Raw genomic sequence first — 144,179 nt, 5'->3', positions numbered from 1 at the left:
AGGACGAGCCGGCCGGTTTTCCAGATGGTCGGAAATCGGCCGGACTGCAGACAGGCGTCCAGTAGCCCGCGGAATCTCTCCCCCAGGGCCCGCAGCGCCAGAGCCAGGACGCGTCCTGGGATCCCATCTGGACCAGGTGCCGTGTTTTTAGCTTTAAGCCTCAGCACGGCTGCATCTAGCTCTGCCTCCGTTACCGGAGGCACCCCGACTTCCGCAACCTCATACCCTACGAGCTGATGAGGAGGTGCCATTGCTGGGGGCTGGTGTTCCGGTCTGTTCGGGAACAAGTTGGAAACAACCACCTCCAGCAGTCGAGGCTCGAGACTCTCCGTCAAGGGGGGGGCCCAGGGGCGCAGTTTGCCCCTGACCGCCTTGTACGGCCTCCCCCATGGATCTCGGTTTAGCGTCTCGAGAAGCTCCGCTCTGGCGCTCGCTTTCGCCTCGCAGATGGAGAGCTGCAACGCCTTGACTGCCTCTCTGTAGGCGTTGTACAGCCGCGTCTCTTCTTCAACGTCTCGGGTCTGCCTTCGTCGGCGGGACCGTGTGTACTGGCGTCTCGCCCTGTTGGAGCGGGATCGAAGTTCTTCGATTTCTCGAGACCACCAGTACACTTGACGCTTCGGAGGCCGTGGCTTGGCTCGTGACATGCCTGCGTCACAAATTTGTGACATAGCTTCACGAAACCAGGCTGCCTCTTCCTCGACCTCCACAGGCCCAGGAGATGTTGACCAGGCCTGTACGAGGGACGCTATTTCTACCGCTTCGCGATCTAGGCTGGTCAGTGCCCAGCGAGGGGAAGGAGTCGCAGCACGGCCATTCGGACGACGATCTGGGTCTGTAGTGTCTCCGGAGGACGTGGAGACATCAAACCGGATGTACAAATGGTCTGATAGTGTCTCCACCGTCTCTAGCACTCTCCAGTCACGGACACGGGTCGCAAGTGCCGGGGTCGTGAACGTAACGTCCACTATGGACTCCCCCTGCCAGCGCACGCAGGTACTGGCCGACCCTCGATTCAGAACCGACATGCCGGTCATCGTCGCCCACTCCTCTAACAGATCTCCACGAATATCTGTTGCGGGACAGCCCCAAGACCTGGATTTGGCATTTAAATCACCCGCGACAACTACCTGGCGCGGTTGGGTCTGGCCGACGAGAGCCGCTAGCTGGCCGAGGAAGGCTTCAAACTCGGAGACTCTTCGGTTGGGGGAGAAATATACCCCAATCAGGGTGATTTCGCCCCAGAGGACAGCCACATAGCCTTGACCTCTCGACAAGGTGGAAGGGGGCGGTATGCCCGCTGCCCCTGCCTTTGTTATGATGGCCACTAAGCCGTTCAGGTCCGCAGCCCAGTTGTGGCTGGGAGGGACATAGTACGGCTCGGCGACCACGGCGACATCTATCGACCATTGCGCCATGGACTGCAGGAGGAGATCTTGAGCCCCGGCGCAGTGGTTTATGTTCGCCTGGAGGACCCGATTAACTGACGTCGTCATTTTGACGCATTGTTAATCGGGCCCTCTTGTGCAGCCGGAGGCGTTGATGCTCCAGGGGTGCCTGGTTGGCCGGCCACCTTCCGGGACGCGCGTTTCGGGGCTTTAGCCCCCGTTGTGCAGGTACTGCTGCCGGCACTGTGGTCGGCAGGTTTGTCCGCTGCAGCGCACAGAGTGCAGTGGGGCGCGGCGGTGCAGTCCCTGGCCCGGTGACCGGATTGACCGCAGCGGTAACATTGGTCGCTGCGGTCGATTTCTGAGGTGCACCCCTTCCTAACATGGCCAGGCACCAGGCAGCGGTAGCACCTCAGGGGTCGGGACTCCAGCAGCTGCACGTTTGCCGAAGCCCAGCCGACGAGGAGTCGCCCCTCAGCCACTTTCTTGGCGGCTGCTACGGGGCAGCGAACCCACGCTGTACCCAGGCCTGTTGGTGTTCGGGAGATCCGGCCAACATTCACTGCCTCTAGGGCACACCCTCCAGCTTTCGCCACGGCAGCGGCGAGCTCTTCTTCTGCGACCGAGTCATCCAGGCCGGAAATGCGCATCTCCGCGCATTTGACCGGCCTAGCGATACGGACGTCGGCCTCATTAAGCGTCTCCCTCAGCTTGGCAGCAAGGGAGTCTGCTTTGTCGCCACTGGTGGTGACTGGGCCCGGGATCTCCAAGATTGCCGCCCCTGTCACTGCCCTACGGAACCTCAGACCGGTGATACCGAGCCCGTCTAGGGAGATTTTGGACTTGGCCTCCGTAATCACCGTTCCGTAGGTGACGCCTCTCTCTTCTGCTCCCATCTGCAGGGTGAGGACTACGGCCGCAGAACGCGGGGCGCGCAGTGTCACCTTGGCCTTCTTGCGACCCTTCCCTTCTTGCGCTTTCCGCTGTGCCGCCGGCTGTTGTGGCTTCGCAGTCGTCGCCGCTCCAGCGGAAGTCTTCTTTTTGTTTTTACCCCGCTTGACCACAGTCGTCCAACCCTCTTCAGAGGCTGGCACTGGTGTCTGCAGCCGAGGCTGCTGGACTTGGGAAGCGGGACCAGGAACACTCGTAGGAGGCTTTTTGGGCCCCTCCTTCTTTTTCTTCTTCTTCGCGGCCCGCTTCGCACCCGATGGGTTGGTAGGAGCTGGGGTGCGACCGGGGGGAGAGCTTCCTGCTTTGGAAGGTGTGGGAGCAGTCGACGCCTGGGTAGGTTCCTGTGGGAGCAGTCTCTCCTCCAAGGCGCTTAACCTTGCACCCATCATGGCACTCACCTTGGCAACGATGTTGCGCTCCAAGTCGCCTTGCTCCCGAGCAGGTGGTGTCGCCGTCTCTTGGCGCGTCCCTTCGAGGCGCTGCCCAAGGCCAGCACGCAGGTCGCCCATCTCCTTACGGAGCTCGGCCATTTCCGCCTTTAGGCGAGCGTTTTCGGCGGCGAGCCTCCTCGTCTCATCGGAGACAGTCCGGCCCCTCAACTCGCCGACTGCTTCCCGGATCGCAGCCATAGCCTCCTTCAGGATACGCTGGTACGTGCCCTTTAGGTTTTTGGACTTGGTGGCCACGTCCTTAATAAGCCCCAGACTATCACGTACCTGCTGGTTCAGGGCCAGGGCTGTGCGGTCTTCATCGTCTGACCCACTTGTCGTCCCGAATGATTCCGGATGGCGGGCAAGCCGTCTTAATGTCAATTTTTTGGACGCGGCCCTCAGGTCCTCTTCGGCCTGCCGCTCGAGCTCCTGTTGCTTCAGCTCCAGGAGCTCAGCCTTCTCCTTGGTCAGCCCTGCATAGCGTGCCGTGGTTGGTCGGCGGCCTCTTCCTCGCTTGGAAGGTCCCGAGGCGGACTTTCCTCGCTCCGCGAGATCGGAAGCCTCGCCGCTCGGCGATGCTCCTGTGTCACTACCGCTGCTTCGCTGCCTCTTCCGTCCCTCGGACAATTGGGCAGTTATCGAAGCGTCGGATTCGGCGTTTTCCCCATCGGTTGGCATCGGAGAGAAAAATGCTCCGTGCCCAGGGAGGTCATCCGCATCTATTGTCCTGGGGGAGAAGAACTCCTCCCTGCCAAGACAGGGGACCCTTTCTGTAATGCGTTCCAGTCGCACTACGGCTTTACGTCTCTCACTAAGCACTCTAGCTGGTTCGGGTGGAGAGCGTGCAGAGTCCACCGCCGTCCCCGGAGGCACGTCTTCAACATGGCGCACAAGGCGCCCCTGGGCATCCCGAAGTGACCGGAACCCATCTTTGGGGGGCCTGGTGGAAGCTTCCGCCTCTGCCGGACCACCATCCTCCCCATCACCCCCTCCTTGCAGCCTCAAAACCAAATTACTCTGCAAATCGGTGTCCATGAAGTATTTGCCAGTGTCGTCGTTTTGGAATCTAGAGTGGTTTGCCCCCCCAGAATACGGAAGGCGGCATGGCGCCACAGCACGGGCGCTTGCCCGTCCTGTGGCGACATGGAGGATTGGAACCTCCTGGGGTAGTTCTCCATTTTCGTTTCCACTCATTTTTGGTTTGCTATTTTTAAGGAGGTATGCCCCTCCCTGACGCTTGTGACTGGACTCCCTCCAGCCACGCATCCCGTCGGCACGTCAGACACACCTTGGGATTGGGGTGATTTTTATAGTGGTTTTCTTCCACGTGATTTCCCTCTCAGTGAGCGGAATCCCCGGCCCACTCAGTGTGGGTTACGGGTTGCCCGACGATGGCCAAGGCCAACGTCCGTCTGCAGACTGCGAGACGGATCCGCCACGCTTAGTAGCCGAAGCCACTCCCACTCCTCCCCCGGCCAGAGGGAATTCCTAATGGGTCCCATCAGCGTCCCAACAGGGACCTTGCGGCTCACACTGTGCCCTCTGCTACTCAGAGGGACACGTGGAGCCACCCGCCATTTATCTCGGTAGTCTGGCCCTTCATCCCCGGCCTGTCCGATATGGGAAGCCCTATTCGGCATAGCCCTGGGGAACACTGGCATAGCTACGCAGCCACTCCTCAGGGTATCAACCAAGGAACTGCTCCGCGGGCGAAGATCCGGAATATGTCCCCCGCAGCCGCCATTGGAGGCCAACAGCCCCCCCAGACGCGCAACAGATACGCGCGGCATCCGACGCGTGAGCCTCCCGATCCGCTAACACCGCCGACCCGCCCGGAGAGATGGATCTGCAATTGGGTTTCACAGAAGCCCAATGCACAATCCTTCCAGACAGCTAGGCAATGTCAGAAGAGCAGAAGGCTCCCCAAACTGGCTACCACACACATCCATGACGCGTCAGGGGCCCATCCAGTCCCCTCCAGCGCCTACGGGGGGAGAGCCCCCGGACTCTCGCGCGCAAAACAGAGACCCGATTGACACCACATAACATTCCCATCTGCTCATCCACTGCGCCGTCTGCTTATTCAGAGGGACGCGTGGAGAGCCATTCTCGGGCAGAAAGCCCCCCCAATTCCCCCCCGGTGTTTGGTTCGCGGGACTACGTCCTACCCCGGCTCGATGACGAGACGGGGCTTACCCCTATCCACCACCTGGGGACGCGCCGCGTCGGGGTTCACCTCCCCGCCCACTCGGACACCCGAGCAGGTCCGTGGAACTTTTTTTTTTTTTTTTTTTTTTTAGGGGGGAAAATGCATTCCGCATACCACCCGGGTGCGGGGGGTGACCCGAGTGGTTATGTGGGACTCCCGTCTAGGCTAATGAGGCCCACGGTATACCCACTAAAAACCCCCCATATACCGCCTCGCCGCCCTATTGGTGGGGTTACAGGAACGCTTGCGTACTCATCCGCGACCCCACCGGCGGCAGCCGCCCACGAGCGGCTCCTTCGCAAATGCCCGAAGGCCCTTCACGCTAGGCGCGCCAGATGGTTCGACGCGCCTTCCTCCTCCGCCTCCGTTCTGCACTGTAGCGGACCCCCCCGAGCCCGCCACAAGGAAGCCACGGGCGCCAGAAAGTTCTCCGGCGCCCGGCGACAGATCAGGTCTATGGTTCTGTCGCAAAACCACAATTCGGCTGCAGAGGACAGGGAGAACGGCACATCGTAACACCGACACTCCTCTTCCTCTGCAGCCCCACCAACGCCGCTACAGCGGAACGGCACCGCCAAGTTCGCAGGGGATAGGGCGAGTGGCGATCGTAATACCATCACGCGTCTTCCCCTGCGATCCCACCTCGGCCGCCGAGGATAGGAAGAACGGCTCACCGCAATACCGACACTCCTCTTCCTCGACGGTCCACCTCCAACGCGTCACAAGCGGGCTTAACAAGCCCACTTGGAGCGTCCTCCTCGGGCCAGCCCGACCCTCAAACAGGCCGGCCCTGGTTGCCTCTTCGCTTCACCGTGGGTGACCAAGCCACGGTTACTAAGCCCCTCCACCACGACAAGGTGAGCAACCCGCGGGGGGAGGTCCGTGGAACCTAACCTTTTTTTTTTTTTTTTTTTTTAAGAGGGGAAAATGCGTTACGCATACCACCGAAGCGTGGGAACGAGCCCCGGTGGTTATGTGGGACTCCCTATCCATGGTGTACCCACTAAAAACCCCTCTGTTTGCCGCCTCCACGCTATAGGGCGAGGCCCCAGGGACGCCAAAGCAAGCTTCCGCGACCTCGCCAGCGGCCGTCCGGACTCCGGACCCGGCTCAAGAGAGTTGTGTAGTCCTCTCTGTCCTCATCAGTGGATGCGTCCTATGATGCACCCATCCACGCAGGGACCATTGTGTAGGCGACAGGCGTCCCCGAGCCTGCCGCCCACTGGCACCCCTATGGGGGCAGTCGGCGGTCGTAAGCCAACCGCCGCCGCCCCACGCGCTTGCGGCGCATTGGCTGGGAGGCCGGATCTTCCTCCCTACCGCGCTCGGCTGCCTCCTTCTGCGTCATCACAACCTCGCAGAAGGAGGCTACCGCCTTCCACGATCTCCCGCCGCCCACCATGGCTTCCACTACGGCTGGCAGGGAGAGGTCATTTCCGACTACGGCCACGAGTGCGGCCCGCTGCTCAGTCCACGCGGGACACACCGCCAGCGTGTGTAGCGCCGTATCTTCGGCGTCGCCACACTCGTGGCATTCTGCCGTCGGTTCCCGTCCTGCCCTCCTAGACAGGTACCTCCCGAAGCAGCCATGCCCCGAGAGGATCTGTGTGAGGTGGAAGGAGAGGAACCCCTCCTTTCGTCCGACCCACCTCTCCAAAACGGGCCGGATGGCTCCGATGGTCCAGTGGCCCGCGCTCGGCGCCTCCAAGCTCTCCTTCCACTTCTGAAGGAGCAGTAGGCAGGAGTCAAGCCTCCACTGCCTTACCTCCTCCAGAAGTGGTTGGATTCCCCTGGCCCGCGCCTCGGCGACACGCCAATAAACATCGGCCAGAACCTCAGCGTCTAGGTGCCAGGGTGGAGTCCCCGCCAGCACGCAGGCTGCACCGTGGGAGACAGTGCGGTATGCCCTCGCCATCCTGACTGCCATGACCCGCTGCGGCCTCCGCAATTGGGCTTGGTTTTCGGCATTCAGGCAGTCGGCCCAGATAGGCGCCCCATATAAAGCCATCGACCGCACCACTCCCGCGTACAGCCTCCGACAGCCCATGTTTGGCCCACCAACGTTGGGCAAGAGCCGACCGAGCGCCGACGCTGCCCCAATTAGTTTGGGAGCAAGGGCTTTGAAATGCTCCCGGAACGTCCATCGGCTGTCGAGGACTACGCCTAGGTACCGCATTTTCGGTTTGACAGCGATGGCCGCTCCCCCCACAGCTAGGCTGGAACCCACCGGAGGGCCCTTCCGGGGCCCGTGGAAGCACACGGCCTCGGACTTGTTCAGGGCCACCTCTAGCCCCAACCTCCTGATTCGAGCGACGACTGACGCCACTCCAGCCGAGGCCCGGATCGACGCCTCCTTGAAGGTGCTGCCACGGGTCATCACTAGGGTGTCGTCAGCGTAGCATACCACGCTGACCCCCGGCAGGTTGCCCCCCCGTAGCACCCAGTCATATCCGATGTTCCACAGGAGGGGTCCCAAGACCGACCCCTGTGGAACACCGCACGACAGCTCCTTCTCCTTCCACTCGCCGAGTGCTGGGTACCTGACGGCTCTATCGGAGAAGTAATCCTCTACCGTCTTCCGCAGGTACTCAGGCACAGCATGAGTCATCCAGTCCCGAGATTCGCACTTCAGCGCATTTTGTCGGCCTGGACACTTGGACAATGTCATTATTTAGCTTCTCCCTCAATTTGTTGGCAAGAGCATCTGCTTTCTCGCCGCTGGTTGCTCCGGGTACCTCTAAAATGATGGCTCCCGTGACCGCCCTCTTAAACCGCACTCCCTGGATTTCCAGCTCTCCTAGATCAATTTTTGACCTGGCCTCTTTGATAATATCCGCGTAAGTGGTTTTTCCGTCTCCGGTTTCTGGATTTAGCCTAAGGACAACTGCCGCAGAACTTGGAGGTCGCAGTTTGCGGACCCTCTTGCGAGCTGCCTGCTGCGGCTGTGTGGGAAGATTCGTTGCAGTCTTCTTTTTGCCCTTTTTATTGGTGACCGTTTCCCAGCCTTTCTTTGTTTTTGTTGGGGCCGGCTGCAATGCGCGGGACTCCAGTGGGGCTTCCACGGATTGCGCCGTCCTCTCTTCTTTCTTGCCCTTCTTCTTCGCCGGCTTCTTGTTATTAGGATTTGCTTGCCTTCTATCCGCGGTGCTGGTGGCCTGTGGTGCAACCTGCTTTGCCTTGTCTGAGACCAGTGTTGGCCTTACCGTCTTAGTTGGGAGGAGCCTATCCTCCAATGCTTCTAGCCTGGCGTCTATCATTTTCCCCACGCTAACCATCACTTCGCGCTCAGCTTCCTCCTGGGAGATATTTCCCTTCATCACAAGTGGTGCTTGTGATGCCGGGATCTGAGAGGGAGGAGCTGTTTTTGCGAGGCGCAGCTCGTTTCTTAACTCCGTCTGATCCTTCAGGAGATCCGTCATTTGCGATTCCAGCCGAGCGATGACCCGCTGCAGTTTCTTCGTCTCCTCCGTGGTGGTGCGGGCCAGCATCACCTGGGCAAAATCCGTGATGGCAGCGGCAGCGTCTTTCAGCTTCCTCTGGTGGGTACCTTTCAGGTTCTTTGACGTGGCAATGACTTTTTTTACAACTGCCACGCTGTCGAGCACTTGTTTGTTTAGTGCTGACATAAGCTGGTCTTCTATGTCAGAACCATGTGCGTCTCCATACTCTTCCATTGGCCGCATGCGGATGGTCATGTCTTCTAATTCCGCGTCAGCTTTAGCTTTGTCTACCTCTTTGCGGCGGAAATCCTCCAACGTTTGCGAGGCACTGCGTCCTTGCTTAAACTTGGACTGGACTTTCTTCCTGGGGTCCCCCTCGGAGTCCGACCCCTGTGACCCCTGTGACAGATTGTGACCTTGCCGGAGTCGTCCGTGGTCACTGTCACTCAATGAGCTGCAGTCCACCTCAGCCCGTCTATCACAATGTTCGTTGCCGTGAGCTGGCTCAGAGCTCAACAATGCCACGCTCTCCGCATCGGATATGCAATCCACCTCTCTTTCGCCCACGCGGGCTTCCCACTCTTTTGTATTAGGGGTCGCCGTCTCTGACCCCATTCTGCCGCTCTTGTGAGAGAGTGCCTGGGCCACAGACTCGAGATCGCAGCGGGACAGAACCACCCGTAAGTCCGGGAGAGATCTTCTCCACGAGGGGGTCGCTGTCATCGGGGGCCCCGCAGTGACCTCCGTGGGTTGTGGGGTGGTCTCGAGTGGTTGCTCCGGCTTCGGGTGTTTAGCTTTGGCCCGGGCCGCACCCACGCAGATTCCTCGTCCTCTCTTATTTGGCCCGAAGCCGGGCCTTGCTCCGGAAACGGGGGCATCACCATCAGATGCCCCCGACCCGTCCTCCTCGCTCAGCAGCCGCTTCCGCACTTCCCCGGATCGGCCGGAGAAGGGAACATGCAGCGAGCCGTCGGAGTCAGCCGTCTCGCTTTCGGCGTCTGTTTGCAGCGGCGACCAGTAAACTTCCCCACCAGGCAGGTCGCGCATGTCTACTTTTCCGGGGGAAAAGAATTCCTCGTTACCTGACGGGAGCATTTCCAGCCCGCCGCGAGCCCTTCTCTTACAGAACACCCTCGTGGGGATTGGCGTGGGTGACCGCACGTATTCGTTCGGTACCACGGGCGCCTCCTCCTCTCCGTCTTCACCATCGGGGACAGCGTGACGTGTAAAACGCCCGTCTTTGTACCGAATTGGGCGGAACTCCACCATCGGGGGTTTTGGAGTGGGTGACGTATCGGACGCCTCTGCACCATCCTTGTCCCCTCCTCCTCGCAACCTTAAAATTGTGTCACCTGCATCATTGTCCATTAAACGTTTGCCTTGGTCATCGGTTTTCGTCCTTGAGCGGTGTGCCCCCCCAGAATACGGTGGGCAGCATGTCACCACAGCGCGGGCACTTGCCCGTTCTGTGGTGACACGGAGGATTGGTACCTCCTGGGGTAGTTTTTCCCATTTCTGGCCACTCATTTTTTTGTTTGCTATTTTTTTAAAGAGGTATGCCCCCCTCCTGACGTTCGAGACTGGGCTCCCCCCAGCCATGCATCCCATCGGCACGCCAGTCACACCTTAAGATTGGGGATTTTTTATAGTGGTTAACTCCACGTGACCTTCCTCTCAGTGAGGGAGGTCCTCGGTCCGCTCAATGCGGGTTACGAGTTGCCCGACGGTGGCCGTAGCCACAACATCGCGCCAGGTGGACCAAGCCACCTGTCGCAGCTCTTGCATGGAGCTCCAACTCCACCCAACCTGGCGTCTCGCACTGTGCCCTCTGCTGGTTTCAGAGGGACACGCGGAGCCGCCCCCCGTGTGCTGTTCTTAGTCTAGCCCCTCTCCTCAGGCCTGTCCGGCTTGGGAGGCCCTATCCGGCATAGCCCTGAGGGTCACTGGAGCACGCAAGCCCCTTCACCACGGCAAGGTGACAGCAATTCGAAGGGGCCGTGGAACCTAACCTTTTTTTTTTTTTTTTTTTTTTTAAGAGGGGAAATGCGTTACGCATACCACCCGGCGCGGGGACGGGCCGGGATGGTTATGTGGGACTCCCTGTTGTGGGCTAATGAGACCCCAGGTTTACCCACTAAAACCCCTCTGTTGGCCGCCTCAAGGCTATAAGGCGGGGCACGGGAAACGACCGAGAGCATGCTTCCGAAACCCCGCCAGCGGCTGTCCGATCTTTGGACTCGACTTCGGAGGGAGTATTCCTCTGTCACTTTAAAAAGGTGCGCCGTTAAGTCGGCGTACTGGCCATCCCAGGGACCCTCGTGTAGGCGACAGGCGTCCCCGAGCCTGCCGCCCACGGGTACCCTTAAGGAGGAAGTCGGCGGTCGTACGCCAAACGCCTCCGTCCTACGCGTTTGCGGCGCATCGGTTGGGAGGCGGGATCTTCTTCCCTTTCTCTTTCCGCGGTCTCTTTCCTTGCTATTACGCCTTCGCAGAAAGAGACCACCGCTTTCCATGATCCCTCGCTGTCTGCCATAGTTTTCACTACGGCAGGCAGGGAGAGGTCGCGCCCCACTACAGCCACGAGTGTGGCCCGCTGTTCTGTCCAAGCTGGGCATACAGCCAGCGTATGTTGTGCCGTGTCTTCAGCAGCACCGCACCCGTGGCATATCGGCGTCGGTTCTCGGCCCAATCTGTTGCACAGATATCGTCCAAAACACCCGTGTCCTGTAAGGACCTGCGTCACTCGGAATGTTATAGGGCCATGGTCCCGGTCAAGCCATTGTTTTAGGACCGGACGTATTGCCTCTATAGTTAGGTGACCAGCAATCGGATGCGCCAGTCTCTCCTCCCAAATGTCCACCATTTCCAGCCGAATTGCTTCGCGCCGTCCATCTATTTCTCTTGGTGCTGGTGCCTCATCCCTCTCATGCATCTCCTCGCGCCAGTGGTAAACAGCTGCGAGGGCTCTTGCATCGAGGTCCCAGGGCAAGGATCCCGCTAGAGCACACGCAGCATCCGTAGATATGGTACGGTATCCCCGGATTACCCGTAGCGCCATTGCTCTTTGGGCTTTTCTCAGCTGAGTAGCGTTTTGCCTTCCAATGGCGTCAGCCCAGACGGGTGCGCCATATAACGCCATGGAGCGCACGACTCCCGTGTACAAACGGCGGCATGAAGCCTTGGGCCCTCCCAAGTTCGGGAGTATACGCCCCAGGGCCGCGGCTGTGCTGAGCAGTTTTGAAGCCAAGTGTTCGAAATGGGCCCGAAAGTTCCATTTGCTGTCAAGCATAACGCCCAGGTAGCGCAGGGTCGACCTGACAGCAATCGGGACCCCGCCCACTATGATTTGGGCTCCTACCGGAGGACCTCTACGGTGGCCATAAAAACAAATGGCCTCGGATTTCTGTAGGCCGACTTCCAGGCCCAACCGCCTTATACGGTTTACAACGTGGGCTACACCCGCAGTTGCCAAAATGGCCGCATCGCGGAAACTGGGTCCGCGGGCCGTAACCAACGTATCATCGGCATAACAAAACACGTCAACTCCAGGAAGGTTTGCCCCCCGCAAGACCCAGTCGTAGCCGACATTCCAAAGTAGCGGGCCCAAAACCGATCCTTGAGGGACACCGCACTCCATCCTTTTCTGTCCCCAATTTCGCTGCCCAGGCCAGGTCACAAATCGCTCACTTAAATAGGCCCTGATAATATGGGCCAGGTGAGGAGGAACCCTGTGGTAGCGCAAAGCCTCATTTACAGTTTCCCAGGGCATGGTGTTGAAGGCGTTGGCTATGTCTAGCGACACAGCCAAGACGACCTCGCCCCGAGAAACAGACTCCTGTGCCAGTCTTTTCACTTGCAGGATCGCGTCCACTGTAGAACGGCCGCTCCTGAAGCCGTATTGATTTCCGGCCAGGTCTGGACCAACCCCTCTTAAATGCTTGTTGAGGCGGGACGCTATGATGCGCTCGAATAGCTTCCCCACCTCATCAAGCAAAACAATCGGCCGGTACGCTGAAGGCGAATCAGACGGACGACCCTCTTTCTTTAGCAGTACCAGTTTTCCCGATTTCCATGCTACTGGGAAGCGGCCCTGCTCCAGGCATGCCGTGAAGAGACGGATAAGTCGCGGCTCCAGCTCTTTCAGCGCGAGGGCCCAAGCGCGGCCGGGGACTCCATCTGGACCTGGGGCAGTGTTCTTGGCTCGCATCTTAATGACTGCTACGCCAAACTCAACCGTTGTTACAGGTGGCACTTCAGCTTCCTCCACTTCGTCTGCTCGTGGTGGTGCCATTGCTGGCGGCCTGTTGTTTCTTCCTCTAGGGAACAATGCCGAAACCACGTCGCTGACAAACTCGGGTTCCAACGTTTGGGTGAGCGGGGGGCCCCAGGAGCGCAATTTGTTTCTTACGAGCTTGTAGGGCCGGCCCCAGGGGTCCGCATTCAAGGTGTCGAGGAATGCTTCTCTGGCAGCGTCCATGGCATTTCCAATGGCGGCTTTTAGGGACTTCTTTGCCTCCTTATACAAGGCGTAAAGGTTCCTTTCTGCGTCTTCGTCTGTTCGTCGGCGCCTCTGCCTTGTGTACCGACGCCGCGCGGCTGTACACTCCTTGCGTATTAGTGCAAGCTCAGCAGTCCACCAGTACACCTTTCGTTTTTGTGGTGGAGGCTTGGCTCGGGGCATCGCCGTATCGCATATTAGTGTCATGGCATCCCGGAACCAGGATGCTTCCGTCTCCACCACTACTTCACCTTCCGGCGAAGGAAGCCACGCCTGTACAATAGCCGCCTCTAAAAGAAGGTCTCGATCCATTTTACCGAGAGCCCATCTTGGACCTCCGCCGCCAATCGGTAGCGTGCAATTTTGGCCAGTTTGAGCTGATGGCGATGTGGAGACGTCGTAACGAATGTACAGGTGATCGGACAACGTCTCCACATCTTCCAGTACCCTCCAATCATGGACACAGCGTGCCAGGGCGGCATTTGTGAAAGACAGATCCACTATTGATCCGCCCTGTTGCCGCACGCACGTGTTAGCAACTCCCTGGTTGGCTAGAGTCAGCCCTGATGCAAGTGCCCACTCTTCAACGACCTCACCGCGCACGTCCGTCGCCGGCGAACCCCACGCAGTGGACTTCGCGTTAAAATCTCCAGCGACGACCACTGATCCCCGGCCATAAAGCTGGCTAACTCGGGTGCCTACCTCCGCCAGGAACCGTTCGAATTCAGCCAAACAGCGATTTGGAGAAAAGTAGATGCCGACAAAAGTGACACGTTCATAATTTGCCGACACATAACCTTTCCCCCGGACAACGCTTTCGAATGTGCCTCCTCTTGCCACCAATGCGACAACTCCGTCTATGTCAGCTACCCAATCGCTTCGCGGTGGGACTGAGTACGGCTCAGCCACAACTGCCACGTTAATACTCCACTGAGCCAGGGATTGCAAAAGCAGATCTTGAGCCCTGGCGCAGTGATTGAGGTTAGTTTGCAACACCTTTATTGTCATTAATGGTCGGTCGTTACAATGTCCATCTCAGCTTCTTCCACCGCACCGGTGGAGGGGATAACAGCCTGGGAGGGGGCCTGGGGGCCATCGCCAGCGCGTTTTGTATTCTTTGGGCTAGGGTTGGTGCACGCTTTGGACCCGATTTTATGGTCCGCAGGTTTTCCCGCAGCATGACACAGGATACATTGAGTTGATCCAGAGCAAGCTGACCTCTTATGTCCTGGTTGACCGCAGTTATAGCAGCGGTTACTGTAGTCTTCAGTCGCTGTGCATTGAACCCCAGCATGCCCCATCTGCAGGCAGCGGAAGCACCTCATGGGTCTTTCTTCAAGAAGGCTAACTTTAGCCGAGAGGCCCCAACCGAGTTCAAGGCGACCAGCCTGAGTGACTTTCTTGGCTGCCGTAACAGGGCAGCGCACCCACAGAGTGCCGAGTCTTCTAATACCTCGACGAACCTCACCGGTCTTTACCAGGTCTGTTGAGCACTCGCCGACGCTGGCGATCGCAGCTACTACCACCTCGGGCGATATTGAGTCGTCCAACTCTGTCAAACGGAGCTCTGCGCATTTGACAGGTCTTGATACACGAACAGCTTCTGGACCCAGCTTTTCCGCAAGCGCTCTGGCCAGTTGGTCGGCCTTATCACCACTGGTGGTTCCTGGGACCTCTAGGACGGTGCCCCCAGTGATTGCGCGCTTGATTCGCAATGCAGAAATGCCGAGTCCAGCCAAGTCGACCCTACTCTTGGCCTCCGTAAGTACATTCGCATACGTCACCCCCCTTTCAACTGCCTCTGGGAGCAGTGTCAGAACCACCGCTGATGAACGCGGGGGCACTAGTTTGCGTACCTTCTTTGGTTGCTGTTTCTGTTTCGGTTGTGTTTTGGAAACAGCATTGGCCGCCTTCTTTTTCTTTTTGCCCTTGGGACCCACCTTTTGCCATCCTTCCTCTGTTGAGGGACCTGGAGACGCTGGATGGGACCGAAGGGTTGCCGTACTCTGGCTGACAATGGGCTGTGGGGCAATGCTTTTCTTGCCTTTGCCCTTGCCCTTGCCCTTGCCGCTGATCTTTTGCGGCTCTTCAGTATAGTTTGGTGGACCCTTCTTGCCAGGGACAGAGGCCACTGGCATCGCGGGCTTTTGGACGACGCTCACGTTTGAAGCCGACTCTTTCCTCTTGTCGCTTGCCAGAGGTGGACGGAGACTTTGGGCTGGCAATAGTCTGCCTTCTTTCTCCAAACCATCAAATCTAGCATTAATCATGCTACCTACTTGAGTTGTAACAGCCCGGACAATGCTCTCTATGTCTAGGGCCGCAGGTTCGTTAGACTTAGCCTTCTTTTTGGATGGCGCCGGTGGATGAGGTCCCAACGACGCAGATTGAACCACGTTCATCTCCTCTATGGGAAGCGAACTCCGATGTGAAATTTCAAAGCGTTGCATTTCCTCGCGAATTTTTCGGAGCTCAGAGCGGACATCTGCCAGTTCCGCTTTAAGGCGCTTGTTCTGTGCTACTAGTTGCCGGGTTTCGTCGGATACCGTGTGTGTCCTAAGCTCCTCAAAGACCTTCTTCATTTCCTTGGCTGAGTCCTTTAGGGCCTTTTGAAAGGTACCCTTAAGATGACTGGACTTTTGGGCCACCATGTCAATGGTTTCTAGGCTGACAAGGACGCGATCATCGAGGTTCACATCCTCGTCGGTGGACATTTCCGATAGTCTTACTTGGCGGGTTTTATAAGACAGACATAAGTCCTCCGCCTCTTCTTCGTCGCGAAGCCGAAGTTGTTCACGTTTCGCCTTATTGGCCCCTTCAACAGCCTTTGCATAGCCGACGTTTTCCTCCGTGTTGGGGGAACGGCCTTTTCCTCTGCGTGCAGGCGCCACAATTGCCGATGTACTAGGACCATCGTCAACATTCGGCGACCTAGATCGTGACCTTTCATTCGAAAGGCGCCGTCTCTTGCTAAAGAAGCGACTCTCATTCGCTGGGGAGCGTGAGCGTGATCGAGACCGGTTTGAGCGCATTGACCGGGCTGAGCGCATGGACCGGACAGAGGTAACACTCCCGTCCGAGTCTGTTGCGGAGACCTTTTCCGCGTCTAGACGCTCAAGCGTCACTTTTGCGACTTTCGTCGCCACCTTCGTCGTCAATTCCGAATCAGAAGCAACATTCTTTGTCCGATCTTCGTTTGCAGGGGTCAGGTTGGATTTGGGTTTTTGTTGGGTTTGTTTTTTAAGATTATTCAATTGCATAATAAGTCCCACGAGTAGAGGAGAAATAAATTTCCACGGAAGGCAGAGATCCTCGATGCCTAGGTGGCCCTATTAACACTGTGAGGTCGGGCGGTATCACAGGTTTGGATTCTCATGACTGGTACTCACTCCAGCCGCTCCGAAGAGCATCTTGACGCGGAAAGCCGACACGCCAAGCCTAACCTAACCTAACCTAACCAGGTAGCAGAAAGCAAGGAAGGGGAAACACAAATGGAAAATAAAGGGGCCTCGAATCTGGCCATAGAGAAAACTACCCTCAACACAACGTTGGAGGTAAGCAAGGACACAAAACCGCCCAGAGCAGACACTGAGAACATCCTGTCCAAATTGGAAGAACAAACCAGGCTCATTGAAATAAACAATAAAAAGATGGACGAATTGAAGGCCTCAATAGAGACCCAGCGTGAGACCCTAGAGAGGATGGCGACGACCGCGACGTACGCTAGTATAACAGCAGGAACTCAGGGCGCGCTATCAACTGCGAGACCAGCCCTACAAAGAAATACACTACACTCGGTTGTCGTCACCTCAATGGATGAGACTGAAAGCGGAGAAGAGGTACTAGACAGGATAAGAAAGGCAGTAGATGCAAAAGACGGATGGGTCCAGGTCGAAAAGGTAAGGAAGGCAAAGGATAGGAAGATTATAATGGGATTACAAACTCAACAGGAAAGAGAAAAGGTAAAGGAAAGATTGAAGAAAGAGGGAGTCAACCTTGTAGTCGAGGACGTGAAAAATAAAGACCCGCTACTGCTTTTGAGGGGAGTCCTCTCAGTAAACACTGATGAGGACATCATTAAAGCAATGAAAAACCAAAACCGGGGCATTTTTCGCGACCTCGATGAAAAGGACAATAGGCTCGAAGTGAAGTTTAGAAGGAGGACGAGGAACCCCCACACCTGCAATGTGGTAATATGCGCCTCCCCCACAATATGGCAAAGAGCTACAGAGGCCGGGACCGTCCACGTGGACCTCCAACGTATCAGAGTCGAGGACCAGTCGCCGTTAATCCAGTGCACCCGTTGCCTGGGATACGGCCACGGGAGACGATACTGCACGGAGTCTGCTGACTTATGCAGCCACTGTGGCGGCCCTCATCTAAGAGCGGAATGCTCCGACTGGCTCACCAAACAAACACCAAAGTGCCGAAACTGCGTGAAAATCGGAGTAGAAGATACAGAACATAACGCCTTTAGCCATACCTGCCCTACAAGGAAAAAATGGGACGACTTAGCAAGGTCAAGCGTGGCGTATTGCTAAGGGCACCCAAGACAAACAAAACTTTCACCAGATCGCTCAAGCAAATCTCCAAAGGAAAAAGTTAGCAACGGAAGAACTCTACACAGAGGCGGAAAAACGGGGTATAACTGCGGCACTCCTACAGGAACCATATGTGGGCGGAGTAAAAAAGGTGAGAAGCTGCAGGGGCGTCCGGATCTTCCAGGCCGCAGACCCAGGTGAAGGGACTGTGAAGGCTGCTATAGCAGTCTTTAGCGAAGGCATTAAAGTTACCCAGTACCCAAAACTCACCACTAACAACATCGCAGTAGTGGGGATAGAGACCCAGGCCTGGAAGGTTGCACTCGTTTCACTGTACTTCGAACCAGATCAACCGCTAGAACCTTACCTGGAACACCTAGAAACCATACTGAAGGAATTGGGCTCCATAAAGTGGATAATAGGAGGAGATGCCAACGCAAAGAGCACCTGGTGGGGGAGTCCTACAATAGACAGCAGAGGAGAACTCCTAGCAGCGACACTAGACGAACTCGATTTTCATATTTTGAACAAAGGAGATATCCCGACCTTCGACACCTGCAGGGGGAATCGGCATTATACTAGTTATGTCGACATAACAGAGTGCTCAACAAATATCCTCGACCTGGTGGATGATTGGAGAGTGGACCAAGGACTGACAAGCTCTGATCATAATGGAATACTATTCAAAATTAAACTCTCAAAGCTTATTGGCATACAGGTACAAAGGACTACTAGAATGTATAATACAAAAAAAGCAGATTGGACACAGTTTAATGATAAACTGAACCAATTGTTAAAAGATAATAACATCCAAGTCCAAGAAATAGCAAAAGCAGTTAACGCGGCACAAATTGAACTGATTGTTAATAATTTCAACAAGGCTGTTCAAACAACGTGCAACCTAGTACTACCAAAAAAGAAAGCAAAAGAACAGTTCACCCTTCCATGGTGGTCAGAGAAACTTGCTAGCATGAAGAAGGAGGTCGCCACCAGGAAGAGAAGAATAAGGTGTGCAGCCCCCGTGCGGAGATCGAGGGTCATGGAGGAATACCTGAAAGTCAAGGCAGAATATGAGGAAGAGGCAGTCAGAGCCCAAGTTGACTCTTGGAAAGAATTTTGTAGGAAACAGGACAAGGAGGGTCTATGGGAGGGTATTTACAGGGTGATAGGCAGAACAACACAAAGAGAAGAAGATTTGCCGCTCGCTAAAGAAGGAGACATATTGGACGCGAAGGGCTCAGTTCGACTGTTGGCAGACACTTTTTATCCAAGTGATTCGGCCACAGACGACAGTGAACATCATAGACTCATCAGAGAAAGAGCCGACCAAGTGAATGAAGAAGAGCAAAGTGACTTTTGTGAACCTCCATTCACAGCAATGGAACTTGAATGGGCCTATGAGTCCTTTAATCCAAAGAAAGCCCCAGGAGAGGACGGCTTTACAGCGGACATATGTACCCAAGCAATAAAATGCAACCCTGAGGTATTCCTATCCATACTCAACAAGTGTCTCGCCTGCGGCTACTTTCCGGGAGCTTGGAAAACGGCAACGGTGGTGATTCTAAGGAAACCAGGAAAGACTGATTATACAACACCCAAATCGTACAGACCGATAGGACTGCTCCCGATACTTGGCAAAGTTTATGAAAAAATGCTGGTAGCCCGCTTAAAACATCACCTAGTCCCAAGAACCAGCCCTCGGCAATATGGATTCATGCCGCAGAGGAGTACCGAGGACTCCCTCTATTCCATGTTACAACATATTAAAAATAAACTAGATGAGAAGAAAATAGTAACCATAGTATCGCTGGACATAGAGGGAGCCTTCGACTCAGCATGGTGGCCTGCCATAAGAGTCCGCCTGGCAGAAGAGGACTGCCCACCAGCTTTGAGGAAGGTGGTGGACAGTTACCTCCAGAACAGAAAAGTAAAAGTGAGATACGCTGGTGAAGAGTATGGTGTGAGCACGACCAAGGGATGTGTACAGGGCTCAATCGGTGGACCGATCCTGTGGAACCTCCTCTTGGATCCACTTCTCAAGACCTTGGAAACTAAAAAAGTCCACTGCCAGGCATTCGCGGATGACGTGGTTTTGCTGTTTGATGGAAAAACTGCCATGGACATTGAAAGAAGTGCCAATCCTGCTCTTGACTATGTTCAGAAATGGGGTATAGATAACAAATTGAAATTTGCCCCACATAAAACCAGTGCGATGGTTATAACGAGAAAATTAAAATACGATACCCCACGGCTGAATATGGGCGGGACCAGCATTGAAATGGCTAAAGAAATAAAAATGTTGGGAGTAACAATCGATGAAAAACTCACGTTTAACGCGCATGTTGCAAATGTCTGCAGAAAGGCGATCGGCATCCACAAACAGCTAGCACGAGCCGCCAAGACCAACTGGGGACTGCATCCTGAAGTCGTGCGCACAATATATGTAGCAACCGTGGAACCTATCATTCTGTACGCCGCCAGTGTGTGGGCACCAGCGGCCGCGAAACTCGGGGTAATTAAACAATTAGCTGCTGTACAAAGAGGAATTGCACAAAAAATGTGCAAGGCGTATCGTACCGTGTCACTCAATGGCCTTGGAACTAGGGGTTGGTTCCTCTCGATCTAAGAGTTAGGGAAGCTGCCTCATTATACGAAGCAAAGAAAGGAGTTCCCTTGCCGTTGCTGTGTGACCGTGATGTCGAAAAAATGACCCCAGCTGCTGAAACTCCCCACCCTGCTGAGCAGAGCAAACTTGAAATAGTAAGCCTGGCAAACCAGGAACAATACGATGCAAATAACAACTACGAAGTTCGTATATTCACTGACGGCAGCAAGCTCGGCGGAAAAGTAGGAGCAGCATTGTCCATCTGGAACAGTACGTCAGAAACCAAGACCCAAAAGCTTGCTCTACCAAGCTATAGCACGGTTTACCAGGCAGAGCTGCTAGCACTGTGTAAAGCAACTGGAGAAATAATAAGACACAAAGCAAAGTCGTTTGGAGTTTACAGCGACTCTATGGCGGCCCTCCAAACCGTTAAAAACAGCCAATGCCTACATCCACTGGCCGTGGAAGCGAGAGAGAACCTTAGGACTTCATACCTTCAAGGTAAAGCCGTCCACTTACACTGGATAAAGGCTCACGCAGGTCTGGAAGGGAACGAGAGAGCAGACCAATTAGCAAAAGAGGCCGCTGAAAACTCCAAACGAAAACCGGATTACGAACTATGCCCGGTGTCCTTCGTCAAGCGAAGTATTCGTCGGGATACGCTTGACGAATGGAATAAAAGATATGCGACTGGAGACACAGCGTCGGGCACCAAACTCTTCTTCCCGAATGCTATTACGGCGTACAGGACGGTCAGAAAGATGGAAGCAACTAATATAAAGACGCAACTAATGACAGGGCACGGTGGATTCGCAGAATACTTGAATCGCTTCAAGTGTAAGGAGAGTCCATAATGCGTCTGTGATCCTGCAATGCAAGAGACGGTCTTACACATTCTATTAGAATGCCCTGTTCACGCCAAGGAAAGACTCGACCTGGAACAAAGTCTAAATATAAATTTGACAGCACAAAATATTAGTGACATAATGGAGAGTAGAAACAGAGACAGGTTTCTAGTATACTGTACCAAAATTGTAAGAGCTGTAATAAATAGAAATAAAACGAAATAAGTAAATTATGTTTAAACAATATAATGACTTATAATGTAATAAACATAAACAAAACAGATGTACAAATAAATATCAAAGATTTATACATGAATATGTCACAAAATTTAAACAATAGATAAATAAATAAAAATATGTAAATAGAAAACCATAGAAAATAAGAAAGAAAACTGTGTAACATATAAATCCACTGAACCTTTGTATTATTGAAACGAATAAAAACCTCGCCGTAAACCCAATAGAAATAAGAGTAGATAGAATAGCGTAGCTGGGAGCCCCACCCAGGAAAAGTCACGAAAGATGAAGGATGAATGAAAGATAGTATGCAGCATGAAAGTGCGAGAGGAATAATTGCGAGAACTGGAACGAACGAGACAGCTTAACATAGACTCCGATCATGTTGGAGGTAGAACAAGAAAAAAAAAAAAAAAAAAAAAACCTAACCTAACCTAACCTAACCTAACCTAACCTAACCTAAACGAAATCGATATGCAGATATTAAACACCGGAGACGTCCCAACCTTCGACACTGTAAGAGGTGTTCAGAGATTCAGCAGCCACATAGATGTGACAGCATGTACAGCTGATATGCTTGAACTAGTCGAGAATTGGCAAGTGGAAGAAGGAATGACGAGCTCGGATCACAACGGCATAACGTTTGGTATACGCTTGCAAAAATCGAAAGGTACACACATACAACGAACGACACGGATCTACAACACCAAGAAAGCAAACTGGACCCTTTTTAATGAAAAAATGGTTCAGTTTATGCAAAGTAACACAAACACAATACAAGACATAGAACACATACGCGATACACAACAATTAGAATACACAATAAACACATACTCGGACGCAATAACAGATGCATGTAAACAAGCTATACCAAAAAAGAAACAAACTCAGATACTCACATTGCCGTGGTGGACAGAGGACCTCGCCGAAAAGAAGAAAAAGGTGGCCACGTTAAAACGAAGAATTCGAAACGCAACTCCAATACGAAGGGAAGCAGTGGTCACAGAATACCTTGAACAGAAAGAAGAGTACATAGTAGCAGTGCAAAATGCCCAAACGAGTAGCTGGAAGGAGTTCTGTACTAAACAAGATAAGGAGGGAGTATGGGAGGGGATTTACAGAGTGATTGGTAGGGCCACAAAGCGGGAGGAGGACCAGCTACTGACGGCTGATGGTAGAACATTGGACGCCGGGGAGTCGGTGAAGCTGCTAGCAGAAACCTTTTATCCGCGAGACAAAGAGGATGAAGATACAATAGAACACCGCCACATTAGAATTCTAGCTGAAACAGTAAATGAACGGAAGCATGATGAGCAACATGATCCGCCATTTACCCAGCATGAGCTGGAGGTGGCGGTAAAGTCCTTCAACCCCAAAAAGGCTCCGGGTGCCGATGGCTTCACCGCAGATATATGTGAGAAGGCTGTTGCCGTCGACCCGAGGTACCTCCTTGCACTGGTAAACAAGTGTCTGGAGCTTGGCTGGTTCCCTAGTGCATGGAAGGAGGCCACCGTGATTGTATTGCGAAAGCCTGGTAAAGACTCGTATGTCGTGCCCAAATCATATAGGCCGATTGGGCTACTGCCTGTTTTGGGCAAGATATACGAGAAAATGCTGGTTGCCCGCATCAAGTTTTACATATTGCCAAGTATGAGCCCACACCAGTACGGATTTATGCCCCAAAAGAGCACTGAGGACTCCCTCTATACCATCATGCAGCACATCCGCAGCAAACTAAATGAAAAGAAAATGGTAACACTAATATCCTTGGACATAGAGGGAGCCTTTGACAGTGCATGGTGGCCCGCAATCAGAGTCCGACTGGCGGAGGAAAATTGTCCGGTAAACTTGAGGCGGGTAATCGATAGCTACCTCAGCAACCGTGTAGTCAGAGTCAGATACGCTGGAGAAGAAATAAAACGGGAAACAAACAAAGGATGCGTACAGGGCTCCATAGGGGGACCCATCCTGTGGAACCTGCTTCTAAATCCACTTCTCCAAGAACTGACACAACAGGGAATTGAAACGAACCCCTTAACCTATGCTTATCTAGACAATCACGGCCCAAAAATATAAAGAATATCCCTCAAAATTACATGACCCTTTTAGTTAAAACAATTGAAAGTTAACCTAGATTTCCCCTAAACTGAATACTTACCATAATTGAAGATCCTAAATCTAACCTTATCAAATCCAGGGCTTCATGCATGTGTGGCTTATCTTACAAACTAAATTGGCCAGGCTTGTGATCAAGTGGTAGGACTCTACACTGCGAAGAGTAGCAACTCAGGTTCTTTAGAGAGAGAGAGGCATATTATTAAAGCAAACAACAGTATAAGTTTAAAGACATTTATTAACGGAAAAATTGATTTTATACTATTTTGGCTGACGAGTTTTGATTTTGGTTTATTTATTTTTAGCCCTATGATGTTACCTGCCTAACAACTAGCCCTAATAGTCTCTACTATGGTTTTGTAACCTACTGGACTGGCAGAAAAATCCCACGAAAAAAACTGACCAGTATGCCTAACAACGCGATTTGTTATGTAACGGAACGTAAATCTAAAGCTCAATCTAAAATATTTTAAAACCTTGATTAAAACAAAGCTAATGTACATAAAATTGCAAAGCTATGAGTCTATACTTAAGTTGAATATAAAAAGAATCATTTAAATTGTATTTCTTTCACGTGAGGTCTTGTAGGAGCGAAGGTTCCATGACGTCACAGACCCTGTAAATTATTTAAGCAGTAGTATTCTGATAGACAATATCTAAGCCCTAATTCTTACATGCTTCCAAAACATCTACCCGACAAACAAAACCAGATTAAAGCCCATATATAAATTCATACAAATAAATTTTAAACTGTTCAAGTTTCAATCATTATTTATAAATGGTTATGAACACAGAATGCAGGAGAGGTTCTCTTACTCCCACAGACTTACGGCTTCGCTCAGCTATCCGTTGTTCACCATATCATGAAATCTGAACAAGTTTTGGCATACTTTTTTACGCCAGGCCTTATTCTTCTTACAAGGCTTCATTCTAATTTTATTCACATTTTATAAATCACTCAACTTCTCCAGAGCAAAAAACATTTTATTTTCAATAATTCAGTATCAAATCTCCTTGGAATCAAAGTTTCCTTGTTTAATTTCAATAGCACATAATTTCATATTGTCATAGTTGAAGTTTTAGCAGATCATAGAAAATAATGAAGAATTCGCATTGTCAACAGTAATATAAAGAAAAAATCAGTATAATCACTAAAATTCTATCTGTAAAACCAGATTAAAGCCCATATATAAATTCATACAAATAAACTATATACTATTCAAGTTTCAATTCATTCTATATGGTATAGAACACAGAAAGCAGTTGAGGTTTCTTTACAACCGCTAACTTACGGAATCGCTCAGCTATCCGTTGTTCACCACATCATGAAATCTGAACAGGATTTTGGCATACTTTTCTATACCAGACTCTTTCTCATTGATCGAGGCTTCATTCTAATTTTACTCATACTTTATAAGTCTCTCTATTTATAGCAAATCATAGAAAACAATAAAGAATTCGCACTGCCATCAGTAATCTAAAATAAAATCAGTATTAAGTTTTTCAAATCAATAAAAATCACTACTTTATGAATATATAAACACTCACCCGGAGACTTGAAGGCTTCTTTGAAGTGGGTAGCTCAGGATTCCCTGGAACCTGCTCTGATGCTCAGCTACTTGTTCAGCTGAAGTCGCTCGAAGATGTTCGGAGAATGCCTGCTAGGGCTCCGCTGAAGTCGCTCGATGATGTTCGGAGAATGCCTGCTAGGGCTCCGCTGGAGTCGCTCGATGATGTTCGGAGAATGCCTGCTAGGGCTCCGCTGAAGTCGCTCGAAGATGTTCGGAGAAAGCCTGCCAGGGCTCCGCTGAAGTCGCTCGAAGATGTTCGGAGAAAGCCTGCCAGGGCTCCGCTGAAGTCGCTCGAAGATGTTCGGAGAAAGCCTGCCAGGGCTCCGCTGGAGTCGCTCGATGATGTTCGGAGAATGCCTGCTAGGGCTCCGCTGAAGTCGCTCGAAGATGTTCGGAGAAAGCCTGCCAGGGCTCTGCTGAAGTCGCTCGAAGATGTTCGGAGAATGCCCGCTAGGGCTCCGCTGATGTCCCAGGCTGCGCAGGCTGCTCCTTTGGGGCTCCTCTTCGGTCCTTGGGGCTTCTCTGGATCCTCTTCTTAGTTCTTCTTCTGGAGCTCTTCTTGGTTTGGCTGCTGTAGACTGAATGAATCTCCTAGCTTTTGGCTCTTCTATTTATACCCCTATATATTTGGTATTATTTTGTTTTGTTTGTTTCCTTGGTTACGAACGTCGCCTTCGTCACCATCGTCACCATCGTCGCCTAAAATATCTTTGTACTCTTCTAACAACCACATCATGCATTTTTTTTAGCTAGGGAGTGCAAGCAAATTTGAACTTTATATATATGAAATTAAGGTCCATTTTTCAATGACCCCGTATACTGCAAATTTTCCTATGAGAATTGTTTTTCTTACTTTTTACAATAATTGCTAGTTTTCAAGTGATTTTTTAAGCTAAATTGGATGTATTTATTTTTTATCTACGATTTTCAATAAATTTCTTTCATCAAAACTCTATACTTTTGAAGTAATGGACAAAAACAATCTAACATTTTATTTGCATGTTTATGAGGAATTTTGGAGTATTCCCACTCTTATTTATGGCTAAAACTAATTCTTAAGCTTATAATCTAATTTTCTATTGCATCATTTAACAATACAAACACTATTTTCATGTTTTTTTTTACAACTGAACTTTCCTTATAAAAATTCCATTAGTACTAGTAAAGACATGATCTTTTATTAATTAAATGACCCACCTTATATACAATATACTATATAAATTGACTAAAATACACTTCCCTTAATCCTCCAAATCCTTCTGATCTCACAATGGCATACAAAATTAGATTTTTCTTGGTCTACATCCATACATAAATACACTCAAGAATTGTATGCAAATTTTAGCTTATAAGATATTATAAAATTTCAATGCCTTATTTAATTACATTCTACATAAATGAATCATGATATGCTTCTATAATTTTAACGATTATTAGCTAGAACAGGTTCTCATTTTTTATTTTATTTGCTTATCCCATATATGTATAATGAAAATATTTATTTTAATGAATTGACTAATTATTAAATTCCTATGTACCATACACATATAATGACTCATTTGACAATGAAATTATGTATATCAGTTCTCTAGTTTTTTAGAAATTAACAAAATTAAGTTTTTTATTTCATTAAGCGAACACTAATATTGTCATACTTAGACATAAGTAATGTCTGCAATGCTTTATGTAAACCATATATCTTTCTATCTATTTATTTATGTTTACAGTTTATATAAAACATCTTTACATATAATCAAACTTATAATTAATTAGTTTAATGATGACAGAGAACATTTTTATGAATAAATTTATTTTTCCCAATAATTCTTTTCTATGTAAAAACATCTTTATATGTAACTAAATGCCCATAACTTTGATGAACGTGCACAGAGGTCATCTGTCTCGTTACAGAATATACTGTCAGGCTTTCGCGGATGATATCGTGTTGGTTTTTGACGGAAAGACCGCCCTGGACATAGAAAGACCGGCAAATGCTGCCTTGGAGCATGTGTTCGCGTGGGGGGTTAAAAACAGACTCCGATTTGCACCACATAAAACTTGTGCGATGCTGCTGACACGCAAGTTAAAGTTTGACGTCCCGCGCCTAGCCATGGGAGGAATACAAATAAAAATGGCTGAAGAAATAAAGCTGCTAGGACTTACTATTGATTCGAGTCTTACTTTTAACACGCATATAGCCAGTGTTTGTAAGAAAGCACTGGGTATATATAAACTATTAGCGCGAACGGCTCGAGTCAGCTGGGGTTTAAACCCAGACATAGTAAGGCTAATCTACACAGCAGCCGTTGAGCCAGTAATCCTGTATGCAGCGAGTGCGTGGGCGCCAGCAGCAAACAAACTCGGTGTCAGGAAACAGTTAAATGTGGTGCAGAGAGGTTTTGCGCAAAAAATGTGTGGGGCCTACAGAACGGTCTCCCTGCATTCGGCGCTGATACTTGCTGGGCTGCTCCCTCTCGACCTCCGGATCCGAGAGGCAGCCTCACTATACGAAGCCAAAAAGGGGCTACCACACCCGGTGCTCGGTGACAGGGAGATCGAACAGATGACCCCAGCCATCAAAGCGCCACACCCAGCGGAGAGAGCAAGCCTCGAGTTCGGACGCCTAATGGACGAGGAACAATATCAAAGAAACACAAACTTTGATCTAAGGATCTTTACGGACGGCAGCAAAATTGAGGGCAAAGTCGGAGCGGCTTTATCCCTATGGAATAGTACCGAAGAGATCATACTGGCAATTTACAACCAGTGCCTAAGATTGGCATACTTCCCAATAATATGCTGGAAGGTGGCCCACATCAGGATTATTCCCAAACCCCATAAAGATGACTATGCGGTTCCCAAATCATACCGCCCAATAGGACTCCTACCGGTTATGGGCAAAGTCTTGGAGAAAATGATTTTCAACAGACTCACATGGGAGATATCCCAGCATGAGGGACTAAACCGTAGACAATATGGATTCACAGCCCAAAAAAGCACTGAGGATGCACTCTATGACGTCATCACCTTTGCCAAGGAGGGCCTGAAGAATAAGGAAATCGTGGCACTGGTCTCCCTAGACATCGAGGGAGCTTTCGACGGGGCATGGTGGCCAATCATGATAACACAAATAAAGAAACACTGCGAAGACGACTGGATTGTGGGTGTCTTGTGAAGCTACCTCGAAAATAGGCGCATCGTCTTAAACTACCTGGGCGAGAGAGTAGAGGTGAACACCACCAGGGGATGCATACAAGGTTCGATTGGGGGCCCGCTTCTATGGAATCTTCAGCTGGACCCACTGCTAGTAGAGGCCGAGGGCAGAGCTGCCCAATTACAAGCGTTTGCGGACGACATACTGGTTATGGCTAAAGCGAAGACGACAACAGAGCTAAACACGAAAATTAATGGAGCGCTTGAAATGGTAAAAAAGTGGGGAAATAAACACAAACTAAAGTTCGCGCCGCATAAAACTCAAGCGGTGATCATCACCCGCAAACTTAAATATGACACCCCTTACTTCCATATTGGGGCAGTACCCATAACAATAACAAACAAAGTAAAACTCCTCGGGATTACCATAGACAATAACCTGGGTTTCGGGCAACACTTGGACGAAGTCACAATAAAGGCACTTAACTTATATAAGGTAGTCGCCAGAATGGCCAAAGCACAATGGGGTCTAAACCCTGATATACTCAGAACCATCTTCTACACGGTGGTCGAACCCACAATACTCTATGCGGCAGGAGCCTGGGGAAGCATCGCAGCTAGAGTATACGCTAAGAAGAGGCTGGACAGCGTGACCAGAGCCTTCGCAATAAAAATATCAAAGGCACACCGAACGGTTTCATTAATATCTTCCGCGACAATGGCGCGGATACTCCCTCTGGACCTGCGATTAAGCGAGCAACTCGAACTCTACGAGATAAAAAGAGGCAAGCCGATGTCCCAGCTTCCGGGAAGGGAGCTCCAGATTAGGGTACACCCGTCAACCTTACCCCACCCGGCTAGGAGGAGAAGATGGGAATTCAGCTGGGTGACTGAAGCTGAACAGATCGAGACTTCAGAGGCTTGGAACTACTACACAGACGGAAGTAAAATTGAGGGAAAGGTGGGGGCAGCTGTCTCAGTGTGGGAGGGCGATGAGGAGATACAACACGCTAGTTTTCGCCTGGAGAATTATTGTACGGTCTTCCAGGCGGAGATGATGGCGCTCCACAAGGCAACTGACATGGTGCTAAAGAGTAACAGGACTGCGACGATACACAGTGATTCTAGAGCGGCATTGCAAGCAGTAAGCAACCCTAACACGTTAAACCCGATCGCAGTGGAGATCAGAGGAAAAATAGAAGCCGCTAAAGAAAAAGGAAGGCCGGTCCAGCTAAAATGGATAAAGGCACACGTAGGGTTGGCGGGAAATGAAAGGGCGGATGAGCTGGCGAAACAGGCGGCCCTCCACAACAAGAGAGCCCCGGCATACGACAAGTTTCCCATCTCTTATGCCAAGAAAACTATTAGAGCCCTCACCATAGAAAAATGGCAAAACAGATATGAGACGGCAGAGCAAGGGGCGGGGACACGACTATTCTTTGACAGTGTGAGGACGTCAAACAAGGTAATGGGCAAAATAGTAAGCAGCAACATTATAGCACAGATGCTTACTGGGCACGGCGGTTTCAAGCAGTACCTCCACAGGTTCAAATTGGCCAACGATCCCTTTTGTCCTTGCGACGGGTCATCAGAGGAGACCGTAACCCACATCCTAATAGAATGCACAAGGTTCGAAAACGAAAGATGGCAGTGTGAGATGAACACGGACACCAGACTGACTCAACGCAGTCTCAAGCAGTTAATGGCAGATGACAAAACCCGAGGGCATCTCTTGAAGTTTTCGCTGAAGGTGCTAAAGGCGGCGGCGAGGGCAAATGGTTCTACGGCTCTCTAGTCCTCCGCCAACAAACAGAGAACCCGGTGAACAAATCCAGGTGAGCCAAATTCCTCGCGCTTACCCCCGTGCGCCAAAATCTCGTGCCTAACTCTGGGCGCAGAGGAAACTAAACAGTAGTCAATAAAAACAAAAGTGCTAGTGAATCTGACATGAGTATGCTAAACACTGCACAGTGCTTTCCGTTTAACTCGCGCGCGAACCTACGTGCGCAGAACCTAGTACGAAAGGTAAACGGTTTACAAACAAAAAGTGATACGCAACAAACCGGACTGTAATAAAGATGGACAGGCTACCCTGCGCGTTGAAATGGACAGCGTGAACTATACAAAGTTGTGCAAAAATTTGAACTTCTGCGCCAATTAAGTGCGCCCAAATTAAGTTGCGCCAAATTAAGTGCGCCAAATTAAGTACGGTGAACTGTGAGAATGTGAACACTTATAAACAATCTGTTTAGATGTTAATCAATTAGTTAGTAAGATTATTTGTACTATATTGAAGTCAATGATTTGCGCCAAATCGTGACCAACCAGAGGGAGCAGGTCCTGCGCCAAATTGGTTGGGCACTATTTGGCGAAATTAAATAAACTAAAGCTGATCCTTAAGATATCCTTAAAACTTCCACGAGGGAATAGTGCACAAATGTTAACTAGTAAGAAAGATTATCTGTTTAGATGTTAAGTTAATGATCCGCGCCGAATCGCGACCAACTAAGGGGGGGGCAAGTCTTGCGCCAAATTGGTTGGACGTGATTTGGCGCATTAAAAATAAACTAGAGTTGACTTTAACTAAGTTCCAAGAGGGAATATTGTTCGAATGTCAAGTAGTTGCTCAAATGTTAACTAGTTAGAAAGACTATCTGATTAGATGTTAAGTTAATGATCCGCGCCAAATCGCGACCAACTAAGGGGGGGCAAGTCTTGCGCCAAATTGGTTGGACGCGATTTGGCGCATTAAACATAAACTAGAGTTGACTTTAACTAAGTTCCAAGAGGGAATATTGTTCGAATGTCAAGTAGTTGCTCAAATGTTAACTAGTTAGAAAGACTATCTGATTAGATGTTAAGTTAATGATCCGCGCCAAATCGCGACCAACTAAGGGGGGGCAAGTCTTGCGCCAAATTGGTTGGACGCGAATTGGCGCATTAAAAATGTCAAGTAGTTATTAAGACTATATGTCTAAATGTTAAGTATAATTACTATGTAAGTAGGAATACAGATGAAATAGAATGAAGAAAGATATAAATATTGAATCAAAAATCAATAATATAAGAGGAACAAAAAAAAAAAAAAAAAAAACCTAACCTAACCTAACCTAAACCACTTTTCTGGCAGCAGTTTGTTTTCTGTAGGGGTCGCAGTTCTAACCTAACCTAACCCACTTTTCAGGCAACTTTTTGTTTTCTGTAGGGGTCGCAGTTCTAACCGGAGGCCTGTTTCAGTTTACCCGGCACCCTGGGCAAAGCGAATAAAATATTATTTTTACCTTTTGTTCTAAATTGCAGCAATTGTTAAACAGTTGTTTTAAATTAAAAGTTTATTAAATAAAGACTTATTATTGACACTTTTTTCATTTATTCCTTATTAAATTTTTCTGTTATGTCGAGTCAAAGCTTAAGGTGTTCACTATGCCCGCTAACTACTTTTCTGGCAGCAGTTTGTTTTCTGTAGGGGTCGCAGTTCTAACCTAACCTAACCTACTTTTCTGGCAGCAGTTTGTTTTCTGTAGGGGTCGCAGTTCTAACCTAACCTACTTTTCTAGCAGCAGTTTGTATTCTGTAGAGGTCGCAGTTCTAACCTAACCTAACCTACTTTTCTGGCAACAGCTTGTTTTGTATAGGGGTGGCAGTTATAACCTATTTAGTATATCATACGCTATTATATTTTATAATCATTATACTAAAAGATAGTATATACTATGATCGATATACGTTATGTATGTTATATAAACTGAATTTATAGTATTTGAGTGTTATATAAAAAATCATTATACAAAATGAGTATTATGTTAAATGACCGTTATTCCTAATAAAAATATTGATTTTGATGTTATAGCAAACGTTCATTATATCTTGTGAACGTTATTAATATGAAATTATATATTATGTAGTTATATCTCATGGGACGCACCCTTATTATACTATGTTATACTTATTATGGAACTTAGGAACGTAAACTATGAATAGAAAGAGCACGAAATAGTCAATATAATACGTTTGTTGAAAAAAAAAGTCTACAGACGCTTAAATAGGCGCGAAGGGTTATTGTCTCATAGAAAATTTGAATTTCGCGCCTTTTTCTACTGACAAAGTTGTTGGATAGACTTCAATATCAAATTAAAGAGTGGGCCTACACACTTCGCTGTGACAGAATGTGAAAGTGTCACCAAAACTGTCAAATGACTACGATAATAAGTATTCCTTTTATAATGCCACTCCCCACTATGCCATTCTGAAATTAAATAAGAACGATAGATAGACTTGCGCAATTTTTAATTTTGTAGTGGGTCATAATTGACGTATATAATTACGAATATAATTTGAACATGAACCAATATAAAAATAATATTGGAAATGATATCAGTTATTTTTAATCAACTATCATTCACGCGCGCGTTCATTTTGCTCAGACTTGGCCGCACAAATATTTGGTGCGGGCGAGACGCCCGCGCACGTTCGAATTGGCCTGTCACTTGTAGCAACTTGTAGGTAAGTACATACTTACCTACATACTATCCACGCGTCCTTGGCACGAACTCCCGCCACCGCCCGCATTGAAACTGTCCCGCGCGCCGCAAGGAAATGTAATCCTTAGCATTAGCGCAAAGAGTTCAAATTTGGTAGTTTCATTTAGCGAATTTGTTAAAATGCACATATTTATTACATTGACCATATTTTTGTGTGATTATGTATTGAATATCACTTTGAACGTTATCAGAACAAAGTCTGCAAGAAATTATATCTATAACCATTTTTTCTAGCATGTTTAAGGCGTAAATATATATACAAGTGATACAAATAATATTGATGTGGGATTCTCGAATAAATAGCTTAATGAGGTAGTTTTATGGTAATTCAATCAAAGACCTAATTATTACTTTTTTTTATATCAAGTTACGACGTATATCCGTGAGGCCCCGCCATTTATTGAATTAGTTATTTTCCGTGTAAATATTTTGACTGATTCCATTGTCGACTCATTATAAATATTATTTTCGTCACGTTTACGAACTAAAAATACTATTACTATTTTTAACAAACAAGAACGGACAATTTTTAAACTATTTTTTTTTACCTACTTCCGGAGAGAAAGTTGGTTGGATTCGAAAATAAAGTATCTTAAAATTATCTAAAGAACAGGAATAAAAAAATAATTGCCTATTACTAATTAATGTTTAACGTAACCGTATCTTTACTATACTGGAGTACAAGTCGGACAAGCTCATTCACATATTAGGCCCAAAAGTATACAATCGAGTCCCGGATTCAATAGTAGTTGCCAAAAGCGTAGCAGTATTTAAAAACAAATTAAAAAATTGGTTAGTCGAGCAAGCATTCTACGACCATAAGGAGTTCTTTAAAATTTAGGAACTACGGTAGATGTAATATATTAAGTACAACCTACATTATGTAGTGAAAATTCATACTTAAATATAATCTTTATACACTGTATAAAATGTGACATGTAATTTATTTTGTACATATTATCAATAAATATTATGATTATGATTATTGATTAACATTCTCGTTAATCAGTGAAACGAACAAACCATGACGCGAAAATCAATTTCCAAATGTAAATTGAAATATAAATGCAATTAACTATGAAGTCGAAGTGGCTTGAAATAATATTATTTCATCCACTGGCGATAACCAGCTAGGTGCCAGGTACCAACCGAAACTCGACTTGAGCCGTCTCCGACTCGACTGCTTTATTAAAGATTTAGGCCTAAATATTTAATAAAGTATTATTCTAATGCCTATTTAAGTAGATTTAGGCCTTTGTCCTTAATATTGTGATGTCCCCTGTGCCTGTATCGCAGACGGACGGGAGATGGTTCAAGTCGAGTCTGTTCTGAGGACATAACTATCGGAAGATCGCTTTTTAGTTTACTATATTTCTTCTTCTTAGTCGTTATACTCTTTGCAGACTTGCTTGCCGTACGATTTCTCGCCATTTTCTGCGGCAATTTTTATTTTTTTGTTTGGCATTTTTATTTAGCATAATATAGCAGAAAGTACCTACGTTTCCTTTCAAAACGTGTTATTTGTTGGCGGACCAGGAAATTCTTTAGGTTTGAGAAAAAGGAAAAAAAATAGTTTATGCTATATGTTTTAATTTCATTACGTTTTCCGAGTGTTATCGTTTCACAATTTCGTACTCATTCCTACTCACAAAGTCGTAAGGTAGGTACTTATTTTGTGTGTTTTGTTTTTTTGCAGAAATGAATCCTTCGTGCTTTTTATTACTTGCGCTGGGTAAGAGGATTCCCTTTACGGGCGGGAAAAATATTTTGCAAAAACTCATGAAAAATGCATGTGAACCGTTTTCATTTGTTATAAAATACACGTATAAAATGATAAAAACAATTCAACGACCCTTCATCATAAAAAAAATCGCATGCACGAAAGTGACGTTCAGGAATTATCTGTATCTAACGAACGTGCAAATTCATTTGGATTTGTAAAATAATATGAAAAAAATCCAACATTTTACACAACAATACACTAGTATAATTCATAAGTCTTTAATTTTACATAATCATCACAGTTCTCTTTAAGAATCAACACCGAAACGATTATAGAATAATTGAAAACAATAATCAACAATTATAAAGTAATCTCAATTCAACTACCTACATCATATGGAAATCCTTGAAAAAGTTCTCATAAAATGAATATTGATTCATTCACAAGGAAAAAGAAAGTATTGACATGTGTTTAATATAGTTTATAACTAATTATGGAGCTGTAACATCAACGTTTTGATCGAATCTTTTTCTCTCATCTCTTCACAACCCTAATATTGATTGTGCCTGAACACTTGAACAGTTAGAAGTCGGGGAACATAATACAGTGGAACCTGGATAATTGCAATTTCAAGGGACCGGCCATTTTTTGTCAATTAAACAGGTTTTTCATTTAAGCAGGTCGTGTCAATTAACGAGGTTCACAAAATCGTTGTGTCAATTATAGAGGTTTTCATTAATAGAGGTTGCGTTCTGACAAATTTATTTTATGGAGGTGCAAATAACCATTGAAAGTAGATTTACACGCTTACGTTCTGGGTTTCTGGTCTATATATAGCTTCTGTCTATACTTGCACTTTTACACTACATTAATTACTACTTTATTTTCTTATTAATCATTTGGGTTTAAAAAATTCCCTTGAATTGTAGAAGAAAGTTTTATTGGAATGTAAAAAGCATACTTTGTTTTTGATTTAATTAAAACTATTTCACCTACTACAGGCTGTGATAGATACCCAATAAATAAATTGAATTCTGGATGAAGATATAAATAAAATGATCATTGCTATTAAAATATTGTTTCTGCTGTCTACAACTACATTATTTCAATTACAGAGGTAATAAGTAAGACTCGTTTCAATAATAGAGGTAAAAAGAAGAGCAAAAATAACGGATTTTTTTAGCACAGTGTCAATTATAGAGGTCTTAGTTGCGACGTGGTCAATTACAGAGGCAAAATTACGAAAAGCCCTAAAATCTAAATTGCAATTATAGAGGTTCCAAAATTTCAATTATAGAGGCCTTTTGGTCTCAAGGGACCGGGACCGGACTTTTGGTTGCAATTATTGAGGTTTTCCATTTATCCAGGTGCCAATTAACCAGGTTTCACTGTATACTGTTTTAATTTTTAACAAGCAGAAACGTCTGCGAACGATGCTATTAAGCTTAGAATAAATTTAAAAGTGGAAAAATTACTGTCTTGGGTGAGACTTGAACTCACGACCCCTGGATGGAAATTTATTCTAAGCATAATATACTTACTGTCTTTCCACTTAACTAGAATGTTACTGAATCTGTCATCATCAGCCGACTCTCTCCACGTCACATATCAGTGTCGTCTTTGAATGTCAAACTCGGTCTGTCAGGAATTCGATTCACCATTACTTTACCCGTGCTGTGTCATCTGCTATTGTTGAGTTTTACAGCAAGTAATATAGTTGTAAAGAATCTATGGCGATATAAACTAACTACCTTGGCATATACTTCGAGAAAAGATCGAGTATAGACCAACAGCTGCACCTAACCCCAGTGACATAATATCACAGCCAAACTTGGTTTTAGCTTCTTTATATGGATGCACCGAAATCTAGCATTAATCCGGCAGAATTATAATCACAATGTTTTTAACCCTACTGGACGGGTTTTATACACCACGACCTGACGCAGCGAAGCTATAACATCGTCTGATTCTTGGCTTTCATTGTGAATCCATTCCAAAAGCGAATAAGGGGAATAAGGTCGTCGTGAAATTCTTCAATATTTGATACGGGTACCCATGATTCTCCGAGAAACTTTTAGCAGATTACCGATTCGCCGACAACGATTCGCCGAACATCGTTTCGCAGAGTCATTTATTTGTAAATGTAACTTTGGGTCGACTAACGTTACGTAGACTCTTGGTCCACATACCGTTAAGTTCGTTTCTGTGTAAATTAGCAGAACTATTATTGAACGATTTCCATTTGGCACAGTAATCGTTTCGTTTAAGGCGACGGTAGCGGTGGGTAAAATTTCAGATTCTGTCAATTTACCCCATTTCACACACAAGCGCACTTCACGCACACTTCCTCACTTTACTGGGACAGGTCAGTGACCCATCATGTTTTTTTAAGATTGGACTTTTAGTTTAGTATTGACCACTAGCCTCCTTTGAGGGTAAAAGCGTTCCATTGAAAGATGAAAGAGAAACAATGCATTTAATGTTGCTTTCCTTGTTTGTTCATGTCACACGTGACGTACCTATTTAATTCATTTGATTGTTGATTGTTTTACTACCTAATATTGCTTTGTCGAGATACGCGTTTTTTACAATTAAAGCGAATAAAACAAGATGTCATTAAGTCAGATGTAAAATGTTATTTACTACTCTATACGGTTTTTCATAAGGTGCAAAATCCATTAAATAGGAATATAAATAAATAAAGTTTCAGCAGGGTGGCAATTCCATTTTGGCGGATAAAGCGAAACTGAATAGTTCTATCGAACCTGCTTACAAATTTTCACGAGAATCAGTTGAGAAATGTGATCTGCAAAGGAGAACATACAAAAGCATTTTTGCCCAAGCTGAAACGGAGATCTTTGCTAACGCTCGGCCAATGATGGTTTAGGTACACCTATAAAAAATGGTTGTCCCTGCTGTTATTTTAATATCTTTATATTTCAACCGGTATAGTTTTACCTTCAAAAATAATCAGTATCGCTAAACAATAGCGGTACCTTACTACTTATACGTTCACGAAATCGGTATCTGCATAACTTGATTGTTAGTAAACTAACCTGAAAAATAATCTCAAAATCACCGAAACATTTATGTACAGTCACCTGCAATAATATGTTACGTCATTAGCGCCAACTTTGCCTCCAGGGAAACTTTGCCCAAAACGACAATTTTAAACAAATTCGTTAATGTAGAAAAAATTATAATAGTTATGGCCACCCTGCTATTTTTAGTAGAAAATAGGTTATATTTCTGACAAAACTATATACCAAACTTGTGCATAACTTGACTTGGGAATTTTGAGTTTGAGCGAGTTGTCTAATATAGGGTATATTTCGGCGGGCAAAAAATTGATAAATAATGAATGCAAGTAGAAAAAATTGAGATCCCTTTGACAAATATTTCCGGGTTTGAGTTATAACACATGAAGCATAGATTATGTCTATTGAGATTTAAACTAAAAAGGCCTAAATACACAAAAGTTTTAGCGGTGGGCAAAGTAATCCGGTAATGTGGCATCCATACCAACATTGCCCACCACCAAAAACGGATTAGGGTTGTCACTTTCATCTAATTTACCCAACTTCGCAAGTAAAAGAAGGTTATGTTTGTACACTAAAATAAGTTTATAAATATATACTGTATTTAATTTGTCTTATTATCCTTTATTTAGATGTTTTATCCCGTTAACGAATGAAAAACACAACAAAAATCATATTTTTGGCCATTAAACTATTGTAACAGATTTTCTCAAAAGTGACAACCCTAGCCTTTGTAAAATGCTTAGGCGAGCCTTATTTGGAAATGGGCAAAAACGGGTAGGCAACATTACCCAGCAAATTTATTTTAAAGTTTTTACACTTATCGCTAAGTTATTAACAGGGAATGGTAGGATTGCCCAAAACCTTTAAGTGATCCTTAGACATCATCATCATACGAGCTGTATTTGAATACCAAATTGACGTGGGCAATGTTGGCGAAAACCCCGGATATCTTTGCTCGCCCTCTAAAACGCAAAAAAATGGGTAAACACACGATAAAAAATATTTTTTTTTCAAATAAACTGATGCGTTTGATCACAATGGACGTGCTGAGCAAAAACAGTCATACGATGTGATGTCTTTAGAGAAATTCGTATTAAAAAAAAAAGCGGGCAAAGTTGGTGATAATGACGGTACCTACTCTTCGAAGGCCGCAAAAATATGTGACATGCTCTTATGGTTCTACAAATAAGATCGTGTCAGATATTTTTGCGGCCTTCGTTGTGTAACATAAATTGCAGGCGACTGTACATTTGGAATAATTGTTTTATTTAGTTTCAACGAAAGTTTCAAGTTTAGTACGAAAATACTTCAGATATGCAATATGCACAAAATGTAGACCTAATCGAAATAAAACATTGCTTTTTATAGGTAATTTATAAAACATTCGATACATAGAGGTATACATAACAATAACTAGAGCGCTATTGGCCTGTAAGCTTCATCTCGGTCTCCAAAGCCGCAAAAACTCGCTAGTACTTAGTGCTGGTCTAGCCGTTATTTTTTCTTGAAGATTTTCAGAAAACAGCACGTACACGCATTATACATATAGACGGAAAGAACGGCATAATCATTATCATTTATTCGTCGCAATCCATGGTATTACAGATCTAGGTACAAGACTTTCTGGCCCCAATTTCACCACGGTGACAGTCACCGTGGTGAAATTGGAGCCAGGTATTACTTATACGAATTACATAACTCTTCCTGTTTGAAAGCCCACCCTGTGAGCCTTGTTCTGGGGATTATTATGCTGCTTTCAAATATAAAGACGATGTTCTTCTTGACAGGTTTATAATTAATATTCGTTTTACAAAGCAAGTTTCTCATTTAGTCCCCATACTTCACAAGTTTACAGGCCAAAGCTAAGAGTCACAGATAACATATATCAGCCCTACGCACTGTCATTAGAACTAATATTACAATCATCGTACGTTGGTACACTGTATTAGCCATATTGTTTTATTAAGCCGTTACGTTGTTAAGCTTGGAATAATACTATATAATATAAACTAGTACAGAATATAAAATGCTAATATTCGGCCAATCCTGAAGTACAACGCGTCTCTGCGTTTTAAAGAGTTAAACATAAGTAATCCACATTATACATACTTAATGCACACCAGAACAATAGAATCAATATTACTCAACTTATGAACTATATCACTACAGGCATTCCTCAAATGCCTGCAACGACTCACTCTTATAAACTACATCAATACATGCCTTCACATGTTATTGACTCACTGTTTCTTACAAACTACATCAATGCATGCTTTTACATGTCATTGACTCACTGTTACATCAATACATACATTCACATGTTATTGACTCACTGTTACTTATAAACGACATCAATACATGGATTCAAATGCACATGCCATTGACTCACTGTTACTCATTTAATACATCGATACATGGGTTCACATGTTAATGACTCACTGATACTTAATACATGGATTCACATGTCATTGACTCACTTTAAATCACTTAATGCATCATTACATGGACTCACTGTTACTCACTGAATACATCAATACATGGGTTCACTTGTCATTGACTCACTGATACTTAATAAATGGACTCACATGTCATTGACTCACTTTAAATCAATACATCATTACAAGGACTCACTGTTACTCATATAATACATCATTACATGGGTTCACTAGTCATTGACTTACTGATACTTAATACATCATTATATGGATTCACATGTCATTCACTGTTAATCACTTAATGCATCATTACATAGACTCACTGTTACTCATTTAATACAAAATACATGGATTCACATTTATCATTGACTCACTGTTATTTGTTACATCAATACATGGACTAACATGTCATTGTCTCACTGATACTCACTTAATAGATCAATACATGGACTTACATGTCATTGACTCAGTTACTCATTTACTATATCAATACATGGACTCATGTCAGTTACTCACTGTTACTCATTTTATACAAAAATACATGGATTCACATATATCATTAACTCACTGTCACTCGTTACATCAATACATGGACTAATATGTTATTGCTTTCACTGTTACTCATTTACTATATCAATAGGTACATAATACATACCATTGCCTCACTGTTACTCATTGAATACAAAAATAAATGGATTTACATATCATTGATTCACTATTATTCATTTACTACATCATTGCAGCTCTCCACCTGCAATGCCTCACTGTTAATGTATGTACCATATATATAGCTCACTCAAATTTAATAATTGCATGTCTTTTATACTGAATCACTCTTTATTGTTTGACATATTACCAAATTGCTATATTATTCTTTATAAATTCGCTCTTATAACTCCTGTGTTACAAATTATTATACAATACCCTTTTTTTTTTTAACGTCACAAAATGTATTATTCTTTATAAATTCGCTCTTATAATTACTCTTGTGTTACAAATTATTATACAATACGTTTTCTCATTAAGGTCACAAAATGTATTATTCTTTAAAAATTCGCTCTTATAATAATTACTCTTGTGTTACAAATTATTATACAATACGTTTTCTCTTTAAGGTCACAAAATGTATTATTCTTTAAAAATTCGCTCTTATAATAATTACTCTTGTGTTACAAATTATTATACAATACGTTTTCTCATTAAGGTCACAAAATGTATTATTCTTTAAAAATTCGCTCTTATAATAATTACTCTTGTGTTACAAATTATTATACAATACGTTTTCTCTTTAAGGTCACAAAATGTATTATTCTTTAAAAATTCGCTCTTATAATTACTCCTGTTGTTACAAATTATTATACAATAAGTACTTCTCTTTAAGGTCACAAAATTCTCTAACTCACTTTTTTTTTAAATGATCATGGATAAGTACCTATATATAAAATAAATAAATATTAGGGAACATCTTCACTGGTCAGGTACTTAACTATCTCTTAATAATATAAGTTTCTCTGTTTCACTTCATAACCAGTTGTATTGAATTGAATATATCTTTCACAATTTCATTATATTCATATTACTGTTACTCTTGTAGTGATCTCATCACAATTTCAACACAAAGATAAATAGGTAATATTTTAAACAGTCACATGCATAATTTAAGTTTTTAAGTCTCTTGACTCTCTTGTATTCCAAATTCCAAGTTATTATCACAAATATTAGTTTGCTAAGCATTTCAATTTTGCAACAGCTATGAATACTACTTTATTTTAAATTATGATTAATAAACCTCAAATTGATCATGATCACACCTTTTCACTAGGCTTGTGCCTGCTCATTCACTACAGAGAGTGCTCTGCTCTCGGTCAAAAGAACTATTTCGGTCTTTTAGTTCCTATAGTTAATGACTGACTCAAGCTTACTTTTCACATATATCATCATTATCTTTTATTTAATAACATCTTTAACATTATTAACATATATCAATTGTTGTGATAGTAAACATATTTACCCTCTGCTTTCACTCTGAATCACTATGTATGTATACTAGTATACTTATCTCCCACAAAAAAAATATTTTAAGCCTTAACACCTTGTTTATTAGTTTAGTACCCTCTCTATTAAGTTCTACATCAACTTGTACCGGACATAAAATTATATCATTGCGCAACTCTAGGTATGAAATCATATTTACTAACTGTGCTGCAAATGGCAATTCAACCATTTATTACTTTAAGGGTCTAGCAAAGTTTATATATTCCTAAATCATCCTAAAGGACACATACACATAGAGTACACAACAGTCAGTGTTTTAATAATTTGTAGAGTATAATTTACTTTCATAAGGCGCTAACTGACTGCCACTAAAGTGCCTGCAATAGCTTGTGAGCCCAATGAATAGGCTACATTCCTACTAGTCAAATCAGCTTCTTTTTTTAGAACTGTCAAAACGATTTTTTTAATATGGAATTTATATGAAAACAAATATAATGACGTCACGGTAAACTCACCTACTTTTTATATTTCAATCCGATTTATGAAATACAAATTGTGTTTAAAAATAGCTGTTATCTATGTTTTTCTAATAATTATCTGGTGCTTTATTTCATGCACGGTTTGAAATAATTTATTTTAAGTACAGGAAACATCCCTGTTGTACATAATCCATCAGGGGTAACCGTGTACAACACTGCAGTCTATACATAAACATTACAGGACTTGAACAGGAAAACATTTTTACTAATTTCATACAAACATAAGTCATCAATAATTTTAACGACATTCTATAACATACTACAGTAATAAATAAAACTTAAATTATCATTCTGACATTGTCTACTTCTATGGTCACTACTTTCCTACCTACATGATTAACTAACAAATTGCATAAACCCCACAATAAAGTTATTAAGGTGACATGGACTGACCGGGTCCATGAGTAAATTTCAAACATCAGTTCTCTCTCTCTTTCTCTCAGGATGCTTGGTAGCTCAGGCTTTCAAAATCAACTTATGCCTGGTATTGTACCCTGCTAATATAAATTTACTTGAAATTATTACCTATTTTTTTTTTATATATGTTACCTGAACCAGCCTTTTTACTGAATATCTTTTTTTCGCTAGGTGGCTCTGCTACCGCCATCATCCAAAATTACGTCTCGCATTTTTACTTTGATATAAAAAAAACTACAATGTTTCGATCAAGAAATATCAACGTCAGTGAATTATTATCAAACAAACTTTATGCACAAGTGTTATTATAGTGAATCCCGTGATATTTGTGGTATAAACTTGCCGAAACTTGTGATTTCTGAACCAAAGCAGGGGTGCGAAACTCCTGACTTCGGTCAAACTCGGCTCCGCTCGGCTCAGCATTGCTCCGAGCAATTATTAGGGTTGGCACCACTTGACTTCCTTTTGCGTGCACGACCACAGATAAGATAATCACTTGATTTTTGACAACCCTAAATAGCCGAAAGGGATAGTGCCATATATTAGAAAGGGACGGCATGATTCGACCCTGAAACGCTGTCAAACTTCGGTTTTGTAGGAAGTTTCCTTTCTGTTTTGACATTTAAGTGCTTACTTTTTACCCCATTATAAAATTCCATTCATGCACAGACTACCCTATTTCCAACTCCTGTAACTGTGATTCAATACAGAATACTGATGTAATAAAATATCTTGGTCTATTAGTAGATGAAAAACTGAATTTCAAAAACCACATTCACAAACTCTCTGCTAGAATAAGAAAATCCATATTTATTTTTAAAAAGCTTCGTAACACTGCCGATGATTCTGTGCTTAAATTAGTTTACACCGCGCTCTGTCGGTCTGTGATTAGCTACTGCATCACAGTTCACAGTTTGGGGAAGTGCGGCAAAAGACCTCTATGCTGGAAATTGAAAGGGCTCAACACTCTGTTTTAAAATTGATGCTTAAAAAAACCCTTTTGATTTCCAACCATAGATCTCTACGCCGAAGCCAAGGTCTTAACTGTATGTCAGCTATTTTTAATGAAAATCTCTTTACACACACACAAATTCTCAAAATTGTTGCCTTGCTATAGTTCTTTAATTAATAAACGCATCTTTAACTTACCAATTCCAGAAGTCCGTTCCGCCTTTGGGAAACTTTTTGGGGAAAGAGTCAGAGTGACTACTTACAACGCTTTGCTTAAACACTGCAACCTTAAATATTTACCATTATAGAAGCTAAAATACTCTTATTTAAATTTTTACATTCACTTACTTATGCCGAGACAGAAGATATTGTAGTTAAAATACTTTAAGTTTAGTTTCCATACCTTGCAATAAGATTGTATATTTTCTCTTACTTGTATTTAAGTGAAATTGAAATCGTTTATTGCATATCACATAGCAGCTTCGTGCTTCTCTTTAAGTTTGTTATTTGTAATTGTAACTTTATTGTGTAACTAGTTCAATAATTTTAACTGTAACTGGTTCCCCTCGATACAGGCGTAGCCTTGTGTGGAGACCTGGAGTCCCCTGACATATTCTGTTGTGTGTTTTTATTGATAATAAAATTTATACTTATTCTTATTTTTATATCACTTATTACCTAATGCCATTTTATCATGATAATAATTTTCTATGCCGTGTGAAAATATCTGATGGCAGGCCTCGCTACCATCTATGTGAATGAGATGAATGACTATTACAACAATCCATATCCAGAGACCTACTACTCACTTGTCTATATTATGGTGCATACTGATATTTGATATAGTACTGCCTTGCCTTGCACTTGACTTTTCCTTACTTTTTCTGTCACACTTTCTACTACAACCATGGAATCTTCCCATTTTTCACTTTTACTGTTTAAACTGACAATATGAAAACAAATCCACATACACATAACATGATAGTTACAACCAGTAATTCAGAGTGAAATTCAAAAGTAACAATTATGTACCAGAATTTCCTTAAAACTGATTTCCATTCACAATCAATATGCTCACGAGAAGCCAAACACATACTATTAATCGCTTGGTACTATTACAGCTATTGGAGTTACTGTAAGCATTTCAATAACAAAAAAAAAGAAATTACGCACACGAACAAAAGATAAACACATGAAACATGCTCTTGTTAGTACATTCACGACACAAAACACGCTATGTTATCTTATTCTTTTATTATGTGGACGTCAGTAAGTAGTGTAAAGTTTGTTCAAATAGGTTAGTTTTCCTTAAACGGATATCACTTTCTCCAACTCCCAGATTTGTTAGTGAATAATCACTTCTCTGACTGCCAAAACACGGTGAAAACAGATGAAAATAATTGGAATTATCAGACCTCTGGCTCCCAATTTATAGAAATAGCGTCTTTTCCAACTAGCGGGCGTCGGTTTCAAAGCAAGCTGCTCCAACATATCCCGGCTTCTGAATTGAAAGCCCACCCTGTGAGCCTTGTTCTGGGGATTATTATGCTGCTTTCAAATATAAAGACGATGTTCTTCTTGACAGGTTTATAATTAATATTCGTTTTACAAAGCAAGTTTCTCATTTAGTCCCCATACTTCACAAGTTTACAGGCCAAAGCTAAGAGTCACAGATAACATATATCAGCCCTACGCACTGTCATTAGAACTAATATTACAATCATCGTACGTTGGTACACTGTATTAGCCATATTGTTTTATTAAGCCGTTACGTTGTTAAGCTTGGAATAATACTATATAATATAAACTAGTACAGAATATAAAATGCTAATATGTTAATAGGCAATATTTTAAGATAAAAGTTCTATAATATAATACAAGATTACAATTGTCATCAAAATTCATTGACGTACAGAAGTCAAATACGTTTTTAAACTGACGCAAAATGATACCAGCATAATAAAAATTGATCCCAATCAGTAAAGATGAGTCTTTAAACTTTTTTCATTTTAAGCGAGTTTTGAAGGAACATAATACTTAAATTCGACTGTAATCGTATTGTTTTAAGATAGTTTACTGCGGTTTTCAACCATTATAACAGCAAATCAAATTTAAATGAGACGCGAGCTGATATTTATGTACTTACCCTATTTTTTGAAATACAATTTATCTACTGGTATACTTTCTCGTGTGCGTATATGATTTAATGTCAATATAATTGTCAAAAGCAAGAAAATCAAGCTGTCATTTTCATTTGAAGAAGTACACGTGTGCTCCGGTGTAGCCTCAACGGGCATCTGACTTGAAGAAGAATTTTGAGTGATGTCGTCAATGTATGGAAATTGTTCGAAAGTTTACATTTGAGATTGAATTTCTGTGTTGTCTTTGTGAGTAAAAATATAAATCGATAATAAATTGGTAGCTGAATTATCTAGCTTTCAGAATCATACAATAATTCTATTACTGTCAAAGACAAAATTGTTTTGCTTCTGTCTCAAACGGAACTCCATATTTAGATTTTTTTATACTTTTAGTGTCGATTTGTAGAGAATAACAGCAAATTAAAAATATAATGGCATGAAGAGTCTGTACACAGTTTCTTCGTGAACAAATTTACGTGTAATTTAATGCAATTATTAAACATTTATTGAACAAATTATGGTTACAAAGTGAGGTCTAAATCGAAAACGTCATATACCGGCCCCTTAAGCAATGTATAGTCAAATAACGTTTCACATTTTACATAGAAGTCGTTATTTTCGAAAATAAAACTTTTTGCAAAAATAAAGAAAACCCACGTATCCAAAAGGATGTAATAAAATATTATCCTTTTTTAAGTAAATGATGATTATAAAAAATATTAAAATTATTATATTTACATGTTTTTTAATGTATCTTCTTCCTCTTGTTAGTTGACTACCTAAGAATAACATACTAGTTTACATTCTGCTGCCGTTGTTACTTTGTGTCACAAAAAAACTAGTACCGGTATAAAATACCGTGATTGGATTTTAACCTAAATATGAATAAAAGCATAGGTAAATTGTATCTATGCAACATATATTTTAATCTTATGGTCATTTGTGTACCTACCTAAGTGTAAGCAAAGACATATGTAACTTCGTATAAGACGAATAAAGTCTAAGGAAAAAACGTGCCTCGGAATTCAAGTAAAAGTCATTCTCGAATAGATGCCGCCCACACCTTTAGCCTATCCTCGGCTAGATGGCGTGACGACACCGTTTCATATTTAACAATTTTAACACATAGATATCAGTGAATGAACATGGATCAAATTGATATAAAAATAATAAAATCATTTATCCATATATATACATTTTTTGATAACTTTATACGTTTTCATTTTGAGTTTTAGTCGTGTGTCGATAGATGGCAGTAAATTTACAGTGACTACAAAATTTACAATGACAGGACCCCTCTATACTATCTATTCTTTTTGGTGTAAGTAAGTAGATGATTAAATGTATCTAAAACCATGTTTATGAGACTCAAACTATAAGTTGATGTGTAGGTTAGTCATGTCCTAGTCTAGTCATGAATAAGAGAGAAGTTCTGTTAGTCAATATTAATGCCAAATGAACATTCGACCTATTGTGTTTCGACCAATGGTTTCTCTGGTAATAATGACAGTTACTAAATGATTATTCTACGAATAGTAAATATGCGTATCAATGTTCTGCTTATTGACTACTCTCGCAAACGACTATTATGCGTAATGAGATTCGACCAATCGTTACTCTGCCAAACAACCCGTCTGCGAATCGTTGTCGGCGAAACAAAGATCGGCGTAATTATTCTCGGAATATCAATAGGGCAACATTTGATACCTATATCACCATAACACAAAATTAAAAGGATTTGTCTGGCTCCTAATGGACGTCTTAAATAATACAAACCTAAGAAACGGAATATATTATAAAATGATCAAACATATGCTATCTATTGTGATTTTATTTTTTGCGCAAAAGCCGGATACGCACAAACTATTAATAGTTATGACAATAGATTCACGGGCTGCGGCCGAACCCACAAATTCGTGCACTTATTACGAGCGTGTAGTTTTCCCTAAATAACATATTTTTACCCTAATTTGTGCTAAATAAACTCATTTAACTCTTTTACTGTAATAAATAAGTATTAAATAGCAACTTTGATACCAAAATTATACGAAATTATGAACTTACGTGTGTGAGTCACCACTCACACCAAAATACGCCACCATCTTCAACACTGTCTTGCGACCGACTGATGCCATTGACCTACGGTATTTAGCACTCAAACGTGTCGCTACGCTAATATCTGCAGTTTAGGAGTAATTCTCAAAAAAGTGGCATCTTAAGCTGTCATCGAGTTTTTGAATTGAATGTATGTTTATTTGCTCTTTTTCATATGAAACAAAAATGTATCTAGACAAACTAAAACAATGTTTATCGAGGTCAAGTCATTATTTATATTTAAATTTAATACTTATATTTATAAAAAATAAAGAGTAGCACTTTTCACTGTAACCTGTCTTGTCCAAAAGCATCGCTCTTCCAGTTTTAGTTCTGTAGATTTTATAAGCACCAATTTATGTAAATAAAATATCATGCTATAGGTATAATAACATAAACAATAAGTACCTTTTAAAATGTACATTGCATGGGCCTTATCTATATTTTTTTTACAACTATATTCACGCACGAAGTTTGTCCAATGATATTTTCACTGTAACCTGTACATCCGCGGTATTGCATCTGACTCACACACAGAAAATTTTATTTAGATTATAACTATGGCAAAATATTAGGTAAGTATCAAGCTATCCACCGTAGGGTACCATCATGACCCAAGTGTCGTAGTTTCGTAGAGATATGTAGTTAAAGGCAGGAATCTGGGGTTTGTAACGGAATGTTGTAACGAAAGGTGGACGGCAGACGGCCTAGAGGACCAAGTCCAACGAGATGGTGTGACCAAATATCCGCCCAGACGGACATCACACTAAGCAACGCTTTCCACAAAGCAACCGACAGGGAGAAGTGGAGAGCTGCCATAGGAAAAATTAGTAAGCGGAGTCACGATCCTCAGCAGTGAGGGACCGACTTAGAAGAAGAAGAACGGAATGTTAACTTTAACTTGTCTCAATTATTTTACGAATTAGGTATGGGACCTAATGTAATAATATCATTTTAATATTGTATAAAGGCTTATTCATCTATGCTAAAAGTGAGACATTCGTATTATTATCCGTTCAAGAGAAAAAATAATAAAGAATGTATTTTTTACTGTAAACTGCTTAACCTGTGTTCAATGTATAGGTTATTGTAAGTCTTGAAAATAACTTCTTCATTTTCCGTTCCCTTTTGAAAATTTGGGGTACTTGAAGTAGTAAAACATATTATTCGTTCTTAAAAGTGAAAAAAATACAAAAAAAAAATTTTTCATTAACTTTAACCTGTCGATGCCACTTTCTTGAGAATCACTCACAAAGTATTATGATGCTTGGAGGTAACGGGTTATTCCCACTAGTTACCACCAAGTTGTTACCAGTGGTAATTACTGGGAATTTTTTTCCCACCTTTTACCACTGGTAACTACTGGGAATAAAAATTCCCAGTAGTTACCACCAACTCGGTTTAGTGGTAACTACTGGGAATTTTTATTCCCAGTAGTTACCACCAAAATTTTGTTAGAGTTAAATACTAATAAAAACACTATAAATAGTGTAGTATAAATATATAGAGTAATTTAATAAATAATTATAAGTCGATTAGTGTTTTAGTAAACTCCCTTAAAAGTGACCAAAAATATTGAAACAGTTTAACCGGTACTAGTACAAAAACTATGATATATGTACTTAAGGATAAATTTAATAATCCATTTAGATGATTTTTCAGGTGATTTTATTAGGTAATTCAAAATAACTCTATTTATACTATTCATACCTACTGTTTTTATTAGTATTTAACTCTAACAAAGTTTTGGTGGTAGTAGTAGTTACCAGTGGTAAAAGGTGGGAAAAAAATTCCCAGTAGTTACCACTGGTAAAAACTTGGTGGTAACTACTGGGAATAGCCTGAGGTAACCTTGGTAACTTCATTATATTTTTTCAATGAATGCCCTAAGTGACCCTTATCTTATATTTAAAAAAATAAGCACCCAAATATCATTTGTTTTATTTTCTATTTTTATTATGTATATTGTACAATATATTATATAGGTACCAATCAACATATTACACAGGTAGGTATGTGATATTGATCCGGAAAAGTACACTAATTTACATTAACAAGTGGCATATTATATTGTAAATATCAAATATTGCACAATTTCCATTTTGCTATGGTTAAAATTCAATTCCAACTGAGAAATCTAATAAAATATTAAAATCCAGTAGGACACCTATACTACTATTTACTGGAAGCAATTATTTTATTCATACATTCTAGTTTATTGGCATAGTCCGCTTCTAATTGTAATCTCTTCTTCTTCAAATTTGTTCATCATTTTGAGTAACATGGCTTTTACTACGCTTTTAAAATGTCCGTCCATATTAAATAACAATTTCTAAAATGTTCAATAAACCGCAAGTGACAATTTAAATTGACGTACGTAGGGAGAAATTATATTCGTTTTGGTTCGACGTACATTGCTGCTTTTCTTAGCGCAATACTGCTCATTGAGTGTTGCCCTACTTTAGTTTGCTTTACATTGCTACTGACAACATTTGCTTGACCCACTATATCTGTCTGTGCGTGCGTAATAAGTTTATGGTTTTCACATTGACATCTCATAAGCTGACATCTCTGACGCCACGTCACCGAAGTGTTAAAACTGAAATTGATCTTTATGCATATTATGGACGTAGGTCTATGTTGCTCTGTGGTCTGTGACCGATTAATCGGTCCTTGGCGTTGAACCTGCGGTGCGGATATATCGGTCATTGGCGTCCAAAAGGTTCATGATGTCACACGCTTTACACGTACGTTTCATTTCTATTATATACTTCTTTGTTTTGTGATCACTAGGTACTTATTACTTATTTGGCAGGCACGTAGTAGGTACCTACGTACAGCTAACACTATATCTACACAAATCAAATCTTCACAACCCGCTTTTAAAAGTTCACATGTTCATGGTATACCTACTTCATTTGCAACTATGATGAGTATGATGATTAATGAGTGATCTGTGTCTCTATTAAAATCGTCGGTCATCAACGAATGGAAATAATTATAACACTAAATATAATCGTATTCCTTTCAGTGTCAGCCTATGAATGGGCCGAGAATTTTGACAAATATTTTACAACAACATCTACCACGTGAGTTATGTTCATGTCTACATATGATAGGGAATATGCATTCAGCCAACTAAACAAATAGGTATCGAGGGCTGCGGGCTGCGGGGTGTGTAATGATCGATATAAAAATATATATTATTTACTTTCGTCCCATTCGTTTTTCATCAAGTTCTTAAATTAGTCCTATTCTGCTTTTATCACCCATTCTACATTCGTAACAATCGTCAGTGGCTTTCAATGTAGAATGCGTGACAAAAGCAGAATAGGCCTATTTTTTTAATTTTAATTATTTAGAAAACCAAACAGTCATATAAACATATCAAAAATACAATACAAAAGATGTACTGCAACAAAAGATACTCAAAGGATCGCCGTGGACGTATGCCACGATTATAAACTTTAAGGTGAAGTGGCATACGACCACGGCTATCCTCTGAATCTCTGTAAATATATAAAAAAAATGATAACTCTTATAATTTTCCTATATGATAATTTCAGATAAGAATTCTTTCTTGTTTCATACTTTTTAGAGCGCGATTTGCAGTAGTCGGGTTTTAGTTTTTGAACTTATTTTTTATTTAATTAATTTTGGGGTCAGGATTTCGTTACTTACAATAATATTTGAAGTCAATTTATATTACTTTTGCGAGGTCGTCCTCAGTACAGAAATGCACGTAGAGCGCCGCATACATCGGGCTACGCCCGACAATCTTTGGCATGAAGGCGCTTTCGGCGCCTGGCTTTGGAACGCGTACAGCGAGCCTCGTACGTCGGGCTACGCCCGACTCTTTTAGTATGAGGGCGCCTTCGGCGTCCGGCTTTGGAAGGCGTACATCGTGCCTCGTACGTCGGGCTACGCCCGACTCCTTTAGTATGAGGGCGCCGAAGGCGCCCGGCTTTGGAACGCGTACAGCGAGCCTAGTACGTCGGGCTACGCCCGACTCTTTTAGTATGAGGGCGCCGAAGGCGCCCGGCTTTGGAACGCGTACATCGTGCTTCGTACGTCGGGCTACGCCCGACTCTTTTAGTATGAGGGCGCCAAAGGCGCCCGGCTTTGGAACGCGTACATCAGGCCTCGTACGTTGGGCTACGCCCGACTCTTTTAGTATGAGGGCGCCGAAGGCGCCCGGCTTTGGAACGAGTACATCGTGCATCGTACGTCGGGCTACGCCCGACTCATTTAGTATGAGGGCGCCGGGCTTTGGAACGCGTACATCGTGCTTCGTACGTCGGGCTACGCCCGACTCATTTAGTATGAGGGCGCCGGGCTTTGGAACGCGTACATCGTGCTTCGTACGTCGGGCTACGCCCGACTCATTTAGTATGAGGGCGCCGGGCTTTGGAACGCGTACATCGTGCTTCGTACGTCGGGCTACGCCCGACTCATTTAGTATGAGGGCGCCGGGCTTTGGAACGCGTACATCGTGCTTCGTACGTCGGGCTACGCCCGACTCTTTTAGTATGAGGGCGCCGGAGGCGCCCGGCTTTGGAACGCGTACATCGTGCTTCGTACGTCGGGCTACGCCCGACTCATTTAGTATGAGGGCGCCGGGCTTTGGAACGCGTACATCGTGCTTCGTACGTCGGGCTACGCCCGACTCTTTAGTATGAGGGCGCCGAAGGCGCCCGGCTTTGGAACACGTACATCGTGCCTCGTACGTCGGGCTACGCCCGACACTTTTAGTATGAGGGCGCCAAAGGCGCCCGGCTTTGGAACGCGTACATCGTGCTTCGTACGTCGGGCTACGCCCGACTCTTTTAGTATGAGGGCGCCGAAGGCGGTTTACGCATGGGTTTACGATCCTCGACGCTATTGTACTAGCGGAGTATTATTATTGGACGTAGTCCATAATATTACATAAATCAAGTACCTATACTTTGTCCATGATTTATTTCATTCTAAAATTACATTGAGTTGATAATGTGCGAGTGTATTAAAAGAAAAATTATGTAAGCACATTCATGAGGTTTACACGTACAAAGATAAGCTTTTTCACACTTGGTACGCCGCCGTTATAGAGTACCTACTATTGTAGAAAGTAACTAATTTTATTTTTATTTTATTTTATTTTCTCCTTATTTATTTCTCCTCTTAAGTTAGGTAATTTATAATATGAATATAAAAGTAAAATATAAAAACATTTACAAAACAATATAAAATACATATAAACACATTATAAAAAACCTAACCTAGATTGCCGCCGGCAGCGGGGCTTGGCCCAAGCTGCCGGTGGTCAGGGCCGCAGAGTGAGGAACCGACGTACTATACGCGCCGTGTCCAAAATTACCGCCTTCTGCATCTGACCCTTGATCCAACCACCCAGCGAGAGTCTCTCTAGGTGTTGGTCGAGACTCTTCGCTATTAGACCGTTCACTGAAACGACTATCGGGACAATGATCGTCGAATCAACATCCCACATGGCGGTTATCTCGTGAGCCAAGTCTAGGTACTTACTGGACTTGTCCTTCTCGGCCTTCACGAGATTCTCATCATGAGGGATGGTGACGTCGGCGAGCACGGCCCGGCGCTGCAATCGGTCTATCAGCACGATGTCAGGCTTATTGGCGACAATAGTCCTGTCAGTGATGATAGATCGATCCCAATAGAGCGTGGCACGACCATTCTCGAGAACAGGCGCAGGTAAGTACTTGTAGTATGGTACTTCGCGGTCCACAAGGCCATACAGAAGACTTGCTCTTCTGCGTGCTGGTGAATAATCCTGGCTACGAGATTATGTCTGTGCAAGTACTCGCCGTTAGCAAGATGAGAACAACCGGAAATGATATGCCTGAGTGACTCTCCGGGACGGCGGCATGCCCGACAAATGTCGACCGTACCGTCCTTCAGGATATATTTCCGATAGTTGTTCGTCATCATCACTTCGTCCGCAATTGCACAGGCAAAACCCTCGGTTTCTCCGAAGAGGTCCCCGAATCGTAACCAGTTCACCGACGCGAGCAGGTCCACATCGGGTCCCGTGAGGGCCTTGTAGAACCGCCCGTGTAGCACCTTACTCTCCCATGCCGCCTTGCGATCCGCAGTACTTAGTACCACAGGTTTGCGCCAGTTCTCATTTGCCAAGGAGAGCGGCGTGAGGTTCCTGTCTACTGCCACCACATCACGATGCATCCCACACTCGTTGTTAAGGAAATAATTCCTGAGATTGTACACCTCGCGGTTGTGGAGATCCTTGGCGTTTAGGAAGCCTCGGCGTCCACACTTCCGTGGGATGTACAATCTCATAACTGACGAGCGTGGGTGTAGCATGCGATGTGTGGTGAGCAGTGACCGGACCCTCTGATCCAGGGCGTCCAGCTCGGTCTGAGTCCACCTTAGTATGCCAAAGGAGTAAGTGAGTAGGGGCATTACCCAGGCGTTGAAGGCGCGCACTTTGTTGCCTCCTGACAAAAGACTGTCTAATACCCTCGTCCTCAATACCCAACGACTGTGACATACCAAGGTATTTATAGGTTTCTGATTCAGAGATAGATCTGAAAGACATTGTTTCAGAAAGTTGTAAATTTGTTGAATTTACAACCCTCCCCCGCTGTACATGCATAACCGCACATGTATCGACACCAAACTCCATGTGGATGGCACTACTGAAGACTTCGGTGGTTTTCAGTAGCTCCAACAAGTCTTGGCTATTTGGTGCAAATAATTTGAGGTCATCCATGTACAGAAGGTGAGAAATGACTTCCACCCTCTCTCCGAAGCCGGCAACCTAGTCCCAAATCCTTCAGCAGGGTGCTGAGGGGATTCAGAGCTAGGCAGAACCATAGGGGACTCAGACTGTCGCCCTGAAAGATTCCTCGTTCAATCCTTATAAAATCCTGCGGGCCAGGTCGGTCATCTCCGCCTCCTGGTTGACGAAGGACTGTGGTCCACTGCCCCATACACGCGCTTAGGAAGGCTCTCAAAGCTGCATCAAGTTTATACAGCTCTAAGACCCTCCCCAGCCATGAATGAGGCACCGAATCATAGGCCTTCTTGTAGTCAATCCAAGCCAGAGGCGTATTTAGAAATTTGGCGCCCCGGGCCAATAAGTTTTTGCCGCCCCAGAAATCAAGGAAAAAAGCGATTTAAATAATAAAAAAATTAATTATTAATTATTTTTACAAATTTTTAGTTATTTTTTGATGTCTACAGTTTTTTTCGGTGTGCATAATTATTCACAAATTCATCAATAATAATATCGTTACTTAATTTTTGTGTAACATCCGCTTCAATGTTCAAAATGGCTAAACTGTTTAACCGTTCTTCGCTAATCTTTGAGCGAAGGTAATTTTTTATCCTTTTTAGCGCCGAAAATGATCTTTCAGTACTGCAGTTTGTCACTGCAGTGCATAAAAAGATGCGTAGCGCAATTTCTGTATACGGAAAAGCTTCTTTCAAGTCTTTGTTTTTTATATGCGCTTCAGACAACGTATTCGTTTTAGCCAAAAATGCGAAATGTTCGGTTACTGCGTCATATGCGGTCTTGCGCCGCTTTAGCTCGCCCAACAATTGGTCGCATACAGGAACAAAGGCATTAATTCTGAAATGGTCACGAGCTTGTAACAACACTTCTCCCTCGCTCGACTCGTCGTCTCTTTTCTTCCTCTTAATAATTCTTTTTTGAGTGCTTCTATAATCTTCTGAGGATTTTTTTTCCTGCCTCTTCAAAAGCATCAAAACATTCTCTTTTATCTGCTACAAACGAGATCAATGAGTCGTAGAGCTTGGAAACGACTTCGACGTCTGTATCGACTCCTTGTAGAGTTTTAGAAACAATATTAAACTGTTTTAATATAGCTCCCCAAAATTCTGATAGTATAGCCGTTTCCAGGGACCTAAGCTGACTTAATTAACCTTTGGCTTCATTCCTAGCTAAAACTTTTTGAGTAGGGTCATTTGTTATGGTTTCAAGGGCCGCTATAACTTGGTTCCAATCTCTGTTTAGACTGACACAAGCATCGTCCCTAGCCGACGCGTCTGTGACAAACTTTTTAAAGTAACATTTTCGGGCATAGTCAAAAATGATTGTAGTAATTTTGCATGTAAAAAATACATACAGACTTTGCAACAGCCCGAAATATTTTGTTGCTTCTGAACAACATTCAGCTGCCGATGTACCAATCAAGTTCAACGAATGAGCGGCGCACGGTACGTATGTCGCATACTGACATTTTTCTTTGATCTTAGCTTGTAGACCGCCATACTGTCCAGACATATTGCTCGCATTGTCATAAGACTGTCCTCTGCAATTTTCAATATCAATATTGAGTGTTTCGAAGGTGTCCATGACGGCTTCTAACATGTCATCTGCTTTGTGGCCGGTGTTTGGTAGAAAGCAAAGAAATCGTTCTATTGGTTCTGCATTATCTTGAACAAATCTGACAATCAAAGAAAGCTGATCAACATCTGTATTATCAGGGGTTGAATCCACGCTAAATGAAAAGTATTTAGCTTTGTGAAGTTGTTCAACTATATTTTCTGTCACTTTATCTGCCATAATTTTTATAATTTTTTCGTAAGTTGCGAATGATAAATAGGACGTATTGCCTTTTCCGGGATTTCCTAAAGTTTCTACATGCTTCGCCAAAAATGGGTCAAATTCGGAAATAGCTTCTATAATCATCAGAAAATTGCCATTATTAGTTGCTCCGAATTTATCTGTCTTGCCACGAAAAGAAAGACCTCGCGTAGCTAGTGACTTGACCGCCACAACCACTCTATGCAACACATTTCGCCAATATATTTTCTCATCTTCTAATTGCTCAAATAATTTATAGTCGATTCTGGCTTCAGTTTGGCCGCGCGTTTTCATTTTTAAAATACAATTTTTGTGCCCCAAACTAACTTCATGACCTTGAACTCTTTCATACGCATGTTTCCAGTCACTGAAACCTTGTTCACTGGCGAGGGGACTTATTCCACAGTCAAAAAGTCTACATGGCCCGCAAAACACAGACCCTAACGATTTTGAATAAATTAAGTAACTTCGAGTTACCTTTTCGCCATTTATCAAATTTGTTTTGAATAAATCTTTTTTTAGATAGCGGTGTCGGTCATCTGCTTTTCGTTTCGATTTTGTAAAGTCTTCACCTTCGATATTTTGATTAAAGCCATTTTTTGCGAAATAGTCTATCAAATCTTCACTAACCCGCCACTTAGCGGGATCATTTTCGACACACAATTGTGTTTCTATAGGTTTGCTAGTGGAAGCACAAGCAGGGTCATAATCATGACCATCATGAGAGTCAACATGCAAAGGTGCAGACAGTAAACCACTTAAATCACCCGATAAAGCATTTGGAGAAGATGTTGTCACAGAACCAGTAGCAGTGTTAGTAATGTTAGTTTCGGTTAGGGTTTGATCATGCAATTCTTGCGAAATTAATTTATCTTCAGCCATAGTCTGCAAAAGTAAAAAAAATAAAGCAACCAACGCCATAAAGTTTATTAAATACTTCAATAGATAAAAAAAAGGATTTAGTTTCATCACACTTGAAAACTCTCGAAAAAGATCTTAATTTCACACATCATGTAAAAATAAAACCATCCCAAACAAACACAAAACAAAAACTTTCAATTTCATGCCTATTAAATTAGGTAGTTAGGTAAGTCAGCAAATTCAAAATTGCCGGCGTTGCCACGCGCGATTCCATTTGCCAAACTTCAAGAAAATGTATCGCATAGTTATACCAAGGACCCCTATTCGACAAGTGACGATTGACGTATCGTGTTGATCTCCCGTTGATGTGGGAAAAATCATAAGTTCTCGAAGGCTGCTATTTAACTGATCACCAGATTTAGTAAAATTTAATACCAAAAAAATCTATTTTACCACCCTAAAATCATGAATGATCACCAAAATTATAACACCATTTTAATGTGAAATGATTACCAATTTTATTACATTTTACTATCCTTTTAAAGGAAATGACACCAAACTAATCATTATTAACCCAAAAATAGTTCATGATTACCAAATTTCAAACCCCATTTTAATGTGAAATGATAACCAAATTTTTACATCTTGCTATCCTATTAAAGAAAATGACATCAAAATAATCATTGTAAACCCAAAAATAGTAAATGACCACCAAAATTAGAACTCCATTTTAATGTAAAATGATAACCAAATTTTTAAATCTTGCTATCCTACTAAAGCAAATGACTCCAAAATAATCATTGTAAACGCAAAAATAGTAAATGATCACAACAATTCTAACCACATTTTAATTAAAAATGTGCAAATATTTAATATATCGTTATCCTATTAAATTAATTAATGCACTTCGTCACCTTTTTCTAGTAGCATTTTATTTCTGTAACAGTCGCAGTTCTAACCTAACCTAACCCACTTTTCTAGTAGCATTTTGTTTCTGTAAGGGTCGCAGTTCAAACCTAACCTAACCCACTTTTCTAGTAGCATTTCTTTTCTGCAAGGGTCGCAGTTCAAACCTAACCTAACCCACTTTTCTAGTAGCATTTCGTTTCTGTATGGGTCGCAGTTCAAACCTAACCTAACCCACTTTTCTAGTAGCATTTCTTTTCTGTAAGGGTCGCAGTTCAAACCTAACCCACTTTTCTAGTAGCGTTTCGTATCTGTATGGGTAGCAGTTGAAACTAAACCTAACCTACTTTTCTAGTACCATTTCGTTTCTGTAAGGGTCGCAGTGCTAACCTAACCTAACCCACTTAACTGATAGCAGTGTAACTTACTTTTCTAGTAGCATAACGAAATGCTACTAGAAAAGTAGATTAGGTTAGGTAGGTATACTAGGTATGCGGTGCGGGCTACGGGGGATTGAGCGGGAGGGGCTAGTAATTTTGGCATCAGTTTACTTTATTTGGTAATATGTATACATTTTTTGGTAATCATAGTGGTTTATTTAGGTGAAAATATCGCATTAATTTGGTCTTCAAGATTTGGTGATCATTAATGATTTTTGGTGATCATTCAATATATTTGGTATTTGAATACAATTTGAAGTGCAGTCGTAATTAAAATGGTGGTACTTTTGTATTTTTAGGCCTTATTTTTTTGGTGTTCAGTAATTTTTTTTGGTAAGCATGATTTTTTTATTTAGGGTACCAAAGTATTTTTTGGTGGTCATTATATTTGTAGCCGTTCTCGAATACGTACAATGTCAAAATTTGACATTAACAATCCACAGTTAGGGTGACAAGCAAACCAAACCGAACCACCCTTAGTTTAGAGTTGAGTTTTGGTTGTACCAAATGATATTATCCACCGTTGATGGAATCAACACTCAGTATGCAATAAAATCAACTGTTGATTTGATGTGGATGCGAAATCTGACAGTTGTACATGTCGAATTTGGCCCCTGAAGTTGATAAGTGCTGTACTGTAGTAATCTTGAATAAGTAATACCTACATTACCTACTTAAAAGAAACTAAATAATTTAAGTACGAACCTCCTTCACCACTTTTGTAGTAACGTCACTTGTAGATCCACTCGAACTGGACGCTTCGTCATCGTTTTTAATATTAGTATTTTTGTTGAAAAAAATATCAATTTTTTGCGTTTGTTCGGCGGCTTGTTTCCTTTCTATTGCTTTTTTCCTGTAAGCGTAACCGCTTGGTTTTTTTCTAGTTGAATCCATTTGATGAACTATAGGGAAGCGTGAACTGCGTAGATACCTAGCGTACTGAATGAGAATTACGTTCAATTTACGCTGCCGTGGCCGCTGGTCGCCGAAGCAATGCAATGTATCGCCCATATCGCCGCGCCGCCCCCACCTCGCTCGCCGCGCCGCCCCTCACCTTGATCGGCGCCCGCGCCGCGCGCGTGAACATGTACCTACTTAACCAAACGCGCTCCGTAGGTATTGACGAAACTTAACTTATAAGCGTGTTTTCGACCAAATGACTTACCTACTAGTTCTTGTTTTTTTATGTTAATTTTAAATTGAGATTAACAAAAAATAAATAAAAAAGGTGAGAAGTAAAAGTTGTATGAAGGACGCCAAAACAAAAAAAAATGCGATCCGCCAGGGGCGGCTATGCCGCCCCTGGCGGCTCGGCGCCCCGGGCCATGGCCCGGGTGGCCCTAGGGTAAATACGCCCCTGATCCAAGCGGCTGAGAGGGCCCCCTTGTTCCGCCGGATTTGTTGGCAGATGGTCATGTCAATGAGGAGGAGCTCTTTAGTACCACGGGACCCAACCCTACATCCATTTTGAGCAGAGGCCAAAATATTGTTTGCGACAATGTGCGCGTTGATTTTTGCTCTCAAAATGGATGTAAGGAGCTTGTAGAGTGTAGGCAAGCATGTGATGGGTCTGTAGTTCTTTGCTTCCGTGGTACTACCGGACTTATAGAGCAGGAAGGTGACACCAGTTGTTAAGGAAGGTGGGAGAGAACCAAGCTCGAGAGCTTGTTGAAATTGTGCTGCCAAGCAGGAGTGCGAGCATCGGAACCATTTTAGCCAGAAGTTGTGCAATCCATCCGGCCCATTTCCAGTTCTGGGCCGTTCGGATGGCACAACTTACGTCATCGGGGCTGATGGTGACTGCCCCCATAGGTTCGATGGACTCGCACTCACGCTCGACAACACTCATCCAACTCCTCCAGTGTGTCCGACAGGCACCGACCAGATGCTACGCCAGAAGTCATTCATGACAGTAGCATCCGGTGGCCGTGAGTCGGACGCACGAAGGTTGGTTTCCTCCCACCTTCGGTACATCTTCCTTTGGTCACTCTGGAAAAGACGATTCTGCTGGAATCGGTCCACACGCTCTCTGTAGCGGCGAATACGGTTTGCCCATGCATAGACTTTCTGCTTCAGAAAATCGATGCGCTCCGTAACGTTGGCCATGTAGTCGCGGGGCCTGATATCCGTCCCCGCGAATGCCTGGTTTACAAAGCGCATTACTCGGGGGCGATTGTTGCCCCCCCTGAAGCAGATTAGCTTTGCGATAAGAGTCCTAAAAGAGCTGATACGTCGCTTGATCCGTATTTGCCATGCGGGGGCACCTCCGGCGGTCCTAGGTGCATGTTCAGCGTCCGGAAACTTGACTCGTGCAACACGGCACGCCGCGATGGCTCCGCAATACATGATCGCGTGCGTATCATCTAAATCTTTACTAGTCCGCAAGTATGGCTCTAGTAAAGCGTTTAGGGCTCCCATTAGCGCTAGATTGCGTCTATTCATAGGCAGACGTGGTAATCGTGGCCTAGTATTGGGTGTGGAGCGATACTGCGTAATCGCCTCATCCAGAGTCCTCCTCAGTTGCTCATTGGCTGTACTACTCACACTCTGCGCGAACTCCTCCCAGTCGGCACAGAGATCTACCCGCGGCGCCCCCGGTGCCTGGTCGGGTGCCGGCACCGGATCCGGCGATGTGGCGGGCGGGTCCCTGACCGAGGTGGAGGCTGCGCGAGCAGAGAGAGCCTCCAGGCGAAGCCGATCAAGTGTCGAGTCATCCAACCGCTTTAGCCGCTGGATGACTCGCACCTGATCCGATAGCCGTTGCGCAGTCACGTCGATGGTTGGTTCGAGGGCCTGAAACAGTGGAAGCATTCGGACACGGTACGCGCATAAGTCGGTTCCCCCCTCTGTAGCCCCATAGTAGGCGCGCATGACGTTCTCATTCATGGTTTGAGACCATCGCATGCGACGCACTACACCACCGGTAGCGGGAGCCGTGGGCGGAGCAAGATGTCCCGCAGGCCCCAAGCGTGCCGACAGCGGTGGCCGCCCGCGTCGCGCTGGTGGTCGTGGCGGCGGCGGCGGCGGCCCGCACTCGTCGCACGACTCGCCGGTATCGGGCGCAGTGGCGAATTCATCGCCCGGTGACGGTTGTGAGGAGACGGACGAGACGGGCGAGGGTGGTGGGCGTGCGTTGGTTGTGGTAGACGCTTGTGAACGCGCTTTACTCCGTGTAATCATTTTCCTTTCTGTCATTCGACCATTGTTTGTCGGCTAGTTTCGTACATATTTACAATTTTTGCGGTCACGTATCCTTTGCGAAGTGTCGCATTAATGTGAAGGTAACTTTTCCACAAAAAAAAAATCTACGAAAATGTAATAAAAGCCAGTAAAAACATGTTTGATCACATATATATATATATATATTTTTTTTTTAAAGTTCACCAACAGTGGCAACAACAACCTATGCACTAACACACTTGCGTACTATTCAATTGTGATTGCGCCACCAATTACAGGCGAACACAGCATGCATATTACTCTAAACATTTTAATAAGGTAAGAAGAATTACAATGATGCCTAATAAGTCTAATAACTAGATAAAAACTAAACAATAAATAAATCTAAAATCTACAAAGTGGAATGTCAAGAGGCACTTCAATCGGGAATCGAAGTAAGCTTCTTTTTAAAACTATTTAAGCTGTCATAGTATATATCCAACTGGGCATTGTGCTTGCTAATTGTATTATACAAGCGCGACATGCGGACTAATAACTGATGTTTAGCATAAATAGCATTGGTACTTAATAGTGTCAATCAAGAATGTCTAGTTATCACAAATCAGGAGATTAACTGATGAGCAAAAGTAGGCGACCACACCGACTGGACCCCAGACTCGACGATACCGCGATGTGCGAATAAAGCCAGTACTACATTCACTATGTCGGTATCGGAGCACGCATAGCGCGTGCTGGTTGTATACATCGGTTACTGGCATTAAACACTTTAAACAGTCGGTCAAACTATTCTTCAAGTATCTTGTATTTAATGAAATTTTTCATGTATCCTACATATAAATGTAGGTACCTGTAGGTAAGACATAAGATGCTAATTAAACTTGTTGGTTACAGAATATGTCTATTTGCACAAAGACACATTTGCTGCCGTTCATAGGCACTTATTACCAATCGGCAAGGATTAATATTGTTACCTATTTTTTTTATTACACGGTAGGGTAGATCGGACATGGTAAGAGCCGTTTTCGTGAAACGATTACGTAGTACATATAAATACCTATATAAAGTTTATTCAATTCAGATATGGTTTGTATACTAGTATAGATACAGTATATAAAATCTGTAGGCGAAAGCATGTCAATATAATATAATAATATAGCGTTCGCATTCGTAAACAATTTACTGAGCGAACATTGCTTATTATGAATGTAACATATTTTATTCAAAACATGAAATGTAAGTAATATCTACATATTACTATAACCTTTGGATTTTGGATTAGTCATATAACTGGGTTAAAGGTCATTCTGTGATTTATTTATAGCTCTGTACTTATTTTATCCGTAATTATTTTATTCTAAAAAGAAGGTAGTTGTAACAAGTGAGTTCGTACGAACGCAACGATTAATTACTTAGTTGATTTCTTAGGTAATGAGTTTATTACATTAAATGAAAATACGATTTCAAATTAAAGTTTACCAGCCATGTAAAGTATTGTAGTAGTAGTAAACAGTGTAAACACTTTATTGCACAAAACAATTAAGTACATAACACAGAGAGAAAACAGGAAATGTGTCCAAAGGCGAACTTATTTTTGATAACTTATTTATGAAAAAAACATATTATGACCACTAAATATATGACTTAATTTTTTATGTCTATATTAATGCTATGCACTGCAATACTTCGACCGAAAAACGATAATGGATTTCAAGCAGATGACTTAAAATTTTATGCGAATTATATTAATGACTATAAAAATTATGACATAACTGATTTATGACAAAACCCCAGTTATGCTGAGGAATAATTCTGACTAAAGATTTTTATGACTTACAATTTTATGCATAAAGTGTTATGACAATTAAAAATATGACAAAAGTTGTTATGCGACCAGAGGGAGTCCCATAAAATATATGTTAAGACCTACGAGTAAACTCAGAAAATTCGCCGCTATAAATCAGTGCGTTTTATAAGATTGGAATTTATTGAGTTGGAAAAAATAAGATTTCAGAAATAGGAGAATAGAACACGTAAAATTTTTTTCCATGTCAAACAAAACAATCATAATTTCGGTGTGAATTTTCATAGTTTTAAAGAATAGTTATCTCAAAATGTCTCAAGAATTACGTGGTTTATTAGTCGAGCAAGAAAATATTTGCGGACTCTCAAAGCGCAAGCTAACTTCAAGAAAACACCAAAAGCGAGATTAACAAGAGGGTACATCAAGACACGAAAAGAATCCATAGAACAATATTTTAGTCAGTTCGTAGAAAACAATAGAGCCTTGATGAAAATATCAACACCGTCAGACAAAGTGTAGTACGAATATTTCAAAGATGATGTATATTCAGCGTGAGAAGAAATGTTCATAGATTTGAAAGCAGAGATGACAGATATGTTTGAAGGTTCGACGACGGGTTGCACGAGCAGCACTAATCCAACACCAAGCACAAGCAGGGATGACGTGAAGTTACCGAAAATAGATATAGCGAAGTTTACCGGTAACTACCAAGATTGGACTTCGTTTTACGACATGTTTACGTCACTCATCTACAACAAACAGAACTTGAGCAGCGTCCAAAAGATGCATTATTTAAAAAGCTGCTTGTCTGGAGAACCTGCTCAAATGTTGGATCATCTAGCTGTCACTGAAACAAACTACGAATTGGCATGGCTCACGCTGCAGAACAGGTACAACAACAAGAGAGTTATTGTTAATTCCATCTTAAGCAAGTTGATGAATCAAAAGAAAATTCACACGGGCACTGATAAAGCGATTCGAGAGATATTAGATACAACTATGGAGTGCCTTAACAAGCTGAAAGTACAAAACATTAATACAAGTTTATGGGATACACTTATTATAGTTAAGAGTTAGACGTTGCGGGACCAATAAATGTCAGAATGAGCAAGGGTAGAGGTGTGAAATCCTACAACGCCTACATATGTTTGTTCGTTTGTATGTTCACGAAGGCACTACATATAGAGGTTGTAAGTGACATGACAACACAAGCCTTTCTGGCAGCATTTAAAAGATTCGTTTCAAGACGAGGTCATGTGGCAGAAATGTGGAGTGATCACGGAACTTCATTCATTGGAGCTGAGAAAGAGTTATAAGAGATGTGGAGTCAAGGAAAATCCAGCGTACCAGATGAATTTATCTCAATGCTAGATAGAGAAAGGACGAAATGGAAATGGATTATGGGAGGCAGGTGTCAAGTCGACCAAATACCACCTGAAACGTATAGTTGGAGATACTACACTTACATTTGAGCATTTAAGCACGGTCCTGGCAGAAATTGAAACCTGTCTAAATTCTAGAGCTATTTCACCCATCAGCGATCATCCGGACGATTTGAACCCCTTAACACCTGGCCATTTTCTCATCGGAGAACCCACTAATGTTATAGCATATGAAGACCTCGGAGATGTAAAGATGAATAGACTCGATCAATGGCAATTGACAACCAGAATGGTACAAGATTTTTGGCGGAGATGGCAATCCTAATATTTAAGTAGAATGCAACAGAGACCTAAATGGAGACAGCCTCCTCGAGAATTCCAAGAAGGAGATTTAGTTCTAATAAAGGACCAGAGCCTACCTCCTGGTCGTTGGCCTATGGGACGAATTATAAAGAAGTACCCGGGAAAAGACCAACTTACCAGAATGTATGACCTGCGAACCTCGTCAGGAGTGTTACAACTACAACGTTCAATTTCAAAATTATGTCCTTTATTATGTGATGTAGAAAAATAGTTTGCGTCCGTAACAAGCTATTATTTTATGTTTATTTATGTGCATTATTGAACTTTAATTTATTTTTTTATTTTCTAATGACGTCACGTCACTTAAGGCGGGAGTATGTTAAAGATGACGCTGTTACAAACGCAAACTAGGTAGGTAACGGTAGTTCATCGTAGAATATACATATCGACGCCCGAAAGCAAACACGTAGTAGCCCACACAAGATCAAAAACATTTTTATTGCATTTTTGGAATCTCCAAATTTTTCTGCGTCGATAGGTCTAATTCACGTGCCAATACGATGAAAAATGGGGAAAATAGGAACACAAATTTTCTCGTTTTTCTTGAAATTTACTCAGCAAACACGCAGTAAATAGCAAATAAAACTCAATAATTTAAATCGTTGTATTTACAGCCCTTTGAATTCCATATGTTTCCTAGTTTTGTCATTTACAACCTCCGTTGTTCTGACGCAAATGTAGGTTACTACGTGTTTGCCGCTCATGAATGTGAATGTCTTGCATTTACGCTATTTGGCGGGAAATAATGTTTAGTAGAGTAGTGGTTTAACACAAATTCACATAGTATTAAAATTTGAGAGACATGTCTTTAACTACGTTTACAAGGATCAAATAAAATTACCACTTAATAATTACTTCACTGTTGTAGGGCGTAAGGTTTAAACTCCTGTGCCTTATTTCGTTTTAACGCGGCTATCGCGGCCATTACTTGAACGTTTGCGCCGTCGCTCAGTGCGCTTCGGGGGGTGAAAGTGAGTCGACGTGTTTGTAATTAAGTAAAATATTAGGGGGATTTTTTTTCAATTGTAAGCATGGGATCATCCATTAATTACGTCACACGAATTTCTAGGTTTTTTTACCCCTCCCCCCTCCTTGTCACATTTGGTCACATTTTGCAAACCCCTCCCCCCCTGGTGTGACGTCACATTTTAGGCAATTTTATTTTCAACGAAATCGACAATATTAAGTCGGCATTATTTTTTTAATAAAAAAATATTTTTGATATATAAATATTAGTAATTTTATAACACTACGAAAGTTACATCCAAAATCTCATTATTTAACTGTACAGCGAATAAAAAAATATAAATTAATTTTCGGTTACTGATGAAGTTAAAGTGACATCACAATGTTTGTGACTCCCCCCTCCCCCATGTCACAACATGTCACATTTTCTTGACCCCCTCCCTCCCCCTAAACGTGTGACGTAATTAATGGATGACCCCCATGTAAAATTGCTATATTTACGGTGTGTGTATCGATTTTATGGTTTTATGGTACTTAAACAAAATTTGGTCTTATGGTATCTGGTGAAAGTTTGTTTTGTCTAAAGTCGACTTTTATTTTATAAGAGAATGTAGAAATCACTTTTTTTAATCAAACGACGTTGTTATACTTCGGTTAGATTTTGATCTTCCATTACGTTATGTCTTTTCCAAAGTGGACTTCTTATTTTTTAGTTGATTTTATAATAACATTATAATATTTAATTATGTTATTGCATATAAAACAAAGGTTATGTGTTTTGTTTGGGCTTAAGAATGCTCATATTGATTTTAATAGTTCAAATCATCATAACAAATGTTTTATTTTCAATACTATGAAGTATTTGAACAAATTAAATTATTTTTCAGAAAATATTTTAATTTGTTTTTTATCAAGTAGAAACACTACTATATAAATTATAAACTGAAATAAATGTCATATACTAAGAAAAAGTGACCAAGGCCTCCAGTGCCCCAGGCTGGAATCGAACCAGCGTCCTCTGCTATCGCGGCAGGTGCCTGAACCACTCGGCCACCGGGCCACAGCGACATTAGTCAAATTTTCCAAGTATATGCACTTCCTACTGAAGGCTTGTGGCGCCCCCTGGCCATCTCTAAGGTAGAACAGTATGGTTCGAACCTTCTATCTGGATCATTCTCATGATGATACCGAGCTAGCGAGAGAGATGGCGCTGCCAATCAATACTATGAAGTATTTGAACAAATTAAATTATTTTTCAGAAAATAATATAGGGGGCGCCACAAGCCTTCAGTAGGAAGTGCATATACTTGGAAAATTTGACTAATGTCGCTGTGGCCCGGTGGCCGAGTGGTTCAGGCACCTGCCGCGATAGCAGAGGACGCTGGTTCGATTCCAGCCTGGGGCACTGGAGGCCTTGGTCACTTTTTCTTAGTATATGACATTTATTTCAGTTTATAATTTATATAGTAGTGTTTCTACTTGATAAAAAACAAATTAAAATATTTTCTGAAAAATAATTTAATTTGTTCAAATACTTCATAGTATTGATTGGCAGCGCCATCTCTCTCGCTAGCTCGGTATCATCATGAGAATGATCCAGATAGAAGGTTCGAACCATACTGTTCTACCTTAGAGATGGCCAGGGGGCGCCACAAGCCTTCAGTAGGAAGTGCATATACTTGGAAAATTTGACTAATGTCGCTGTGGCCCGGTGGCCGAGTGGTTCAGGCACCTGCCGCGATAGCAGAGGACGCTGGTTCGATTCCAGCCTGGGGCACTGGAGGCCTTGGTCACTTTTTCTTAGTATATGACATTTATTTCAGTTTATGTTTTATTTTCGTTTATGAATCCCGGAAACATCTTCACATTTTATAAGTATACATTTGAAATGTCGTGCAATTTACTTTAATATGCCATTAAAGTCATTTTTAAGGGTGTGGTAAAATTTTTGGCAATACATTTAATGTATTATAAATTGCTTACAAAAAGAAAACAATGTTACAACATTTTGTTCACCCAAAATTTCTAAACCACAACGTTTAAGACTTTATTACGGATATCTTTTGTCACATTCAGGTGGGTTACTGCGTGATTGCTGTTCATACAAAAATTAAGGATATGCTATCCCATACATTTTGTACTGGCGTTTACTACGAGTTTGCGCACTGTGTAAAAAATATCAAAACGTAGTAACCCACAAAATCTGGACTTGTAACAACTTGCGGTTAAATTTATTTAAATGAAATTGTAGTCCAATAAATTTTGAATATTGCATCCAATTTTGAGTAAGTTATGTTCATAAACAAGATAGTTATGATTTTTTTTTTCAAAACTCGAAATGTTTTTCGTCTCTGGTGAACAATTTGGTTTTTGTGGGTTACTACGTGTTTGCTTTCAGGCGTCGATATATAACTGTCAAATATGAGAATAAACGATTGGTATTGGTAACTTAGCAACTTATTTAAACAAATATTTTTCCTGACACTCATATCGGCGAGGGGCGGGGGAGGGGGCTATGTATGCTTGATACATTGTTTAAATTTGATTTGCTTTGGATTTATGTAAGTAAATTTTAATAATGTACCTTTATAGGTTCATAATAGAAAAGTCTGTTAATTCACTAAAATTCCTGACATTTTCGTATTCCGGCCGCATTCCTGACAAATGGCCAACATTCCTGACATGTCAGGAAAATTCCTGTCATCTGGTAACCCTATGTCCGGTCAGCTTTAGCAATATTGCACTTATATTACCTCATTGAACATTAAAAATTCATTCAATGCAAGTGATTGCTTGTCTTCGTCATAATTAATATTGAATTCAGCATTTCTTTTAGATACCAAGTACATTGATTGTACTCTACAATTAAGAATTTCAAGTTTCAAGCCACCAAGACTGGTTTCATGACTTGAAATAAATGTCATGTAATATAATTTTGATCACTTAGACTTTCTCAACTCTTGAAAATCAGTAGTCGAGAGAAATATGTCAAAATTCCGTAGCACCAAGAGAGCATATCAAGACCTCTCAACTCTCAACTCATAAAAATTGGATACAGGGATTAAATGTTAATGAGGAATCAATTAAGTGACAGTAATTGCATAATAAAACATGCAACAGCTTTCTACTCCCAACTATATTAAACAGCCTATAGTTACAATACAGTATGAACAAAATAACCCTGCCCTACAAGTAATGGCACGAACATCAACAGTAAACCCAATAGACGCCAAGGAAGTAATGCAACATATCAAAAAACTAAAACCTGACAAGAGCCCAGGCCCGGACCAACTTACAAATGATGCCTTAAAATTAACTGAAAACCTTGTCAACATTTTCAACAGAGTATTGGAAAAGGAAAAAGTCCCTACACAATGGTGCCAATCCAACATATATGATGTTGGATTGGCTTTACAAGAAAGTAGACCCACTTGACATCAGCAATTACAGGCCAATCAGCCTACTTTCCTCAGTCTACAAGCTCTTCTCATCAATATTACTAAGCAGAATAGCACCAGATATAGTCAAAAACCAGCCGATCGAACAAGCCGGCTTCCGGCCACAATTCTCAACAATCGACCACATACATGCCATCGAACAAGTTGTAGAAAAATTCAAAGAATTCCGAAAACCACTTTACGTGGCGTTTGTGGACTACTCAAAAGCATTTGACAGCTTAATACACATATCTATATGGAACACGTTAAATAGCAACAAAATTAATGAAAAATACATCAACATCATAAAGAACATCTACGAGTACTCCAACAGTATCAGCACGGTAAGACTAGAAAGGCTAGGAGAAGAATTCAAAATCGAAAAAGGTGTTAGGCAAGGAGACCCCCTCTCTCCAAAACTTTTAATAGTGGTGATGGAAGAAATATTTCAAAAACTTCAATGGTAAAAGGAAGGCATATGGATATCAAACAAAAAACTAACACATTTGAGTTTTGCGGACGATATAGTTCTAATCTGTGATACTGCTAAAGGTCTAAAAACAATGTTAAACAGTCTAAATTCAGAGAATCAAAAAGTGGGCCTCCATATGAACGCGTCTAAAACCAAAGTTATGATGAACAGTCACAAAAAAAGTATAACTGTAGAAGGAAAGCCAATAGAATATGTGGACAACTACAACTGTATGTATACTTAGGAAAAATGATTTCGTTTGACCCCAATAGTAACGTAAACGAGGTGGACAGGGGAATAAACATAGCCTGGAGAAAATACTGGTCACATAAAGAAATCCTAAAAGGAAATTATAGTCTAAAAATAAAGAAAATAGTTATGGATTCCTGCATCCTCCCCAGTTTAACCTACGGATGCCAGATGGGTCTTCACCGAGAAAGTTAAAGAACATTTTTTAGCTTCCCAACATGCAATGGAAAGAAGCCTATTGAAACTAAGAAGAATAGACAAAGTAAAAAACACAGATATCCGGATGAAAACAAAACTCACAGACGCACTACAGTTTAGTTTAAGACAAAAATGGAGGTGGGCTGGACATTTCGCTAGATACAAAGACAAAAGGTGGACTATTCAAACAACCAAATGGAAAGGCCCACTGGGCAAACGAAACTCAGGAAAACAAAGAAAACGATGGGCTGATGACATCATATCAATTGCAGGAAAGAATTGGGAGAAAGAATAATGCTACAGACAAAGAGAAATGGAAAAAGATGCAGGAGGCTTTTACCCTTAAGGGATCACACATCGTGAAAACATAACAAAAGAACAGTACATTTTTAGAACGGATGTGCGAGAAATAAAGCTATATAATAATAATAATAAATAATTTCTCAACGGCACAAACTAGACTATGTGCATAATCTCAAAGAATACAATAGCACACTTCACAGGTTTTAGGTAAACATTCACTACAACATATTCAAATGTACTTACACCTTTCAATTTAAATATGTCACAGTATTTTATTACCTACTAGCTGTGCCCGCGGCTCCGCCCGCGTGGAATTCGGTCTGTGTCAGTAAGCAGCTAATTTCTAATCCTAATTTCTCTCCCTCTCCCCTGGAGGCGGAACTTGAAGTAAAGTTGACAGATGGATATGCTAGAGGACTGCAGTACAGATAAAATATTTTACAATTAGGTACCACTAAATAAAACTACACTCCAAAATCAATAGGTTTTTTTCGGCCTTATTCAAATTTTACACGTGATTTAAACGATAGAGTAGTAGATGTATATCGGACGATACAGTAAGGTATACGCGCGCGAGCGAAAGCGAAGCCAGGCAGGCGCCTGGCTAGAGCGCCACTCACCGTGGTCTTCTTCAGACTCCTGAGGAAGACCACGTGCCCCTTGTAACTTCAATGCGTTGCGAGACTTTCGCGAATGATTGGATTTTCTGGAAGGCATGGTAATGAGTATTAAATGCGACTTTCAAATCGTTTGACTCCGCAAACGACCAGTGCCGGATGAAGATATTTTGATGCCCTAAGCATTTCTAGACCATGGTGCCCCCTCTCCCTAGGGTCATCGAGATTACACTGAATTTTTTTGGTAAGTTGAGTGACGTTCATTGCCGCACTACAGCTGAGAATGGAAATTAGTCACATCATTTTATCACGAAAATTGACAGTGCTGCAGCAGTAACGTTGCAACAGAGTAATGCTGCTGCAGTCGCCACCCGAATGTCACCTTTATCATATCTTAGAATGTTATTGTAAACGCGAGCGAAGCGAGCGCGAAATTTGTTCGATATAAAAACGCAATTTTATAGACAGTTGTACATATTTACTTTTAGTGTGGAAATCAGTCACATCATTTTATCACGAAAATTGACAGTACTGCAGCAGTAACGTTGCAACAGAGTAATGCTGCTGCAGTGGCCATATCCCAGAAAGTTATTGACGACGCAAGCGAAGCGAGCGCGAAAATTTTTTGATATAAAAACGCAATTTGATAGACAGTTGTACATTTTTACTTTTAGTATGGAAATTAGTCACATCATTTTATCACTAAAGTTGACAGTGCTACAGCAGTAACGTTGCAACAGAGTAATGCTGCTGCAGTCGCCATTTCTTAAAAAGTTATAAAAACGCGAGCGAAACGAGCGCGAAAATTTTTTGATATAAAAACGCAATTTGATAGACAGTTGTAAATTTTTACTTTTAGTATGGAAATGAGTCACATTATTTTATCACGAAAATTGACAGTGCTGCAGCAGTAACGTTGCAACAGAGTAATATTATAGGACAGGACATTTTTACACAAATTGACTATCTAAGCCCCACGGTAAGCTCAAGAAGGCTTGTGTTGTGGGTACTCAGAGAACGATATATATTATCCTGTCTTCGTCCTTCGAGATTTAATCATTTACTATGTAGTAGTAGCCTATGCTACGCGCAAACCCAATCGCACAAGTTTTAGCGTAGAGAGAGAGAAAAAACACGTTCCTTTCTCCCTCTACTATTCCACCCGGCGAATCCAACTGTCAACGTCATTCTTGTCCGTGCGCGCGCGGCTTTCGCACAAGTGCAAAAAAATCATAGAATAAAATCTAGGAAATCATGTCGAAGCGACCTCATGGTGAGTCTCAAGAAGAAAGATGGATGAGAAAACTAAAAATGTATGAACAAAAACTTGAAGCAAAGCGTAAGCGACGCGTTGAAGAATCAGAAAATGTACCTCCAAATCAACAAGATGTACAAAACGAAGGTGATTTGAATTTTCCATAGTAAAGTATTTTCGTTGCATTCATCGGAAATACGCAATTTATAGCTGATATCTTTTGTTTCTTTAAAACCCGTTGCATTCATCGGGCGAGTATTTCATAAAAACCAAGTATTTCCGTTGTATTCATCGGAAATACGCTATTGACGTCCGTTGTATTCTTCGGATGACATTTCCCATTTTTTTCCAAAAAACCGTTACATGTCGCTACATGTTTTATAAAATTTCAGTATTTTCATTGCATTCATTGGAAATACGCTATATATTTGTGATATTCTTCGAATAAAGGCCAATGTATTCATTCGGCCTACGAGTATTTATTTATTTACTTTTTTCGCCCGGATTTCAGAACATACCGAGCAGAATGAGGCTATATTATATGATGGACAACAGACAACAAATGAAACTGAGGATATAATAGATGTCGCCAACACAGAAGAACATCAAGCGCGCGATGTTGAATACGACGATTATTCGTACGAGCATGTCGTATTTGATGATGCTAGTGAGATTACTGATACCACAGCATTCAACAGCCCGTGTTACACAAGTGGCGATGGCAAGGAGATGAAGGACAATGTTGCAGAAGGTGACTTTGACCCTAGTCTATTACAAGAACTGGGAATTGTAGAAGTGGATCCCGTTGAATTTGGTGATGACTTGCAGACCGATGTAGCAGCAAGATTTCAAAAAATTTTGTTGGAAGGGCTTAAAAAAGAAAAGAAAGAAGAACTTTTGAAAAAGTACCCGTTTCCTAAAAACGTTCCCCTAGCAAAAAGCCCATCTCTAAACCCGGAAATTGGAGCCATGTTGGCTGAGGCATGCAAGCTGAGAGATAAAAGACTGCTCGCAAAGCAGGACCAGCTTGGCAAAGCGCTTTCAGCGCTAGGCAAGGCACTAACTGGCCTATTGAAACGAACTCCAGATATCCCAAATATTATTCGCACACTCAATGATGCGGGCATTATGTTAGCTGATTCTCATTATGCTGAAACTGATACCCGCCGCTCAGTTATTATGCCGCTAATAGATAAATCCTTTGCGGAGCCTTTCAAAGACAGAAAAAGAGACACCTTTCTTTTTGGAGAAAAATTGGGTGAGTTGGTGAAGGACTCTCGTGGCATAAAAAAGACAGGACAGTTAATTCAACCACCGTCTACAGCTTCAAATTTAAATGGAAGAGGTCCATCGATGTCCCGAGGAACGCGATATCAGCGGGGAGGCCACACGTATCAACACCGATCCGGTGGACCGAGAACAGCAATGTCGGCCCCAGCATACCAGTACCAATACCAAGGTCGCAGACGAGCAGCTCCGCCGCCGCTGCCACCTCCAAGTCGCCGTCAGCCTCCACCTCCACCTTCAACACGCCGACCACCTCCTCCTGCGCAGCGCTCCTCAACCAGTCGACGGACCTAACTACGCAATGTCAGGTACATGGCGGGCGCATAAAATATTTTCTTAATGAATGGAAGTTAATTACGGATGATGATTTTATACTATCTGCTGTATCAGGCTATAAGATCCCTTTCATTGTGAAACCTGTTCAAAACATTTATGATTATCCACGACGTTCATTTACGTCGAACGAATTAACTGACATGAATAAGGAAATACAACACTTATTGCAAATAAATGCTATAAGGCGTTGTAATCCTGTAGCAGGTCAATTTATATCTGATATTTTTCTAATCCCTAAGAGTGACGGTAGCAAAAGATTTATTTTGAACTTAAAGAAATTAAATAAGTATATATGTACAGAACACTTCAAAATGGAAGATGTGAGAACAGCTACTAAGCTAATGTCTCCGAGTTGTCACATGATTAATATAGATCTTAAGGAAGCATATTTTTTAGTGCCTATACATGAAAGTCACACAAAGTTTTTACGGTTCTATTTAGAAGACAAGTTATTTGAATTTGTTTCTCTTCCTTTTGGAATCTGTTCTGCACCGTACATATTTACAAAGATTTTACAACCTGTTGCTACATATTTAAGATCTCAAGGTCTACTCTCAGTTAGATATCTGGATGATATACTGTGTTTAGGAAACTCTGCAATAGATTGCCTAGAAAATGCAAAAATTACTATTAATTGCTTGACTAGGTTAGGTTTCGTTATCAACTACGAAAAGTCTAATCTGGTACCCCAAACCACTTGCAAATTCTTGGGCTTCTTGTTAGATTCTAAGACCATGTCTATACAATTGCCAGACACAAAGAGACAAACAATTTTGCAACAAATAATTTCTTTAATTAAATCAAGTAGAATGCGTATTCGTGATTTTGCTCGTATCTTGGGTTCCATTACCGCGGCGTGCCCAGCAATTGTATATGGATGGCTCCATACAAAGTCTCTGGAAAGAGCTAAGTATTTAGCTTTACTCAATAATAATGAAAATTATGATTCATTCATGGAAGTTGCAGACAATTTACATGATGATCTTCTGTGGTGGAAGAATAATATTTTAGTTGCCAGTAATCCAATAAGAGATCAAAACTATGAGCTTGAAATTTACACTGACGCCTCCACAACAGGCTGGGGTGCAGCATGTGGTACTAACAAAACTGGCGGTCATTGGTCTGCCACAGAATGTATCAATCATATAAATTATCTGGAATTGTTGGCAGCCTATTTCGGACTTATGACCTTCGCTAATAATAAAAAAGAATGTGATATCCTTTTGCGTGTGGATAACACAACAGCAATTTCTTACATAAATAGAATGGGTGGCGTCCAGTATCCACATTTAAACAAAATTACTAGGGAAATTTGGAATTGGTGTGAGGAAAGACACATTTTTATTTTTGCTTCCTATATTCAGTCATCGCTTAATGTCGAGGCCGACAGCGAATCTAGAAAGATAAATATTGACACGGAATGGGAGTTAGGTTCGCAAGAATTCGATAGAATCGTGTTTTTTTTTGGGGAACCGGGCATAGATTTATTCGCCTCTCGCATAAATGCAAAGTGTGCCCTATATATATCCTGGAAAAAAGATCCTTTTGCATATAACATGATGCTTTTACAATTGATTGGTCCCAATTTTATTTTTACGCATTCCCTCCATTTGCCTTGATTTTAAAAACCTTGAAAAAGCTCGTTTCAGACAAGGCAACAGGTATTGTGGTTGTCCCACAATGGCCATCTCAGCCGTGGTACCCATTCTACATGTCTCTATGTATCAAAGAAACTATAATATTTCCACCTAGTAAATATCTCCTTTCTTCTCCTTTCAGATCAACACACCCGCTACACCGTCATCTTTCCCTGGTAGCGTGTGTGTTATCCGGGAAGGGTTCCGTAGACAATGTGTACCTGAAACGGCATTAGAGGTCATGCTTAATTCAATTTCAGAGAAGACTAGAATTCAGTATACGACGAGCCTTAAGTTGTGGTGGGAATTCTGTTCTCAGAGTAATGTAGATTTTTATGATTTCAAAATATCATCTCTATTAGAATTTCTTACGAATTGTTTTCAAAGGGGGTCGTCGTATGGCACGCTAAACAATCATCGGTCGGCTATTTCTTTAATATCTTCAAATAAGATAAGTGATGATTTAAGTTTAAAACGTTTTTTCAAAGGGATCTTTCGGTTAAAACCATCATTTCCACGGTATGCTTGTACATGGGATGTTAACGTGGTTCTGAATTACTTAGAAAACATGGATAACGATGCAATTAATTTAGAGCAATTGTCTAAAAAGTTAGTCATGTTGCTAGCTCTCGCAACGGGGCAGAGAATGCAAACGTTATCCTTTATAAAAATGTCAAATATAAAAGTCTTTGAAGATCGAATCGTTATTACTATTACTAACTTAATTAAAACCTCATCAATTGGCAGAGCTCAGCCAATTTTAAATTTACCTTTTTTCCACTCTCGACCTGGTATTTGCCCAGCTTCGACTTTACAAAAGTACGCCTTAGTAACATCATCTTTACGATCAAATACCGAGGAGCACCTTATTCTAACCTATAAGAAACCACACAGGTCAGCTTCATCGCAAAGTCTAGGGCGTTGGATAAAGCAGACCCTCACAGAGAGTGGTATCGACACTTCCATTTTTACCGCTCACAGCACGAGGCACGCATCAACCTCGGCTGCCTCGCGCGCTGGTCTAAGTGTCGATGTCATTCGAAAGTCAGCTGGTTGGACTGAGCGATCATCTGTCTTTGCGAATTTTTATAATAGGCCTATAATTAATTCAGAAACAAGCCTACTTGATCCTTCATTATTACAGTAGAGCCATAATTACTGTAGTAGAAGTTTATTTGTCAGAATATCATAAGTTGATAATTATTATTGTGGAATAATATAATATGTTGATTTGTTATAAGTTGGTCTTTATGAACAAATAAATAAATGATAATTGTTAATTTTTTATTTATTTATTTAATTTAACAACATTGTTTTTTCTCTAAACATCTACATAGTAAATGATTAAATCTCGAAGGACGAAGACAGGATAATTACATGATCAAACGAACTTACCTGAAGTGAAGTTCGATCATAATTATCCTGTCTTCGCCGAAGAGATTTAACTACCCACCCTACCCAGGACGGTCGCAATCCGTACATTTTTTCCCTGATTATCAATGTTGTTATATCTTGTTACTTCTTCCTGCTCTAAAAAGAATGACGTTGACAGTTGGATTCGCCGGGTGGAATAGTAGAGGGAGAAAGGAACGTGTTTTTTCTCTCTCTCTACGCTAAAACTTGTGCGATTGGGTTTGCGCGTAGCATAGGCTACTACTACATAGTAAATGATTAAATCTCTTCGGCGAAGACAGGATAATTATGATCGAACTTCACTTCAGGTAAGTTCGTTTGATCATGTAATAATATGCAATAAATACTTAAATACATAGAAAACAACCATGACTCAGGAACAAATATCTGTATCATCATACAAATAAATGCCCTTACCAGGATTCGAACCCGGGACAATTGACTACCTATATCTTGTTCCACGTTAACCACCGATTTGTTGCATCATAAAATACCTACATTCCTTGGAGTTGGAGTGATAATTTCTGCTCTGCAAATTAAACACAAGCACCCCACAGCCACACTAAGCCTAGTGTGGTATCATAACACAATAACAATAATAATAGGCACAGTGGCTGTTAACAGCCACTGGGTAGAAAGCGGCGCACACCTCTCGACACCCCTGAGCCGCTCACACCGGTGTTGCCCTTGAGCCATCCTAGATTTCGCTTTTTGTGGGGGCCCATCTTGTGAGGGCGAGTCACCGTCTGCCGGAAATAAAATTGCATACCGTTTTATTAGGCAGGCGTCCGGTTTTTTACCCCATAGCTCAGTTCTTAGTCCATCGCTGTCACCCAATAACCTAGTTCATTTTAGATTCCATCAACTCTCAATAGTCCTTACACCCTGGCGGGTGCTGCCTCTGCGTGCGTCCCATGACACTGGCAAGGGCAGCCTCCGCTCGGTGTACCCCTTACATTTCATTAAAGTGTCAAAAGGGCCTCTACGTGTTGGCTTCGGCTCCGCGCACGCCTCCCAAAGGTCCGGAACACCATTGTTCCGTGATGGGAAAGACATAATAAAAAAAGAAAAAAAAAAACTTGACGCCGTCAACGTCAGACGCGTTTTTTACTAAATTTTTCTTTTATATGCGATCAAATATGTTTTTACTGGCTTTTATTACATTTTAGTTGATTTTTTTTGTGGAAAAGTTACCTTCACAATAATGCGACACTTCGCAAAAGGATACGTGACCGCAAAAAATGTAACTGTACGAAACTAGCCGACAAACAATGGTTGAATGACAAAGAGAGGAAAATGATTACACGAAGTAAAGCGCGTTCACAAGCGTCTACCACAGCCAACGCACGCCCACCACCCTCGCCCGTCTCGTCCGTCTCCTCACAATCATCGGGCGATGAATTCGCCACTGCGCCCGATACCAGCGAGTCGAGCGACGAGTGCGGGCCGCCGCCGCCGCCGCCACGACCACCAGCGCGACGCGGGCGGCCACCGCTGCCGGCACGCTTGGGGCCTGCGGGACATCTTGCTCCGCCCACGGCTCCCGCTGCCGGTGGTGTAGTGCGTCGCATGCGATGGTCTCAAACCATGAATGAGAACGTCATGCGCGCCTACTATGGGGCTACAGAGGGGGGAACCGACTTATGCGCGTACCGAGTCCGAATGCTTCCACTGTTTCAGGCCCTCGAACCAACCATCGACGTGACTGCGCAACGGCTATGGGATCAGGTGCGAGTCATCCAGCGGCTAAAGCGGTTGGATGACTCGACACTTGATCGGCTTCGCCTGGAGGCTCTCTCTGCTCGCGCAGCCTCCACCTCGGTGCGAGACCCGCCCGCCACATCGCCGGATCCGGTGCCGGCACCCGACCAGGCACCGGAGGCGCCGCGGGTAGATCTCTGTGCCGACGAGGAGGAGTTCGCGCAGAGTGTGAGTAGTACAGCCAATGAGCAACTGAGGAGGACTTTGGATGAGGCGATTACGCAGTATCGCTCCACACCCAATACTAGGCCACGATTACCACGTTTGCCTATGAATAGACACAATCTAGCGCTAATGGGAGCCCTAAACGCTTTACTAGAGCCATATTTGCGGACTAGTAAAGATTTAGATGATACGCACGCGATCATGTATTGCGGAGCCATCGCGGCGTGCCGTGTTGCACGAGTCAAGTTTCCGGACTCTGAACGTGCACCTAGGACCGCCGGGGGTGCCCCCGCATGGCAAATACGGATCAAGCGACGTATCAGCTCTTTTAGGACTCTTATCGCAAAGCTGATCTGCTTCAGGGGGGGCAACAATCGCCCCCGAGTAATGCGCTTTGTAAACCAGGCATTCGCGGGGACGGATATTAGGCCCCGCGACTACATGGCCAACATTACGGAGCGCATCGACTTTCTAAAGCAGAAAGTCTATGCATGGGCAAACCGTATTCGCCGCTACAGAGAGCGTGTGGACCGATTCCAGCAGAACCGTCTTTTCCAGAGTGACCAAAGGAAGATGTACCGAAAGTGGGAGGAAACCAACCCTCGTGCGTCCGACTCGCAGCCACCGGATGCTACTGTCATGAATGACTTCTGGCGTAGCATCTGGTCAGCGCCTGTCGGACACACCGAGGGGAGTTGGATGAGTGTTGTCGAGCGTGAGTGCGAGTCCATCGAGTGCGAGTCACCATCAGCCCCGATGACGTAAGTTGTGCCATTCGCACGGCCCAGAACTGGAAAAGTCCTGGGCCGGATGGATTGCACAACTTCTGGCTAAAATGGTTCCGATGCTCACACTCCTGCTTGGCAGCACAATTTCAACAAGCCCTCGAGCTTGGTTCTCCCCCACCTTCCTTAACAACTGGTGTCACCTTCCTGCTCTATAAGTCCGGTATTACCACGGAAGCGAAGAACTACAGACCCATCACATGCTTGCCTACACTCTACAAGCTCCTTACATCCATTTTGAGAGCAAAAATCAACGCGCACATTGTCGCAAACAATATTTTGGCCTCTGCTCAAAATGGATGTAGGGTTGGGTCCCGTGGTACTAAAGAGCTCCTCCTCATAGACATGACCATCTGCCAACAAATCCGGCGGAACAGGGGGGCCCTCTCAGCAGCCTGGATTGACTACAAGAAGGCCTATGATTCGGTGCCTCACTCATGGCTGGAGAGGGTCTTAGAGCTGTATAAAGTTGATACAGCTTTAAGAGCCTTTCTAAGCGCGTGTATGAGGCAATGGACCACAGTCCTTCGTCAACCAGGAGGCGGGGATGAGAGCCCTGGCCCGCAGGATTTTATAAGGATTGAGCGAGGAATATTTCAGGGTGATAGTCTGAGTCCTCTGTGGTTCTGCCTAGCTCTGAATCCTCTCAGTACCTTGCTGAAGGATTTAGAACTAGGTTGCCGGCTTCGGAGAGGGGGTGAAGTCATTTCTCACCTTCTGTACATGGATGATCTCAAATTATTTGCACCAAATAGCCAAGACTTGGTAGAGCTACTGAAAACTACCGAAGTCTTCAGTAATGCCATCAACATGGAGTTTGGTGTCGATAAATGTGCGGTTATGCATGTACAGCGGGGGAAAGTTGTAAATTCAACAAATTTACAACTTTCTGAGACAATGTCTTTCAGATCCATCTCTGAATCAGAAACCTATAAATACCTTGGCATGTCACAGTCGTTGGGTATTGAGGAAGAAGGTATTAGACGGTCGGTGAAGGAGCGCTTTTTCAGTCGGCTCACAAAAGTACTCAACAGTCTTTTGTCAGGAGGCAACAAAGTGCGCGCCTTCAACGCCTGGGTAATGCCTCTACTCACATACTCCTTTGGCATACTAAGGTGGACTCAGACCGAGCTGGATGCCCTGGATCGGAGGGTCCGACAGCTGCTCACCACACACCGTATGTTGCACCCACGCTCGTCTGTTATGAGATTGTACATCCCACGGAAATGTGGAGGTCGCGGGTTTCTAAACGCCAAAAATCTCCACAACCGTGAGGTGTACAATCTCAGGAATTATTTCCTCGACAACGAGTGTGGGATGCATCGTGATGTGGTGGCAGCTGACAAGGGCTTCACGCCGCTCTCCTTGGCGAACGAGAACTGGCGCAAACCTGTAGTACTAAGCACCGAGGACCGCAAGGCGATATGGAAGGATAAGCAGCTACACTGGCGGTTCTACAAGGCCCTCATGGGACCCGATGTAGACCTACCCGCGTCGGTGAACTGGCTACGATTCGGGGACCTCTTCGGAGAAACCGAGGGTTTTGCCTGTGCAATTGCGGACGAAGTTATCATGACGAATAACTACCGGAGATATATCCTGAAGGACGGTACGGTTGACATTTGTCGGGCATGCCGCCGTCCCGGAGAGTCACTCAGGCATATTATCTCCGGTTGTTCTCATCTTGCTAAAGGCGAGTACTTGCACAAACATAACCTCGTAGCCAGAATTATTCACCAGCAGCTTGCCCTCCTATAGGGCCTTGTGGACCGCGAAGTGCCGTACTACAAGTACTCACCTGCGCCAGTTCTCGAAAATGGTCGTGCCACGCTCTATTGGGATCGATCTATCATCACTGACAGGACTATTGTAGCCAATAAGCCTGACATCGTGCTGATAGATCGATCGCAGCGCCGGACCGTGCTCGTCGACGTCACCATCCCCCATGATGAGAATCTCGTGAAGGCCGAGAAGGACAAGTCCAGCAAGTACCTAGACTTAGCCCACGAGATAACCGCTATGTGGGATGTTGACTCGACAATCATTGTTCCTATAGTCGTGTCAGCGAACGGTCTCATAGCGAAGAGTCTCGACCAACACCTAGAGAGACTCTCGCTGGGTGGTTGGATCAAGGGTCAGATGCAGAAGGCGGTAATTTTGGACACGGCGCGTGTAAAATGTATGTCAATATCGAATGCCAATGAATTGTCAAGGAATGTCAAATTATGTCAAATGTAAGGAGAGGTGCCGAAACACCAACGAAAAGATGTCAAATATAAGAAGCGAGTTTTTACTGCAAGGTTAGAAATTACAATGAATACAAAATGTTGATCTTATTAATAATTACAGCTAGGTTGAGTGGGAAATTGCGATGCGTGTGCAAGATGACGCTCTACTTTTTGGGCAAAGTACAGATGCATCGTTTGCACGGAGATGTTGTTTTGGGTCAGATCAAAGTGCACATGCATAGCTGCAGAAAATGTACATCTTTGTACATAGTGGCGACTCAGAAAAGGGGCGCTAAGTTAATAACAAACAGAAGTCAGGTCGAACTATATAAGTTAAAATACATGCATGTAAAATCTAGGTAATATGTAAATCTAGAGTCAAATATAAAACAAATAAGGTTTGAGTACATTTAAACACAAATTGAATGATTTAATTATTAACTATAGTTAGGCACTTAAAGGTTCGTACTTGAGTCAAAAACCACCTCAGTCGGGGCGGTTGTATGTTTTCGCGCACTTGGTACTGGTTCACTATACACACATTCACTTTTTTCACTATCACTTGTTTCTTTTTTGTCAAGCGGTTGCTGCCGTTCCAATCTCCAGGTTCCCGTTCGGTATTTGTAGTATACGTACAAAATAATGACGAGTATGGGTATGCTGATGATTAATGATATTCCGATGGTAATGTATTGGTATCGGTAATGAGAGGACATCTCTTCAAATCTGGATTGGGACTTAAGCAGTTGTATGTCACGATGAAGGTGTTGGAATTCTTGTTCATGCGTTTCATTATTGAATGTCATGTGAATGATTGATGTATTCAGTACATTATTTAGGGGGGATAATTCTAATAAGATATTATGAGGTTCTAAGTCAATAAGTGTTTTCACGATATAATCTTTGTTGGCATATAGCATAAAAGTGTCACCTTTCAATACACAACCTTGACCGAGCTGAATCAGTCCGTTGTTATGAAGTGCTTTCGTCGCCAGGCTGTCTGGGCATAAAATGCGAACTAAGCATTCTTCGCAGCAGGCGAATAGCCATGTGTTTTGTTTATGCAATTTGTACCATCTGTCGGCGCAGGGTTTTGTTTCCGTGTGGCAATAGGAGTCATATTTCTTGTGATGATTTAGGATTTCTGTGTTACAAATAGATTTGCCTTGTTGTACGTCATAGATGGGATTGTTCAAGTGACATAATAACTTTTGTTCGTTCATTTGGAGGCATGTGTTGATGTCAGTGAGTTCCATTGGGATGAACGTGTCTTGATTAATGTTAAATGCAATTAGTTCGGTTCCGGGAATGACCTGTATGATGTTGTCACGTGATGCGTGTTGCGGGACACTTATTAATCGGTCAATTTCATATACTTCGTCGCTTAGTAAGGGGATTTTGACTTCCATTATAAGATATTGGTCGGTTATGCGAGCTTGAATTTTAAGTAACTTGTATAAGTTGCGTATATTGTCATGAATCTCAGGAAGGGCTAATTTGCTGGCTAGGTGGCGAGCTATTTTATTTAATTCAGTTTGCAATTGGTTTGGAGATAGAAGATGGACGTCGACTTGTCCGTGATACATATTAGTTAAGGTATTTATAACGGTTTGCTGTATGTTTTTCAGATGTTGAAGGATTCCGTTCGCTGCCATAGAAGATGTCATAATGTACAATGCATTTTCGTGTTGAGTATAAACATGTGTTGTTTCCGTTGATAATCTGTTTAGGTGCTCAGTAAGAATTTGAAATTGCTTGCTCATAGTATGTTCGTTGCGCTTTAATATATTGCCTTCAGCTTCGATTATGCTAGTCTGATTTTTTATTAGTTGTAGTAAATGTTGTTCGTTGTTTCGTGTCATTTGGATGTCATTTTCATATTTTTCGGCGAAACGTTGATCCAATACCCGCGATCAGCTAGCCCTCGCCTGTACCGAGGATTTTCCATAGGTTGATTTTTGAGTAACGTGTTGTAGTAGCGTAGTTCTCGCATGTCTTGGTCTAGCTGATTAACAATAATATGAAATTGTTCTAACATCTCGGGCCGTATCGAACGTTTAATCTGTGTCACATATCTATTCAACGCGTCTATATTTTGCCAGTAATTTGTCATGTTATAATATAGAACGATTTTCCAATCATCTTTGATTTCTTGCATGTCAGATATCCTGTCGAAATATAATGTTCGATCAGAGTCCAATGAAGTTATTTTGAAGGTTCTTGCATCGGCTTGAGTAACAGGAGTGAATAGTGTCATCATTAGCAATAGAGAGTAACATAAAAGTGACATCCAGGACGTCTTGCGGGATCTCGAGGAGGGGTTTGCATTGATAGAGGGGGGCGATGAGTGGTTATCGTTGTCATTTCTTGTATTGTCATTTGAATTAGTGATAAGTGGTACGAGTTGCACAATGGGTTAGGAAATTTTAGCAGTTGCCGATTAGCGGCTACAAAATTGGTCCCATTGTCGCTGTACATGTCTTTTGGTGCTCCACGTCTCGCACAGAACCGGCGGAATGCTGCCAAGAATGCACTGCTGCTGAGTTCTGATACCAATTCTAGGTGTACTGCTTTTGTTGCAAGACAGACAAATACGGCTATGTAGGCCTTCAGTGTCTTTATCCCTCTGCCCTTGTTTGCTTTAATGTCAACAAATCCTGTAAAATCTATTCCCGTGTGTAAGAAGGGGCGGGATGGTGTCACTCTCGGTCGAGGTAGGTCTGCCATAATTTGTTGTTGTTGTGCGGCGTTGAATCTCCGACACGTAACGCACTGGTGGAGATATTTTTTGACTGCTTGGTATCCCCCTACAATCCAGTATTTGTCGCGTAGGTGCACTAGGGTTAATTTAGGACCACCATGAAGGTTTTCTAAGTGTGCTCGTTTTACTAATAATTCTGTCAATCTGCTATTTTTTGCAATAATCATTGGATGTTTCGTGTAGTCATGGAGAGAGGAGTTGTTCAGCCTGCCTCCTACTCTCAGGACATCATTGTCATCTAAGAACGGATTGAGTTTTAAAATGTTACTTTTCGTACTGACAGTTTTGGTTGCACGTAACTTCCTTATTTCGTCGGGGAAGTCGTAGTGCTGAATGTGCTTGACAATGACCTTTTCTGCAGTTAGTAACTCGGCCACTGTTAAGTAGAATAGCTTAGCTTTCATAGTCCGCATTCGTGTTATTGCAATAAAGCGCAAAATCCATGCTAAGACTCGAGTGATATGAGTCATGTTGCTATGTCGGCTTAGTAATTCCATTATTAGCGACGGTGGCTCGGATTGCACAACATTCGCTTGTTTTGGTTTGACTTCACAATCTGTCGAGGGTATCTTGTTGTCAAGCGATGTTTTGTCAAAATTTTGTAACCATTCTGGACCTTGCCACCAAAGCGAGTGGGCTTTCAAGTTAGATACGCTAAGACCTCTTGTGGCGCAATCTGCGGCGTTATCTTCTGATTTGACGTGATTCCAATGCGCGCTAGGAATAACGTCGAGCACTTGTTTGACTCTGTTGCTGACGAACGTTTTCCATTTCGTAGGGTCGCCCTTGAGCCAGCTTAGCGTAATCATAGAGTCTGACCATGCAAATGTGTTGTCAGGTAAGCACTCCCACTTAAGAGCTTGAATCACCTTTTTCATGAGTTGTGATAAAAGTACCGTGGCACAAAGTTCTAGTCGGGGCAAAGTCTGTTTTTGACTTTGGCTTATGGGGGCTAATCGGGATTTAGCGGCGATAAGAGTTACGACGGGTTTGTTCTGCACGTCTGCCGTACGGACGTAGATGCAGCATGCATAAGCCTTTTCTGACGAATCGCAAAATCCGTGTATCTCGAAATCGTGTGTCATGTCACCCAACCATCGTGGTATTTCTATGGTTTCTATGTCACGTATGTCAGTGGTAAATTTGTACCAATCATTTTGTACTTGTTCGGATACTGTATCATCCCAGTTGCAGTTAGATTGCCATATAGATTGAAACAGTATTTTAGCCTTTATTGTCAAGGGGGTCAGGAATCCTAAGGGGTCGTATATTTTTGAAATTTCCGATAGTATAATGCGTTTTGTAAGTTTCCCCTTGGGTTTGTCATTGAACGTGTTTTTAAACGAGAAAGTGTCACGTGCGGGATGCCATTGTAATCCGAGCGTTTTAGTCGCATGGGCATTGTTGAAATCGATGACGGTGGGACTAATGCTGTCGTCCGGGATATTTTCTAGCAATGCTTGCGTATTGCTCATCCACTTCCTTAAGTTAAATCCGGCTCCTTTAAGTATGCATATCAATTGATTTTGGATTTCTAGAGCCTGATCTAAATTGTCACTTCCTGTCAAAACGTCATCGACATAAATTTCGTTATTTATGACGTTTGCCGCTAAGGGGTATTTTTCTGCATCGTCGATGGCCAGTTGTTTTAGAGTCCTTAGGGCTAGAAATGGGGCAGCCTTTTGGCCGTATGTCACAGTTGTAAGTTGGTATTCTTTTAATGGCTGGTTCGGGTTATCTCGCCATATGATTTTCTGGAGATGCTGATCTTTTTCGTGAACCAGGATCATTCTATACATTTTTTCACAGTCGGTAGTCATAACAAATTTGTATCGTCTCCATTGGAGAAGGAGTGTTTGCAAATCTTGGTGTAATTTGGGTCCACATTCCATTAGATCATTCAGGCTCTGTCCCGAGGAGGTCCTTTGGGATCCATTGAACACGACGCGAAGCTTTGTGGTTAGTGAATCGCTCTTGTGCACAGCATGATGACTCAGATGACATTGAGGGTTGACCCCTGCGGAACATTCTTTCATGTGTCCCATTTCCAGGTATTCATCTATGAATTTTTTGTAACCTGCCGACAAGTTCTCATCCTTCATTAATTTCCTTTCAAGCTGTCGAAATTGTGCTATTGCTTGTGGTTTCGATTCTCCCAAATGTTGTGCAAAATTTTCTTTCATCGGTAGTCGGACCTCATACTTCCCGTTTTCCAATCGGCGAGTGGTGGTTGCATAAAAGTTTTCGCAGTACTCTTCCTGTGATGTCAATTGATTTTTATTGTCAGTGATGTCCTCTACCTCCCAATATTTTGCTAAATCCTCTGTGTCATTGATAACCACGTGACAGTTGTATGATTTGACGACGCCTGAAAGTATCCATCCTAGTTGCGTCTGCTGTGCTATGGGGCCTGTTTCGCCTTTCAAGAGGCCGTTCATTACTACTTTGGAGTACACTTGCACATTTAGTAAAAGGTCGATTTGATGAGAAATGTTGTATTGCGGGTCTGCTAACGTAATGTTGTCAATGTGTCCCCAGTTCTTTTTTGCAAATGTTGTACTGGGTAGATCGCGGACCACGCGTGTCAGTATTAGTGCATCCGTAAAGAATTCGAAATCGTTATGTAACGACTTACATTTCAAGTGTACTTTACCCCTGCTTTTGTTGGATAAGGTTCCAACGCCCGTTATGTTCCCTGCTAGTGCTTGTCTTTGCAGACCCAGCGTTTGTACTGCGTTTTCGGTAATTAATGTGATTTCACTCCCCTGGTCTATCAGTGCCCGAAGCGTGTGGTAATTCCCATTTTCGTCGGCCACCTGTATTAGCGCTGTAGGTAATAAAGAATCTTCATCACTGCCAACGACGAAGCTGTTTTGCGCCTGTCTCTGTGATGGTACGGCAGGAGATGACGACGATGACGGCTGGTTCGCAAAGGCCTTATGTATCATCGTATTGTGCGGTTCATTGCACTCCTTACAACGTTTCTCAGATTTGCAATAATTCTTTGTATGGACATATACGCAATTTTTGCATATGTTGGACTTAGTAACATGCTTTAATTGCTCATTTGGTGTCATGCTGAGAAAGCGTTTGCATTGAAATAGCGCGTGATCATCATTGCATAATGAGCATTTAATTTTATTGGTAGATACGTGATAGTTGGAATGATAATTTGAGTTCATCGGGCCCTTTGACGATTGGTTTGTGGATTTTGTGTATTTATTAAAAGTATGCGATTGTCGGTAAGCCGGTTGCGCTGGTTTGGCCGGACTGGTGTCAGATTTGCGCTTTGTCAAAGGTTCGAGGGCCGTGAATTTCGCTTCTATGAAACCCATGAATTCGTCAAGGGAGGGCAATTCGCGGGGATGTGCTCTCATTTCCATGTAATCGGAGTATGTGTCAGTATCCAATTTTTCGCATAGTATATGGACAAGGACTGGATCGCAACTTGCCGTATCTACGCCCAAGTTATGGATCGCGTGTATTGTTTCCATGCTAGTGTCATATAACCGCTTCAAGTCTGCCGACGATTGTTTTTGTAAGTTAGGTTGTCTCATAAATGTCTGGAATTGCTTCGTAAATAACACCTGTTTGTTATTATATCTATGTGTCAAGAGCTCCCAACATACATCATAGTTTTCGGCGGTTATTTGTAGATGTTGTACAAGTTTTTCCGCCTCCCCCTTCAATTTTCCTTTTAAATGCTGCATTTTCTGCGCCTTTGATAACGCAGGATTGTTATGAATAGCCACGTTATTTAATTCCTTGAAAGTAGGCCATTGTGTATAGTTTCCAAAAAATTGAGGGATTTCCAGCTTAGGCAAAGTTAACTGTTGGTGAATAGACGATGAAAGTTTACTATTAAGACGAAACGGGAGCTGGGCTAAAAGTCAATTTTGAGATTTCAAGCTGAATATACCCGTCGCTCTGACGGGGCGTGAGAGACTGTATTTGTGTGTGTAATGCACGCACACAGATGCGTACGCTTGCACCCGCGCGCGCCTCATTGCCGACAATTTGCAATGTTATTTTTCGTGCGTTACTGCCACGAGGCGTTCACTTATTACTTACTGTGTTGCGATTGAATTTTTTGACCCGGCTTACGTTTACGGAACTCGATAATCTTTCTACTACTGTGACTTGGCTTTGTTTACTTGACTTTGCTGATCAGCTTATTGTTTTGGACTCCGTGAGTTGTGGTTACCTATTGGACCGCACGCAATTCATCTACCTTTATTCAAGTAATTAAGCGTAATTAGCCGAAACCTTTATAAGAGTGTAATTCATAAGAAGTACATAAGATATAATTTATGTACTGGTTTGCTGTTAGCTTTTAATTGTATCACTTTACATATATGTTACTCAAATAACTAACACGGTTACACTGTTGTAAGAACATTATTTTTCAGGTAGGCCTTATTATACCTACTATAGGCCTTATTACCTCCTAGTACCTTAGTAGTAGTAGTACTACTACGGAAATTGATTCAAAGACTCAAGACTGACTTAAGTGGCAGTAGGGTGTAGGGTTTTTTCTAGGCTTAATGAGTTCGCTGAAGCTTATTTTTTATACTTAGCGCACAGAACCACTAGTTTAACAGTATCAGCTCTAACCACATGTCACCATTTTGTCCTTTACGTAACAAACTCAGGGGCCCAAAATATCCGATGTACCTATCAAATCAAGGTTCTGTACCAAATAAGGCCCGGTTATTATAGTTCGTTATTTTTTAGCATTAGAAAGAAGGTAAACAATCATGACGTGTCTTTTTATTAATAATTATTGAAAAACGCTTTCAAAAATTAGAATATAAAAAAGTATATGATTAATACATACATACATACAATCACGCCTATTTCCCGGAGGGGTAGGCAGAGACCACGGATTTCCACTTGCTACGATCCTGACATACCACTTTCGCTTCCTTCACATTCATAACATTCCTCATACACGCTCGCCGGTTTAGGGTGCTCTTGCTCATTAATATGATTAATATGATTTATAATTCTAACATATTTGCTATGACTTATTTTTCAATGGTAATTTTTAATAAGACGTCAAAATCTGTTACCTTATGCAAAAAAACGAACTTTAAGCGTGCTAACTTTCAAAATTTCATTTTTTATAAGATAGTATAAGTAGATGGGCAAAAATTTTGCGTCCATGTCCACCAGTGAGTAAGTGATTGAGATACCTAAACATTTAACTTTATAATGTAAAATGATATAATTTACTAACCTACTCGTTTAATTTCAGGTAGGTTGAATAAGGAACTAAGTAACCATGGGGAGGAGCAGTATTTACTAACATTTTCTTTTTGGGTCTTCAGAGTGTATCGTTTCCTTTTTTTTGCACATATTACACTTAAATATATATTCTCTGTGTAAACCCTTACGTCTTTCAATGACAAAGGCAAGATCAGCAAATGTACAATTTGTATGATCGTGCCTGATATTTGAGATCACAGAAAATAAATATTTTAAATCCACTATTCTGCGACCTTCTAAAATTTTGTTTTATCATGATTCATGATCAAAAAGCTCGGATTCAATAGTCATATCAAACGTCGATTATGCAGTTGATGATGAGCTTGCATTTTCTACCATTGGTGCTGCAAATGCATCAACCGGTGGCGATAAACTTTGCCCTCTTGTAAAACAAATTACTATTGTGATTGTGTCCAGCAACAGGCCAAAATTCGGTTTACTTTCCTGTTTAAAATATTACTAATTTATTCATATTTCAGATTAAGTACATAGGTAACTGTCTGAATGTTACAATGCCAGCTGGCAAATTCTATCACATTTGTTTGTTTGGTAGTCATGGTAACATTCACTTACATTGATATCCTTATTAAGATCTGTATCTTATTATCCAGACCTTAAAATATTGCCACCGTTGCCCTTTAAAAAAATACTGTTTAAATAATTGGCTACTCAAACAATGCTTCTATAGTATAAATAATGACTACACAAAAATGGGTAGTATTGTATATAATGCACGAAATAAGGCCCGATTCTTAAGCGGGTTTAAATTTTGAGGCCATGTCCGCTAATACTATAGACAAAATATCAAGTTTAATAAACACAAAAAAAAAACATTGATGGGCCTTATTTTATAATTTAGGCCTTACTTTGTAATTTAAAGTAGAGTTAGGCCAAGAAAAATCTATAGCGATTTTGATAGAACACGCAGTGCAAGTATTATTTCAAACGTCGCTTCTATGAAATTATGACATATAAATAACACTTGCACTGCGTGTGCTATCAAAATTGCTGTAGACTTTTCTTGGTCTGACTCTAAAATATTCTTTATTACACCACAAACATAAAAACAAATTTAAAAAAAACCGGCGAAGTGCAAGTCGGACTCGCACACGAAGGGTTCCGTACCATTATTTATAAAAACGGTCACCCATCCAAGTACTGACCCCGCCCGACGTTGCTTAACTTCGGTCAAAAATCACGTTTGTTGTATGGGAGGCCCCACTAAAATTTTTATTTTATCCTGTTTTTAGTATTTGTTGTTATAGCGGCAACAGAAATAAATCATCTGTGAAAATTTCAACTGTCTAGCTATCACGGTTCGTGAGATACAGCCTGGTGACAGACGGACGGACGGACAGCGGAATCTTAGTAATAGGGTCCCGTGTTTTACCTTTTGGGTACGGAACCCTAAAACCGATTTACAATGTAGATAAAGGTAGCAACAGGCGGTCTTATCGCTGTTAGTTCTTATTCTTCGTTTGTTTAGCATTAGAGTGAAGGTGACGTGTCTTTTTTAAGCATGCAATCGTATAATTATTTAGCTTTTTTTGTAATAGTTATGTACTTAGTGGTTAATATTAGTATTTACTATTTTTTTTTTTCAATAATGCTTAAAAACGAAGTAAGGTGTATTCGGGTATTACCGAATGTCGGATAATTCCGAAATTCAGATGAAAATCACCCTTAATTCCATCATAATAAAAGTCTCTTTCGGAATTATCCGACAGTTTTCGACATTCGGAATTACCCGAGTAAACCTTATAGACATGACAACCAAATATTAACGCCATTGTAGGGCAGGATATACAGAACATGAATCATTTGTACTGCCACGCTCCGTGATTGTTGAGCCATTTAGGGTTCTAGCTAAATTGGACATTCCATAGAGCACGAGTAAGTATGGAACAACCAATTCAGCTAGGACCCTAAATTGCTCGACAATTACGAAGCGTGCCTGTAGGTACCTAAAAATTTTGTTAACCCATTTTAACCATGCAATAAAATATTTTTGATTTTGATTTCTAATTTGAAATATTAGAATCAAAAAGTTCATAATAGATTGTATATCATAACTACAAAAATGTGTTCCCTACTCTCAACCCAAAACCCCTTGTATCTTAGGATCTAGATATTTTCACACAAGACGGTTTATCGATAACTTCTTACATCACTAGATTATCGACATTAAATGTCGACTATTGCCCATCACTTTTCTGGCTGTGTACGTATTTAGAAACTTGACTCCGCCCCTAAAATTAGTGCGATAGGGACAACTGCAGCTGAGGCGAAAAATCCTGCGTAAAAATGACAAAAATCGAGGTTTCGTAGTCCTCTTTTTCCTCCCCCAAAACTTAACCAATCGTAACCAAATTTGGAAATCTAAATGATTATGAAATTATCTGTGTCGGACCGTTTTGCTTTTTTGGCTAATTGATATCAGTTTTGAATACCACGCCTCTCATTGCGGCATAGTCTATTAGGCCATTTTGGCCGTTTTTGAAGGGCTCTAGCGCCTTAAAAAACAAAAATATCAAAAAAAGCAAAACGGTCCGACACAGATATTGACAATATTAATCTGTGTTGAAAAAATCATTGCTCTAGCTTCAAAAACCACGGAGGAAAACGAGGACTACGTTTGTATGGAGGAATGACCACTCCTGTTGGCTCTTAAGACTCTTCTTTACTCGCTCATATTTCAGCTCATGGAGCATATAATTGTCGTAATAGTCGATGTCAGTGCCGTTTGTAATACTGTCAATTTGCAAATGAACATTCTCTACGGCAGTCCATCGCGTTTGCAACAATTTTAACTTATCCTCAATTTCCCATTTTTCATTCACCGTGTCAATTTTAATACTTTCCACGTACCTTTTTAGCGCTCTGAAATTCGCATTCTGAAGGTGCTTATGTTCCATCAATTTTGTGTCCTCTCCGAGAAACTTCTTGGTGTCAAAAATCACTTCTGCCGCTGTCTTCTCTTTCTCGTCCTTGGCAGCGGCCGTCACTTGCTCCTCGACGTTGATCGTCTTTATGTCACTCGTTCCAGCCTCAGTATCAACAGATGCGGGCATGTTGCTAGCTTGCAGGGCCTTCCGAGTCCCCGCGTACCAGGTCGAAACTACATCGAAGATATTCTCGGTGAAATATTGATGGCTTTTGTCATGTTCCTTCTGTAGTTGAGCGTCATTCTCTACGCACTCTAACCACAGATTCTCCAATTTCTCTAATCGGTCTGTCAGATACTTAGAAGTCTTCCTGATCGCGGAGTCCTTCTTGAAATTTGCCTGTATCCTTTTGATCTCCTCCAAAATCACCGCTTGCCGCGCGATTAAGAGCGCTCTTACAAGAAAAGTCGAAATAATGCAAAATTGATGATACTAGTTGATAGCTAATGAAGTGGACTGTACATATTATGACTAATGGGATGATGGAAACGCGTTATTCTCGTATAATTAAGTATTTTAATACACAATATTAAGTACAAGGATGTTATTCGTAACACGGTGACAGGCAGACTAAATTGACATAATAAAAATCAAAAGGTAAATCAAAGGTTTTACAAATAATATGTTCGAAAGAGGTCGCGCGCCAGCCAGTCGCCAACATACCGGACCCCCAGTGGAACACTAACCACTGGTGGCTACTGGCTGGGGCGCGGCCTCCATCAGGATAAGTTTCCGGGCCGGTCTGCGCAGCACGCCCCCTCTGGTGTGGACGTCTGCCACGCGGACCGCTCCGTCGGGTCCTAGGTAGACCTTTGCTACCGTTCCTAGTGGCCACAAACCACGAGGAAGGGTAGGATCGGCGATCAACACCACATCACCCTCGCTAAGATTTAACGCGTTGTTGTTGGGTCCCCTCGTTCGAAGCGTCGGTAAGTACTCGCGTAGCCATCGTGCCCAGAACTGATCTGCTAGGCGGAGGGTTCTCCGCCAGTCACATCGTCGGGATAGGTCTGCGTCTGTCAGCGACGTGGTCCATGGAACGACTGATGAGGAGCCGAGGATAAAATGGAATGGTGTTAGCGCCTCTGGTGCATCTGGGGAAGACGGGACGTATGTGAGTGGCCTGGAATTCACTATCGATTCAGCCTCGAGTAGGAGTGTTGACAAGACTTCTTCCTTCAGTGGTTGATTTGCTAGGCAAGATCTGAGGGCTGCTTTCACTGTCCGCACAAGCCGCTCCCAGGCGCCGCCCATGAACGGGGATGCTGGTGGGATGAAGCGCCAGTCGATTTTGTGATTAGTGGCGTACTCTACGACCGAGTTGTCATGTAGGGAGCGCAGTTCGCGGGAAGAGCCAACAAAGTTAGTCCCGTTATCGGAAAATATGGTGGTGGGCGATCCTCGGCGAGCAATGAAGCGTCTGAGGCTCATTATAGCGCTATCTGCAGTGAGTGAGTTCACGATTTCGAGGTGAAGCGCTCTGGTTGTGAGGCACGTATATAAGGCGATGTATCGTTTCTCGCTCCGTCGATATAGCGTTACTAGGATCGGGCCAAAGTAATCAAGGCCTACGTGGGTGAATGGTCTTTTGTGGTGATCAAGACGTTCTGGTGGTAGGTTGCCGGTCTGAGGTTGGATAGGTTTCGTGTTCCATCTTTTACACTTCAAGCAGGCGCTTGCTACGCTACGGATGGTTCCTCTGGCTCTTAAGATCGAATATCTTTGCCGAAGTTCATTCAAAACGAGCTCATTAAATTGGTGCGCAGCTTTGATATGTTCGTGTAGGATCAAGAGTCGTGAGATGTAGTGGCGGCCGTCGAGAATCATGGGTGATTTCATCTCGTCGTTCACTCCCGGTGCGGAACTTATGCGCGTGTTTTGTCGCATTAGGCCTTCTCCATCAAGTATAGGCGCCAATTTCTTAATACGACTATTCTTGGGCACTGGCTTCGAAGATCGTAAGTTCGATAATTCCTCAGGGAAACTCTCTGTTTGTGCTTGACGGACCAACATCTTCTCCGCTTCTATCATGTCTGACGCGTGAAGCTGGTGGGGAGACGTGGTGTTGTCAATGTAGAGTTTGGAATTTGGATCTATTGGCCGAGACAGTTTAAGCCGGAATAGGCGTGCGCCCTGGAGAAAACGGGCGGTGGTACGTAGTAAACGTAGCCAGGAGCTAAAACGCGTTGGATCAGGATCAACGAATTTGAGAGTGGGGTGTCGAGGAGCAGAACCATCAGATTCGATTTTAACTCAGGGTCTGATGAGATCTCTCCCTCGTCGGTGACGCGCTCGGTCGGCCAAGTGCAAGACTGTTCAACAAGGAACTGTGGACCGGTGAACCACCGATGAGTTGCGGTAAAGTCGGTTCGTTTTGGTTTTGTCGCATCGTCAGCGACGTTGAGAGAGGTAGGGATCCACCTCCAATCGGATGGATTGGTGGTTTCCAGTATCTCTCCCAACCTGTGTGCCACGAAAGGTTTAAACGCACGAGCGTCACTCCGGATCCACTTTAGGACTGTGGTTGAGTCAGTCCAGAAAATAGTTGCGGAGGGCTCAAAACGGTGAGCTTGCAGAATTGTTTGCGCAAAACGCGACGCGATAAGCGCGGCTTGTAATTCTAATCTTGGGATGGAAACCGGTTTCAGGGGACAGACTCGGGCCTTACTACCGATGAGGGCTGTCGATACAGAGTCATCACTGTAAGTGAAACGCCAATAGGCGACGCAGGCGTAGGCTTGTTCGCCACCGTCGGCGATTACGTGCAGCTGGACGTCGGACACGTCTGACCTGACCATGTACCAGCGAGGGATTTTTATATTGGCTGCAATCTGCAGCTGTGCAAACCAGTCTTTAGATTCGCTTACGTACATTTCAGGTAAGTCTGTGTCCCAGCCAACGCCTGCCCGCCATAATCTTTGAATCAAAATACGACCCCAGATGACGACCGGCATCAAAAAACCAAGAGGGTCATAAACTTTCATGACGTTCGATAAAAGAATGCGTTTTGTCATAGTGCTGGTCGGTATCTGGGGTACGGCACGAAACCCTAAGAAGTCTTGACGTGGGTTCCATTTAACACCCAAGACGCCGACGTCACTACTGGGAGGCAGGTAAACGTCAGAAGTTGTGTCGCTACGAAGTTCCTTCGGGACAAGAGAGAGTGCCTCTGGATGGTTAGACGTCCACGCTCGCATCTCGAAACCACAATTCTTGTGCACTGTGACAACGTCGGCGGCAAGTTGAGCTGCGTCGGCGACATTTGTGTGGCTCCCAAGGTAGTCGTCCATATAGTGGTCGTCAATGATTGCTTTGCAGGCAGCGGCATAGTCGACTTCGTGCATCTTCGCGTTTTTGTTTTTTATATAGAGGGCGATGAAAGGACTCGAAACTGCGCCAAAAATCATTGACGACATGCGGTATTCCTTGAGGTCGCCGTTCTTGTCACGCCAGAGAAAACGTTGAGCATCCCTGTCCCTTGCGGCAATCTTGATCTGGGGAAACATCTCCTTGATGTCGCCATTCAAGGCTACCGCACCTTCTCTGAAACGGAACAGGATGTCAAGTAGAGGCGACAATAAGTCAGGACCTTGCAGAAGCAGACTGTTGAGGCTTACGCCTTTTGTTGTGGCAGCCGCGTCATGGACTGCTCTCAGCTTCTTTTTCTGAGGATGATAGACGCCAAAGATAGGCAGGTACCAGCGAATGGAGCCATCTGGGTTGACGCAAGAGGCATTTGGTGCGGGTCGATGGTGGTAAGTCTTCGAATCACACTCTTCGGCATAGTTCTTGCTGATTATGTCATCTATGAATTGTTGAAAGGATGCGGCGAACGCTGGGTCCTTTGACATCTGTCGCTCGAGGGCCTTGAAGCGTGAGAGTGCCTGTGGGTAGCTATCTGGCATAATTTTCGGTAGCTCCTCCTTCCAAGGCAGGCCGACTTCAAAATGGCCGTTGTCAAGTTGGTTAGCGGATGATTCTATGATGTCTACAGCCCGTTGATCCTCGCTGTTTTGACGTGGGACCTTTTTTGTGATACCCAAGGCGTCGATGTCGTATTGGCATTTTATAAGTGTATCCAGATCTTCCGTGACGTGATTGACAAATTCAAATGGCTTCGACGACAAAGAGTGTGCGCCATGGAGTACCCAGCCTAATAAGGTTTTGGAGGCAACAGGGTCGTTCTTTTTTCCGCACCGCACTTCGCGACTTATGGATATATACCAGTCAGGCGCGCCGATTAGGACGGTGGGATAAGCAATGTCATGTGAAAGTTCGTTTGCTAGACCTGACAGATGATCGTAATCCATGATATTAATCGTGTCTGGATATCGTGCGCGAAGCCCTAAGGGTTCCACGGCTCGCGCGTGTTCTATCAGGTAACGATCGGGTCGGTCGCGACCACGTACGTAAAAATCAACATAACTTACGTCAAGTTCCGCTGTCATATTACAAACACCTTCAATGCGAAGACGCTCCGAGCGGGTTGGCTTCGCGCCGATGCGTTTTGCCACTTCGGCGTCAATGAGAGATGACACGCTGCCGTCGTCTAGCATCGCTGTTGTCTCGAAAGCGCCGTCAGGACCCTCGACTATGACCGGAACCACTTTCAGCAGGCCTCGGGGATGTGGGCGTGAAGTCGATGGGCAGGATCCTGTTGCATTAATTGAACAATCAGTAGTATTCGCGATTTTGTCGGAAGGTTCGATTTCGTTATGTTGTTGAGTAGTATTTATATTGACAGGACATGTAGGGTTGACAGTGGAAGTCTGAAGACAGATGCTCTGTCCGCTTGGAGCTGCGTCGGGATTGCCGTCGGCTGTCCCTGTGCCATGGAGTAGCGCGTTATGACGTCTAGGGCATCCATCGATACCGCAACGTTTCGCGCGGCAATTGTTCCACGTGTGTGGGTTAGACTTGAGACAACGGTAACATATTTTAGTTTCTCGGACCCAGCGCCATCTGTCGTCAAATGTTAGCTTTAAAAAACTCTTACATGTTTTTATCTTATGAGATCCTTGTTTACAATATGCGCAATGCTCAGATGTACTCCCGCTAGATACCGTAGCATGTATTGTTTCCTTTTTTAACGGGAATTTCGGAGCATTAGTGCGTGGTACATTTGGATGCGTTGGTGTCGTTGGCGCCTTAATCGTACTGTCAGCAATAAAATTATATTTTAACTGTTTGTCAGCCTCGGTTAAGAGAAATTGTGACAACCATTCAAGTTTTGTTACATTTTGTTGCTCTGGCGCGTGAGCCGATGCGTAGTCTGTAAAGCGAGATCTAGTGTGCTCACTCAATTTTACCAAAATGCACCGAAGGAGCTCTGGGGATGATAAGTACTCATTTTGTTTGAGCAAAGTGAGCGTTGTAATAAAATTTCGCAATTTATTTGCTAAACCATTTAAGTCTTGAGGAGAACTTAGCTTTGGACTGTTGCGGAGCTCGGCAACCTCGCGGGCGACCAGAAGTTCCGGACGGGCGTACGTCTGCTCCAGGGCCTTCACGATGTCGTCGGGCGACCCGCAGGTCCACATGAGCGACGCGACGGACTGGTACGCTTGTCCGCGGACTGCGTGGTTCAAACGGTCTAAGTTTTCTGCAGCTGAAAAATTGCATTTTGTTCGTTCATAACTACTTTTAAAAGCCATCCATTGTGAAGTCTCACCCGAGAACGTAATTAGCTCGGGCTTCTTTGGCCTGTTCGAAAGTGAATTAATAGCTTGGGTAAGTTTTGTAATAGGGTCTGAGGAGGAACGTTCAGATAATACTGGTAGTCGTGGTGCCACTGTGTCGTAGTTATATGTTAAGGGCGCTTGAGTGGGTTTCGAGAGGGTTGCTTGGTTGACAATAGGCACGTTGAAAGATACCGAGTTGGCGGTGGCTCCCGGTTGTAAACTAGGTCCTCGAGCGTTACTCGAGGTGACAATCGGTGCCCCACCAGGCATATTTCCATGAGTTGCTGTAGTCATGTTAGCATTCTGTTCGGATACCCAAGTCGCAGTGCGCTTAGCAAATAAATTGCGAAAGAGGTCGCGCGCCAGCCAGTCGCCAACACTAGTCGACGAAATTCAGGACTTTGCGCTCATTATTAGAAACAATGAGTACTTGTTCCAGTAAAAGCGTCTTCTTATCTTTATAAATATCGTTGTAAATATTAGAAAAAGGACTTATTAAATTAGTAATGTTTTTTTTTCTGATGGTCGTTTCCGAAAAACCCCGTGAAGCACTGAATGGCGAGCTCTTATTTGGAAATGTTGAGAATTTTACTCTGCTAAACCTGGCTATTTTGTATTACTAATACCCTGTACTTTAGGCATATCAAACTATATTTTTCCTACATACCTTTGAGAAAGAGAAAATCAAAGTAAAACGAACTCGATTTTCTCTCCGAAACAAGTGTCAATTCCTACGAAAATCTACTTAATATCGAAGTCATTTTCATACTCAAGCAATCTGCAACGTTTGCTTATACTGTTGGTATACATTAGTGTTTATGAAATTCTACTATAATTTTTTGGCAATTTTTTGAAAACTACTCTATATTACCGATGACGCGCGCTGCGCCAGCTCAGTGCCGCGGCAGAGCTTGTAGAGGCAGGACGTGTGTCGGTCGACTCCGCACATTTTCAACGGCGACGACGAGGTTTTTTATCATTGTGTGCGGCGGGCGCCGTGTAAAACGCTATACTGTGTGCGTGTAAACCGCAACGAGAGACTTTGATCCTAGCACTGTTTTTATAGTATTATAATTTATAATGGTACAGTTTAATAAACTACCGGACAGGATTAAAAATATTTGAAACGACCTGACATTCTATATGTATTTATTTGACTCAAGATAGTACTCAGGGTCTGATGATGGAGCCGGAAGGTGGTCACCGGTACCAATCAACCATGCAACTAAACCACTTCGTGTTTAGGCTCGTTTTATTCATCTCAACAAGATCTTTGACACAAGATAGTACTCAGGGTCTGATGATGGAGCCGGAAGGTGGTCACCGGTACCAATCAACCATGCAACTAAACCACTTCGTGTTTGGGCTCGTTTGATTCGTCTCAACAAGATCTTTGGCACAAGATAATACTCAGGGTCTGATGATGGAGCCGGAAGGTGGTCACCGGTACCAATCAACCATGCAACTAAACCACTTCGTGTTTAGGCTCGTTTGATTCGTCTCAACAAGATCTTTGACACAAGATAGTACTCAGGGTCTGATGATGGAGCCGGCAGGTGGTCACCGGTACCAATCAACCATGCCACTAAACCACTTCGTGTTTAGGCTCGTTTTATTCGTTTCTATAAGATCTTTGACACAAGATAGTACTCAGGGTCTGATGTTGGAGCCGGAAGGTGGTCACCGGTACCAATCAACCATGCAACTACACCACTTCGTGTTTAGGCTCGTTTTATTCGTTTCTATAAGATCTTTGACACAAGATAATACTCAGGGTCTGATGTTGGAGCCGGAAGGTGGTCACCGGTACCAATCAACCATGCAACTACACCACTTCGTGTTTAGGCTCGTTTGATTCGTCTCAACAAGACCTTAGACACAAGATAGTACTCAGGATCTGATGATGGAGCTGGAAGGTGGCCACGGGTAACAGTCTACCATGTAACTGAACCACTTCGTGTTTGGGCTCGTTTGATTTGTCGCAACAAGATCTTTGACACAAGGTAGTACTGAGGGTCTGATGATGGATCCGGAAGGTGGTGACCGGTACCAATCAACCATGCAACTAAACCACTTCGTGTTTGGCTTCGTTCGATTCGTCGCAACAAAATCTTTGACACAAGTTAGTACTCAGGGTCTGATGATGGAGCTGGACTGTGGCCACGGGTACCAGTCTACCATGTAACTGAACCACTTCGTGTTTGGGCTCGTTTGATTTGTCGCAACAAGATCTTTGACACAAGGTAGTACTGAGGGTCTGATGATGGATCCGGAAGGTGGTCACCGGTACCAATCAACCATGCAACTAAACCACTTCGTGTTTGGCTTCGTTCGATTCGTCGCAACAAGATCTTTGACACAAGTTAGTACTCAGGGTCTGATAATGGAGCTGGACTGTGGCCACGGGTACCAGTCTACCATGTAACTGAACCACTTCGTGTTTGGGCTCGTTTGATTCCTCGCAATAAGATGTTTGAGACAAGATACTACTCAGGGTCTGATGATGATTGACAGGTACCCGTCGCCACCTTCGCGCTCCATCATCAGACCCTGAGTACTACCTTGTGTCAAAGATCTTGTTGAGATGAATAAAACGTGCCTAAACACGAATAATTAATTATTTTTATAAGTTCAAGGGTCCACTGAAAATCAGCGTCGTTGTACTGAGTGCTCCGACACATGCTGAGTGGTATCCTCTTTGAAACAAACAATTACATTAACCTACGTTATATGTTTGTCTGTATAAATTTTAAGATGTGTTGTTTCAAATAAATTATTTTCTATTCTATTCTATTCTATAAATGGTTTAGTTGCATGGTTGATTGGTACCGGTGACCACCTTCCGGCTCCAACATCAGACCCTGAGTACTATCTTGTGTCAAAGATCTTGTTGAGACGAATCAAACGATCCTAAACACGATGTTGTTTAGTTGCATGGTTGATTGGTAATGGTACCTTCCAGCTCCATCATCAGACCCTGAGTACTGTCTTGTGTCAAAGATCTTGTTGAGACGAATCAAACGAGCCCAAACACGAAGTTGTTTAGTTACATGATAGACTGGTACCCGTGGCCACCTTCCAGCTCCATCATCAGACCCTGTGTATCTTCAGTGTCAAAGATCTTGTTGAGACGAATCAAACGAGCCTAATCATGTTACTACATGGTTGATTGGTATCCGTGACCACCTTAATCATCATCAGATCCTCAGTACCAGTTCGTTTTTAAACCCTCGTTGATACAAACTTTACAACCTATAGGTACCAAATGCAATGACGAAACATGTAAATAAGCGAGTAGGTACCTATAATTTCTTTCGAGTAATATACCTTCATAAGTACGAGTATGGGGCTATTCATAAATTACGTCGTTTCAAATGGGAGGAGTGGGGGGGGGGGGGGTCTGGACATCGGATGATGGTAACATGACGTAGGAGGAAACAGATTCATCCGAAGCTTGATTTTTGGATGATTTGAGGGGTGGGGGGGGGGGGGGGGTCAAAAATCGTCAAAAATAGATGACGTAATTTATGAACAGCCCCTATGTACATTTGCACTGCATTTAGTATTTTCGTACTTACCAAATAACAGTTTTAGAACTTTAAAAGTTAAGTACAGTTAGTGTTGTTATGGTTGATTTCAATATGCTTCGCGAAGGATCAAGAATGTTTAATCCATCATTGTAGTGCGAGTGTGGTAGAAGGGATCGGCGTACTGAGCTCGCACGGCCTGCCGCAGCGCGTAAAATACCTAAACTCGCTCAACGCCGAAATGTAATAGCGCTCTTAACTCGGTAGACATGACGATAGTTGCAAAGAGTTTAGAATATGGAAAGATCTTACTTGAAATGCAGCTACTTCTCCGTACTCTGGTGCTGGATACAGGTTGTCAATGCTGATGCTGGATGCTCGATGTCAATGCTGATGCTAGATGCTCGACGCTAATGCTGGTACGTAGCACTCGCGTATTATGTCAATATGTCACTGATTTTAATTCCAAGACCTCTGGCACTATTTATCTCGCGGCGACGGCGACAAAAATCGAACCGAAGGTCTCTTTTCCGAAGGACCAAAATTATGTAAAATGTATGTCAATATCGAATGCCAATGAATTGTCAAGGAATGTCAAATTATGTCAAATGTAAGGAGAGGTGCCGAAACACCAACGAAAAGATGTCAAATATAAGAAGCGAGTTTTTACTGCAAGGTTAGAAATTACAATGAATACAAAATGTTGATCTTATTAATAATTACAGCTAGGTTGAGTGGGAAATTGCGATGCGTGTGCAAGATGACGCTCTACTTTTTGGGCAAAGTACAGATGCATCGTTTGCACGGAGATGTTGTTTTGGGTCAGATCAAAGTGCACATGCATAGCTGCAGAAAATGTACATCTTTGTACAGCGCGTATAGTACGTCGATTCCTCACTCTGCGGCCCTGACCACCGGCAGCTTGGACCCTGCCCCGCCGCCGGCGGCACCCTAGGTTAGGTTTTTTATAATGTGTTTATATATTTTTGTTATGTTTTGTAAGTGTTTTTATATTTTACTTTTATACTCACATTGTAAAACCCTAACCTAAGACCCTAATTGAATAAAGAGAATAATAATAATAATGCATGTTCTGCATGCATTTATGTAATAATTAGGGCTCGCGGTCGAGTCCGTGTTTCGTTTACACGTTTCGAATACCCGTTTCCGAATAACACGTACACGGTTTTCTGGCCCGTTCCGCACGTGTAATTAAGAAACGTGTAATTAAGATCCATCTCCACGGATAAACGGGTATTCGAAGAAACGGATCTTATTTACCCGTGGCTCCAGACACGTCCTTGACGAGTAGCGAAGGAACGAACCGGCGCGGCGTACTTAAGAGCTAGAAATAAGTAGACAAAAGATTCATGACGAGTTTCCGTCATATTTAACCTTATTCCGTGGTTCATAGAGTCGAAATTCAATAAACGGTTTACAGAACTCTTTTACCTGAGCAGGTAGTTTTTGCTTGCAATGTTGCAATACGAGTAGAAAATTAGAAATACAGTATACCTATGCTACTTATCAAAATAGTATTTTATATAAGACTTCAAATACTAATACTTTATGGTTTATTAATATAACTTAATAGCAATAAATTTAAAGTGCTTAAAAAAAATAAAAGCAATAAAGAGTGTAAAGACTGTACACGTTAAAATCTGGCCATGCATGAACTGGTAGGTGGTGGTAGGTAAGTATACAATATTCTTACCAATTGCATATTTTTAAACAGTTCTTATATTTTTAATAATATGTATATTGTATGTGTGAGTTTTTTACGAATATATTCTGTCAATAAGAAATGTGTATTTTTTAATCTAATTATTTTTTAAATTACGTAAGCCAGACATCTTAGTATTATTATAGTAAACCATGTAAAAATTAATAAATAATCATGTGTATCTGCCAATAAGTAATGTATTTACAACTTTTAATATAATTTAGTATGAATTTATGAAAAGTAAGACTATTCTAAAATTCATTATCTTATTATCATATAAAATGAACTTTAAGACTGTACTAATAAATATTATTTACAATTTTAGCAACAAAACAACAAAACGGTTTTAAATTAAAGTAACTTGGTAAGACTGTATTTTACGAATTGGCCGACTAAGTGGCGAACTGGAGTCATACCTACTTACCTAAACACAATATCTTAAAAGTCATATTTATTTCGTGTTCATTTGCTTCGATACATTTGCTACTTTAATTTTAGCCGCTGCATTTGTTACAATTTCATATATGTGTAGACAGGTTCTCCTTATTACACCGACATAAAGCTTATAATTAGCTATGGCAGTTCTGATAATGGTTTGGGACGCTACTTGTTTTCGGCGATATCAGACAAAAGGGTATTGGAAAACAACACGTTCTAATGAATGGAACACCACCGGCCGGCATTTATTACCTGAGCACTAGTGTGAAAGTGACCCCAGTCAACATGAATGATTACCAATTTTGAGATCTATCTTAATGTATTTAGCAATACAAGGTAGCATGGGTTTTTAAGGTTCTCGCGTGAAATCCTGCGTTTCAAATGCCGCTGTACTTTTTTTGCTTCGTTGGTTGATTTGTTGTTTCGCGCAACAGTTAGGTAATTGATAAAAATAACAAATAACCACAAAGTAGTAGGTAGTATTTGTCTGCATACCTATTCTTCGCGAAACTATATAACTTACACCATTATATATAAAATGTGTTTCTTTGATTGAAATGTAATATGTAATGAAATTAACTTAAAAGCAATAATAGTAAAAAAAATTAAGGTTCTAAACTAGGGATGAGTAAGTTCAAAATTAAAAATAGTAGACTATATAGAATAGGGACACCTTCTTCCATTCATATACAGAGTCATTTTTGGACCGTTAGCCATATTGTGCGAGGTGATTAGGTAGGTCATACTGAACAACTTTTTCTATGAGACCAACCCCGACATCCCAAAAAAAATTTGGCCTTCCCATAGAAAACGTCGACATCCACTCGACCAAAATGTATGAAACGGCCAAAAAAATTTTTGTGATTTCAGAGTTGGTCCCATACAAAAAGTTTTTCAGTATGGCCTACCTAATCACCTCGCACAATATGGCTAACGGTCCAAAAATGACCCTGTATTGTATAGTTGGTTAAATATGTTATATTAACACATGTGTTAAAACAGTTATAAATAATTTAAAAAAATTCGTACGCCAAACGAGTTCATCTGAAGTCAACATTCAATACTAGACCTTGCATACCCAGACCTAGAGCATTGATTGGCTCAAACTGCTTCGGATCCGTTCGGGTCGGTCTTAAGTACCCGTGTAAACGGAGATACGTACCTGAGAAACGTTTCTGGGGAACGGTTTTTGGATACGTATTCCCAGCGGTTCCGTGTAAACCGTGTTCTTAGCACCGCCGGTCTTAAGAACACGGGTATTCGTTTCGGCGTGTAACACGGATACCGGGAGCCCTAGTAATAATGAAGTATAAGTTCCATACAAATAACACACCAAGGCAATCAATACCATACCAAATGATATAACAATGCACATAATTTATTTACAGGAGTTAATGTCCAAACATTAAAGAACAAACCCCCATATCATTTTACGCGTTAGGTTATGCGTAAGTGCGTAATACATTTTACTCACACAAAACGTTCAGTCGGTTTAGCAATTCAAAATACTTACCTGCATTCAGGAAAGGCAAAAACAATATATAAAACAGTTTATAAATACTAATAATGCTTCATTTGACTCTGGTAATCGTGATCGAGTCTTGCTGACTCGCCTCATTCACGTAATTTACCGGCAGACGATTACTGTACTTAGGTACGTACTTTTTCTCATTTATCTGTTTGTAACAATTCACACATTTGCTAACTGGGCATTTGTGCAATACATTTAAACACTTCGCGACCTAAAACTTAGTGAATTTTATCAAAATAGATACGCGTCCATTTTGTGCGTAATGATGCTACTTCCAAGTCTTCCAACACTACGATTTCGTACGAGATCAAGTTATTTGGCCGAAATATTTTGTGAGCTTCAATATTTTATATCTCGCTTCTGAACTAATAACAGGGAAACGCACTAGATCTTGAGGAAACGATTTATTCTTGGACTGAATATACGACAATGCATAGACCGACGCTACCGAGGTTTTCGCGGGAAACCATCTTGACAGAGTGGCCGATGACATACATACGCTGTCAGTTAGGGCACGTTCAAACCCCGCTAACAATAGTACTTTGCTTAGCCAGTAGCCACTGTAACTTAAATCTTAAGGTACTACCTAACCTACCCACTGCATAATTAAGGAGTGCTCTTGTACTGGTTTACGTTGGTCACAGATGCGCTTGATGAGCAAGTGGACTTACATAAAATACGTTGCTGTCATTCAGGCGTTTGCGATGACCTGATTGGCTATAAGATTGTACCATCCCTTCCTAGTTCATTATCTTTGCCATAGTAGTGCCGGTAGTACTATTAGTTATTCTATGGCAGTGCAGTACTATTAGTTATTCTGTGGTAGTGCACGAATCGAAACCACAGAATAACTAATAGTACTACTCGAAACAAACGAGTACAGTGACCACATTTTTAGTTTTTGATGGATAAAAACGTCAAAAAAATAAAAATAAAGTACCACTTTTTATCAATAATGTGTTGTAGGTACTGCTGATCTATAATGACATATTCAAATATGGCTAACGGTCCAAAACTGATCCTGTATAAACACATTATAAAAAACCCAACCTAGGGTGCCGCCGGCAACGGGGCAAGGCCCAACTGGCCCAAGCTGTTTATTATAATTTTATATACGTAATAAATATAATAATCCTTTGGTATAACACTTATCCCAACAAAAACATAAATGTAAAATGAAAGCCAAGTTCAATATTAAGAATATGTGTCGTTGTTGACACGCCGACAAAAGAATTGAGATCTATATGGGTGCCACTGCCAAGTTCTCTGCTGTGTAGAAAATCCTGAAAAAAAAAAGGATTTGACTTGGCTAGTTTTTACAAAAAAAAAACAAAAATTTGAAAAGTAACATAGATAAATATAATAAGCCTACATATACGTAAAAACTAGCCAAGACAAATCCTTTATAATTTATGTTTTTGTTGGGATATTATTACTTTTTGTACAGAAATTACTGGTCATGTATGTAGCATAATTTCTAAATAAAATGTCCTAAGTCCTAAGTATGAAATCCCTAAAGACAGAACATCGAAAATCAAAATGTCTAATGTACGAAATTCCTAAACATGCATGTCCTCATCATCATCCTCCTAGCGTTTGTCCCGTAGACCCGTACTGTGACGGGGTCCGCAAAGAAAAAAAAGAAGTAGAGAAGTAAAGATGCATGTCCTAATACCCTTTTAATCGAACGATCTCATTTTCAAAAATCAATATTCCTTTATACAAAATGCCTAAGAACAATACTTTGAAAGTCAATATGTCTAGTGCTCAAAATAGCTACGTTCAAAAAGCCTAATGATAATATATTGAAAATCAATATTTCCGAGAACATTTCCTACTTACCCAGAGTTGCGGGGCTCCTATTTCTGGGCGGTTTACCCTTCGGGCATCTGAAGCTATTAGCTAACAAACCTAACGAGCTCCGTCTAGTTAAGTTATAAAGGAAATGTTTTTTTGAAAATATGGTTTCGTACGTTAGACTCTTTAAGCTAAGAGCCTCTACCATCAGTTTTAACATTGACATAACGCTCACGTCTACGTAATTTACTTTCTGTACATCTCGCTTCCACTATTGCTCGCATATGCGAGTACGAGCGAGATGCATAGAAAGTAAGTTACTTAAACGTGAGCGTTATGTCAATGTCAAAACTGGTGGTAGCCGTACTGGTCAGCTAAACGTAGGACAAATGTCGTTAGAAATTTCGCAATGTATACATTTTAAACTTAGGTCAACTGAACGTAGGTAAAAAGGTCGTTAGTATTTGCGTGTACTAGCAGTATGATACTTTAGACATTTAAAAATAGGATGATTAACCGTAGGACATGCATCTTTAGGAATTTCGTACATTAGACATTTTGATTTTCGATGTTCTGTCTTTAGGAATTTCGTACTTAGGATATTTGGTTTTATAAATTATGCTACATAACCAAATAAATAAATAAAACATGACTAAGTAATTATTTGCTAAGCAATAACTTGACAAAAAAGGGCTTTTGCGATATGTTGGCAAATGACAATTTGGGTAAAATAGTTTGCGATGTGATACTTTGGGAAATGTTTTTTGCCTATAAGTACATTAGTAAACCTATAAAATTGACATTTCGTTATCTCTTAACTAATCAGTAATCACGTAACTGTTGATGACTTGTTATTGTGCTGCCAAAATGATAATTCGTTTCTAAGATGACAATTATTATATCTATATTAACTACTTTGTATTGGTGGGTATGTATCTATCTGTGGGATTTAGTTGCCTGTTAATAAATTAAATAAAATGTTTGATTTTGTAGGACGCAGGTTTTCTACGCGCCGAACCCAGGTCTAGACCCGTACTGGGTTGGTGGCGAATGGGTGCATGGCACCATCACCACGACGGGCACTACGAAAGAAACGACTCCCTTCAGACATAAGCGCACACTAGTGTGCGGCCGGCTTTGCCCGTACATCTACAGGATGTACGTACATGTTCGACACGGCACCTAGATAGTTATGCCGTTCTCGAGAATGTTCTCCGTTTACTAGGTATGGGAAATATTCTCGAGCGAGAACATTCCCCATACAAAACCGAGAACGGCACGACAGTCTGTCGGCAGCAAGCGCACCACGGCACGGGCACGCATCACGCCTAGAGGAACTATGCTACCATCCAAACTGCATCATCTCTCTCGCGTTGCCCCGGCATTATGCCACGGCTCCTGGGAGCCGGGGGTCCGCTTGGCTACTAATCCCAAGAATTGGTGTAGGCACTAGTTTTTACGAAAGCGACTGCCATCTGACCTTCCAACCTAGTGAGTAAACTAGCCCTTATTGAGATAAGTCGATGTTTTTCCTTCACCGAAAAGCGACTGGTATTATTACCAAATTATATTTCGTACTATGGGCTCGACACTATCATGAATAATTCAATTCAATTCAATTCATTTATTTAATTCAGACATACATATCCATAAAATTGTTAGTAAGTAATTACATATTTACAGGACTTATCAAAACTATGGTTAGTAACAGTATGTAACTTAAAAATAAAATAAAGAATTAATACTTATACCGGGTGTGGCCTGTAACACGAGCAAATAATTAAAACATAGATTGTACTCCTCAAACGGTGACACTTTTGTTCAACAACTTTTAAAAATTATGAAGTATTTAGACTCCCTATTTTTCATACAAAATAAATATTATCTACGCCATCGCCACGCCATATCATTGTGATTGACGTTGCTTGTCACGTCTTAAACATAACAGAATTCGCAATACATTGCGTCTTAGAATAAACTTTAAAGTGTATTAAAAATCAAACCACAAGTTATTTTTAAAAGTCGCTGAACAAATGTTGGTCTGTATTAGGAGTACAGCCTACAGTTTAATTTTTTGCTCATGTTACAGGCCACACCCGGTATATAAAGTTAGACACCCAGTCGTCAACGGATCCAGTACAATGTAGACTGTAATGACATGAGCACATGACTTGTCATGACATTCCAACATTTGGTCCAGTCCGATCATGACATTCTCCCCACACACTACAGTTTTACTTCAATACTTACTGACAATTTTACTTCATTACTTAACCACGGGGAGTTTTAAGTTATTATTTACGGTTAGGCCGTTTGGCTTAGTTATGTTGTAGAGTACCTATGCTTTGAAGAACACAAAAGTCAAAAACCTAAGTATTCAATCAACGGTTCTAATTCTTCTAATTGTCTTCTCGTAACTCTATGCCCGACAGGACAGAAAATTAGAAAATGATTTAGGGTAGTGGCACTAAAGATGACCGACCGCCAGAAGATGTGAACGTTAATTTGGCTTTAAAATTGTAATAATCAAATCCCATGATTTACACAGAAAAGATCCTTGACTAATTCCTTTAACGTTTTTGTTGTTCAGAATTACATATTTTATCTTATTTTATTAAAATATTTGCAGCTTAAACACAAAAAACAAATATGTTTTCACGTCATTTTGATTTATTTAATCTGCTTTTATTTGATACCCCACAAGTGTATGTGCAATGCATGGTTTGTGTGTAATACTCAGTATTCTTTGTCTTTGGATAAGTAGTTGAGACGCAATATAAAAGTTTAAAAGTATAATATCCAAGTGGTTAGGATTTTGCTGACTCAAGCAGCCCTGGGTCAATTTGTCTTTACGTATCAATGTGTGTGTAATTTGCTGAGGGCAGTCAATCGCTGTGTGTTTTAAAATGTTTTGACGTAACCATGGCAACGAGCATACAAACAATTAATGTCAGACAGAATGACAGACTGGAAGGATTTGCTTTACTCATTAGTGTAGAGTTAGACCAAGAAAAGTCTGCAGCGATTTTGATAGCCCACGCAGTGCAAGGGTTATTTTTATACCTCATAATTTCATAGAAGTTTGACGTTTAAAATAACACTTGCACTGCGTGGGCTATCAAAATCTCTGCAGACTTTTCATGGTCTAACTCTCTAATATTATTATTATAGGTACCTACATATATCTAGATCACGTCTCACATCTAAAAAACGTGCCGAAGAAGTTATACTTTGACCACGATAGTCGATAAGTTTGCTCAAACATTTCCTTTCGCACAAATATCTCAATCAGCTCCATACTTGACGTACTGAAGGAACTACTGCTAGGGTACTGAAGAGAAGCTCCTGCTCCCAAAGGGAAGCTCCTGGTGCCATTGTAGATGAGGAGGATTTAACACTGGTGTTAAGAAAAAAGAAGACGCATACGGCGCCTCGTAAGACAGTGTGATACAGCCGAGCCGCCTAATTCCGACTTGCAGATTGCTACACCCAGTGTCGCACTGTATGTGTCGCGCCTGCATTACACCGACACGGCTGCTAGAGTGGTGGGGTTCATATCTACACCAGAAGGCCGGTTACACGCTGAAAGTGTTCCAGTTTCGATCGCGCCACTACGTGCACTTCAACTCTTATGTGATGCGCGTACAGCGACCGCTGCAGGGAACCGTCGAGTGCGCAGACTTCTGGCCGAAGGGTGTAGTGTTTCGGAGGTTCCGCGAATCGGATCGAACGAGTCGATTGACGGTCCCAACAAGACCATGTCGTCCGCATAACTGATATTATTGAAACATGTGTCTCCTATATGACAGCCGACACGTTTACTGCTGAGACCCTCAATCAACTCGTTAACATATAGGTTAAACAGGATTGGAGATGACAGCCCGCCCTGCCTTACCCCTTTACTGTAGTTTATACTCCTCTGAGTCTACACCCGCCCATCTCACTCTATTGACCTGATTTTTGTACCAATATTTAAGTAATGAAATGCATTCTCTTGGTAGACTGGTTCTTTCAAACTTTTCCCATAGTCTATCATAAACAACCAGGTCAAAGGCTTTGGACAAGTCTAGAAAACACGCATATACTGGCGTGTTTCTATCCTTGTAGAACTTGACAGCTTGCTTAAGGCACAAGATCGCACTTTCCGTCGACAAACCTTGCCTAAACCCAAATTGTGCGTCATGGAGATTAACATGTTTACATAGTTGCGCGTTAAGCAAGCTGTCGAGCACTTTTGCTAGTACTGTTGCTAGTGAGATGGGCCTGTAGTTACCCATGTCCGATAAGTCTCCAGTTTTATTCTTCACTAGCGGGATCACTACTGTCTGAGTAAGCCTACTAGGTAGATACGCGTGCCTAAGGCAAAGCGTGTAAAACACAGCCAAAATACGCGGCAGGTGACCCCCTGCATATTTGAGGTGCTCGATGCTGAGCCCATCGTGCCCCGGCGATTTACCCCTTTGCATGGAATTGATAATGTCTGTAACTTCTTTGGTAGTAAAGCTCAGGGAAATTTCTTCAGCGATAGTATCAGCACTATTCACCTCCTTAAGGGACGATTTGAGCAGCGGGGTTAACGCGAATACCTTGCTAAAATTATCGGCTATTGATTTCCTTATTCCTATCACACTCTCTGCCCACGGTGACAGGGATACTAGGCCGAACATTCATTTCATTAGTGTTTTTCCAAAAAGCTTTAAAGTCCTTGGCGGCCCGGTTAGAGGCGAGAATATCACTTTTTATTTGTTCTTGCCTGTCCTGGCACCATTTCAGCTTGGACTTAAAAAAGCTTTCTGGTTTCGCACATATCTTGGTATACCGCACCCTGTTTAGGCTTATTTGCAGCTACCCAAATTAAGAATTTTTCTCTCGCATCCCAACATTAGCTACGTATTTATTCCAGCCAACTACTTGCCTACCTTGTTTGCTCCTCCTCGCCTTACTCGACCTTCTTGCCGCCTCCGTTAGCGTGTTAATTATGGAGCTATACATGTTATCTAGCGCTACTTTATGCTCAGGATCGTTACATAATTTAACCGCACACGACTTTAGCTCAGCTGGAAAGTCAAGTAGTTTTAGCTCAGAGTGACAAATGGAGTGATACATTTCGACTTGAGAGGCCTGTCTTTCGCCCCAAATCACACCGTTATGACGCTGCGTAATTGGCGTGCATTTCATATTCATCCTATCTAGGTCACAGGCGACAACAAGCGGCAGGTGATCGGACCAATACACGTCATATTTGACTTCCACATTTCGCACTGTTTTACGCGCTGCCTCTGTGACAATGCAGTGATCCAACCACCTGTTACAACCGTGTGCTTCACTGGTGAAAGTAAATGTCTCTGAGTCGGTCCCTAACATTTCAAGGTCAACACAAGTCCATAGTTGTGACTCACAGAACTGTAACATCTCGCTATAAAACAGCTCGTTAGGGTGTGCATTAAAGTCATCACCTAAGATGTAAATCGCTTCAACGTCAGGATTGTCTTCACTTATAGCACTTATTTCACCCATGCACTCAGTAAAAGATGATAGATTCTCATGCGCATTCACCGGCATATAAAAGGCTGAATATTAGTGCAGCTGAACTAGCATTTGTATCCTAATCGCCGCTAAACGCACACTCACGCATTTCACTATTGATACATTCAGAAACACAGATTTTCGCCACAATACTGCAACTCCATCGTGCCATATCTGCCATCTTCTTTTTTGTACAGTTTCCCATTTCTCGTCTATTTTTGGCTGTTTCCATTCATCACCATTCTTTAATAAATCAGCGAAAGTTTTTTTATTATGTTCCGCTTCCTGCACCTGCTTCGTTGTTGCTACCGACAGATCCTCCTTATCGTTAACCTCTTTCAGCTCCACCCAATTATCAACCTTATTACCATTCGTTTCGGTCGAGTTACTCGAGCTCCTTCCGTCCCCGTGAATCTGTTTCGCAGTACCTCGAGGCGACGTAACGTGCGCGGGAGATAGCTTTAACTCATCCGCTTCGTGCGATAGGGACAGCGCATCTCTCACCGGCCATATGATCTGCGCTGACGCATGATCTTTGGACGTTAACATCGTTTCGCTAAGGTCATTGCCCTCCTGTTCTGGCGTTGAGCCGTCTGCTAGCGACAAAATACCCATCGGTCCGCTATTATAAACATATATGCGCCTCTTTTATTATTTACATTAGCTTGGGTGGATTTCAAATTCAGGCGAAAAGTTACGTTTCGGTGTTTATAAAAAAAACTAGTAAGTTTTACGTATTGCAACTTTTTTATTTGTTTTTAAGTGGTCTTATCTTAAAGTTCCTTCAATTAACAACTCCGATAAATGAACAGTTTTTTTTATATAAAATGATTCATGTGTCTAAAATCATCACCGTCTACCAAAAAAATCTGAACCTCTAGGTTTGTGGTGAAAATTGTCGAATACCTAACGTACGATTGCGATTTTTTTTTAATTTTTAGATCACCCAAGGTCTTGTTTTACATATAAAAAAATATAAAATTATTCCGTCACAGAGTATGTACTTTAAAAATTTAATAAAGTTTTGTCACGAGTATTCGTCAACACCGTCAGCGTATTGTCAAAGTCGAGGTAGTTATGTATTTATACAGCAAAATATAGCCGCGTACCCCCGCCCGCTTCCTCAGTTCGGCTTAAGCAGCGAAAGTGAGTGCACGTTTCCTTATGCGCGCGCTAAGCAGAAAAATAGAGAAATCTGTTCCTCAAAAAGTGATTTGTCACGCTGTTGCGTCATAACCATCCAGGAGAAGTTTACAGTAAGTACTTGTCTGATATTAAAATCAATTACCTACGATAATGTGACTCCAAGGGAACATACCAGGTGTGACGCTGTCGTTGCTATGAATGTTAGTGTTCTAGAACAATCTACGAAAATGCGTAAAATCGTCAACACCGTAACCGTCATCACCGGCTCTCAAGCAATGGACGGTTATGATCCCATATGTACGGTGATGACGTTTTTTCTAAATTTGTTCAATAACATTGCTTTTTTTAGACTATGATAACCATTTATTTCCCAGATTAATGTATCTTACGTCTACGAAAAACATTCTCACTTGTAATGCAACATTTTATTAAGTTCGAGTGATAAAGATTATTTACAATAATATTTTAGAACACGTATAAAATGGGACGTATATCATTGCATAGCAGGCCTCCAAACTCATTTATAAGCGAATTTTGACATAGTTGTAGAAAATGGTGTTTTAAACAACATACTAAAAAAAGTATTGGTGGGTGGGGGGTGAAGCTAAAGGGTAGAGAGGGTTAAAGGTCCCTTTTTATAGTTTTTCGTCAATAACTCGTAAATGGTGCCCCATAGCGAAAAATATTCTAACACAAAAGTAATCTACATAAAATTTTCTACAAAAAATATTCTATACACTTTTTAGCTAGGATCAATATTAAAAAAAATATTGAAGGGGGAAAGTTAATTATAAGCAATTCTACACAATTATGGGAAAGTATGTGTAGTGAGTTTGCGTTTTTATCCTAGGTGATATTGCTTGGTATGACTGTTCCTTGGATCATACTTAGTTGATCTAATGCCCTAGCCACGAGATTAACTCTTGACAAACCCCCAAATAGAGAAAGGGGAAAGCTGGTTCTGGCGGTTCAGATTGCGCTGTTTCTACCTAACTGTACCTTTTCATACAAAAAAAATTGTGCACAAAAATATAAGATATCTGTCATTTTCCTTAACGGCCTCCTAGCCTAGTCGGTAGTGACCCTGCCTACGAAGCAGGAGGTCCCGGGTTCGAATCCTGGTAAGGGAATTTATTTGTGTGTTCATCACAAATATTTGTTCCTGACTTATGGATGTTTTCTATGTACATATATATATAGCTCAATAAGTGGGACTAGGTCGATCTGTGTAAAATTGTCCTATAATATTTAATATTTTTCTATAATATTTTTGTCAATTTGTTGATTGTCCTTCACAATCACAGTGTAACTGTATGCAGTGAATAAAAAAAATTGACAACTAACTGATTGTGTAGAATTGCTTAGATTTAACTTCCCCCTTTTAATATATTTTTTAATATTGATTCTTAGTTTAGTAGTACCACTGTATATATATTGTATTTGAAAGGTATTAAATATGTTCTAGTGAAAAAGTGTAAAAATATATTTTGTAGAAAATTTGATGTACATTACCTTTGTATAATGAGTATAATGACATTTTTTTGCTATGAGGCACAGTTTACGAGTTATTGACGACAAACTTTAAAAAGGGACCCTTAAGCCCCTTACCCGTTATCTTCACCCTCACCCATCAGTACTTTCAGTATGTTGTTTAAAACATCATGCCCTACCACCAAACCAAAATTCGCTTCTACACGAATTATTTCCCCCATTTGGCAATTTGGTGAGCTATATATGTCACGAACTGACTAATATAGTATAGTAAATTATCAGCATATTTTTCTGTATTCTATTATATTTATGTTAGGTACATTTATTTTCGCCAATCCCCGTTCAAATATAGGTATACATTTTTGCCGCGTTTTAGGTTGGGACTTAAGAATTCCCTTTTCTTTTTTTCAGATTCTCGAGTTGAAAAATATATCCCAAATATTTATAATGAAGCTAATATATTATATACTAGTTATAGACACAAATCGCTACATGCCAAATGAAAATCTGTTTGCACAAATTTTGGAAAATTACACAGTATTAATTTCTACATACCAGGGTGGAATTTGTAAAGCCTTGTGCGAAGATTCCGAAACTATGATAATTCACAAAACATATGAACAAATATCTTGTTCCTCGTATTGTGTTCCTTATATAGAAAAAATAGGGACACGAGACAATTTGCAAGAGCTGTTTCGGAATATGAATGGTGAAATTTTTATTAATAACCTGATTAAATGGTCACTTGATTGGCGTTATGTGTGGGAAAATTAATTTACTGAGATGATTACGTGGATTTACTTCTTTGAGATGATTACGTGGATTATAAAGAAATGATTTAATAATAATATTATTATAAGACTGATTTAGCTAAATATTCAGCCTTTACGATGCCATAAGATGCCTAATATTCAATTTGATAACGATAACTTTTCTACAGACGAAATAACTAATTATTTCAAGAATAATACCAATGGTAACAGTCTACACTTATACTTTATAATTTTGCGTTTATGTATTTTTGAAGCAATAAATTTAATTTAAATGTTTTTTTTTTTCAGATAAGCACTATGGGTAAAATAAAAGGAAGTTCAGGAGAAACTCTGAAAAAGAAAAACAAAATAGCTTTAAATAAAAGAAAAAGATATGCAAATATTAAACAAGATCCTGAATTGTATGAACTTGTGAAAGAAAAAGAAAGGAAAAGATACAAAAAGCGGAAAAGGAGAGGTCAATTTGAATCAATAAATAATAAAAGTCCAAAAGAACAAAGAATACAACGACAAAAATGGCGTGAAGCAGCTAAAAAATCTCGAGAAAGAAAGAAGAGTGAGAGCAAAGAAAAACAGCTTGCCATAAAGCTAGTATTCATTAATATAGATGATTGTATTGAAAGTAATATAACCAGCAATGAAAATAAACCCAAAGATGCAATCATTGACAACCTCAAAGAATTTAATTGTAATTGTTCAGCCAAAGTCAGAAGACTCCGTTACTTGGAACTCAAGAAACGAGCGCGATTGCTAAAACTTATTAAGGAATTAAGAAGAGAAAACGCCCGCCTGAAACAAAAACGGTTTGACAAGGTTATTAAAAATCAAGAAAAAAACAAGATTTTTGACATAAAAAATAAATCAAAAATAAATAAAAACAGTCCATTAAAAGAAAAAAATATAAAAAATGTTATTAAAGAATTTTATACTGACGATGCCAATAGTACAATATGTTCAGGAAAAAAACAGTACATAACACGATTCAAAGTGCAAAAGCAAAGAAGGTATCTCAGAGGAACGATTAAGGAGTTGTACTCAAAGTTTTTGAAGCTACATAGGGTTAATGTAAGTTACGCAACATTTTGGAGATACCGTCCTTTTTGGGTATTGCCAGCCTCGTCAGCACAAAGAGACACATGTATGTGCATGGTACACGCCAATATTGATCTCAAACTGGAATCTCTGAGCAATGCAGGGATTATTCAAGAAAAGAACTTTGAAGAACTGCTTGACAGCCTCTGTTGCTCACGATTTAACGAAAAATGCCTGAAAAGGGAATGTGATTTATGTAAAAACAACATCCTTCAATACAACGAATTTCTGAATGATAAAGAGATTATATTATACAAATGGATACGCTCTCAAGAGTTAGTTACAGTAAGAACAGGGACTAAAACATGTCCAATTACTAGAAAGGAAGAATTCAATACAAAACCCCTCGATATCATCAATGAGTTACATTCAGATTTGACGCCATTTTTTGAGCATTGCTTTTTGATCCAAACACAATATAATAATTTGAAGAACTTAAAAAAGTCTTTAACAGTCAACGCTGCTATCATACACATTGATTTTTCAGAGAATTATGCGTTGAAAGCCACCAATGAAGTTCAATCCCTCCATTTCGGTGGTAGCCGCAAAGAACTTTGTCTTCACACTGCTGTCATTCATGCATTTGATTTTCAAATAAGTGATATAAAAGCAACTTCAGTCTGCACTGTCAGCGAATGTTTAAAGCACGACGCTCCAGCCGTATGGGCACACCTCATACCACTTATAAATAAAGCAATGGAAATTAATCCATTTATAAACATATTACATTTTCAGTCTGACTCACCGACATCTCAATACCGAAATAAATATATGTTTCATATAATGACACAATTGTCCAATGATTTTCCACAAATTACCGAAATAACATGGAACTACACCGAATCTGGGCATGGTAAAGGCGCTGCTGATGGGGTTGGCTCAACGGTTAAAAGAACGGCTGATTTTGCAGTTAACCATGGCACAGATATAACATCTATTGAAAAATTTATAACTATCGTACAACCACGCACCAATATCACAATGATTGTTGTTGATAAAACTGAAGTAGAGAACAGAGTAAAGATGATTCCTGATAAACTTCAAACATTCAAAGGCACTCTGAGAGTTCATCAGGTTTTATGGCAGCGCAACTGTAACAGATTGACTCTAAGAACCTCAAGTTGTTTCGAATGCACTTATGGACAGGTGTGCAGTCATGGAAAACATTTAGGCTTTATGGCAATAACAAGTTCCTGTGGCAAAACCAAGAGTCAAGCTAAAAATAAAAGTCAGGTCACAACGCTAAAAATGACCAAGCAATCAACTCTTTCAGATGTCACGAATTTACCATCTACTTCTCATGTTCAGAACAAAATTGTAGCTAAACCATCAAATATAAAAATATTGTCAAACAAGTTAGTCACTCTCCATACGAAATCCATAAATAAGTAATTCTATTAAATACGGAGAGAATATTATTCTGTGGATCAAAGATACAAAATAGATAATATAAAGTAAATAAACAATTAATCAAGTAGTATTTTATGATGATTAAATACACAATTGAAAATGTAAAACTTGACTGATACTGATAAGTAAAAATAGAAAGCTATAGACAAAGAACAAAAAAATAAATATATAAAAGATATCTATATAATAGTAATATTATTTTAAGTTTGACAGATAACATGATAAATAAGTGATAAAGAGTACAATGCTAAAAATAAATAAAAAACTAGAACTAAGTAAGTACTTAGAAGATTACTTTATCATGACAAGGGTTCTAAGGTATCACAAGAGTAATCATTAAATAGAAAAATAAGAGATTAAAGTTTCGAAACAGATATGATATACTAATCAGTACGAAAAAAGTATAATGTGATTATAACTAAGTAGATAATTATTATTTCGTATTATGGGCGCCTAAAGAATCACAATACTAATCATTAAACGGAAAAAGGCAGAGATTAAAGGTGAGAAAAGTTATCGAAACAGAAATTATAATAATCGGTACGAAAAAAATACTAAGTATGTTAAGAATAGAAGACTGATTATAACTAAGTAGATGATTATTTATTTTTATCATGTTATGGATGCCTAAGGCATCACAACTCTTAATCATTAAACGGAAAAAGGAAGAGATTAATGCTGAGAAAAGTTATCGAAACAGAAATTATAATAATCGGTACGAAAAAAATACTATTTTAAGAATAGAAGACTGATTTTAACTAAGTGGATGATTATTAGTTTGTATTATGGGTGCCTAAAGCATCACAACACTAATCATAAAACGGAGAAGGAAGAGACTAAAACTGAGAAAAGTTATCGAAACAGAAATTATAATAATCGGTACGAAAAAAATACTATTTTAAGAATAGAAGACTGATTTTAACTAAGTGGATGATTATTCGTTTGTATTATGGGTGCCTAAAGCATCACAACATCATTAAACGGAAAAGGAAGAGATTAAAAGTGAGAAAAGTTATCGAAACAGAAATTATAATAATCGGTATGAAAAAAAAAATACAATTTTAAGAATAGAACACTGATTATAACTCTGTAGATGATTATTTTATCATGTTATGGATGCCTTAGGCATCACAATTCTAATGATTAAACGGAAAAAGGAAGTGATTAATGGTGAGAAAAGTTTACGAAACGGAAATTATAATAATCGGCACCAAAAACTACAATGTTAAGAATAGAAGCTTGGTTAAAACCATATAGTTGATTATTTAATCATGTTGCTGATGTTGTTGTTGTTAATGTGCCTATAAAGCTAATATAAAACAATTAAAGTTGTAAATTTATTATTGCCAATTGAAATAAATAGCCATGGTTGTTGATTTGCTTAAAACAGTTGTTTTATTTACACCTTGTTTAATAAAACGTCATTACCATACACATGATGTCATCACCGTATTTAATAAAGTCATTACCATACCACCGTGGTCATCACCGTCGCATGTTATAATTTTTCAAAGGTCATAATTTCGAAAATATGCCATCATTTCGCGTATAAATATAACATAATTACTCAGTAAACATCACACAACAAATTAGAGTAGATATTCTCGCATTTATTGAATAAAAATAAAAAAATATATTTTTGTATGGTGAAAATTTTCTTGATGAAATCCACCCGCTTGCCCACGAATCAACGATGGGTGGATTTCAAAATCCTGCGAAAACGTATGGTTCGGTCTTTATAAAAAAAACTTGTAGGTTGTGCGAGTTGCAACTTTTTTATATGTTTTTAAGAACTATTATCTTCATGTTCCTTCAATTACCATCTCCAATAACTTAATAGTTTTTTTTATATAAAATGTTTTATGTGTCTAAAATCATCACCGTCTACCGGAAAAATCTGAACCTTTTTGTTTGCAGTGAAAATTATAGCATACCTATCATACGATTGCGAATTTTCTTTTACTTATATCTTTTCCATGTTGTTGTTTAACACATGAAAAAATATGCAATAATTCCTTCACCGAGAAAGTACATTTAAAAATATTTAAAATTTTGTCACGAACATTCGTCAACACCGTCATGATAATGTCAATGTGAGCTTATCTCCGTGTATGAACAACGAAATACCGCTAAAGGTCCTTGCCCTATTTTTCACTTTAATATAGAATGACAAAAATTATTTCACTATAAAGTCACATCATTGAATCGTGAGAAATATTACGAACAATTTTGTAAAACGTAGTTTGTCACAACAGAGCATCATCACCGTTATGCTTTGGTTTAAAAAAGTTACATATGATATATTAGAAATAATTACTGAAATGAATGGCAAACTACATGAAGTTTATTGTGTAGCATAGACATTAACTACTATTATTCGTATTCTAGAAATAAAAACAAGAAACTCTCAAATCGTCAACACCATACCCATCATCACCGGGAAAAAATTACGACCGGTGATGATTTCATGTGTATGGTGATGACGGTTCTCAGAAACTTTTCTAGTTATTTTGCTATTATTCATTATGAAATTAAGCTGTATGTTCGAAAAACGTTCTCTATGTCTTCTAACACTATATAATGTCTACCTTATAAATGTAGAATAAATGTAGAAGAAGATATAACTATTTCTTTTACACTAGAGGATGGTTAGTTTTTAAATAACATTTTGACTGAAGAAGGCAAAATTTAGGTCACTTAGAACTTAGAACATAGAAATGTTTTTTTTTTTTTATAATCTAATAATGTAAATCGTGCAACTTAGAGTCTGTAATTGCATGTTAGTCGTGTTAAAACAAAATATTTAAACAAGCAACATATATTAAGTTTTAAGCGACCATAGGCTACGGTACTGGCTCACTATCGTGACGGCCTTATGTTTATTGATAATATTATATTGATTGGTGTATATAATTACAGCAATTAATAATTATACCATTGGGTAGTCACCGGACCCAATACCTAACATTTTGTAACTTATGACATGCATTACAAGTAGGGGTCTTGCAACTTATAAAACACTGATTATATATTAATGTTTAGCTATTAAATAACATATATATGGATTTAAATCATTATAGCCATTTTTAAAGTTAATTTATAAAACAACAAAAATACAAACTTATGCAATGAATCAAATTATCAAAAAAAAGTAATATATCATAAAAATTAAGCTCATTGGTAAGCCCGCAATTTTATAATATGATATAAATACCAAGTTATGTAGTAGATAAAAGAAGATGCGGGTTTAAACTGATAATAAGAGTACAATATTGTTAATATGATTTAACATTGAAAAAACCCAAAAAAATAAATGAATACATAAATTGCCTATTTCGGAATATAAATTATATAAAATTATACAATAAAAATACTTGTTATATATTTATTTATATGAATAAAATGTATTTTTTATAATTTTCTAATAATAATTTATGTGGCTAGTCTTATGTTCAAAAACATGTTACTTGTAATGTTTATTAAAGTTCTAAAGCCTTACAATTAAAAAAAGTTTTTGTTTTTTTAATACGTTTTTAATACATATATAAATTAGTTCCCAAAGCGTCATTACCGTACATGCAGTGTCATTACCGTCTATAAAAGAGTCATTACCATACCATGGTTGTCATCACCATCTTGCGTTTTTATTTTCCGAAAGCGATAACTTCAAATATAAGCCACAAATTATTGTATAAATACCATAAATATCCTCAATATACAGCCCCCTATTACTTTACCCAGCTAGAATCGTGTTAAATTAAACATTAAAATAAATTATTTTTTTGTATGGTGAAATTTTTTGTGATGAAATCCACCCCGATGCATGTTTGTCGTTTTGCCACCTGTTTTCAAGCTCTTCTAGTTGTCGCATTGTAGCATAGGTGCTCTTTATCTCCTGCATTTCATATTTAAGTCTGACGATGTTTTTCAATAGCGATGGCGCATCCAAAAAATCGAACGTAACCGCCGGCAACTTGTTTATATCTCTAGCTACAAAGGTCGGGAGCAACTCACTGTCTACGTCCTTGAAGACTAACATTATATCTTCTAAGTCTCGTTCAGTTTTTCCCTCGTTTCTTCTCAGTATCTTCTTTTTTCCTTTGTCATTTAAAGCATCAAATAGCAACGTCTTCGGTTCACTTATTTCAGCCTCATTAAAGGCCGACAAACAAATACGCTTCATACTTTCATTGTCCATTATACCAGATTTATTTTGTATGAACGTTAGTAGTTCAGATACACATAGATTACAACTCGCGCATTTCAACGTCTTTCACGATGACGGTGCCATTTTTGCAACACAGTGCGCTCGCTCACACACACGTCCGTTCGCGATCGCGTATGCGCGCAAACTGAAGATGAAGCCGATGGTCCCGGGTTCGAATCCTGGTAAGGGCATTTATTTGTATAATGATACAGATATTTGTTCCTGAGTCATGGTTGTTTTCTATGTATTTAAGTATTTATACAGGGTGAAATTTAATTCACTGGCCAAATTGAAACACCCGAAAGAACTCGAAAAAATATTAAACACGTGTTTTTTCTTTTAATACCGCTCAGTACATTTTTTTCGAAATAACTCATCATCAAGTTGTCCTAAAAACCTCGTACGTTATGGTGAACCGACAACTACCCACTACACCCGCTTCTCTCTTATCAGTTAAGGTCATTGACACCCCGCCCCTCCCGCTGTTTGCAATCGCGTCACCAATTATGAACCATATTGCAGCGAGATAAGACGCTTACCTACATAAGTTGCTAATTTTTCCTTCATACTTTAACGGGCTTAGAGCCGTCAAAATGCAAAGGCAACCCATTTTTAATCTAAAATATTATTTCTGACTAATGATTATTAACAAAACGTCCGTGGCTTAAAAACAATGAGTAAAAACTAGGTCAGGAATCTTTGCATTCAGGCGTATTTAAAAAATTGAATCATCTTATGTACTTACATTTGATTAAAAGTCGACGCAATTAACTTAAGTCCCACGAGATGGTACTCTTGGATTCAATCCTTGTCTGCGAAGGCGTGGAACTGATTCCATTTCGTATAATCTTTGTGCACCACGTAAACACTCACCACTTAATAAATAACACCGTACCATTTCCTAATATTCCCGGTTCGAAAACATTTTTTTAAACCTTAGTACGCGCGCGATTATTATTTTAAGGTTGGCGAGTGACGAGTGAGTAATCATTTATGCTTACCGTTATGTTTACCGCTAGCGCGGAATGGTTGCGGAACTACCCTCGAAATTGATAAACCTGCCTACCATCGCCAACACTAACTGGGTGGACCCTATTGCAACGATTATAAGGTTTAGTGAAGGTCAGATAAGGGTTTTGCTGATGTTGTTGTTAAAACCTACTATTAGGTTTGTTTACATTTGTGGTAATAGGGTGACCACGACTCGTGGAAAGTATTTAAAAATTGAAAAATGAAAAAAAAAAAAAAATGTACTCTTTTTTGCGCTAAATAGATTCCTTAAGTGTAACCTAGTGCCTGGAATGAATATGGCCAGTGATTTAAATTTCACCCTGTATATTATATATTATATCGTTGTCTGAGTACCCACAACACAAGCCTTCTTGAGCTTACCGTGGGGCTTAGTCAATTTGTGTAAAAATGTCCTATAATATTTATTTATTTATTTAATTTTGACGGGGAATTAAAACCATTTTAATTTTTTTTTGCTGAATGACTTTCTTATAGCTCGAGGAATAACGTAAACACCGCACCGCCATTGCCCCGTCAGACATCGAAGCTATTAGTGGATGTGCACACGAGCTCTGTTTCGACCAAGTATTGAAAAAAAAATCTTACGAAAATGTTGATTTTGACAATTGAACTTAAATTAATTGTTCATTGTGTTTTCAATGCTACAATGTGAATTTAATTTACTACTACTAGGCTTACATTTGCTTTTTTTTTAATACTTCTATAGCTTATAGTTTTTGACATATTTCATTAAATAGATATAATGGGCCCATGGGGCAAGTAGTAATGTACACAAAGCAGGGGCACGTTGTAACATATTAGTGTGCGTGTTTTTATTGCTCTCTAATAATTGTGCATGTATTTATATATACATATATTATTATGACTCGTCGTATAGTGAATTACAAATTACTTGCTGTTTTATTGTGCATTTTTTATTCTACTTTACTCTCTAGCATTGCCCAGAAAAATATGCTAAGTTATTGTATTGTATTTTTAGGGTTCCGTACCTCAAAAGGAAAAAAACGGAACCCTTATAGGATCACTTGTGCTTATGTCTGTCTGTCCGTCTGTCACAGCCTATTTTCTCGGAAACTACTGGACCAATTAAGTTGAAATTTGGTACACATATGTATATTAGAGACCCAAAGACGGACATGTAACGTAAATAAATGAATTTTAAACATGAGGCCACTTTTGGGGGGGTAAATGAGAAAATTAAAAAATAAAATTTTTCAAACTATATCGTGTTATTGTCAAATGAAAGAACTCATTTTGAAAATTTCAAATATTTTCTTTTTTATAATTTTAAAATATATAGGTTAGAAGTTATTTAAGAAAATTGCCAAAAAATGACAATTCCCCCCTTTATCTCCGAAACTACTGGGTCAAAAATTTTGAAAAGAATACACAAAACAGTTCTTTACCTATAGATGACAGGAAAACCTATTAGAAATTTGTAGTCAAGCGTGAGTCGGACTTAATGTACGGAACCCTTGGAACGCGAGTCCGACTCGCACTTGACCGGTTTTTTTTTTATAGAATGAGAGACTACAAGAAAACATTTGAGAGAGGATTAAAAACTCAGGATGTATATGAGTCGCCAGCAAATTAAGTTTTGGAGAAAAGCGTCAGCATACGAGAAGCAGCCAAAAATTTCGACTTGTGCCATATCTCACTTTCCTGTTGATTATTTAAAGTCAAATATTATAACCGTCATAAGATGGAATCACAATGAATAATACAAGACTGTGAACCAATAAAAACTTTTTTTTTCTTATAGATGTTGCCATTCTTTTAGTTGTTACTACTTGCCCCGAGCCTGTTACAACTAGCCCCAAATACGGGGTAAGTTGTAACAACTCCCATTTTTTCAAAAAGTGTCTGGTGTAAAAGATGCGTCATCATCATCATCATCATTATTCTTAAGAGCCTAGCTCTTGTGGGTGGAGTAAAAGATTCGTAAACATTTAAAATTATTTTGTAATCAGAATTAGTGCTTAGATAAATACTTTACAAACCCTCATACTCAGAATCACAAAATTATACATATTTTAGACAATAGGTACAGGCCTTTTTCCTAAAACTGTTACAACAAGCCCCCGCTCCCCTACTAATGTTCCCACTTGTCAGTATCACGAGCAATTTATTCTTCACAATGGCCTTCCTTCAAATAATTACACGGAAAATAGAAAGGGTGTATTCCCATTCGTCCCCGGCGGGCACAGGTGGGAATATGTCCTCACCTCGTGCATGTCGGCAGCGGTCACGTGGGTGGGGTGGGAATAGGTAGGTACACCGTACACCTTAGAAAGCCACTCAGATATGATTAAATGGGTTGCAGATTAATTGGCAAGGTGTGCGTGCACAATCTGACCCATGTGTTCAACCCGGCGTTCACGGGAGGATGGGAGTCCCCGAACTGGGGGAGGATCGACTATCAGCGCGGCGGCGTACTGGACCGCAACTACGAGTACCTGGAAACCTTAGACTCCTACTGCCAATTCCTCGACAAGCAGTGCCGCGCCAACACGGCGCACGGCTACGGTGCGTGCATCACACCTCCACCACCGCCACCTACAGACTACTTAAGCTTGGCCTTTGCCGGTAAACTGTGTGCTTATCTCATGTTCCAGGCTACGCGTTCCTGCACATGGGCCCGTGCGTGAAGGATCAGGACGCCTTCCCCAACCTCATGTCGGGCGATGCCGTCAGGCAGCGCAAACGCAAGGCCATCAGAGATTACAATGACCGACTGCAACCAGGTCGGTCCAAGTGTGTTATACTCATACAGATATCCCTAGCGCATAATCATAATCCTTTACCATCGTATTTTCTTGGAAACGTTCGTGTTTGTCATGCTACTTCAGTCAACCTCGGTAGGTACTTTTTGTACTGAGACTGCATGACTTAAATGTACAGTAAATACCTATTTACTACATCTGTACCCGGGGTTTTGGGTGCAGGAATGATTTCGTGGAATCGTTGCCAAACTACATATGCATGAATTAAAGATAGGATGTGCTTAATTAGAAATGTAAAAATAGTTTCTAATATTTTTATCTGGGGACACGGCCGTGCCGCCGCCAAGACGAGACAAAGGGCAGAAGGCAGTGCATAGGTAGGTATATTATCTCGTCACATTTGGATAATGCTAGAGAGCTGAATATTTTAGTATACCATGTCGTTGGTAAACTTATCAAAAACACCAAGTTTTATAAGGCTACCTATTATACTTAAAATTTTATAGATACCTACCCTAATTTTCACTGTCCGAACATATGAAATTCGTGTCATAGAAAATACAGACTACTTCTTGAAGTCTTAGAAGGCTGAAATTTGGCATGTAGAGATGGGTCTGTATGAAAACACATCTGGTGACCAGAAATCTGTCATAACTTTCGCCCTGCAACCCCTTAAAATGGGGGTACTTACCTAAAATACCTATAAACTTGAAAACATTGGTCCCTGAAGTACTAGAATCGTGAAATTTTGTTTGGCAGTACTCAGTAGTGATTGGAATGCTAATAAAAAAACAACAATAAAAAACTAGAAGTTTTACAAGTGAGTTTTCAAACCAGCCAAGTAGCGCCCTCTATATTCGCAATGTTTCGTAAACTTTTCAAAACCTTACTTACCTATACTTACAACACGAATTTGAAATAGAGGCGGATTGTCAAAGTCCATTATGTAGTCAGAGTCACAGTGAATCTACTGATGCCATATTTCGACAGATGTTTAAAAAAAACAGCCGGAGACAAGAATTTTAGTACATTGTGCAACATGGGGCGTAAGTTGAATATTGCAAACGAGAGTAATTTAAATCGCGACGGCTTGCCGGAGCGATTTATAGACTCGAGTTTGCAATATTATTACGCCCCGAGTTACACACAATGTTTTTCATCACACTTGCGATACAAAAATTAAGTATAAAGACAAAAAACTGTTAATTATGGCACTAGAAACTTCATAACTCCCTAGGGAGAACGCTTTTTCTATAACTCCCGCTAAACCTGCGTGCAATTCCACATTTACTGAACGAGTGTGATGAAAAATGTTTTTTCACATCACCTATTCGAAAAAGGGCTTCTTCCCCGCTAGGAGAGATCAAAGTGGCACTTTTCTTCCCTGCTAGGAGGGATCAAAGTTGTAGGTACTTTTCTGTTCTAGGACACGATATTTTCTTTCTTGCATACTATTTTTTTGGTCAATAAATACATATTTTGGAACATAACAATTTCCTCATAGTTGATGTGAAAAGCATTTCACGATTATTAAACATTATCAAACTACACAACGGGACTTAATCGCGTATTTAAGTTTTAAGATTTACCTCCGACGTTTCGAGGACGGCGTTGTGGCTCCGAGACCACGGGGACAACGCCGTCCTCGAAACGTCGGAGGTAAATCTTAAAACTTAAATACGCGATTAAGTCCCGTTGTGTAGTTTGATAAAGCAGTATGTGTCACACGGTATCAAAATTATTTCGTCTTGGGCGTTAACACTTGAATCCCTCACTACGCTCAGGATTCAATGTACGTCCTTGACGGAAATATATACGCCAAGTCGTGCAAAACAAAGACGCACGGCCGTACCATCCTTTTCCCGAAGCGATTCAGGCGATTTTCGACGTCCTGTAATTTTGTGCTGGCTAAGGCGGTTGTCACACTGCCGCCGCGCCTCGTTGCGAGACACGGAGCAACGGACTCGCATGCGGAGACAACGCACCAACGTCCGAGTTTTCTCCGCATCTCCGTCCGGAGCTGCGATGCGCGACGTCCCGCATTACTTCCGTCTCCCGTTCATTTTATACATTCGAACATTAAGGTGAAAACAGAGGGCCTACCGCGAACCACGTTCGACGTGTTGCCTCTGTGTCGCACTTGTAAATTAGTAGGTAAGTGTGACAGGGAGGCAACACGTCGAACGTGGTTCGCGGTAGGCCCTCAGTTCCTATGTGTCAATAAAATGGAAACGGAACTTATTCAGAACGCTGCGGTGATACTTTCAGTTTCGTTTTTCTACAATCGAGTCATAAAACGCAGAAGACATTGGGTATATACATCCCTATTTACAAATCAGACCTATAAATGGGTCTTTTGCTAGAGATTACCAAGATTTAAGGCAATACGAGGCGTCCTTCTTGCACTAAAATCCGTACGGCACAGCGGAGCTCGGTGTGACATACCCTGCGGCACGCACCGCGTCTCCGTCCAAGCGCGCGAGTCGTCGTGCGTCTCGCACCTCCGCGCGTCGAGGCGGAGCCAGTGTGTCGTACCATGCGATTTTTCTATACAAAATCAAGATTCTACATACAAAGTTAAAAAACGCATCAACGGACGCCGCTGCGAGATGCGGAGCAGTGTGACGACCGCCTAAAGCTAGAACCCTGAATTTTCAGTGACATATAGGGCTTAACATGCTTTAGATATATTCTCAAAAACATTCAATAAGAACTTGCAGTTTAAGAATTATTGTACGTCAAAGTTTTCGACACTGACACACTCACTCACTCACGATCATCATAATTCTAAGGTACTTCTAGCATACCAACAAGATTCAAATTTTAAACATAAGTAGTTTTCGGCTTATCAAGCCACAGAAAACCTAAAAATATTGCAATATCAGTCACATTTTAAAGATTTAAGAACTGCGTAAGTAAGTTTGTAGTCCCATATAAATATATTGGTATTACAAAGTTACTGTTGCAGTTCCAACACATAGGTAAAGTAAAGGTCTGTGATGTACGATGTGAGTATGAAAATGTGTATATGTAGTTATTATATGTGTATAGTACGAGTAGGTATGGTATGGCTATGAGTATGGTAAGGATATGAATATGGCATAGGTATGAGTGCGGGTATGGTGTGGGAGTTGTAGGATGGGTACATGGGTATTGAGTATTGTATGAGTCCAAGTATAGTTTGGTATGGCCATGAGTATTGTATATGTATGAGTACGAGTATAGTGCGTGATGGGTATGAATATGAGCTTTGATAAAAGTGGTAGCTGACGTACAAGAAGTGGTACCCGAAAAGAAGGACTGCCTACAAAAAGAGATGAGATCCCATCAAAAACATTACATGTAAAAAGATGCAAGTCTCGCAATGCAATTATTCTACTACAAAAAAGTTTTGAGATGTTATGTGAAACCAAGTCGGTTATTTTAGTCAGTGCCAGGGGGTGTTAAACCGTATCAATAAGATATCTTTAATTTTTAATACATATAATGACTTGGCAATCGCACATAATGCTTTATTCGTACCGTAATCGTAAATATGTATAATGCTCAAACTGCATGCGATTAGCGCGCTAGCGTTACGTTTAATTATTTTTATTAGTTGACGATGATCCTTCCCATACAACCATTTCCAGTCGCCGTTACGACGCGGTGTAGACACATCTTGTGTCGACACCGTCTGTTTCGGTCACAATTCTAGTCGCAGAGTCGTCGCCGTGTCGACACAGTTACCAGAAATGGGGAAGGGTCGACACATGACATAAAGTGTGGTCGCCGTGTGCACACATTGTTACGAGTTTGCGACTACTTTATGCCAAAATCATTCGTTTATTTTGTTCCTGTCAAATGGAAACTGTCAGATGGAAAAATACTTAAATAAAAATAAGTGACATTAATACGCCATCTCTAAAACGGATTACAAGACGTAATTATATATTGTTTGCATTTATATTACAATAGGACTTAAATTATTATGGGGAATTAAACTGCTCGAGTGATTTGATAAACTAAGTGTAATATAATCAACGCGCCACCACATTGTTTTAGTTTAGCCGGCAATGAAATTGTTTACTTCTCAGTGCCTGTGTTCATAACTATATTATTTGATGCATTTTTAGTACTTCGTTGCGGTTACTATACTTAAATAACAGAAATAACGCTTTACATACTACTAAACTTGTTAATTATGATGTATATATCGAATACCGATAGTCTCAAAGGCGGTGGGCGCGTGGGGTAGTACGATAATGTATTACTTCACAGCTAAACCAGTATGCTACCATGCTACCAGTGCATGAAATAAACCTTAGGACTCGTTAACCATACTAGTGCCTACTATATTTCAGAACTAAATGATGAAAAGAACTCATTGCTATTAGAATGTTGACTGGTTAAATTGAGAATGAAAAGATCACATGAAACCGTTCAAATCTTTATTCAAGTCAAGCTAGGCCGGCTCCAACCCTACGCCTCTAACATGAGAAGATTTAGCCCTATATGGGACGGGCAACAAACTCAGAGGGACAAATCTTTTCAAAACAAGTTAAAACAACACATAACACATCATTTCTTTATTTCACAAAAGTAAGCTTCTAATGAAACATAAGAAATCAAAATAACACTTGAAATAAAACACTTAGCTAAATGGTTAAAGAACGCGGGATTCTATAAGCTATCAGAATAATCCTTCAGGTATAAGCCTTCAGGAACGCAGCGAGTTAGGCACGAGGTTGGCTAACGAGTACGTCCGATCTCTAGCGCGGTCCGATCAAGAAGAACTACCAGCGGCGGAGCCTCTCCGCTCCCGCCTCAGTCAAGTTGGCAAACCTGCTCGACCAGTCTACCAACATACCGACAAAAACACCAACTCGTGCCTACGCTCACTCGAGAGAAACCTCTCGACGTTCCAAAGCCTTCTACCTGTCATCTCAGTTTAACAACACGCCAATAGATGGCGTTACTCTCTACGCAACTTTATTTCAACAATGCGCCAATAGACGGAGTTACTCTCTACACAACTTTATTTATTTTGTTACAACCAAATAATACGTAGCTCAACATTGTTAATCGATTTTATACAGGCGTCTAAAATAATGAACTATAACGCTGCAATACGTCTTTCTGGTGTCAGGGTCCGACATATAAATATGGTTTAAGGCTGAGAAATATTGCAGTCACAAAGTAGTTGCAATGTTTCGACTTTGTGTCGACTCTGTGAAGACACATGACACGCGCTGTCCAAAGTAATAACAAAGTTACTGGATTTGCAAAATGGCTCCTTGTGTTCATTCGTTTTCAGATATTCTCAAAGTGTAAGAGCCATGCCGTGGTCAGAGATGAGGGCATTAATCGACTAACTGTTTATTCGACTAATTAATGGAATAAAAAAAGATAATCCTCAAATTTAAATCGCGATTAATTTAGTCCACCTAACAGATTGAAATTGAATTAATCTGAAATATCTGAATATTAATCGAATAAATTATCGATTAAATCTCGATTGAAAGTTGACAGGGGGACATTTTTGTACGTAAATGGAATAGGATTTGCATGTAAATATTTGAAATATTTCCCTCCTTTTCGGGGCGGGGACAAATGGGAACACACAATTTTTGGATGTATTCCCATTTATTCCCGCAGGGAACAGATGGAATAGGATTTGCATGTAAATATTTCCCATTTTTTCCCACCTTATCGGGGCGGGGACAAATGGGAACACAATTTTTGGATGTATTTGCATTAAAACATGTATTCCCATTTATTCCCGCAGGGAACAGATGGAATAGGATTTGCATGTAAATATTTCCCATTTTTTCCCACCTTATCGGGGTGGGGACAAATGGGAACACAATTTTTGGATGTATTTGCATTAAAACATGTATTCCCATTTATTCCCGCAGGGAACAGATGGAATAGGATTTGCATGTAAATATTTCCCATTTTTTCCCACCTTATCGGGGTGGGGACAGATGGGAACACAATTTTAGAATGTTTTCTCATTTATCCCCGCAGGGAACAGATGGAATAGGATTTGTATGTAAATATTTCCCATTTTTTCCCACCTTATTGGGGTGGGGACAAATGGGAACACAATTTTTGGATGTATTCCCATTTATCCCCGCAGGGATCAGATGGAATAGGATTTGAAAGTAAATATTTCCCATGTTTTCCCACCTTATCGGGGTGGGGACAAATGGGAACACACAATTTTCGGATGTAATCCCATTTATCCCCGCAGGGAACAGATGGAATAGGTTTTGCATGTAAATTTTTCCCATTTTTTCCCACCTTATCAGGGTGGGGACAAATGGGAACACACAATTATCTGATGTATTCCCATTTGTCCCCGCCAGGAACAGATGGAATAGGCGTTGCATATAAATATTTTTATCACACAATTTTCAGATGTATTCCCAGTTGTCTACGACGGGAACTGAGGGAATAGGCGCTGCATATAATACGTACCCATTTGTCTCCGCATCACGTAGGGCGGGAACAAATAGGAATACACCAGTAATGAGTGTATTCCCATTTGCTCCCGCGAGAAACATATCAGACATCTTGGAATCCAAAATGGTCATCATTTTGGAATTCTGCACTCCCTAAAACCTATAAAACGATATCCATGACGACTTTTATGACAAAGTGCACGGCAGACATCTTGGATTTCAAACTGGTCATCATTTTCGAAATCGGCACTTCCTAAAACCTAGAAAACGATATTCATGACGAGTTTTATGACAAAATATGTAGCCGCCATCTTGGATTATAAAATGATCATCATTTTCGAATTCTGCACTCCCTAAAACCTATAAATCGACATCCGTGACGACGCAAGTTATCTTTATTTTCAGATCCATCCAATTGCTACAGAATACAAAGGACAAAAAAAGAAGCAAGGAGGTAATGAGACAAGCAAAAATACGATGATTCCTCGACGCAATTGAGTGATTCTTAAATTGTGTCCAGATTTTTTTGTCATAAAAGTTTTTATTTTTCACATATAACTCTCACAAGTTCCGTGACATTTCGACCTTGTAATTTTTTAAATGTTTTTGTTTATCTATGAGGATCTCACTAGAATAATATAATCAAGGTATGTTTATGCTTGATGATTGAAATAGTAACTCAAAAAATATATATTTGTGTCTTATATTCCTGCCGAAGACTTTTATTTTTCCTTTTCCTTCTACACAAGTTAGGCCAAGTAATAAGAATTTAGGGCTCTCAATTTTATCTTGACTTCTACATCAGTAAAGCTACGAGGCCATGTTTGGTATCTTTTTCGTATAAATTAGCAGTACCAAATTTAGGTATGGTTTCACATTGACACCATTCCGAAGTAAAAACATATAAACTTATTAAAATACTTTCTTTTGTGTTAGTCGGACTCGCGTATTAAGGGTTCCGTACATTAAGTCCGACTCGCGCTTGACTGCACATTTCTAATAGGTTTTTTTGGGTATAAAATTAATTTGTTTACCTTACATGTCCGTCTTTGGGTTCGTAATTTACATATATGTACCAAGTTTCAACTTAATTGGTCCAGTAGTTTCCGAGAAAATAGGTTGTGACAGACGGACAGACATACAGACGCACGAGTGATCCTATAAGGGTTCCGTTTTTTCCTTTTGAGGTACGGAACCGTAAAAAGATTATTTTTAATTTTGTGGAATGGTGTCAATGTGATACCATAAATGGATTCAGCGCCCCAGATTTATACGAAAACGATACCAAACACGGCCTAGCACCTTTACTGATGTAGATATATCAAGATAAAATTGAGAGCCCTAAATAAACTTTCAAGAGCGGATATCTCAAAAACTATTCAACATATCAAAAAATTGACTGAATAAACTTGCAACAAATTAAATTAACTTTTATTTTGTATAAGTGGCCATGTCGCTAAGATGCATAGTTTCCGAGATATAATCGAAAAACCGGAAAATGGGACCTTCAAAGCCCCCTCTCTCCCCCCCGCTCAAGGGCTACGGCCGGGGACTTTTGATATGTTCACCTCCTAACTTGTCCAAACCAAGTCAAAAATTGTGTTCCGAGCATTTCCCTCAACAACTTTTTTGAGCATTCGTTGCCTGACCTAAGTAGCGTATTGCATTTCTTTAAAAACTTTTCTGTAAAAGGTTGACGGGTGTTGGGTGTTTATATGGTTTTGGTCGATTATTATCATTTGCATCGCCCATGATGACTTACTAGAATTACGAGCACACGAGACACTACTCGTAATAGTAGTTTGCCAAACCTTGGTTTTCAAGAGGTATTTTATATTGACATTTGCTGTCACAAATTTGCTTTCAGATTTAGTCGCAAACCGCACGCAAAGTGCACACAATGTGTCGACACCTTGTTACGGAAATGTGTACACACGGCGACGACACTTTGTTTCGAAACAATTCTAGACACATTGTGTGGACTCTGTTACGACACATCTGACATTTAGTTACCACTTTGATGATTCTGCGACTGGAATGGTTATATGGGTTGTGTCATTATGCAGCCGTGCGATGGCCACTTCGAGCAACACGGAAGGGAGGCGGCATTCGCACTATTTCCCCTCTGCCGAGGTACAAGATAAGCGCGTCAATCTAATCTAGCGCGGGTAATAAAACTAGTTGCACTTGGATTTTTCACTACACCGAGTCCAGACGCGCGCGTGAACACTGCTGCACAAAAATGCCTGTTTGCTCGGTTTTTAGGGTTCCGTACCCAAAGGGTAAAACGGGACCCTATTACTAAGACTTCGCTGTCCGTCCGTCCGTCCGTCCGTCCATCCGTCCGTCCGTCCGTCCGTCCGTCTGTCACCAGGCTGTATCTCACGAACCGTGATAGCTAGACAGTTGAAATTTTCACAGATGATGTATTTCTGTTGCCGCTATAACAACAAATACTAAAAACAGAATAAAATAAAGATTTAAATGGGGCTCCCATACAACAAACGTGATTTTTGACCAAAGTTAAGCAACGTCGGGAGTGGTCAGTACTTGGATGGGTGACCGTTTTTTTTTTTGCTTTTTTTTTTTTTTATATGGTACGGAACCCTTCGTGCGCGAGTCCGACTCGCACTTGCCCGATTTTTGTTATAAAAAGAGGTCGGGGACATCAAATTTACAAAAAGAAAGTGTTACATTTCACATGTAATATTTTTTTTACATATCATACGTTTAATTACATTCAAACACAATTATTATATTTTAGTCTCATGTAATTGTTGGATTTATCGATTTTGCTCGCTCAGTACAAATTGCGGATCGGTCGAGCGACAAATCCGACTTCTCATCTCTCAGAATACAATAACATACTTCAACGAAAATGAGTTAGTGTGCGTGTTGTGACACTTGTCACTCGTCCGTACACAAAAAGAGATCGAGTTTTGCAAGATTTGTCTTTGACGTGTGTCATTTTCTATGTATTTGTGTCGTCATTACAGATTGGATTTTGTATGTAAGTGTGTGAGAAGTGCGACTGTGTGCACCTTTCCCCCCCGCGAAAAATGGCAGAAAGATTTGTACTGTGAGATATCGCTTGGGCCCCTCCCTTTCGATGTGTCGGAAGCCGGTGTTGCTCGAAGGATGGCCAAGTCATTATACGTATTAAAAATTAAAGATATCTTATTGATACGGTTTAACACCCCCTGGCACTGACTAAAATAACCGACTTGGTTTCACATAACATCTCAAAACTTTTTTGTAATAGAAGAATTGCATTGCGGGACTTGCATCTTTTTACATGTAATATTTTTGATGGGATCATTTTGATCCCTTGTATGTGTGTGTGTGTATAGTATAAACAACATTATTTACGGTATTTGACTTCTGTCACTCACAACAGCAATACTACGTAAAATGTTTTGCACATCGAAATCACAAAGGAAAACAACTGCACTGCGAACGTTTACGTTCTACGTCTTTTTTTTTAATTTTAGGGTTGGCCGGACACCACCGTTATGAATCGGTAGTCGTCTAAGTAAAACGATATGAATTTTTCATTTTTCTTTTAAAAAAATAAGGAAAAGGTGGATAATGAACTGTAAATATGGCTATATTTATCGTCATTTAACAGACAACAAATTTGACACAGAAATAACATAAATAAACTTTAAAATAGATCCCCAGTTAGTTTCAATTTTGACAATGGGTGCGACCTACTCGGTCGGTGTATAAAATGCATTTAACTTGCGGGAAAACCATATAATTCTAGCTTTATTTAAATCTCAAATAAAAATTCATTATACATCACAATTCGATACCTCAGTCTACGTGCCATCCAATCGTAATCGCTTGCTGTGACAATCGATTTGCGTTAGTTACATCTCTATATACGTCAGTCATAATGTGTCAAACACCGCAAATAATGTTGTTTATTAGGGCGAGCGAAGCGAGCCCTATCACTAATCGACAAACTATGCATTCTTGTGGTACACTTTACGGAAAAACTACGGCACTGTTAGGTTTGAGATTTAACATAGTAATTTAAATTCATGTCTAGATGTGTTATCAAACATAAAAATATCATATTATAAACTTAAAAAAATAAAATAATGTAAGTATTACTACTAGCGCCATCTGTTGGCAAAATAATGAATTAACATTCGTGTTAAAGTGAATTATTTATTGCTCTAACTGCTCTAACAGATGGCGTTAGTAGTAAATAAATAAATAAATATTGGGCATTGTTATACAAATTGACTAAACTGAGAATCGTAATTAGATTCCACAAAAAAGTGGGACAATGTTGCCACTTTTTACTAGCGCGTCTTGTATTTATGTAAAAATAAGTAAATAAAAGTACTTTTTTAAATCGTAGGAGTAAAATTACCAATAAATAAATTATCTTAGCGTGTTTATTTATAAAAAGCGATTTACTATTTTACAAACAAATTATTGCAGTTGCAACATTTTTTGGAATCTAATTACGATTTGCAGTTTAAGCCCCAGAAAAGCTCAAGAAGGCTTAATGTTGTGGGTGATACTCAGACAACGATACCTATGTATGTGGTGTTTTCAATTTCAATAATGTCGATGGCGCTTAGGGGCTGTCCATGAATTACGTCATCGATTTTTGACGATTTTTGACCCCCCCCCCCCCCCTAAAATCATCCAAAAATCATGCTTCGAATGACCCCGTTTCGTCCTTCGTCATGCTACCATCATCCGATGTCCAGACCCCCCCCCGCCCCCCTAATTTGAAATGACGTAATTTATGAATAGCCCCTTACGCCATTAACAACGATGAATACAAATTAAGTGGGTTAAAATTTTGGATTCAGACCTACCTCGCTTCGCTTGGTTTGATTTCCAATTTAGAAACTAAGTTTCTGTGAATACCTACTAGAACAATCAATCTTGCTGTATTATATTCATTGCGGAGGTCAATTTACTCGTATGACGCTGATGAACTGATCAGTCATGTTGTGTTAGCAAACTTAAATCGGGTATTTTCAGTTCGAGAAACAGTTTTGGCGCCATTCGTTTATTACGTATGACGATTTTGGGGTTGAGGGGGTCGAACATATCTTATTTTTTCCATTTTTTTCTTGCTAGGGGGAGGGAGGGTGTTTTCATAGTTCTTACGTAAGTAAGATCACAAATATGCGATTTTTTTAATTTCTATGAAAGTATGACGTTTAAAACAATAATAATATCAAACACGGTGCAGAGTTAGCTTAAACGAGCTCAAGTACCTTTGTCCTGTACAAACGTACGTACAAATAAACATTCATAAAAATTTTTTTTTGAAAAATAAACACTAAAACAAACCAAACGTGTACCTACTAATTTTTTCCTTTAGATTCTTACGTAATATATGGTAATATAGGGGGCGGGAAGGGGAGGGGGTCAGCATATTCTTATTATTTCTTACATAGGGGAGGGAGGGGTCATAAACTGACAAAAATTGTCTTACGTAATGATTGAATGGCGCCTTTAGTGTTACTATTGCTTGGAACTGCTAAAATTATAAATAAAGATCATATTAATACAAACTTCAGTTCAGTGACTTGGGCCAATACACGACTGCAACTTGTATGGGACTGCACGCCAATTGCAACGTCGGCGTGCAGTTCAACAAAATGACCCAGAACCTTGGCAGTTCCTAGTGGAACTCAGGTTTGGTGCAACACAGGCACACGCTGTCTTAGTCAATCGACACATCTTTAAGAGCACTTGGAAGAGCAGTACCCAAGATAGAGCTGATGCTGAACCTTGGCTGTACCTAGTGGAACTCAGGTTTGATGCAACATAGACACACGCTGTGTTGGACATTCGACTCGTCATGATGAGCACTTGGGAGAGCACTAACCAAGATGGGTTCAGTCTATTTGGCATAACTTCCGTGACCCGAAACGCATCTGGCATAACCTATTTGGCAGAAATATTTTTCGACGAATGTTAAATTTGCAGAAAGCTTCAGTTTGTATAATATGCAATAGCCCGAATGTTTCCAAGTCCGAATCTTAAATAGACTACTACTATCATGGCCGAATTTTGATACGAATAATTTTATTTTGCATTTGTTTAAATGTCCGAAATGTGATTTTCATAATCTGTTTAGCATAATAGGATTTAGGCGAATATTTACATCGAAGAAAACGTATTTAGATTATTTCTATTTGGTATAACTTGTATGACATAAAACCCATCTGTCATAAGCTACATTTGGCAGAATGTTTTTCGCCGAATGTTAAAATTAAAGAAAGCGTCAGATTGTATAAAATCCAAGTCTAATTTATATTTAACAATGCATAAAACACCTAAATATGTAGCTGACTGACTCATTAACGCAGAGCCGTAACTAAAAGCTCTGCCTACGGTTATAATTCGTAAAAAAAAAGAACATTATTGTATTGTATTGTAACTTTGGGTGGGAACATATTATTGGCATTTTGGATGTATACATATTTTTAGCTCACAAAACAAACGAAAACAAACTGTTGCCAGAAAAGTGGGTTAGGTTAGGTTAAAACTGCGTCCCCCAAGAAAACGAACTGTTGTCTGAAAAGTGGGTTAGGTTAGTTTAGAACTGCGACCCCACGAAAACAAACTGTTGCCATAAAAGTGGGTTAGGTTAGGTGAGAACTGCGACCCCACGAAAACAAACTGTTGCCCGAAAAGTGGGTTAGGTTAGAACTGCGACCCCACGAAAACAAACTGTTGCCAGAAAAGTGGGTTAGGTTAGGTTAAAACTGCGTCCCCCAAGAAAACGAACTGTTGTCTGAAAAGTGGGTTAGGTTAGGTTAGAACAACTGCGACCCCACGAAAACAAACTGTTGCCTGAAAAGTGGGTTAGGTTAGGTTAGAACTGGAACCCCACGAAAACGAACTGTTGCCTGAAAAGTGGGTTAGGTTAGGTTAGAACTGCGATCCCACGAAAAAAAACTGTTGCCAGAAAAGTGGGTTAGGTTAGGTTAGAACTGCGACCCCACGAAAACAAACTGTTGCCAGAAAAGTGGGTTCGGTTAGGTTAGAACTGCGACCCCACGAAAACAAACTGTTGCCAGAAATGAAATTATGAGAAAATAATAGTTGCGAATTGGGAAAAAATTGGCGAATTAATTTCCGCCAAAAAATATTCGGCCTACAACATATATGATTCTTGCAAGTATGCAAAACATTTCTATGCCATAAGATTTTATGCTTGTAGTACTTTATGCTTAATGGCGAATTATGCAAAAACAAATTATTACAAATAAAATTATGCGAAATGAAACAGATACCAGGTCTCGATTCGGACATTAAATTTATGCCAAAAGATACTTCGATCAATAAAAATTATGCGTAGAGTATGTATGCGCAACAATCCAGTACCAAGTGAGTTTATGCTAACAGTATGTTATGCCTAAAGGTATTATGCACAATAGAATTATTACAAAAAAAAATATGCCAAAGATAGGGGAACCTACCCAAGATAGAGCTGATGCTGAACCCTGGCATGTACCTAGTGGAACTCAGGTTTGTTGCAACATAGGCACACGCTGTTTTGGTCATCCGAGTCGTCTCGATGAGCACTTAGGAGAGTAGTACCCAAGATAAAGCTGATGCTGAACCCTGGCTGTGCTTATTGGAACTCAGGTTTGGTGCAACATAGGCACACGCTGTTTTGGTCATCTGATTCGTCTTGATGAGCACTTAGAAGATTAGAACCCAAGATAGAGCTGATGCTGAACCCTGGCTGTACCTAGTGGAACTCAGGTTTGGTGCAACATAGGCACACGCTGTTTTGGTCATCTGACACGTCTTAATGAGCACTTAGAAGAGCAGTACCCAAGATAGAGCTGATGCTGAACCCTGGCTGTACCTAGTGGAACTGTGTGCGTGTGTGTGTGTGTGTGTGTGTGTGTGTGTGTGTGTGTTTATGTGCGGAGCAGCGTGATTACCGCCAGTAGGTATCCAGACGGGATAGTTTTTCGCTCATGTGTGTGGAGTGGACGCAAAAATTAAATTCAAGGACATTGGCTCGCTGACCCAACATTATGTAGGAAAGCCAGTTCCTTCCTTACAAAAAGTACTGGGCGACCGTGTACGATGTAATAAAAGCGCTTATGAAATTGTATATTACGTGTGTTATATTATATTATATGATATTGGCAATTTGATTTTGTCGTCTGGACACGTTTTTAATGGACAAAGTAAAAGCTGTAACAGACAGGCGTACCGGACAGCAACCGGAGTTCGGTTAGTATATTTGTTTCTTGCTCTCAGTTATAGTTGCGTTCTTAACGGACTTATTACGTACCCACTCGATCGAACATGAAACAAGCCTTGGATTGGATCAAAGTCGCGGTCCGGTAGGTTTAGGTAGAAAAACTCCGCGAGCCCTTACAAAGCTCTGCTTTTTGCTAGTACTATAACACAAACTACTATTGCCCAACTGAAAAGATACGCTTAGCTCGCATCGCACTTCGCACTCGCTTGGTCAATCAAAAATAGTACAAATTTTAATTTTAAAAAACACCGGCCAAGTGCGAGTCTGACTCGCGTACGAAGGGTTCCGTACCATTACGCAAAAAAACGGCAAAAAATCACGTTTGTTGTATAGGAGCTCCACTTAAATATATATTATATTCTGTTTTTAGTATTAGTTGTTATAGCGGCGACAGAAATACATCATTTGTGAAATTTCAACTGTCTCACGATTCATGAGATACAGCCTAATGACATGTAGACGGGCAGACGGACAGACTGACGGACAGCGGAGTCTTAGTATCGATTGGCATGTTGGAGGTAAACGCACGCAGGAGGTAAGCTATAAGTACGTTCCGGGTATAGGTTTGTATTATTATTATTCGCGGGTGGACTACACAATAAAAGTACCTAGTCGAAAGTTTAGTCTATGAACACGTGTGCTCGAAGGGCCGACCGCAAAGAAAGAACATCTAAGTTTCGTTATCTGCCTCTCTATTGCACGGATACAGAGAATGATAGAGAGGTAGATAATGAAATTTCTATTTTCGTATGTCCAATAAAAATTGGAGACAACGGTCGTTTTTGGACTCGTGAACACATGTTGAATAGTTCACGTAACTGTAACCGTTCTGATTGGCACAGGATTCCTGCTCCTTTATTAGTGACAATCATTACAGCCAGCTATCATGTGATTATTATGAGGAAAACATTAATTTTAGTAGGTAGGTATGTATCTGATATGTCGTCACCAATTACAAGATTAGTTGAGTATAATTTTAAGTAGTTGTAGTCGATAGGTTTCTATATAGTCGCTGTTAGTTTAGTTGCGTATATAATGTTGTAATCTATACGCTAAAACTGACACTTGTTTATTGTTCATAATTGAAATGTTTTCAAATAAACTAGGGGGCTTTGTTCGCTGTCAAATTTTGTTAATTCTATTATATTATGCTTTGTGTTAATAAATAAATGAAAATTAAAAAAAAAGGTTGTTTTATTTTAATTACCTACTTAAAAATATTGCTCGTTCATGGGCTCCAAATTTCACCTACTATTATAATAGGTACATTTTCGATGACGAATTACCTATGTATTTAACCGATGTATGTATGTATGTATGTGTTCAGCAGGCACCGCCAATGTCGTTCATATACCTACATATAGACGGGTACGGGAGAAGATCGGTTCGGCGAAGGAAAAAAACAATGTATTTAAAAACAATATATTAGTCACTCCCCTCGAGCGAATACAACTACTTAAACTAAACTGAGCCATCCCTTCGGTCGCGAGCAGGGACAGGAACCGGTTACCTTAACCGGGGTTTTTCATAGGGTTATTTTAGAGGTGTTTATAAAAACCCCTACCATAACGGTAACCGCTTAATAAGGTAACACTTTGATTCGGTAACCGTATCAGATCGAGTTAACCTCTGTTACCGGTAACCGAAATAAAAACCCAGTCTATTCAGTTACCTCATTATGAGGTTTTTGACCAGTTCAAACGATTGTAATCTTTACGCACACTTAAATTCAACTTATTATTGAATAACCGAGGTTGGCATGGGCGGTCTATGAAGCCTCCAGCACAAACAAGTTTTTTTGCCTTTCCTTTGTTTATCTTTATACCTACCTGTGTGATGTGTTCTTAATATAAATATTATTATATTATAACTAAAAGAATTAAAATAAATAAATTAAATAAGTTCA

At 41.4% G+C, this 144,179-nt stretch overlaps 5 protein-coding genes across 5 annotated transcripts; 4 read left to right on the top strand and 1 right to left on the bottom strand.

The window, feature by feature from the left end:
• Window positions 1–13,924: 13,924 nt before the first annotated feature.
• On the bottom strand, window positions 13,925–16,177 carry LOC134799716 (uncharacterized). The gene has a single exon (XM_063772152.1). The coding sequence runs from the start codon at window positions 16,175–16,177 to the stop codon at window positions 13,925–13,927; it is 2,253 nt and encodes a 750-aa protein (XP_063628222.1).
• Window positions 16,178–20,164: 3,987 nt separating this feature from the next.
• On the top strand, window positions 20,165–20,917 carry LOC134799714 (ribonuclease H-like). Its single transcript, XM_063772150.1, has one exon. It carries the CDS (start codon window positions 20,165–20,167, stop codon window positions 20,915–20,917), a length of 753 nt encoding a protein of 250 aa, XP_063628220.1.
• Window positions 20,918–28,492: 7,575 nt separating this feature from the next.
• LOC134799713 (uncharacterized) lies at window positions 28,493–29,779 on the top strand. The gene has a single exon (XM_063772149.1). The coding sequence runs from the start codon at window positions 28,493–28,495 to the stop codon at window positions 29,777–29,779; it is 1,287 nt and encodes a 428-aa protein (XP_063628219.1).
• Window positions 29,780–33,532: 3,753 nt separating this feature from the next.
• On the top strand, window positions 33,533–130,194 carry LOC134799712 (uncharacterized). The gene is made up of 7 exons (XM_063772148.1): window positions 33,533–33,666; window positions 34,222–34,257; window positions 50,893–50,950; window positions 109,152–109,316; window positions 127,159–127,361; window positions 127,451–127,589; window positions 129,984–130,194. Exons 2-7 carry the CDS (start codon window positions 34,224–34,226, stop codon window positions 130,192–130,194), a joined length of 810 nt encoding a protein of 269 aa, XP_063628218.1. The 5' UTR covers window positions 33,533–33,666; window positions 34,222–34,223.
• On the top strand, window positions 72,875–77,249 carry LOC134799673 (protein piccolo-like). Its single transcript, XM_063772113.1, has 3 exons — window positions 72,875–73,022; window positions 73,387–74,470; window positions 76,278–77,249. The coding sequence occupies exons 1-2, from the start codon at window positions 72,875–72,877 to the stop codon at window positions 74,454–74,456; spliced, it is 1,218 nt and encodes a 405-aa protein (XP_063628183.1). The 3' UTR covers window positions 74,457–74,470; window positions 76,278–77,249.
• Window positions 130,195–144,179: the final 13,985 nt, after the last annotated feature.

This window comes from Cydia splendana, chromosome 18 (assembly GCF_910591565.1).
Source record: "Cydia splendana chromosome 18, ilCydSple1.2, whole genome shotgun sequence".
In the NCBI taxonomy this organism is placed as follows: domain Eukaryota; kingdom Metazoa; phylum Arthropoda; class Insecta; order Lepidoptera; family Tortricidae; genus Cydia; species Cydia splendana.
The sequence above is the reverse complement of the archived record's forward strand: the minus strand, read 5'-3'. Positions and strand labels throughout refer to the sequence as shown.

Bases quoted from the DNA above. Each gene is read 5' to 3' on its own strand.
- LOC134799673 (XM_063772113.1), top strand. From the start codon at position 72,875: ATGTCGAAGCGACCTCATGGTGAGTCTCAAGAAGAAAGATGGATGAGA. The intron at 73,023-73,386 runs GTGATTTGAATT...CCCGGATTTCAG, and splicing joins ACAAGATGTACAAAACGAAG to AACATACCGAGCAGAATGAG.
- LOC134799716 (XM_063772152.1), bottom strand. From the start codon at position 16,177: ATGCAATTGAATAATCTTAAAAAACAAACCCAACAAAAACCCAAATCC.
- LOC134799712 (XM_063772148.1), top strand. From the start codon at position 34,224: ATGAATCCTTCGTGCTTTTTATTACTTGCGCTGG. The intron at 34,258-50,892 runs GTAAGAGGATTC...TATTCCTTTCAG, and splicing joins CTTTTTATTACTTGCGCTGG to TGTCAGCCTATGAATGGGCC. The intron at 109,317-127,158 runs GTACGTACATGT...AATGGGTTGCAG, and splicing joins TGCCCGTACATCTACAGGAT to ATTAATTGGCAAGGTGTGCG.
- LOC134799713 (XM_063772149.1), top strand. From the start codon at position 28,493: ATGGCCAAAGCACAATGGGGTCTAAACCCTGATATACTCAGAACCATC.
- LOC134799714 (XM_063772150.1), top strand. From the start codon at position 20,165: ATGACCCCAGCTGCTGAAACTCCCCACCCTGCTGAGCAGAGCAAACTT.